Raw genomic sequence first — 135,577 nt, forward strand, 5'->3', positions numbered from 1 at the left:
TTGCAAAATGTTTTAAAATTATCTTTAAGGGGCCCCTGGGTGGCTCAGTCGGTTAAGCGTCCGACTTCGGCTCAGGTCACGATCTCGCCGTCCGTGAGTTCGAGCCCCGCGTCAGGCTCTGTGCTGACTGCTCAGAGCCTGGAGCCTGTTCCAGATTCTGTCTCCCTCTCTCTCTGACCCTCCCCGTTCATGCTCTGTCTCTCTCTGTCTCAAAAATAAATGAACATTAAAAAAAATTTTTTTTAATTATCTTTAAAGGGTAGGGCATAAATCGTGCTCAGAACCCAGAAGTGTAGTGATCAGCACATGTGAAGTAGTCAAAGGAATATAAAACAAAGATATGTTTCATCAAGAATTTGGTCCTTTCCAGGTCATGCTAAAGAGATGAGGTAGGGTAGGGGCGCCTGATTGGCTCAGTCAGTTAAGCGTCTGACTTCAGCTCAGGTCATGATCTCCCGGTTCATGAGTTTGAACTCCGCACCTAGCTCTGTGCTGGGAGTGCAGAGCCTGCTTGGGATTCTCTCTCCCTTTCCCTCTGCTCCTCCTCTGCCCATGCTCGCGCACTCTCTCTCTCTCAAAATAAATACATAAGCATTAAAAAAATTTTTTTTTAAAGAAACAAAGTAGGGTAAAAACACACTTGGAATCAGACAGACATGAGTTTTAATCTTGGTCTGACCACTTACCAGTTCTGTGAGGTAAAAAAATTTAGCTTAAATACTGAGCCTATTTCTTCATCTGTTCAACAGCAATATTGCAATAGTTCCTAGCTTACAGCTTTGTGGTGGGGTTTCAAAATCCTATATTTCAAATGCCCAACACAAAGCGTGGACAGCTCCCAGCTGACACCGCGGAGCCTGCTTAGGATTCTATCTCCCTCTCTCTCTGCCCTCCCCTGCTTTCTCTCTAGCTTCCTCTCAAAATAAATAAAAATAAACTTTAAAAAAAAGTTACAAAAAAACCACTGATCCTCAGGAAATGTTTCAATGATTTAAGTTAATCGCAGGAAACTAAAGTTATACACTACCCTGGAAACCTGTTATAATTGAATTGATTCACTGGCTGTCTAGTAAAAAGAAGCAAAGGGTAGAGAATCAGAACATTTGTAAGCACCAGAAATGATATTTACCTAAGAACAGCAAGACCAGGATGTAGTGTATTTATTTTCGAACTAAAGGTCCAAGTACATTCTATCTTGACATTTCTGAGGCAGAAACTCCAAAGGCTGTCCAGTTCTATCCAGAGAAGAAATCCTCATGAGGATTTAGAAAAGAGAAGTTGAGTCATATGTTGGAACAAGTGATGATTTTTTAGCCTCCCGCAATACCAAATCATGGAAAGATTTCAGAGGTTGTATAAATAAAATATGAATATCAAAGTTCATGGTTCCCTTTCTGCAAGTAATGTTTATCTTTGTTTATGCAAAGAATTGAAAATCAAAATGTGAGTGGAGATTAGCTATTTCTTCCATAACATGTCTGATTTTCTCTGTCTATGAAGGGGAAAAAAGCAGTTTAAAATGTGTTCATTGTTTCATGAAAATCAATTCCCCAGCCCCCTCCCTTTCTGATTTTTGTTACCTACAACAATTTAGCTCTGTTGTTCATAATCCAGATCTGGTTAATACTCAGCCCTCACAGCCTCCAGATTCTTACCTGATCTAACAGTTACTTTCAAACTAAATCAAAGCTTTAACACAGAGTTTTCATTTATGCTGAATTTATATGAGGCAGCAATGTGACATAAAACCTCCAAAAAATGTCTGTCCATCTTAAAGTGTATTAAGAGAAGTATGGGAACCAAAATGAGAGAGCGGCTGGTCCCTCTTGACTTTTGGAAAGAAACAAAAACAAAAACAGAAACACCTCATGTATTAAAGTATTATACCTCTTGAAAATTTTAGGGATCCAACATATAGTACCCATTTCTTCCATTCCTGAGTTCAGAACCAGTTGAAAAGTAAGACACAGGAAACCAACAGACAGGTTAAACAGCTTTGTTATTGATAAACTAATTGGAAAAAGTGACATTAGATCTGTGGTACAAAGAGCCTATTAATTTTCTATGCCCACAAGCCCTTCCTGTCCCTGCGCACACACCCAAAGCCTACCACAGTACCTAAGGGAGAGTCTGGAACTGCCTCTGTCCAGGTCAGAGAAGAAAGGGAAAGAGGAAGCTTACAGTCCTTTGATAGATTTGTTCACCCGATTAGGTCAGCTTACCTGCCATCACTCAACAATTAAGTGATTGACTTCACTGTAGGAAGAGTGGGTGAGACATGGGAACAGAGGCCAGTTTTATCCCAGTGGAGGTCCTTCAACAGAGAAACACTGACCAAGAGGAATTTCCCTCCCAACAGCATTCGATTCTAAACCCTTCATTTGATAAATCAGAGCATGCCGAGGGCATGGCCAGGAAAGTGGAGACCTTTGAAACCCTGTTTCATAACAAATAGATTCAAGGGCAAGACTACATGGAGTGAACACCTTCCTTCCAATAGCTGAATGCGTAGCTGACTTGGTCTGGTGGCAGAGACAGATATTCTATTTGTTCCTCCATATTTCCTTCATCCTGCTCAGTTAGGCAAACTCATATGACTAGCCCAGGCCAACAGATTGTGAGAAGAGCTGACATGTGTCTTCCCCAGGCTAAGTCAATAAAAGGTCCATTCTTGATTCTTCAGTCTCTCTTTCCATCTGCTTCAGTGACTTGGGGAGGTCCCACATACCAGGTGGTGCACCTCCGTTAACCTAGGTCTTAAATGAAAGACAGAGAAGGAGTTCAAGAGTGCCACATCACGGTCTTGCAGAATAAAAGAAGAAAAGCACCTTCCAGAGTCCAGAATCAATTCTGAAACCAGGACCATTCTCCAGCCCCAGAAGAGCAGGCCTAGAATATCCACTTGGCAAGATTTCAGAATTGCTGTAGACCAGTGGATACTATGCACCTCTCATTCCTCACCATTTCAAGTTGGAGGGTTTATGACATTATCTTGACCCTATTCTGTTGTATGTTGGGAGTGAAGGATGCAATAACCTGTCTTTTTTGTTTGTAGATTTGTGGAGCAAGAGGGGCCACATGCTGATCTGATATAGAGGTTATTGTGGGATCACTCAGAAATCCCAAACTTGAAGCTCAAAGCCTTGATTTAAGTTGCCTCACTTGTTACGGGGTTAAGTGACTTCTATATTTGGAAGAAAGGAGAGCAAACCTATGTTGGCAACCAGAAGGCAGAACTACACTAGTGACAGTGTTGCTCACTAAAGATTGTCATCCAACGGGGCTGTGTGACTAGCTCTGGGCAATAAACCATGGGTGGAAGTGACTTCAGGTATCTCTTACATGTGTCTGAGTCAAAACTACGCTTTTATCATGCTTAAGCCATTATATATTTGGGGGTCTAGTATTACAACAGTTAACACTACTTTAACAAACACCCATACCTGGATGTTGATCAACCATACGACCACCACCACCACATACACACACACACACACACACCCATACACTCAGTCACTGCATTGCTCACACCTGCTTATATTTTGGACCCGGGCTTACATACATCAAGAGGTTATTTCTGAGTCCCCTCAGCTGGTCTCATTTAAGTTTCTCTATCATGTTCTCTTCCTGCACATCCTGTTCTTCCTGCCATTTTTACTTATCACAATGGATAATTACATACTCATTTCTGTATACATATATTTAAAGCCTATGTCCAAAACTGATCCATAAGATCCATGGATTCAAAACCTTTTGTCCACCCCAATAATATACACGGAGTTTGCACTGTGCTTGGCAAACAGCCATCACAGCCAAATTTTATTTTTTTTTAATTTTTTTTTTTCAACGTTTATTTATTTTGGGGACAGAGAGAGACAGAGCATGAACGGGGGAGGGGCAGAGAGAGAGGGAGACACAGAATCGGAAACAGGCTCCAGGCTCTGAGCCATCAGCCCAGAGCCCGACGCGGGGCTCGAACTCACGAACCGCGAGATCGTGACCTGGCTGAAGTCGGACGCTTAACCGACTGCGCCACCCAGGCGCCCCAATCACAGCCAAATTTTAAAACGGCGAGGATTAACAAGTGAGAGCCCATTATCAAGGAAATACACTTTTTAATGACAAGACTACCGCTCTAGACCAAAAATCACAGAGAATTAAAATAAAGACCATGGGGATATTTTTCTTTACCTTTATTCATTCAGAATACAATTCTAGACCAATCTACAACCAAGAGAAAACCCTAAGCTTTTAAGTAGTGTTAGCAGGCTGAATAATATAACAGTATCGCCCCCGTATGTGCAAGCAGGAAGTCAATTCTCATCATAAAATCCCTTTCTAAACATTTATTTTTCCTTCCCGTCCAAAAAATGCATTAACAAGATCATGCTTATATAGCTAGTCAGCACAAGACAAATGACAATTTATACTGAACTATGTAAGTCTTGCGGTATAATGCTCACAACACCAAAATGTAGCTGTTGACCTTTTCAGTGGCATTCACTATGTGGCACTGTTACCATTACACTAAAAGGACTTCATTAGTTTTTAAAAGCCAGAAATACTCAAAAACTTCTGGATCGTAAATAACACGTGGAATATTTCCTTCAAGTCTAAAATGGCAGATCACTCAAACCTTTCCTATAGTTCTCCATGTAATATATGTAGGAAAATCAATGTTACATGAGAAGAAACAGACCAAGTTCTTATACTTTTACCTAAAAGTCTAATTGTTTATTTTAAGTGATATCTATTAATATTTAAATGATTAAAAATAAATCAATGTTAAATATTGCACAAGATCTAAAAGAAAATGGCCACATTACATCATACTACACTGTATAGATAGATTGATTAAAAGCAGCTAATTAGAAGCTTTTTTAAAAATTTAAAGTTTCTGACATCATTTTCCACCATTCCATCAATTCTTCCTTTTCCACTTCTTTCCTTTCAGAAAATGACTCCAGTTCAAAATCAACCTAAAGGAGAAAAACAAGAATATTTTGTTACCAACTGCATGTGTACTTTTAAAAGCTGAAATTAAGTAAAAAAAAAAATACTGCAGTTTTAGATCTTATAGGGTAAGCTCAGTATAGCCACCTGAGCTATAGTATATCCTAAAAATCTCTTGTGATAAAAGATACTTTCAGAGGAAAAAAAAATCAAAAGCCATTATGTTTAAAATGTGCTTTGATCTAATAGCTTTGCAGGATTATTTAAAAGCAGATTTTTTTAAGTCAATTTTCCCTCCAATAAGAAGATGTAATTTAGGATGAATTTTCTAACTTTGACTCTTCACTGAGCTTCTCCTATAAACCTTGAGTTTTCTCCTAATAGCTGGGAAAATATGAAGAATGTAGTTCAGTGTCCTGGTGTCCCAAACCATAAGTTCTGCTTTCTAGAATCTTGAATCTGTTAAAGAAACTGATGGAGGCACATACATCTCCAAACAACCACAGAGGCAAGGGGCCCAGGAACTCAACTCTCAGTGTGAACTGGGAGTTTTCATCAGGTCTGTGGACAATCCCTACATCTACACAAAAGGCTATTCAAAATCTGTACTCCCCAACCCCAACCCTTCTCAGGGCCTCTAGATACTTCTGTCCTCATTGCAAATAGAACTGAGTTCTTTGGGGCACCTGGGTGACTCATTTGGTTAAGCTTCTGACTTCAGATTTCAGCTCTGATCGGGATCTCATGGTCATGAGATCAAGCCCTGCCTGTGGAGCTCCTTGCTGGGTGTGGAGCCCGCTTAAGATTCTCTCTCCCTCTCCCTCTGCACCTCCCCTGCTCACATGCACGAGCATGCTTCCTCTCTCTGTCACTCTATCTCTGTCTCAAAAAACTAAGCAAATAAATAAACAGAAAAATGAATCAGAAATAAAAATAATATTTAAAAAAAAAAAGGAACCAAGAGTTCCTTCATCTGGCCACTTAAGCCCCTAGATATTTAGGAATATGACTATACTCACTACTTCCTTGAAGTAACGCAGGCCAGAAAGGCTAAGATCCAAATAATTAAATGTTTTACAACCTATTTCTGGGGCTACTTTTTTCCAGGTTTCATTTGCCCAAATTTATCTTTATACATATACATATACAGCCTAATGTACACATATATACATATACAGCCTAATGTACACATACACACAATGAAAACCAAAGCATCAGTTAAAAAACTCAAGGTATTCTGTTTGCAAAACCAAGCCCTTATACTCCAACTCAGGGGCATGAACAAAAATGCAATAAATTCTTTACAAGTAAGTCTTTCGACTGGAAAGTCTGCAGGCCATTTCCTGGTTCCAAAAATGTAATGCAAAGATAGCAGTAGAATCCTCACCTTCCTAGCAAAATAGGTGGCACCTCCTTAAATGAGATGCACTTTTTGATACCGCTTAGCAGAGGGTCTTTCTCATAATATGTGCTTAATAAAAGTTTGGTTAATGCCTAAAATCACCTTGCAGGCATGATCAATTTTTCCAACTACTCATTCAGTAAAGTATTATATTGGATGCTGGAAATAAAAAGATAAATGGAACAGAAATCTCATTTAAACTGAAATCACTGTGGCAAATAAAAGTTTAATTTTTTTAAGTTGTCTCTGATGTTCTTGGGTAGGTCTTCAAAAAACTGAGAAGCAATAAGGGAGCTTCACATTGAATGGTATAAAATCGACCAAGGAGCCCTTGGTCAAGTCACTTAACTTTGCCAGCTTCAGTTTTCTCATCTGTTAAATGGGGGTATTAGTGGTACCTACCTCATAGGGTTATTACGAAGACTAAATATAAATCACTTAAATATGCCTGACACATATTAATTGCTTAATAAATCTTAGCAATTATGATTTCTTACCCCAACAGCAGGGCTATAAGGGACTGCTACTTTCTTTGTTATTGCCAGATACCCTGGAGCTGAAGCTGTGAGTTTATAGTTTCCAGGTACAAGCAATCTCCAGTAATCGCCATCCTTTGCTGTAAGGAAACAAAATATCAAATCACCTAATTATGCCATTTTAGGAATACCCAGTATACCTCCGTTTAATTTCTTCGATTCCCTATTTTGAAAGTAAATGTTTATGGAATTTGATAACATTCCATTGAAATCAGTGTTACATTCTCTTAGAGGAAGTAATTTCTAATAGCAATTTTACAAATACTAATGTCAAATTGTCAATAAATCTTATAAGATAATGGATCTTCATAATCATGTCAGGTGTGGCACAGGTAAAAAGATATAGAAAGCCCCCAAACATGGAGTCAGGGCATCTGATGCTGTGTTTTGATTCTGGCCAAGTATCTTGACATGAAGACCCAATGGTGTAAGTCTAGATCAGTGCTTCACAAAGTGTGGTCCAAGAAAGCCTCATCAGAAACCTGAGGTACTTGTTCTTGTTTTTTGTTTTGTTTTTTAGATTTTATTTATTTATTTTATAATTTTCAAATTTTATTTAAATCCAAGTTAGTTAATATATAGTATAATAATGATTTCAGGAGTAGAATTTAGTGATTCATCACCCAGCGCTCAGCCCAACATTGCCCTCCTTAATACCCATCATCCATTTAGCCCATCCCCTACCAACACCCCTCCAACAGCCCTCAGTTTGTTCTCTGTATTTGAGTTTCTTATGGTTTGTCTCCCTCTCTCTTTTTATCTTATTTTCCTTCCTTTCCCCATCTGTTTTGTTTCTTAAATTCCACATATGAGTGAAATCATATGATATTGATCTTTCTTTGACTTATTTCACTTAGCATAATACCCTCTAGTTCTATCCACGTTGTTGCAAATGGCAAGATTTCATTCTTTTTGATCACCGAGTAACATTCCATTGTATGTACATACCACATCTTCTTTATCCATCAGGGATAAAGAACCCTTAGAAACTTGTGAGAAATCTCTATTTCTGAAGATTCAGAATACGTTGTTCTGGAGTGCTGGTCTTGGAGGGACTGCATTTTCAGTAAGTTCTCCAGAGAATTCTTAAGCAGAAGTAAGGTTCACACTCTTTCTCACCCCACATGTCCACAGCTCCCTCCTAACCTAGGTTAGGTTCCCTGGCCACCCTATAATCACTGAAAGCACATGCCTTCAACTCATTTGCTTTTCCCTCTTGGTTATACATGCCTGGCAAGCCACCAATCCTGGATAATTTTCGGCCTTCCACCTGTCACCAGCTTCATGGAGCCAGAGGAAACACACCATCACGCTCATCAGTCTCCGACACATACACACCAACCTAACCGAGGGCAGGGAACTGCCCTGCTTTCCTTCTGGTCCCTTCCTCCCTGATCCTTTCACACTCCCATCTTCCTAGACCAGTGCATATCAATCACCTGGGAAACTAGGTACTGTGCGAATTCTAATTCACTAGCCCTGGGGTGAGGCCTGAAATTCTGCATTCCTAACCAGCTCCAGGGCAGTGCTGAATTCACCTGCTGGTGGGGGCTGAGCTTTGAGTAGCAAGGTCCTAGTGGACATTTCACACTTTTTCCTTTTTCCTAACACTGCCGACACATCCTCTTCATCCTCACTCCCAGTAGATGCTTTACATCTTATTTCACTATGAAAATGAAATCAGAATAAAGAAAACCCTCCTGGCCACCTCTTTCGGTCTTCCTCTGACCCCCACATCTCCTTTCAACAGGCGCCATCATTATCTCTTTCGCTTTACAGCAAAATGTCTGAAGAGATTTGTCAATACTCTCTTTTTCTAATGTCTCTCCTAGTCTCTCTTAGACCCTCCGATCAGGCTCCCACTGGTCCGTGGAAACAGATTCTGTCGGGATTCTCCACACTGGTTCTTCTGAAAGGTTTAGCTTACCTGGCACTCCGGATCAGTCCCTCCATCTTGAAATACTTCCGGGCTCCCAGGAAAATGCACTTGGTTCTCTCTCTACCTCAGACTCCATTCCTCCTTACTACTTTGCCCTCAAAGGGGTGGAGTGTTCCACAGTTTTACTCTTACCTATGTTTCACTCTTACTCCTCAGATTTCACTCTTACCTATGTTTTTTTTCCCCCTGTTACATTCTCCTAAAATTCTGATACCATTGAATGCAGAGGCAATCATATCTCTATGGCACCAGGGTTCACAGACAGAAGAGACTTCATGTGGCAGAGGGGATCAAGGTCTGGGCTCCCCGAGGGCTAAGGGAGCAATGTCTTGGCATAGATTCTGGTATATTGGTTGGCAAGATGTGCTGGCCACATCTTCTGGGGTTTTAATAAATATTTGTTAAATAGATAAATAAATGGAGCTTTAAAGGGGAAACGTTAAGGATTTTTAAAATATACAAGTTATAAATGAGGAGGTTAAGAAAGAAGTAATGGTATAGAGTGGTTTGGAAAATAAGGTAAAGGTTCATTAATTACAAGGTCTAGAAATAAATGAGTAGATTATACATAAAAACATATTGTTGCTGGATAAATGGAATGGGACTATGTAGGTTTTCCAGGAAAATACATCCTTGTCTCCAAATAGGGAAAATGGAAAAGGCATTTGGAACTCAGAAATAGCTAACATCCACCTCAATTCTGTTAACATCCTGTTTAACCCTGAATGAGTCTGGATTTTTCATACAGATGAAATAAAGAAATGTGTGAGGAATCCTAGACACTGGCATTTTTCTTTCCCCCTCTTTTCACTCCCTCCTGAGGTCGTCCCATTAACAGCTTATTAGCACTTAAGACAGAAGGGAAAGACACTGATAATTCAACTCCAGCTAGTTCATCTGCCTTTGCCTCAGGAACTCCACAGAATCTCCAGTGGGTGGCACCACCCGGCAGCTCCCGGCTGAGACAGCTGAGGAAAGGGCGCCACCTGCTGCACCCCAATTTCTAAGCCAGCAGCCATCCAGAGTAACTGCCTGACTCGCTCCCACAAAGGAAATGTAACTAGGTCAAAGCTGGGAGAGAGGGAGGTAAAGAGACAGGAGGCAGTCAATTGTTTTGCTTAGAATAGCATAAAAATTGTTAACTATAATAACAAGTAATCGTGCTCTGTGTATAGCACTAGAGCCTCCAGATCACGGCAGAGAACACCCACCAGATGTAACGTCATGGTCTATTCCTTCCACGGAGATGGTTGCATTGGCAATCGGGTTACCTTGAAGGTCCCGGACGAAGCCTTTAACTCCTCGGTGTATCTGTAAAGGTCAAGAACAACCACAAAAATCATACTAGAAATGATCTGACGACACATCTCTGTCAAGAATCTCCTTATTTGCTAGCAAAATACTGTAGATCCTCATTGTTTAAGGATCAAAATATGCTCATGAGGCTGCTGAATTTTGTTGAACACTCTTTACACTGCTTTTCCTCAAGTGGACAAATGAGAAAAACAACAACAAAAAAAAAAAAAAACAAAAAAACCCTGAAAACTGAAATCTCGTTCTGAGTGAAAGAAAGGCATTAAAGTACCTTCCGAACCACCAGAATGAAAAACAAAAACAAAAACAAAATTGTCTATCACATCTGTAAAGTAGTTCTGGTCTTAGCATATTTCATGACTTTGTCCCTCTTATATTGGGTCACCTATATATAGGTTGTATGGCCACTGCCAGTTAAGAATAATATTACATTATAGCCCTTTAATATTTGTTCATTTTGAATGAAAACACATACTGTGATTGCTCTTGCAATCGAACAATATTATTTGCTTGAAAATAAGTGACATGAAAGATCTGTGAACTTCAAAACTGAAGATTCGATTCAGAAAGAAAATGAAGAAGATGCTGTCGAGAATAATGCCCCCCAGATTAAGTTGCAGTCAACAACTAAAGCAATACAAACTATAAAAGCAGATTTCTTTTCCCTCATTTTGAAACAATGGTTCAGCTAAATCAGTGTGTGTTTGAAGTGACAGAGAGTCACTTCAGGTCTCTTGGAAAGTGCTTCTGGAAAACCAAATGGTAATTCATTAAGCTTAATTACTTAACAGAAGATTCCTGAACTCTCAAAGGCTCAGGTTGGCTCAGGTTCCTCCTCACTCAATTTAACCCTAGAAAGTGAATATTCTTTTGCTACCGATGATACTGGAATCTTTCCTGCAGAAGGCACAATAAGTGTCAAGTATGCTTTTGTCATCAGAGAATAAATCTGACAGTGGTACAATGTTTAAGCAAGGGGATGCCCCTGATTATCAGCAAATCCTTTTGCATTTGCTAGTTTTTTTTAAAGCAAAACCTCTGAAACTCTACAAAAATCACACGTACTTCTTTCCTGTAAAGGCAATTTGGGGATCTGAAAATTTTTACAGAAAAGGAAGAAAGATATACATAGAGAAGAAAATCAGGGAAGAAAATACAATCTTTAAATTTCTTAAGATGAGGGCTCATCAAAGAAATTTAGAAAGCTTGCAAACAAGCAATTATTTACCTACATGTACTTTATTCATCTTGAGGCACCAAAATCCCGGTATTATCAATATTATAAACCTTAGAGAAATAAATTTTTAAATTCCCTTATCATTGGAAAATAAGTCAAACAATCACTCCAAAAACATATAGTTCACCTGCATTAGGCACAAATACACCAAGTTAATATTCATTACTTTTTTCAGCCTCTGCAAACCAAGACTTATGGTCTGTAGCTTAACAAATAGTGAAATAAGTATCTGTCTCTGATAAGCCAGTTTTTGGAGCAAACTTCTCTGTTGGAAAACTTCCACTGTAGTAATAAATCTCAATGGAAATGTTATGGGCTCTCACAAGTCTACATGAATGCAGCTGTCACTTTATGGCTTTTGCAAAGGAAATCACAGAGAAATTCAAATTTCACTCATGCCTGAAGAAACTATTTGCTACACTTGTCCCTCCTGTAATGTTCTCTCCTCAGATTCCAGGACATCAATCAACCAAAGCTGGAAAAACAAAGAACATCCAGAAGATTCTCCATTGTTACTAAAACTGTGCATAGCAGTAACCCTTAAGCCCTCCTATACTTAAGTGTTACCCAGAGAGCTTGCTGAAATGGAGACTTGGGGGTCCTACCATGCAGGGAGTGGGATTCAGTGATGGAACAGGAAACTCATTTTTAACAAGAATCTAGGTGATTCTGGTGCAGGCACCCACGAACCATTCTTTGTGAATTTTGTGAGGAATTTTGAGAATTAGACTGTTCCAAAGCTATTGAGAGAGAGGCATTCCACCACAGCAAACTGTACTAATTAACTTTACAATTCCAATTCCTACAAACATCCCTTTAAAACTCTGCAAGAGATTTCCTCTCAACCAATTATAGAATTAGACCTCCTAATCACCTATTTTCCATGAGTCGTAAACTAATCCATGGTTAGACTTTAGGTCCAGGTGTTCAATTACTGATTCCCACCATACTGTGTCTCATTGTCAATGAAATGATTTCAACACAGAACTTCTGGCAGTCTTCACTCATATGTCATCAGCCTTTGAGTCCCTAAATTAGAGTGTTCTATGAAGCAAGTTGGATGAGCTCATTGTAAATATCACTCTTCTTGCTTCTACACAACTTGCACCGTAATACTTATGTCCTATAGTGTGGACAGATCACATTCTTATTCCAAGGGGCATAAAACAGGTATGTACAACCCTCTTCTTTTCAGTTTATTTCTATATAAATTGATATAGCTCTTAGATGAATTAATACATGCCTACCTGCCACCATAAATATAACGAATATTCTCCTCTTTCCTGATGGTATACCTTTGTGGGTTTTCTTTTATATTGAGTTTTTTCTTAAGAACCAAGACTTAAGCAGCAGCTGAATCTGTTTTTTTAATTGATGATCAGAGTAATCATCTTATTGGTGTTTCAACTATAGTAAATCTTACAGTAGTCCCAAGAAGCCTTTGCTGAACCGCCAGGACTGGATTAGGGACCCAGTGTACCACCACCGATTTTGTAATGGACTTTTATTTTAGCATTTATCATCCTCTCTTGTGATTAGGTATTGATGTTTCTGAACTCCACGAATACGAAGTCAGTCACTATCCCCAGTGCCTCACAGTGTGCCTAGGACACTAGAGTAGCTGAATAAATTTTTGTTGAAAAAATACGTAAATAAAATGAAAAGCACTGTATTAAAGAGACATTATTTGATATCTAAATGGAGAACACATACCAAATAGCCCAGTCTTACTTCCTCTACCCAGAAAATACATTTACAGCTCTCCTTGAAGGAGACACTATTAGAGGGGTTCCTATCAAGGTCGTTCTAGGGTCGACATGGCTAATTATCCTTAGCCTTTGTTGCGGAAAATGCCTTTCTATATTAACATGAAGTGGGATTCCACTGATTGAAAAAATCCTGTGTAATAAGTAATTTTTAATCATTGTGAGTAACAGTGGATCTATTCCACGAGAATCTCTTTTGGTAAGGTACTATATGGATATCTGACACATGTAAAAGAATGCTTGAGCTGATTTTACAGCTTTTTAAATGCATCAGTCTCATATGCATGTTTGTATGTCAACATATATGCAAATAGATTCACGTTTATTTCATAGCATTTGTTTGTATCAAATTAGTGTTTAAATTAATCTGGACTATCTGCTGGCATGTGAAACTGATATCACCCTCTCTGGCTTTGGGTGTAAACAGCCATATACAGAATGCAATTTGGAGACTGTCACGGCACTGCAGGCAAGGAACAGAGTCTTTAGGTCTGTTTCGCCCCCATGGCCGTTGGTGCCAATGTCTACATAGTATAGATATGTGGGGTTGGCAGCGAGTGGCCTGTATTGAGTCTCAGTAGGTAAGGTATCTAACTCTGGTAGATGATGAGATTCCCCCCCCCCCCCCCGCCCCGCCAAATTCTGTACAGACTCCACAGGAATGGTTATATAAGTGCCTGTCTAGTGAAGATCTAAGTTTCTGTCATCAGAGGCAATATGGCATGGTGATTCTGGAACTAGACAGCCTGGTTTAAAATTTTGCCTGATTGGGGCCCCTGGGTGGTTCAGTCAGTTAAGCGTCCGACTTCAGCTCAGGTCATCATCTTGCGGTTTGTGAGTTCGAGGCCCGCGTCGGGTTCTGTGCTGACAGCTCAGAGCTTGGAGCCTGCTTCGGATTCTGTGTCTCCCTCTCTCTCTGCCCCTCCCCTGCTCATGCTCTGTCTCTCTCTGTCTCAAAAATAAATAAAACATGAATAAAATAAAAAATAAAATTAAATAAAATTCTGCCTGATTGACTTCAAGCAGGCTGTTTAACTTGTCTGGTCTCTGATTCCTCACTTTTAATTCAGGGATGATGATGATGATGAAGATGATGAAGATGATGAAGATGACGATGATGATGATGATACCACTTCCCTCACAGGTTTGTTGTGAAAATTAAATGCATGAACGATTACATGTAAGGCATTCAGAACAATGCATGGGAAACAGTAAACACCCCGTAAAGGTAATTATTATGATTACCTGAGATCTCACTAAGTCGAGGCTGAGACAAGTGGAGCATGTGAGGCACAGAATTTAAGGAAGCACTCACACTCAGGTGCTAATCCTATACCCGCATGCCTCCAAGAAAAAGTGCCTCCTTAAATTTTGGGCTCTCAGTGTCTCACTTACCTCACTCTTGTCCTAGTCCTGCCAGGGATGCCTGACTGGCCCAAGATGACCAGGATGGAGGAGGGTGCTAGGACTGCCTGGCTTAGAGCAATATGAATGAAAACAGGGTATCACCTCACTTCCCACAAATCTCAGTTTAATCAGTTCTCAGGGAATATTCATGAACCACAAAATCTCTGACAAATGAAAGCCTGTTTGGACCACTACTGACATGTTTTCCAAATGTAGAGTCCTCATTATGAGTTAGATGGACTCTTCTGGACCGGACTCCTCTGAGGAAATCATTGTATGCCAGATTTAAATGCTCTTAGATCTCCCATTTTATGCTGGAGATGGTGTTTACCTGCTCAAGGTAGCTAATAAGGGAGTTTTTGTTATCTTCCCAGTAGCTCTTCAGAGTCTCTTCAGGTGGAAACTTTTCACAGCTAAGCTCCACGGTGATCTCGAAACAGTTGCTGCTGAGGTAATTGAAGTCTTGCATTCCTGCCAAAGCACCAAATGGAAAGTCAAAATACACATGTGGAGACTAAAACTCTACACAAGCCGTTCTGCTGAATGGAGAGCCAAGTAAAAGATACACCAACCAGTACATTTTGAGTAGCCTGTGGGAAACCACAAGGAAAATCACCTCCTGTAAGGGACAGAACAACATAATTGGGAGACTGTTACTGCCTTAGAGCACAAAATCTCTCAGGTTCTTAAGCATTTACTTAGTGCATTGCTGTTGTAGGGTGCCAAAGCAGGCATCAACCATGTTCTGCATTGTTGGCATTGACTTCAAAGATGAAAACTGGGAACAATGACATCCAAATGACAAAATAGGGGTTTTCTTACCATCTTCCTCGAAAAAGAACACCAATTTGGGCAATCACCCATGGAACAGAGTGCCTTTGTGGAAGGCTGAGAGTCCAGTGTAGAAGTTCCAGTACACCATTGGTGGAAAAAGTCCAAAATTGGATGCATTGAAGAAAGTGACAGTAATGGTTTTGCTTTACTTGCATCACCCCTTCCCCACGGTGGCATAGCTCAGTGCCAAGAGAGAACTTTTTGGTCCACGATTCCTCCCACAAGGAAAAGTGGGATCCTGTGAATGAGCTGTGCTGGTCACAGCTTCTTTCTCATCCCATCCAGAAAACTAAAGTATGCTACATGGCTTGGCTGAGCAAACAGTAGCCAAGACTTTCAGAGTGCATCAAAGGGATGTGGATCTTACTAACCATGTCACAGATCCCATCAGGAAGCCTGCCCATTAGCTGCTGGGGTCACCTTTCCTGAATATCGCCCCCCCCAATGGCCCACAGGCACTCCTAACATTCTGCATACACCATCCACACACCTCTCACCCTGCAGCCAGCTCTCTGTGTATGCCACTGACAATAGCAACAGCAAGCATTTGAAGATGCCTCATGAGTCATACAGCATGCATGAAGCTGGCCCAGATCTGCAGGCCTGAGAGAAAGGACACAAATTTGAGCGTTTAGCACTGCCCTGGGGAAAACAAACAAGAGTCTATCAGCAATTGATCTGGACCTTGTAGGATCAAAAGAGGGCATGCAATTTTAAGTATTCTCCCCCTAAGAAGTTTGGAGCAGGTATGTCACAGAAAAGGTCTGGGAAAGCCTCAGAATCTCTAGCAGGGCTAACAAGTTATTACTCTACCAAAGTCAGTCAGTAAAGACAAAAGGAGGTAACTACTTCAAATGTGAAGGCAGCAACACAAGACTTCAAGGAACATGAAAAAAATCAATGAAACATGATACTATCAAAGGAACACAATAATTTTCTGGTAGCCAACTGCAAAGAAATGGAGATTTGTGATTTTCCCAATAAAAAATTCAAAATAGTTGTTTTAAGGAAGCTCAGTGAGCTATAAGAAAACACAATTCAATAATAGAAACACAATTCAATGAAATCAGGAAAATAATATGTGGACAAAATGAGAATTTTAACAGAAGACAGAAATCATAAGAACCAAACAGAAGTCTGAGAGCTAAAAAGTATAAAGAATTAAATGGTAGGGGAAGAGTGGGTATAAAGCAATAGAGAGCATTAACAAAAGACTGGATCAAACTGAAGAATCAGTGGGCAGAAACAGGTCATTTGAAATTATCCAGTCATAGGAAAACAAAGAAAAAAGCATGAAAAAGAGTGAAGAAAGCCTACAAGATTACAGAATACCATGAATCTACACATCACTAGAGTCCCAGAAGGAGAAGAGAGACAGAAAAGGCAGAAAAGTAATATCAAGAAATAATGGTTTAGAACTTCCCAAATCCAGGGAGAAATTTGGACATCCAAGTTCAGGAAGCTTATAGGTCCCCCCAAAATTTCAGTTCAAAAAGATCTTCTCCAAGACATATTATAATAAAACAGCCAAAAAATCAAAGACAAAGAGATAATCTTAAAAGCAGCTGGGGCGGGGGGGACAGTCTGTAACTTACAAAAGAATCCCTCCCCACCCCCAAGTAAGGCTATCAACAGATTTCTCAGCAAAAACCTTATAGGCCAGGAGAGAGTGGAATGATATGTTCAAAGTGCTAAAAGAAAAAACTACCAACCAAGAATACTTTACTCAGCAAAGCTATCCTTCAGAAATGAAGAAGAGATAAAGACCTTCCCAAACAAAAGCTGAGGGAGTTCATCACCATTAGAAATGTCTTACAAGAAATACTGAAAGGAGTTCTTCAAGCTGAAATGAAGGAGTACTAATTTGTAACATGGAAACATAAAAATATGCAACATACTGGTAAAGATAAATATATAGTCAAATTCAAAATACTCTAACACTATAATATAGTAGTGTGTTAATCACTTAACTCTAGTATGAAGATTAAAGGACAAAAGTATTAAAAACCACTATAGCAACAGTAATTTGTTAATGGATACACAACAGGAAAAAATGTGAACTGTGACATCAAAAACATAAAATGTTTGGTGAGAAAAGGAATACAAAGAGTTTTTCTAAGTGATCAAAATTAAGTTGTTATTACCTTAAAATGGACTATTATGTCTATAAGATGTAAGCCTCATGCTAACCACAAAGCAAAAACCTGGTAAATTCACAAAAGATAAAGGTAGAAGAATCAAAGTATATCACTAAGGAAAACCATCAATTCACAAAGAAGGGCAGAAAGAGGAGAAGAAAAGAACTAGGGAACTACAAAACAGCCAGGAACCAATAAGATGGTATTATGTTCTTATCTATCAATAATTACTTTAAATGTTAATAGTTTGAATTCTCCATAAAGACACAGAGCATCAGAGTGGATTAAAAAGGAAAACAAAACAAAATAAAACAAGACTCAACTATATGGTGCCTACCAGAGCCCCACATCATCTGTAAGGACAATGAAAGCTCAGAATGAAGGAATGGAAAAAGATATTCCATGCAAGTGGAAACCTAAAAAAATCAGGGGTAGCTATACTTTTATCAGACAAAATACACTTTGAGCCAAAAAACTATAACAAGACAAAGAAGGTCATTAAAAAATGATGAAAGGGTAAATTCATCAAAGGACATAACTCTTGAAAATTATATATACACTCAATACTAAAGCATCTAAATATATTAAGCAAGGGGCACCTGGGTGGCTCAGTCAGTTAAGCATCCGACTTCAGCTCAGGTCATGATCTCACGGTTTGTGGGTTCAAGCCCCGCATCGGGCTCTGTGCTGACAGCTAGAGCCTGGAACCTACTTCGGATTCTGTCTCTCTCTCTGTCTCTCTCTCTCTCTGATCCTCTCTTGTTCACGCTCTCTCTCTCTCTCTCTCTCTCCCAAAAATAAACACTAAAAAATTTTTTTTAATAAATAAATAAATATATTAAGCAAATACTTAAGACCTGAAGGGAAAAACAGACAACAATAAATAATAGTGGGAGATTTCAACATCCCACTTTTAATAATGGATAGATCATCTAGTCAGAAATCAATAAGGAAACAGCTGCCCTTGAACCATATGTTAGACCAAATGTACCTAACACACATATATGGAACATTCCATCCAACAGCAGAATTACACATTCTTCTCAAGCCCACATGGAATATTGTCCAGTATAGAGTCACAATTATGTAGAAAATTAAAACTACACATTTCTGAAAAACTAATGGGTCAAAAAAGCAATAAAAAGGGAAACCAAAATATCATAAAACAAAAATAGAAACACAGCATACCAAAATTTATGGGATGCAGCAAAAGCAGTTCTAAGGGGAAAGTTTATCGCAATAAATGCCTGCATTAAGAAAAAAGAAAGATCTCAAATAACAGTCTAACTTGATACATCAAGAAACTAGAAAAAGAAGAACAAACTAAGCCCAAAGTTAGCAGAAGGAAGGAAATAACAAAGATCAGAGCAGAAACAAATGAAATAGAGACAAGTAAAACAAAAGGAAAGATCAACAAGCCTAACAGCTGGGTTTTCTTTAAAGATAAACAAAACTGACAAACATTTAACTAGACTTAAGAATAAAGAGAGCGATGACTCAAAAAAAAATCAGAAATTGAAGAGAAGACATTACAACTGAAATGACAGAAATACATGCTTCTTTTTTCTTTTGTGCTAAGAATATTTAACATAAGATCTACCCTCTTAACAAGTTGTCATGTGCCTAATACTGTATCATTCTCTATAGGCAGTTTGTCATACAGCAGACCTCTAGAACTTACTTATCTGGCATAGCTGAAACTTGATACCCATTGAACTCCCCATTCCCCTCTACTCTCAGCCTACTATATTCTGGGTTTCTATGAGCTTGACTATTTTAGACACCTCATATAAGTTGATCATGCAGTATTTGTTTTTGTGAGATTGACTTATTTCCTTTGGCATAATGTCCTTCAGGTTCAACCATGTTGTAATGCCAGGATCTTCTTCCTTTTGAAGACTGAATGATATTCTATTGTATGTATATACCATATTTAGCCAGTAAAATCTATTGGGACTTCTAATCAAGAAAGTAGCCAATACTGTCTTCTGCACAATGACTGTTTCAGTGCAACATGATGTTTCACGTTTCCATGTTTTTTCTCCATCTTTGTTTTTTCTTGTCTATTCTATTGCACTGGCTAAAAATTTTCAGGGCAGTGTTGTTTATATAGATGCTAAAAGTCATCCTTATATCGTATGTTTCACGTGTCACAGTTGGGGTGAATACAACTAGAAAGTGGTGTAACTGGGCATCAGTCCCCATGATGAATCTAAAACCTACAGTCTCTTTTTTGCTATAATAACTTGCTGTTACAGAACAGAGATAGTGGAACTATTTTATTTATTTACTTCTTTATTAAAATGATCCTAACCCTTTTAGAGACAGGCACCAACAAAACTTTACCTTTCAAGAGACAGAGAGAGAGAGAGACACTACTGTGAATGAAGCCAACAATTGGATAACCTGAAAAAACAGATAAATTCCTAGAGGAATATAGCCTACCAAGACCGAATTATGAAGAAACAGAAAATCCGAAATAGACCTATTACTAGTAAGGAGATTGAACCAGTAATCAAAAATTTCCCAACAAAGAAAAGCCCAGGACAAGATGGTTTACTGGTGAATTCTACCAAACATTTAAAGAAGAATTAACACCAATCCTTCTAAAATTCTTCCCAAAAAAACTGAAGAGGAAGAAACACTCCCAAGCTCATTTTACAGGTCAGCATTACCCTGATACCAAAGCCAGATAAGGACATTACAAGAAAAGAAAACTATAGGTCAATATCCCTGATGAATAGAGTTGCAAAAATTCTCAATAAAATACTAGCAAACTGATTTCCACAGTTCATTAAAAGGATCATAAAGAATGATCACATAGAATTCATACTTGGGATGCAAAGTTGGTTCAACATAGGCAAATCAACAAATGTGGCACCACACTGATAGAAAAGATAAAAATCATAATCATCTCAAAAACTGCATAAAAAGATTTTGACAAAATTCAACATCTTTTCATGATAAAAACTCTCAGCAAATTTGATATAAAAGGAATGTACCTCAATATAATAATGGGCAATCTGACAAGCCCACAGCTAACATCATACTCAGTGGTGAAAGGCTGAAAGCTTCCTCTAAGATCAGGAACAAGAAAAAGGTGCCCACTCTCAACACTCCTTGCAACATAGTATTAGAAATCCTAGCCAAAGTAATCAGGCAAGAAAAAGAAAAAAGACATCCAAATTGGAAAAAAAAAAAAAAATGAAGTAGAACTGTTATTGTTTGCATATGATATGGTCTTATGCATAGAAAGTCCTAAAAATCCCACCAAAAAACTGTTGGAACTAATAACCAATTTCATTAAAGTTGCAAGCTACAAAATAAACCTATAAAAATTAATTACACTTCTATACACCAACAATGAGCTATATAAAAAACAAAGAAAGTAAACAATCTCAGTTACAATAGTATCAAAAACAATAAAATACTCAGGAATACATTTAACCAAGGAGGTGAAAGATCTATAAACTAAACACTGTAAGACATTGATGAAAGAAACTGAAGACACAAATAAATGGAAAGATATCTTGTGTTCATAGATCAGAATTAATATGATTAAAACATCCATAGTACTCAAAAACATCTACAGATTCAATGCAATCCCTATCAAAATTCCAATGGCATTTTTTTACAGACAGAAAAAAAATCCTAAAATTTATGGAACCATAAAAGACACCAAATAACAGAAGCAATTTTGAGAAATAAGAATAAACCTGGAGACATTATATTTTCCTATTTCGATCTATACTACACAGCTATAGTAATCAAAATGGTGTGATACTGGCATAAAAACAGACACACAAATCAAAGGTACAGAATCAAGAGCCCAGAAATAAATCCTGCACATACAATCAACTAATTTTTGACAAGGAAACCAAGAATACTCAATGGGGAAAAGATAGTGTCTTTAATCAAAGGTGTTGGGAAAACTGGCTATCCACATGCAAATGAAAGACATTGGAATTTTATCTTACACCATACACAAAAACTAACTCAAAATGGATTGAAAAAGTAAATGTAAGAACTGAAATCATAAAGCTCCTGGAAGAAAGCATAGGGAAAAAGCTCTTTGAAATTGGTCTTGGCAATAGTTTTTTTGGCTATAACAGCAAAACACAAGCAAAAAAGGCAAAAATAAACAAGCAGGACTACATCAAACTGAAAACTTCTGCACAGAAAAGGAAACAGCCAAAAAATGAAAAGGCAATCAATACACAGAACGGGAAAAAATATTTGCAAACTATCTGATAAGGGGTTAATATAAAAAGTATATAAGGAACTCATACAACTCAAAAAACAAAAAACAAATAATCCAATTAAAAATGGACAGACAACCTGACTAAACATTTTTTCCAAAGAAGACCTAGAGATGGCCAACAGACATGAAAAGATTCTCAACATCACTCATCATCAGGGAAATGCAAATCAAAACCACAATGAGATGTCACTCATTGTTAGAATGGTGATTATCAAAAAGATAAGAGATAATTGCTGGCAAAAATGCAAAGAAAAGAGAACCCTTGTGCACTGTTGGCAAGAATGTAAATTGCTCCATTCACTATGGAAAATGGTAGGTTCAGAGGCTTCCCCAAAAAATTAAAAATAGAACTACCGTATGATCTAGCAATCTCAATTCTGAATATACATCCAAAGAAAAAGAAATCATTATCCAGGGAAAATATCTGCACTCCCACATTCACTGAGGCATTATTCACAGTAGCCAAGACATGGAAACAACTTAGGTGTCCATGAACAGATGAATGGATAAAGAAAATGTGGGATATATAAACAACGGAATATTATTTGGCCATAAAAATAAGAAAATCCTCCCATTTGTGACAACATGGATGGACCCTGAAGGCATTATGCTAAGTGAAAGAAGTCAGACAGAGAAAGACAAATACTAAATGATCTCACTTATAAGTGAAATTTTAAAAAGCCAAACTGATAGAAACAGAGTAGAGCAGTGGTTGCCTAGAGGGGGACAGGGAAATAAGGAGATGTTGGTCAAAGGGTGCTCACTGTCAATTATGAGTAAGTCCTGGGCATGTAATATACAGCAAGGTGACTACAGTTAATGATACTATGTTATATACTTGAAAGCTGTTGAGAGAGTAGATATTAAATGTTCTGATCACAAAAAAAAAAGAAAAAAAAAGAAAAATGGTAATTATGTCAAGTGATGGATGTGTTAACTAACCTTATTAGGTAATCATTTATACAATGCATACATGAAATAAATCACATCATACACCTTAAACTTACATGATGTTATATACAATTATATGTTAATGAAGCTGGGGAAAAAATTAATTTCTTAAATAATAATAATTTTTTTTTAAAAAAAGACAAATACTCAACCCTTACTGGCCTGCAGAAGAAACATGAGTCCCTCTAAACCTACTTTTCTATCAGGGAAGAGCTTGAACAGTCATGTAAGATGATCTAACATACTATTTTATTCTTTAAGTCTAACCAATATCCCAGTATCATCCTGAGGGATTGAGAGTCTTAATAATATATTACATATTGGGGCACCTGGGTGGCTCAGTAGTTAAGTGTCCAACTTTGACTCAGGTCATGATCTCACAGTTTGTGGGTTCGAGCCCTGCATCACATCAGGCTCTGTGCAGACAGCTCAGAGCCTGAAGCCTACTTCAGATTCTGTGTCTCCCTCTCTCTCTACCGTACCCCACTCACACTCTGTCTCTCTCTCAAGGAAAAGTAAACATCAAAAATTAAAAAAAATATATAGTACATATTAATTTAACAATCACTGAATATCTCCTACATTTGAGGCACAATAATAACAATTCAAACTGCACCAAGAGAGAAGATTCTGTAACCAGAACAATTTTACTCTGAACCTGATTCAAGTTAATAGTGAATGCTGTTGGTGCCACCAGATTGCTTTTTGTTTATTTATTTTGCTGTTTTTTATTTACTTTTGAGAGAGAGAGCATGAGCAGGGGAGGCACAGATAGGGGGACAGAGAATCAAAGCAGGCTCTGTGCTGACAGCAGTGAGCCCCACGTGGGGTTCAAACTTAAAAACCGCAAGATCATGACCTGAGCCGAAGCTGGATGCTTAACCGACTGAGCCACCAAAGTGACCCTGCTTTTCCTGAGCCAGAGTGTCCATCCCCAAACTGCTGTTTAAGTGTTGGCTATTAAGAGCTCAGAGCTGCCCCTGTTTTCCAGGAGAATGGGAAACCCCACTTGCCTTCGGGGTTCTATCTCCTATATCCCATTCCAAAACCCTCCACAGCAATTGTCAAGGCAGGACAACCTTGCCTGTGATTTATACTTTCTCCCAAAAGCCCAAGCCAAGGCTACGCTGTCCCTGGGATCACTTCCTTGTTCAGCTCTATCCCCTTCCTTACTCTGCTTCCCTCACTTCTATACAGGGTTTTTCCTAAAAAGCACTTCCTCAATAAATTACAAGCATCCAAATCCCTGTCTCAGGCTCTGCTTCTAGAAAACATGGACATAAGGGGCACTGATTTCATTCACTAGAGAGCTAAAGAAAGTCAAGGCTTTCTTTGACTGACTACTGTGGTTTATAATCTCTAAGATTAATACTATTATTATTAATATCATAGTCATTATTTTACAGATAGGGATTTCTTGGTATTCTGTAGACAATACACTGTTTGTCCATAAAGGGAAGACCAAAAGTATCATTAAAGATTTTATAAAAACTGAATCATAAAATTTCTTCCCATAGGATGTATTCAACATAGTCTAAATCCTAAATCTGACTTTATTCCTCAAGGTATAGAGGAGAAAAGTGCTAAATCTGATCTGGCATGATGCAAAATATAAGTTGAAACAGAATAGACATATATCAGAAACAAAATCAGGAATAATATTTTCCTCAGGGCATAATTCAATAAAAGAAATCAACAAACAAAACCCTATAATTAGCTAATGCTGCTACTGCCCTAATTCTCCTGCATTTTCAGGTGGGTCATAGACAATCCTTCTTGGGCAAAGAGGGGGAAAAGACCACATCAGTAGCTTTACATTTCATTCTTCATCTTCAGTAGAGTGACTCTTACACAACTGTGGTGGTCTGGGTAGCCATGAAAATAAGAGCTCTGTAGGGGCTTGGTTAAGTGACAGACTCTTGGTTTTGGATTAGGTCATGATCTCATGAGTTCAAAACCTGCATTGGACTCTGTGCTGATAGCACAGAGCCTGCTTGGGATCCCTCTCTCTCTGCCCCTCCCCTCCTTGTTCTCTCTCTCTCTCTCTCTCTCTCTCTCTATGAAAATAAATAAACTTTAAAAAGGAAGGAAGGAAGGAAGGAAGGAAGGAAGGAAGGAAGGAAGGAAGGAAAACCACAGCTCTAAAGTCCATGTGGGGCAAAGGGACTCAGGAGTGCTCCCCTGGTTGCCTAGAAGATGCTTTGTCCAGCATCCGAGCTGCATGTGGGCTTTTCCCTTTTCAGACCCCATAAAAGGTGAAGAGTTTCATGACATAATAGTGCTTATATAGCAGTGAAGATAAAACTAATATTACACATCAAACAGTCCCCATTATCCCATCATCTAAAAGAAAAAAAAAAAAGGTATCTAGACCAAGATATGCTAAAAGCCAAAGCCTGCCCTCCAAAAAATACATTTGCCTACAGTAAAAGCTTAACTAACATGTAATAAGGAAGCTAACTTATTCCCTAGGGCCAGAATTTCAAAAGTAGGATAGTTAATAATATTCAGTTTATATTTTCCCAGCATGTGTCTTTAGTTCATTTCTTCTATGTCTTCAATTAGCATCTTGATCTTTAAAAATCAACAAAAACAAACCTGTACACAACAACCATTCATGCAGAAAGCTAATTTTAATGAACTATAGGGTTAGCCTATTTCTTCATGTTTGAGGAGGACTGAAAAATCTCTAAAGTGAAATGGTAATTATAAAGAATTCACTATCACATGATCAAAAAGCGAAACGGAAACTCACCACCAGGTACACTATACCAAGCAGCACCATTGGTTGTTCCATCTATGAAGCTGCTGTCATCGTCATTCTTGCGACACGGTGGCCGATTGGGGTCAGACATGGGTGGGTTAAAAGCAGAATACGCTCGAGCCAAGCTTTGGAAAATGGCATCATCTGGGCAGGAGCTATATTCATGAGCACTACCTAGTAAATAAACCCACAGATTAAAGAAATTAACACAGACCAAGGAGCACTCCTTGTTTTCTGAAGAGTGATTCAATGTTGTTTCTTGCTGATGTATTTCTTTAGCTACATTACTATGGGAAAGGAGTCAAGGTTTAAGTGCTCAAAAGCTACACTGAGCTTTTAAGTTCTGTAACATTCCGTTCCATGCAACAATGTAGAAATTGGGTAGAATGCACATTCTATTTATGAATTGAAAGCTTCAGGAGAAAAGGTGATAAACTTGTGGTGAACTAGACCTGAGAAAACAGTAAGATTTCCATTGCTAAAATTTTTAATTTAAAAAATGTACCTGTACCAACCTCACAGCCACCGTGAGCCACTCTCACACATATTTTTAGTATTTGAGTTTAAATGTTTTAAAAAATCTCCTGTGTGTAATATGTAAATAAATAATATATATTTTGATACACTATATTCTTCTTCATATGTTATACAATATGCTAGGCTTTTAAATTTCCCAGCTATTGACAAACTAAGAAATCTCTAAATTTTAATGATGTTTCAGCAGAGACTTTTCCTCAAAGCTCAGAGTTTCCAATATCTAAAATTATTATCAGTGGGGCGCCTGGGTGGCTCAGTGGGTTAAGCGCCTGACTTTGGCTCAGGTCATGATCTCGCGGTCTGTGAGTTCGAGCCCCACGTCGGGCTCTGTGCTGACTGCTCAGAGCCTGGAGCCTGTTTCAGATTCTGTGTCTCCCTCTCTCTCTAACCCTCTCCCATTCATGATCTGTCTCTCTCTGTCTCAAAAATAAATAAACGTTAAAATTTTTTTTAAAAAAAATAAAAAATAAAAAAATAAAATTATTATCCTGTGCTTACAAAAAGCAATTCTCCAAAGGCCCTCAGAATCCATCCAAAGCAGGAAATTTCTTGGAGCAAAAAAAAAAATAATAATAATAAGTTGAAAATAACTCTCTGGCTAAAGCTTGCTGTGCCTGAAATTTAACTAAAACTAGTTAGAGAAAGTCAAAGTACCACTCCCCACGCCCGCGCCCGACACCATCATTCCAAATGTGAAAGTGTGAGTGTATGTTAAAACACGTAGAGATCCACATGGGCCCTCATCAACTTCCGAAAAGACTGCTTCCACTTTTAAGCCATCTTGTCCACACACCTATATACCTCCCATTATCTCTCCATTCTTCCAGGGTTCAAGAATGACCCAAGTTCATAATGTCTGTTTTCTCTCTTTCTCCTGCATTCTGTCAAGATCACATTCCTCTTCAACTAAGCTTATGAAAAACTTACAGTCCTTTGCTGCCAAATATACATACCCGTGCCACATGAAATAAGGGATGTTCCTATTAAACGTATGTGTTTCTATAGGCAAAATCACTTAAGGACCAGTTCCTTAAAAGGATATTATAGAAATCATTCTATAAATCCTCATAAGGTAAGTGTAAACCTTGAACCATTAAAGAAACAAGAAAAACACTTACCACTCCGCGTCTCATCATATGGGTAATTGGCCACGAGGTCTCCTCCGTGGAGATTGGCAGAGAGCACGAAAGGAATATCCATAATCCAATGAATGACTGCCTTGGTCTCAGGAGCAAGCTGTATTCAAGATTAGAGATTAAAAGGATTATAAATTTGATTATCATTGGGGGGATCGCTTGACAGGAAAGGCACAGAAAAGAAAAACAACAAGAACAACAATCATTGAAAGCTGGGCATAGGCCATATTTCAAGCACTTTGTGGCTGTTTTCATAAAAATAAAAAAGATTCCAGTAAGAACAGTCTTTCCATCTCTATATTCCCACTTATAATAAAAAAATATATTGCAATAGTGTTTAAGTTTCCTTAGAAGTTTTACTTTTGTGAGCTGCCAGCTTCTTTCTCTTTGAAACTTGAAAACCATCGTGCAAATCACTTTCAAATTCTGGGGCGTCTCCATCTGATCTTTGTTAATAATAGCTAAGAGTAAGAAAATGAAAAAAGAAAATAGTTGGACTGAAGAACTAGGTTCTTTCCCTATGGTGATTAAACTCTAGAAATATATGGGAGATTTTATTTCTTTTATTATTAATAATTATTATTTATTATTTTCTTTTATTACTTACTATTTTTCCAATTCCCTCTACTTCTAACACTGTCCGTGTAAAAAATATTAAACTGGGTCTCTTTCAAAACTCACTGTAAAACACCACTTTACTTTAAGAAAACCATCTTAAACAAAGGCAAAAGTTTCAGAAATTCATGTTGTCTTTTAACGACTCACAGCCCTTCATATCTTGGTAATAAAAGAGCGAAGAAATTTATAGCAAAGAATTAATCTGGAGCCAGAAGCTTGATCTTTCATGTGATGAGTTTTTAATACTAACTAGGAAGACTCTCAAACTCCCAAGTACCTCATTGATTTAAAAAAAGAGAAATATTTTCCTGGAGATGTGATCTGTACTGTTCCTTAGGACAGAAAATCTAACAGCATCAGTAGGGTTTGATGGTTACAGTAAGATCTTGTATTTCTATAGCTCTGTTCAGTGAGTTCTGTTCAATGAGCAATGTGTGAATGAGCATCACACATCCCCATTGGATACACAGACATTCATCCCCCTTTCACAGGGAAGAATCTAGGGGTTGAGTATGTCAATAATACATCCAAGTTCACACAAATGAGGATTCAGTCTATGAAACTATAAAGCCCATGTTACTGTCAGTATGTCAACTTTTTTAATGTATCAAAAGTATCTTATTTTCCACGTAGGCAACTTACAATTTGTGAAAAAGTGTGATTTAGAATAGGGTGATGTTTTTATTATTTGTTTAATGGCTTATCTCATTCTCCCTATAAAAATTGTTTATTGTAGTGGTGCCTGGGTGGCTTAGTAGATTAAGCGTCTGACTCCGCCTTTCGGCTCAGGTCATGACCTCACAGTTCTTGACATGGAGCCCCATGTCAGGCTTTGCACTCAGTGCGGAGCCTGCGTGGGATCCTTTCTCTCCCTTTCTCTCTCTCTCTCTCTCTCTCAAAATAAAATAACCTTTAAAAAATGTTTATTATAGGGGCGCCTGGGTGGCGCAGTCGGTTAAGCGTCCGACTTCAGCCAGGTCACGATCTCGTGGTCCGTGAGTTCGAGCCCCGCGTCGGGCTCTGGGCTGATGGCTCAGAGCCTGGAGCCTGTTTCCGATTCTGTGTCTCCCTCTCTCTCTGCCCCTCCCCGTTCATGCTCTGTCTCTCTCTGTCCCAAAAATAAGTAAACGTTGAAAAAAAAAATGTTTATTATAGAAAATGTAAAGGAGACAAACACAAAGAAAGAAGATTATTTTACTCATAATTTTACCTTCTAAGGATACCCATTGCTAACATTTACATATATCTTTCTCAGTCTTTTTCCAAACACTTATATATTTTCTAAACGTGATAATTGATGTATCATTTCACATGTGACCTTTTTTATTTGACAACAGGTAACAAATACTTTTTCATGTCATTGAATAGCCTTCTAAATTATTGTGGTAATGTCTGAGTAGTATATAATGTATAGATGTATCATTCTTTTTTTTTTAATTTTTTTTTAATGTTTATTTATTTTTGAGACAGAGAGAGACAGAGCATGAACGGGGGAAGGTCAGAGAGAGAGGGAGACACAGAATCGGAAGCAGGCTCCAGGCTCTGAGCTGTCAGCACAGAGCCCGACGCGGGGCTTGAACTCACGGACCGTGAGATCATGACCTGAGCTGAAGTCGGATGCTCAACCGACTGAGCCACCCAGGCGCCCCTAGATGTATCATTCTTAAACATGAATAAAATAATGGCTAATACTTACTAAATACTTTCTGTGTGACACATTGAAGTCTCGCATCCGTCCTATGAAATAGGGACTATATGTACTCCCATTTTACAGATGAGCATATTGAGACACAGAGAAGTTAGGCAATAGCATGAGCCAGTCAGTTGTAAGTGGCAGGGCCTGGACTCAAGCCCAGTCAGTCTGGCTCCAGACCAATGCACCAGCACTGACAATCTCCAATTGGTGGGAGGTTTTGGGGAGAAAGGGAGCATTTTGGTCTGAGGGTACAAACTTTCAGTTATAAGATAAACAAGTTCTGGGGATCTAATGCATAGCATGGTGACTTAATAATACTATATCGTATACTTGAAAATTGCTGTAAGAGTAGATTATAAGCTGTTCTCACCACAAAAGAAAACTAAGGCATCTATGTGAGGGGATGGTTATGTTAATTACCTTGATTGTGATAATCATTTCACAATGTATACATATATCGAATCATCACGTTGTACACCTTGCATCTATACAATTTTTGTCAATTACATTTCAACAAAGCTAGGGGATAGGATCTATAATAATTGGGTACTGAGTTGTTCACTATAAAAGAAAATTCTATGAACATGCTTGTAGTTACTCCTTGTGCAGATCTATACTTTGCTTAAGGAAATTTCCCTAAAAATTGAATGATCAAACCGAAAGCTAAGCACATTTTTTAAATTTTAAACACGCATTCTAAATTGCTTGTCTGTAAAATACAGCAATAGTATATTAAACCTGCTATTTCTCATCACTCTTACCAACATAGGATATGTGTGTGTGTTTTAATCTGTCACTTTGATACATGACAAATTAGAATTTTTTTTAAATATGCCTCTTTAATTAACAACACTAGAACCATTTTTATATGTTTAGTCACCATTCATGTTTATTCTTTGGTGACACTTTTATACATGGCTTAACTGATTTTTCTATTGAAATGCTGATCTTTTTTTATTAATTTTCAATAGTTTTTTACTCAGTAAAAACATGACCATCTATATTATAGACATTTTCTAAGTTTGTCATTTGTCTTTCAAGTTTATTTCTTTCAAATTTAATAATGATAATAATTAAAATACAAAATATTAAGGTATTTATGTTGTCAAATCTACTGATCTTTTCTTTATGGTCTCTTCCTTTGTTTTTTTATTTTATTCATTCACTCAAAAGCTATTAAGTGGTCACTATGTGCCAGTTTTTCTATATAAGGCATTTAGAAGCTCTATCCCCCTCTAAAAATCATATATTTACCAAAGTTTTCCTTTATGAGGTTCATGTTTAGATAGATAGATAGATGATAGATAGATAGATAGATAGATAGATAGATAGATAGATACATTTTATGTTGATTTATGCTGATATTTGTGAGATGGATTTGTCTCAATTTCATATATGGAATTTATCCTTTCTTTCCACAATGATCTGAAACATTCCCTTACCATATACTAAATTCTTACACATACTTAAATTTGTTTCTGGAATTCAAATTAATTTGTTAAATCCAGTTTAAATTTTGATTTAAATCAACCTTAAAAGAACATATATGGATCACTTAAAAAAATCTTTAACCCAAAAAATGCATATGCTTTTCGTTGTGATGAATTTATGGTTTATTAGGCTCGACTGTTCAAAAAATGGCAATAGTGTCATATGATATGAGTGTAACACATTCTTTTAGGATGTTCTGCTTAAAGTTTTCATTATACTATTGAATTTCTTGTCAATCCCCTTCCGTGTTCAACCTTTTCATTCCTCCTATTCACTCAAACCCAGTAACTGGTACTGACAATTGTTTCAATGAGTTGAGAAGAGACAGAAATCTCTGAAGACTTTAGGAAGGAGGTGTAACTCCACTATGCCTCGGGGGAAAATAAGGCAGGATTTGGACAGGGGGAAAAGGGAGTGGTAAAAATAAGAAAGGAGGAGAGCACACTTGGAGGAAGTAGGCAAGCACCCCCTGGTGCAAAGGACTGGTTTGAGTGGGAGGTCAGGAGGCAAAGCCATACAGTGACAGACTCTACTGTTGTGTTTATTATTCGCCTGAGAGGGTTCAAGACAGCGTGCATGTATGCTTCCATACATTCACAGATTGATACATGCATACAAAATAATTCTGGGGCGCTTGGGTGGCTCAGTCGGTTAAGCGTCGGACTTCGGCTCAGACAGGTCACGAGATCTCGTGGTTCGGGAGTTCCAGCCCTGCGTTGGGCTCTGTGCTGACAGCTCAGAGCCTGGAGCCTGCCTTGGATTCTGTGCCTCCCTCTCTCTCTGCCCTTACCCCCCTTGTGTTTGTTCTCTCTCTCTCTCTCTCTCTCTCTCTCTCTCAAAAATAAACATTAAAAAAATTAAAAGATAATAATAATCCTGAAGGATACATGCCAAAATGTGAATGGCGGTCATGTAAGACTATAGGGTAAAGGGTTATTTTTCTTCTCGTTTATATTTACTTTATCTTTTTGTTCATAATAACATATTAATTTTGTAATAAAAAACATTTTTAAGAACCGCTTTTGAAATAAATTTTAGAGTCCTGAATACACAAAGTCATATTCGGCCATTAGGTTTGACCTACTGCTAATTCTTATATATACACTGTTGCTAATAGACGTGTTACCAGTAACACGTGAGTAAATTAAGTGAGTAAATTGAGTAAATTCCACAATTTGACAAATTAAACTCAGTTTGTCTTTGGCTATTAATAGAATGCTTTAGGCTGTCTAAATGATGAGATCCTCTTTGTACTGTAATTATGTCTTTAAGTAATCCATAGAGAAACTTCTGGAACACCTTCAAGATTAAGCCCCAACAGAAGCTAGAATCAATTATGACCCATCTTTAAAATTTCCATTTAAGAACTGTAAATAGAACTCAAATGTTATGTTCTATAATTAGATGGCTTTGGCTTTTAAAATATATTAAAGCTGTATTTATTTCCTTTTCTTCACAACTCTAGCCACTAAAGACAAGTATAAATTTAATAAAATTGTTTGATTTAATCCACTCTGCTTTCAAACAATCCAGGCCAAGGCTCATGTACTAAACCCAGATAACAGTGGTGGTGACCAGGCCAAAGAGCTCAAGAACAGATGAGAAAAGACAGGAGCAAGAGAGAACTTTTTTCAGAGGCTCAGAAGAACAAGGAAACAGCTGGAGCACTTGGTAAAAATGTAGATTCCTCTTCATCACCCATTTCCCCAGGACACACACGCCAGACTTCCTGAATCAGCATTCATAAAAATCTGCATGTTGGGGGGAGGGGGGGGGCACCTGGGTGGCTCAATAGGCTAAGCATCGACTTTTGATTTCAGCTCTCTGGTCAAGATCTCACGGTTCGTGGTTTCCAGCGGTGTTGGGCTCCACACTGAGAGCCTGCTTGGAATTCTCTCTCTCTCTCTCTCTCTCTCTCTCTGCCCTTCCCCTGCTCTCTGTCTCTTTTTCTCTCAAAATAAACAAATAAAAACTTTTTTTTAATCTGCATTTTTAACCCCTAATTCCTACAAATCTGGACATTTAAAAACCATTATAAGGACAGATGGGCAGTTGCCAGAGGCAGTGTTGGGGGATGGGGAGGGAAATGGGTGAAGGTGGTCAAAAGGTATAAACTTCCAGTTATAAAATAAGTCATGGAGATATAATGTACAACAGGGTGACAATATTAATAAGACTGTACTCTATATTTGAGGTTTCTAAGAGAATAGATCTTAAATGTTCTAGCACAAGAAAAAACTGTATGTATGGTGACTAATGGTTAACTGATTTATTGTGGTTATTTCACAATATATGCAAACACCAAATCATTATGCTGCACATTTGAAACTAATGTTCTGTTATATGTCAACTGTATCTCCATAAAAATAAATAAATAAACATAGAAACTACTATAAGGGATATAGAAGCTGAGAAGGAGAAGTCAGAAAAGGGGAAATGTGTAACAATATTAAGTAAATGCCTACTATATGTCTCCTACCAGGCACAGTCTAAACACTGTCTCAGTCTTAATGACAGAGATGGAACAAGACAAGATGAGCCAGACATGAGCAATATCATCCCAGGATTATTAGGCAGGTTTACTGAAGATTTAGTCTAATGTAAACACACCTTGCTTCTGTTCCAGAAAAGACACCAAATTTTTAATTTTTATGTATTTCTCTTTAATTTACCTTTTTTTTAATCTTTTTTTTTCTTTCAACTTTTTTTTTGGGGGGGGGGACAGAGAGAGACAGAGCATGAACGGGGGAGGGGCAGAGAGAGAGGGAGACACAGAATCGGAAACAGGCTCCAGGCTCTGAGCCATCAGCCCAGAGCCCGACGCGGGGCTCGAACTCACGAACCGCGAGATCGTGACCTGGCTGAAGTCGGACGCTTAACTGACTGCGCCACCCAGGCGCCCCTTTAATTTACCTTTACCCAGAAAAAGTATTGGCATTGAGATTGTTTCAATGAAAGCTCTAATTTTTTTTTAAAGTATCATGAAGATACACCTTTTAAGTAAGTATTGCTTAAGCTAGAAATAAGAAAATATCCAATACAGAGATTATGCAAATATTACACAAGCTCTATTGGGGAAGAAGAAGGTAGTGCTGACAGAAAATAATGGCATTGCACAAAGGCTGCCAATCAAATGTCCTGTCAACATGAACTTATTTCATAGATTCTTCTTTGCGAGGTGACAGGAATTGCTTTTCTCATTTCTCAGATTTGGTGAAGACAGCACAGGCAGGTTAATGCAAGCAATGGGTAAAGTCTGTAGGCTAATATCAGCATTGGGCTCCCACAACAGTTTTTCATTTCTTACTCCCTCACAGCATATCACACAGGACTGCCCTCTTTTCACCTCTGCTGACCCCACCCACTCCCCTGCCTTTCCAGCTCTCCCTTCATCCAGGAAAGATGCATGGGGACTGAGAAAATGCAACTGTATCTGTGAATCAGAAGCAGGAATGTTTAAGTCACCCACTCACCAGGTTCTACTAGAATCCTCAGCCCCTGCCAGCCCTTTTCTGAGACCAGTTTCCACTTGTAGGCATAGCCCAAGTTTCTGGAATGAATCCTAAATATAGGCAGGAGAGTTTTAAGAACTTTACACCAAGAATCCAGGACCCTCCTTATCTCCTGGATCCTCTCTCTGGTGCCCCAACCACATGATGAATGCTTGCCTGAAACCCCAGCTGTGGATTTTCAGATATTGTGATTTGCTTGCCAAGCTCGATTGCATTCATTCATAACAGATTTCCAGCCTGCTATGTCAGACTCAAATATAAACTATAATTCTTGCAACCAAAAGGCTGAAATCTAGAATTAAAAGGCAAAATAGTTATAGAAGTAATTATAACAAACACAAAGCTCTATATAATTGTAAGCACCACACTGAAGTATTTGTAAAGAACATCAAGGAAGCTTAACAGGATCTGTCTGGAAGAGCTGAAGAAGGCTTCACAGAGGAGATGACATGGAAAAGAAAGGAGAGAGCATGCCAGACAGTTGGAACAACACATAAATAGGCATAAAATAATCAGAAAAGGGGGATGCCTAGGTGGCTCAGTCAGTTGAGTGTCTGACTTCGGCTCAGGTCATGATCTCACAGTTTGTGTGTTTGAGCCCTGCGTTGGGCTGGCTACTGTCAGTGCAGAGCCCGCTTCAGATCCTCTGTCCCCGCCCCCCCCCCCGCCCCTCCTCCACTCACTCGGTCTCTCACACATATATAAATGTTAAAAAAATCATTAGAAAATGGTGTGCTTAGGGAGCAAAAAAGGAGTCGGTGGACTAGGTATATGGACTATGAGAGCCCAATTAAGGAACGGGTCGGCCAGCAGCTGCCGGACCCCAAGGGACACTTGAGCAGCCTTGGCATTATAATAAAATGGAGAAATCATACTTTCCACATTCTCACTGAGGAAAGGTACAAGAAGTAGTTGGTGAGCCAAAGCAGAATGGCCTAGAAAAATCGAAGAGGAACTGAAAGCTGCCAACAGTGGTTCTCCACCTTTTCTCCACTATGGGCTCTATCTCTCTCCAGGTAACTGAAAACAACGTTCAAACAATATTGGTTTGAAGGAGCATCGAAGCTTAGTGGAGATGTCAATGCATCCATCTCACTCTGACGTACATGACACAGAGCACTGAGAAAGTATGCTGAAATAATAATAGCAGTTCTGGGTCCTGACTTCAAGTACTTTATATCTATTAACTCGTTCAATCCTTATAACCATCCTATGGGGTAGACATTATCATCTCCATATCAGATGAAGAAGCAGAAGCATATAGTGGTTAAATAACTTTCCAAAACTCATGCAGCAGATATGGAGCCAGGGCGGCCAAGGTGGCTGCTTCCACAGTCTCCATGCCAAGCCATCACACAATTCTGACATACTGAGTTTTTACTTTATCCTCTGGACAGTGGACAGCTGGCAAGGCTTTATAAGCAATGGGGCAGTAATCTGTGTATGAAGATCACTCTGGAGGAATCTGAGAAGATTGAACAGAATTGGGAGAGGCTGAAACCCAACGCAAGAATAGGGGACTACTGTATTCATCAGAGCAGGAGACAGTGGGGGCCTGAACCAAAAAGTGGAATGAATTTGCAGAGTAGAGGAAACTGAAGAAGTGTTATGGCCCTCAAATCACTGGGATCCAACTGATTGCTGGTGGGTGGTAACAGTGATGAGAAAATCAAGGCTTTGATGATAGGGTAAATGAGAAAACACTGTTTTCTTATGGAAAATGTTTCTTTTTGAGGCCCTGGGCGTCGCCAGATAAAGGGACTCAGTGAGTAAGTAAAATAGAGAAAGAGAACTCCACAGGAGATCGGGAGTTGCAGAGATGGGTCTGCAGGGAAAGAGATAAGGGTAGCAGATTGCACCCTGAAGGCCAGCACTTAGCCAAGGTAGAGGAAGCAGGGAAAGAAGCTGAGCAGTAATTGGAAAGGCAGTAGAAGGGGCATGAGAGTGGAGTTGTGCAAAGCAAAGAAGGAGAAAGTTCTGGAAAAAGAGAAAAAGATCAACAATGTGAAATGCTCTGATGTGCTGATAAAGCACCTCTGAAAGGCCGTGAAGACTTTTTAAGACACCCCCAACTGGGTTTTTCCTTCATGTCCCCACCCCACTTCTTATTCCCCTGACCCCCTGCCCAATTCCATGGTCTCCAGCCTTGACTTTCCAGGCACTGGCTAATTACCCCATACAAGCTTTAGTATTACTCTTAAGTCCTCCATTATGTTGAAGATATTAGAACACATTTCCTTAGGCTAGAGGACAGAACCCAGGGAAACCACACATATTCTCTACCTTCGTGTTTTGATCCACAATCTTCTTCAGATTTTTCAACAGATGATTATTTGGACCACCTTCTTTCTCATTCACATAAACTATCCTATCCAGGTCTGGAAAGTTCCGGTTCAGATCTATTCCCTGGGCATTGCTTCGACCCACAAACCAGTCCTTGAGCTCACCAGGCTGAAAAAGATCAAGGGGAGAAATAATAAGTTATTTAGTACCATTGTTACTATCTAATTAAGGTTTTCATTAATGATTTTTAAAATAATTTATTAAGATTAATTATTTCAGCAATGTCCTCTCAAAGCTGCATTTTCACTCTCTTACTGACAAACATATGAAGGTATCAGGTTTAAAGTACTTGTTATGCTCATTTCAAAAATATTTTCAATGAATAATATTTTAAATAATAATATTTTAAATGTAATAATAATTACATTTAAAAGATATGTATCATCAAACTGCAAAAAATATCTGTATGTATTAGTAATAGATGATACCTTTCACAGCATGCCAATCTAGGGGCACCTGGGTGGCTCAGTCGGTTAAGCATCTGACTTCAGCTCAGGTCATGATCTCAAGATTCCAGGGTTCAAGCCCCACATCGGGCTGACAACTCAGGGCCTGGAGCCTTTGGATTCTGTGTCTCCCTCTCTCTTTGCTCCTCCCCCACTCATGCTCTGTCTCTCTCTCTCTGTCTCTGTCTCTCTCTCAAAAAAACACTTAAAAAAATTTTATTAAACGAATCATGCCAGTCTAGATTTGGGTTTAAGTAAAATATTCATTGGCTTTGTAAATCACAGCAATCAATCTTTTAAGTATTCAAAAGAAATTACTAAAGATCGGAGGTTTTAAATGAGTTTAACATAAATTATTTACATATTTGTAATATACCTCCCTCTTACAGTCTTCATGAACAACTTCATAGAGCTCTGTAAGTTGAAAAATTTCTGTTCAATTTTAAGCCCTTTATTCCAGTAATGGCATAATCTGGAAATTTAATGAATTTCCAAGACATTTAGCTATATTCCATAATGCGTATTTCTTGTTTTACTATTAAATTATACATAATCTATGATATAGAGCTAATTCCCATATTCTTGAGATTATATAAGCCCAGATAACTTAGACTCTAAGGAATAAAAATCTAAAATGGAAAATAAAAATGATAATCTTTTTGTCCTTCTGTCTTACAATTCTTAATATAAATAATTATATTTATAATTATTAATTATAATAAATAATATTACAGTTCTTAAGATAGTAAATAATTTAATTCTCTATGTTATTAGAATTTTCCTTTTATCACTTTAGAAATTGTATCGATGTCATTTACAGAAATTCACTGTCTGGGTTTCTTACAATGTCAAACCGACAGATCACTGGACCTTTCATTTTTAGGGTACAAATCAACTTTCTACCTGGAGATAAGCATCCTATTATATACTTTAGTACCTTCCTATAAAATAAGAAAACTGCAGCTAAGGTTCTCCATACCTGTGCAAACAAAAAGGGAACGCATACCATATATTTTCTCTTACAATTTTGTCATTACTTCCCAGGTTCTCTAACAGTTACAATGTATTAAATTAATTTCATGTTTGATGTAGGAAGAGTTCTTGTTGTTTTTTACTTTACTCATCATACATAGACAAGAATTAAACATTCATCTGGCCAAAATATTTCTTCCTCGTTGTCAGTAGAGGGCGCTAGGACATCACCTCATTCAGAGACAGCCATGGCATTACTCTTCAACACTTGGCAATAGTCCTATTTTTAGATTTTTAGAAGAAAGGAAATTTATCTAGTCACAAACGTGGGTGAATAAATATGATTTATTTAACAACAAAACAATTGAATATTGACTTATTAACAAAATTTCTCATTGGCAATCTCTGCTGAAGAAATTCACCCACCATCTCTTACCTTCTAAATTTTTTTCTTGCCAGCAAGTTGAATGGCATGTCCCTTATATCCTCCTCTGCCCTCTATGTAAACTTCATATGAGTATATTACTTACACATAAGCACATAGGTACAAACATATGAAATGAAGAAAGCGTGCCCTGCTCTGAGCTGGCCAGAACTCACCTGAGATGCAGCCTTCTCAAAGCCATCGGGGTTGAGGGAAGGCATGATGTGGATTCGAGTGTTGTGGATCAGCTTGACGATGGTATCGTTCCCCTTTTGGTATTCGTTGCACAGGTATTGGGCCAGGAAAATGAGCAGTTCCCGTCCAACGGCCTCATTACCATGCATATTCCCAATGTATTTAAATTCAGGCTCACCTAAAAGAGCAAAAATCGATAGTATGGAGACACTTTCTATAGCTCCAAATGGAATACAAATGGCATACAGTTATGAGTATATTGTATACCTCCTAATTTACTACACATAGCTGACAGTTTCTTCTGCCTCCAGAATTGATACCTAAGAAATCTACTTTAAATATCAAAAATACTCCAAATGCTTCTTTCTTTCCAATTCTCTCTCCCCAGCTTACCAGCTTGATAAGGACTGAACTGTGTCTCCTCCAAATTCATTTGTGAAGCCCTAATCTCCAATGTGACTATATTTGGAGACAGGACCTTTAAGGAAATAATTAAGGTTAAATGAGATCATAAGGGTCGGACCCTAATCCTTTCAACAAGAAGAGACACCAGCAATCCCTCTTCTCTCTCCCCAGGTGCATGGAGAAAGGCCATTTGAGGACACAGCGAGAAGACTACCTGAAAACCAGGGAGAGGTCTCAGAAATCAACCCTGCTTGTCCCTTAACCTTGAACTTCCAGCTTTCAGGACTGTAAGAAAATAGATTTCTGTTGTTCTGACTGTTCACCCAGTCAGCGGTATTTTATTAGGGCAACCCGAGCAGACAAATATACCATCCCACCCTCAATAAATAATAATATACTGCATGCCTCCTATTGGTTGAAAACCGAACTTTGCATTTTTTTCTTACTTAGTCCTCACCAAACATCTAAAAGCAGGTGTTATTTTATGATGAGCAAACTGAAGTTCAGAGTGCTTAAGAGGCCTGACCACAGTAACACAGCCCATGAAGCCAGGATTCAAAAACTGGTCTTCTCATTTAGTTAAGAGTCGTTGTTGTTGTTGTTGTTGTTTTTCCTCTTTTTAATCCGAGTGATTAAAAGCATGAACTTCTGGAACCCGAGTGCATGGGTTCAAATCCTAGCACCAAGACTTACTGGCCAGCCTTGAGCAAGTTACTTTGGCTCTCCATGGCTCTGTTTTCCTTATAAAAGGAGAGAACAGAGTCTACCTATAAGATTATTTTAAGAACCAAGTGAAAGAATGAGTATAAATGCTTAGAACGGTGCCTGGCAAATAACAAGTGTGGTGTTTTCCTTACATAATCTAATTTGTTGTTTACAAAAGCCCACTAACATGGGAAAGACAGATATTTTTATTGCCATTCTTCTTGCACAAATGCAGCCCATAGAGGATACGTTTTGCTGAAGGGCTCAGAATTCAAACACAAATCACTGTGGCCCGTTTCTGCTGCTCTCCATTGCATTTTAGGAGGAGTAATAAAATTGTGGAGCAGAGCAGCAAATGATCTTAATTAATCCTGTTGTTCTGTTCCCTTCTGCTTTATCCTTCCCCCAGGCCCAATTTCTGCAGTGGAAAGAATTTTCCCACTTACAAAATCAACTAGAACTTCTCACCCCTGGTGAAAGAAAAGCTGGGAATATTTTTCTTCTGGAAATATGTTATCTGAACATCCTTTGCATGAGATTCCTGAGTGGGTGATTTAAATGATTACCTATTACAGAGAACCATGCCCTTGTGTGACCTTTCAGCCCGCACTTAAGCTAATCTTAATCTAGGCAGGAGCAGGATCAGTGCTATTTATATGCCCCTCATTTTTTTTACTTTCAGTGAAAGTCGCTAATAAAACTACCCCCAGGGACTTGCCCACAAGGTATATGAGAAGAGATCTTTTCTTTGCTTCTGATTTCAAATGTCATAATAACCTTCTTCCTTTCTGTCAAACTCATGTGCTTTATACCTTCCCCTACTGGATATTAATCTGATTGAGGCACAAAAGAAACTGTAGCAGTCCACTACAAAAGAAAATAGAGATCAAACAGCCAGGGGAAGATTACAAGCCTCTTTGACAAAGTTATTGAGAAGACTGCACTGTGGGAGGCAGTCTCGTCCTGCCCCTCACCTAAGCACAGCTTTGCTGGAGGCTTCAGTCAGTCAGAAGAGCTTGGCCCACAACCCAAAATAGTAGATTAACTCACTGAAATTTTGTATTACCTCTCTGGTTAAAAAAAAAAAATGTGTGTGTGTGTGTATATATATATATATATACATATGATATATAAGATATAGGTAAGATATAGATAAGATAGATTAATTCACTGAAATTTTGTATTACTTCTTTGGTTAAAAAAATGTGTATATATATATATATGTACATACACACACACATACACATATATGTATACACATTTACTCATTTATTTTTTATTTTTTTATTTTTTTTAATTTTTTTTTTCAACGTTTATTTTATTTTTGGGACAGAGAGACAGAGCATGAACGGGGGAGGGGCAGAGAGAGAGGGAGACACAGAATCGGAAACAGGCTCCAGGCTCTGAGCCATCAGCCCAGAGCCTGACGCGGGGCTCGAACTCACAGATCGCGAGATCGTGACCTGGCTGAAGTCGGACGCTTAACCGACTACCCACCCAGGCGCCCCCACATTTACTCATTTAAAGGAGAAATAGCAAACTCATACTCGCTTAGCCCCCCAGTGTGTGTTTGGTCATCACAGTATATTTTATATTTGAATCTGAATGCTTCTGCAAAGAACTTGCTCTCTAGGCTCTGACACAAGCATTATTACCACACTTATGGCCTCAAAAACGCCTGGTTTTCAAAGTCAGAAAATTTCCGATGTGATTTTGTTTCTTCAACTCTGTAGGAAATTTCTCTGAGAAGCAAATCTCCCCTAAAATGTCTCTTATATTTATGAGGAGATAGTAATAATAATGACAATAGCAATGCTTTAGTTTGACGTGAAGAGAGAACTGTAAAGGTCATTTTCTAGAAGACATTAATGTATGGAAATGGAATTCAAGGCACATGTGACTTAGCAAAAGAAAAGGCAAGTGTATTTTTATCTTCCACTGTCTTCTGGAACAAATTAGATTGCTAGATAATGCCATCCCCAGAATACAGAAGAGCTGTGTTAAGCCTACTGACGTGTCTTGTGAGATGAAGAAGAGCCACACTTTTTAAATATAGCATCTGTTGGGGGCGCCTGGGTGGCTCAGTTGGTTAAGTGCTGACTTCGGCTCAGGTCATGATCTCACAGTTTGCAGGCTCGAGCCCCGTGTCGGGCTCTGTGCTGACAGCTCAGAGCCTGGAGCCTGCTTCAGATTCTGTGTCTCCCTCTCTCTCTGCCCCTCCCCCACTCACACTGTCTCTCTCTTTCAAAAATAAATAAATATTTAAAAATATTTAAATAAAGCATCTGTTGGATGCATATGCAAAACTGGTGTCTGACACTACAGGAGACCCGAAAGCCAATAGAAGAGCGTCCCAAACTTCAAAGAATGTAGGGTCTGGAGGAGGACACAGACGTGCACACAAACAGTATTCGGCAGTGAGGCAACGATGAAGAAATGTTGGATACATAACCAACCAGCTTCAAGGTTCTAAAGTGGAAGGAATATCCCTGCCACCTATATGGCCCTTCTCCCTGCCACTGCCAAAATTATCTTTTCGTGACACAACCCCCATTGGGTTTCCTCCATCTAAAACCCGTCAGCAAACTAGCTTCCCATTTGCTTTCACCATAAAGACCAAAATTCTCTACAAGGGCTTTAATTTCCCTGTGGTTCTGCCTGCTGCACCTCCCTAGTCTCCATAGGCACTTCCTTCACTGGGGCTCTGGCCTCTTTACTTCTCTCGCACCCATTCTGCCTTCACATTCTTCCAGTCATGGAAAACTATGGTCTCCTCAGAGTATCTCTAGTCTAACTCCAGTTCTTCCGTTATGTTTAATACCTCAGTGTGAAAATATACATTAATCAGTGTGATTGTTTGATCTTGCACCCCCAGACCACACGGTCTCTCAGTCTTGGGATGGCGTCTCTTTTAGCTCACTAGTGCACTACTCCTACCCAACGTAGAGCCTGAAACACAACAAGAGCACAATAAATACTGATTAAATAAATCCATGAGTAAATGAATAAATGAATGGTCTTGCTTTTCACTCCCAACCTCCCAGCAGTATCACCGACAGCAGAAAGTGCCCTTGAGATGCAGCTGGGCTGTGGCCACCTGAAAACTTTCTGGCACAGTGAGGAGGAAAATGAATAACTGAAGGGGACTTGAGACAGGGTCAGGGAGTTCGTGACCTGGGGGCAATATTTAGAGACCTCAATGCTTGTTGCTGTATCGGACATTCCCAGGCGGGAATGGAAATTCTCTGGGAATGAAAGCAGCAGTGTTGTGAACAGCTGATTTCCCAGGAAGAAGATTAATCTCCATGGTCACAAGAGAACCACAAAACCTCTAGGCAAGAACTCCCTAAGACTATTTTTGTTGTAAAGTCTAAACAAAGAGTCCTGGAGAGCCTTTGCCTTCAGAATCCTTCATTTGGAAATAGAGATAAAATTGAAGACTCTGAACTTACAATAAGCCCCTCTAAGTCCGTTTACCTTACATTTGTTTACGGGAGGACTGACGGCTTTTCATCAACACTTCATTTTCTTTTCTGTGGCTCTAAAGCCGGAGTTAACAATGGGCTGTGAAATGGAGGACGTGTGCATGCCTGTTTACGGCGTCCATACAGAACGAATCCCGGGTTTAGCAGGTGTATCATCTCCTGTGGACACAGTTGGTAACGCACACACACTCAGGTGTTAGCTCATCCCTCTCCTGGCAACGGGAAGCCAAGGCGGCAGAACTACTCTTAGTGCACTTGGAGATGGTTGATTTTACATTCATCTTACCTTCTGCACTCGCTAGCGAATTCATTTTCCTTTTTACACAGTGATTACCCTGAGTTCCTGATCCTGCGGCTGAGGAATCATATTTGCGCAATTTGCCAAATTGCCAATTGCATTGACTCAGGAAGCACAGTTCCCCCTGTTGCATCAATCTTTCCACAATTTCACGTAACCATCACTTTTCCAGTGACTTCACATGGCATACAGTCATCGATCAAGCCACGATTAAAAGATAATCACCTGACAAACCAAGCCCCAGCCTGGCTGGGTTTCCGTCTTTTCCATCTGCGTCACAGAACAACCAATGTACCTGCCTGGATTTGTATCCTCATCACAACAAGAGAAGAATAACTGATAAGCATTTTAAAATAAGAGCCAAAGATTTACTGAAGTCAGAAATAAATAAATTTCAAACTGGAGCAGGCAAACGATTTTTACGTTCTGTACTTTTAACTCTTCATTTGTTCCAATTGTTTATTAATGTGATTTGAAATAACTAAATCACTAAAAAAAAAAAAGAAAAGAAAAAAACTTGAAGAAATATCAATTGCTGCAGAAATAAAACACAAGTATTTTACAATCCCAGAAAGTCACACGCCTTAGGCTTGGCCCATGGGTAAAGGTTGAAGCTGACAGACTGACAAAGGCCCCGGATGGTAGGAACTGATGGCCTTAAAGTGACCAGAGAGCCTCTAAAGCAGAAGTTCACAGGCTCAGTAGGCTGAGTCAAAATAATTAATCATCGTCATCATCAAATAAAGGGGTAAAAGTAAAGAAATCATACTGTCTGCCTTTCTCACAAAAAAAGAAATTCTATTTTCACTACCTTATTTGACCCAATGGTCACCCTGTCTGTCTCTAATATTTTCTCCTCTTGGAAACAGCTGACAGGCTGACCACTTGGGTAGAGGACTTGATCAGATGACTTGTAAGGCCCTTTCAAATCTTAGAGTCAATAATTCAATGACTTCTACGTGGGAAGAAAAGAGCAGAGGACAGATATCTAATGGAAAAATGAGATAAATGTGAAAATAGGTGGTAAACCGTGAAACTCTATGTAAGAAGTGTAGCATCATTATTTAGAAAAAAATAAGTAGGTTAAGGGTATTTTAAGAAAGAACTTGATTCTAGTAACAGAACTCTACCATCTTTCATTCTGTAAATAGAAATGAAACTCATCCTGAGCCGAATCTATTCCTCCAACATCAAATTATTGCCAAAATGTTAAGTCCACTAACTCATCTGAAAGGTATACTTAACTCACTGATTTCACAATTCTTAGAGCTGGCAACAATTTCAAAATACATGTTCCTGGTGCGTGTAATATACTAAACACATTGCTGAATAACTATAGTATCCAAAAATAAAGTCTTATATCTCAAAAACATGGTAAAATGTGCACAAAACCAACGATTTTGAGAAATAGATATATAAATAGCTATACAGGCAGTATAATCTCTGAACTGATTTGCTTTACAAATGGCTATGCAAGCAAGTTGGAACCATCTCTGGAACAGATGGGCCTTTTCATCAATGATCTCCCTCTCTCAGTGGTAAACCTGGGGTTAAGACATTAGTGCTACTAATTGTTTCCACTTGCTTGACATTCTAACATATTATAGCTTGCAAATCATTCTCACAGAATGAACCCTGCAAGTTTCCTAAAACTTGTCAATAAATATGTCATTAATTGGCTCACGTTTTAGCACATTTTAGCAGCCAAAAATGCTGAGCATATTCCTAAAAAAATCTCCAAGGGTCAAATAAGTAACGGAAGAGGGTGGGTATAGACATGAAAATAGATTCTTCTTCCACGGAAAAGATGAAGAGAGAATAAAGAAGGAAGGCAAGAAAATAAACCAAAGAAGGGCAAAAGAAGAACGAATCAGTTGCAGAAGACAACACAGAGTATGGAAGATTATATTACCTCCCCTTGCTTCCTCCTTCATAGTCCTATTTTAAAATAACTAAATTTACATGACATCTTGAAAGTAAAATCTTACTTCATCTGATTTTTAATGGGCAGCCAAAAGAGAATGCATTACAGAATTTTTCTGCAGAGATGCATTCCAGAATTATTTTTGAAAATATTAGTTATGCATTAGCCATAACATGTAATTTTAAAGTTCTCTTACAAATGACATCTAGCGTGTGTCTAGTAAAATCCTGAGGAAAGACGGACAAACAAAAGAGCAGAAGATACTCCTAGCCTTACAAGTCTATAAAAACAATGTCAGAGTTCCCAATATTAACATATACCTTTAATTTTTTAAATTAAAACATTTGTTTTTATACAAGTATCCTAGAAACTTTTTACAAATACCCATATTCATTGATGAGCAAATAAATGTTTAACAACCAGCTCTGAGCTCTTTGCCAATTTCCATGGTATAAATACACCCATCATGGCCAATCTGAAGCTATCAATGTGAGGTCAGTCAGCTCACAAATTTCCTGAAAATTAAAAATAGGTCTCATAAACCAGTTGAAGCCTACACACACCACTGCATATGGAGAGCAATCATTTGGAATATATGGTTTACAGTTTCTTCACCAGTTCTCCAGGAGCAGAATCTGAGGTCTAAGAAATCTGAAGGATTTTCAAACACATTATAAGAAATAAAACCATGGGGCACCTGATTGGCTCAGTCGGTTAAACTTCCGACTCTTGATTTTTGCGGGATTGTGATCCTGGGGTTATGAGATGGAGCCCCGAGTTGGAAGAGGAACCTGCCTAAGATTGTCTCCCTCCCCAGCTCGCATGCAGGCACGTGCACCTGCTCTCTCTCTCTCTCTCTCTCAAAAAAATGAAAACAAAAACAAACACACACATAGATTTGTTTAAATATGTGTGTTTTTGCTTATTTATATTTATATATTTTTTTAGGCTAGCATCTACCATACTTTCATTATGCTTCATTTTATGCAGTAAGAATTAAAAGAGGTTTGAGGTTTTTTTTTCTATTGAGATAGAGCTTTTTACTAAAGCACTGCACCATTATCCATTCATTCTAGGGAGAAGGAAAGGAAGAGAGGAGTAGAGAAATTTTTTTGGGGGGGGGGGGGCTGAGTGAATTATTCTAGCAGTTACTGATTGACTGGATTATATCACTCTTTGGTGTAATGCTAATTATAATAAATCAATGAAAAAAATTTACTTTAACCTATGAAGTAGTTTTTCTAAAAATTTATCATTCCAGGTATTCAAAATTTCTTCTGTTCTTCCTATTGTCTTGACCTTCAAGTCTATCTTCACAATGAAAAAGGCAGTATAATTCCCGTGCCCACTCACAGAAATCCAGTTTAAAAATCACAGAAATTGATTATTTAAAATCAGTAATATGAAACTTTTTATAGTTACTATCTAAAGAAAGGCTGCCTACAAAAGTCTTAGATTCAAAAAAATCTTTGATTTAAGAGCATCGTGACATGAACATAGAACAAATTTTAATATAAAAATCAGATAAGGCAGAGATTATTTTAATGATGCAGTATCATGAAATATTTCTGCAGATATTAATCACCAGGAAAGACATAATTATTTTTAAAGTACTATAATAGTTATATCTATAACATCAAATGTTTATCAGAATGCCTTTGTGCAAGTATTTACAGAAAATGGATTCTGGACCTTAAAGCATCTTTTAGTAATTTTATTTTGGGGCACCTGGGTGGCTCAGTCAGTTAAGCATCCGACTTTGGCTCAGGTCATGATCTCATGGTTCGTGGGTTCAAGCCCCACATCGGGTTCTGTGCTGACAGCTCAGAGCCTGGAGCCTGTTTTGGATTCTGTGTCTTCCTCTCTCTCTCTCTCTCTCTCTCTCTCTCTCTCTCCTCTCTCTCTCTCTCAAAAATAAGTAGACATTAAAAAATTTTTTAATCAAAAAAATAAAAATAAAAGTAACTGTATTTTACATAACTCTTAAAGGCTCTCTTGTCTTTCACCAGTATTTTTATTATATAAAATAAAATGTGAAGATTAACATATTTAAGGGGCCAAGAACAGAAGAGTTCAATGAACTGGCACCAGAAGACAGGGAAAGAAAACATAAATGGACCTGGTTTCTAGCAAATGATGACAATTCAGTCTTTGCTGGCTCTCTCACTAACATACGTGGTTGTGATTAATGTGTCCGTTTTAGAAAATAATGTCCATGAGGAGTCATGTTGTAGCTTGGGAAGAGAAGTTTAGGTGCAGCATCGGGTTCCCAAAGGCTGTTGTGAGGGGAAAGGTTTGGACAATTCTGCAAAGCTCCAGAAGACAAAACTGGAATCGTGACTAGAAAGTCTAAAGAGAGAGTATTTAGCACAGCTAAAGAACAGACTTTCTTTCAGCTCAAGCTGTTGAAAGCCAGAACGGCTGTTGTGAAGTCATCAACTCCCCTAGAAGGCACAGAGCCATCTCGAAGCCATGCTGCAGAAGCTGGACTGGATGACCTCAGATCCTAGGATTCCACAGAAACAGAGCCTAATAGCTTTTCTTTGACAAACTATTGGTGTTTGCGCTTCTAAACTTGCCCTACACAAACTGTAGTTCTCAATAAATGTTACCTGACAGCTTGTACAGTTCTCTGGAACAAAGAGAAAATGGTGGATCATCATCGTGAACTAAAACAAGATTACAAAAAAGTAATGGAAAAACACAAGTCTGTATCCACCAATCACCACTCTGCATGCGCGTGAAAAAGCAGCCCATCTTACTCCAAAGGTGATAGTGAAAGTGATGTCATCAGAACCTATGTGGGTGGAAAATGTCAAGCATTTCTAGCAGACACGGATGAATGGAGAAAAACTTCAGTTTGCTAATAAGCAGGTGAACAATCTCCTCCCAGAAACTCCTTGGAACTTTCTTTTCCTTCTTCTCAGGAAGAAGATAACTCAAAGGTCAAACGGACTTATCAAAACATCTTCAGGTTGTTATTTTCTCAATCATAACTAAAGGCTGGCAACGCTAAACACACACTAGTATCAGAAGCAATGGGGAATAAAAGAGAGTATACTTTAGAGAGTAAGGAGCAAAACAGAGCCCTCCAGATCTCTCTGCATGCCTCAGCACCTTAGAAAGCCTGTACTAGGTGGTGATGATTCCCTTGTGGGAGGGCTGGGTCTCCTCTAGGTCTCCCGCCGGGAGGTTATTCCATACCAGGGCATGCGTGAAGTATCCCCTTTTATTCAAAGTTGTTAAAGAAAACACTGCTGACCAACTGCTCTCTAGGTAAGAATCAGTTGTGGGCTTCTTACAAATACGGATTTCTGAGTGCCAGTCCCAAAGATCATACTTCAAGAGGTCTGAGAAGAGGTCTGAGCAACTGTATTTTTTTTAAAGATCTTGAGATGATCCTGATGCCCCTCTGGGATTAAGAAAGAATGATTTGGGAGTGGGTGCAGGGAAAGTCTAGTAATGGAGAGGAGTTCAATGATGCCAGCCGAAAATTGGGAATTCCAATGGTGAGGGTCAGTGGGATACAGACTGAGTAGGATGATAGCTCTTAATTTATGAGTCATTGGAGCTTTTGTTAAAATTTGATTTAAACAAAAGTATGAGTTCTCTTCCCTCACATTTGCAAAAAAAAGTTCGCAAAACTACACAAAGATCTTACAGACTTAAGGAATTTGTACCAGACATTTACAAGTCAGAACCTGGAAAGAGAGAAATCGCAGCCCAGATAAATATCAACATACATTTCTTACATAAGCTTGTCTCCTGATCCAGATAAATAGACTATTAAATGCCCTTCCTTACTGCAAATGGAACACAGCAATATGGCAGCAACAAAGCACTGTTTAAAAGAAAGTTAGGGGATTGGGGAGCATGGACTTAAAGAAGACAGACTTGAGTTTGAATTTCAGCTCTAACATGGTATATCTAAGCTTTTGCAAATAACCTCTTCCCCAAGCCTCAGGATTCTTTTCTGTAAATTGGCTTACTAAAACTTATTTTGCTGAGTTGTTGAGAAGATTAAGTGAGAAAATATACAGCTTGAGACATTTTGTGCCATGCCCACAACCAATAGGTAACCAATAAATGGTTGCTCATGACTGACGCTATTAACATAATATAAACAATCTTCCATACTGGAAACATATAGAAGCTAGAAGCTTCCAACAGTAATACGAGGTGGTCCTGGGATCTTTCAAAGAGCTGTGGAGCCTAAGTGAGTTTGGAAAATTAACCAATCCTTCTAGGAGTATAGATAAAAATATCAGCCTAGTGTTGACCTATTCCATAGGGCAGGCTCCTCAAACTTGGCTGTCAATCACCTGAAGATCCTGTTAACATGCAGATTCCAATTCAGCAGATCTGGAGGAGGGCCCGCCTGAAACTCTAATGAGCCCCCTTGTGTGTGTGTGCTGGGGTTGGCGGGGGGGGGGCACTTGCTGCTGGTCTGTGGAGTACTCTGAGTATAGGAGGGCCTTTCGGAACCTCCAGAATCAAGAGTGGGGGATAGAGAGAAAAAGAAAAAGCAAGTGACTGACTTCCTTTAAATTTTTTTTAATGTTTATTTATTTTCTGAGAGAGAGAGAGAGACAGAGAGACAGAGTGTGAGTCGAAGAGGGGCAGAGAGAGGGAGGCACAGAAGCCAAAGCAGGCTCCAGGCTCTGAGCTGTCAGCACAGAGCCCGATGCGGGGCTTGAACTCACAAGCTGTGAGATCACGACCTGAGCCGAAGTCAGCTGCTTAACTGACTGAGCCACCCAGATGCCCCAAGAGACTGACTTTCAAATAACAAAAAGACTCTTTGGAAACTTGAGTGTTTTTTCTTAGTGTTGGCTTGCTGCAACCAACTTGTGTGCCCGCCCACCCAAAGGCACACAGTATAATTGTGGAGGCCGCTACATGGCCTCAGGCCTAAGATTCACTGTAAATGCTAAACTGCATGAACAAAAAAATATCTGCTGATGTATCCTGAACCCAATGTTAGATACAAGAGGATGGTAGAGTATTACAGGACTTCTTGAAACATCCCTATACTGCTCTAGAACTAGTCAGATTATAGGAAAGTATATGGCTTTTCTCAATTTTATATCCAATATTTAAATTTTAAAAATACAGTAAATAATTATGCATGGCTCTACATTTTTAATGTAGTTATGAATACATTATGAATAGTCATGGATTCTTATAGGCTATGCAGTATCATATTTTGTGTATAATTCTCCCAGTAAAGTACTTTCAAGATTTTTACATATTGCACCTATCCTAATTTTATCTCCCACTCCATCTCACCCATCTTCTGCTACTCTTTTATTTATTTCTTTGGGGACTAAGATAAGCACTTGAGATTATAGTTTTCTTTCTTTTCTTTTCTTTTCTTTTTTTTTTTTGCAATGAAAAGGAGAGGGTAGTACAATGAGGGGAACAAAATCTCATCCAAGGACAAGTTGGCAACTAAACAGATACACGCACTCCCCAACAAAGACTAGAGATTTCTGATCTTATAATGCATTGTATTTTTTTTTCAACATTTATTTATTTTTGGGACAGAGAGAGACAGAGCATGAATGGGGGAGGGGCAGAGAGAGAGGGAGACACAGAATCGGAAACAGGCTCCAGGCTCGGAGCCATCAGCCCAGAGCCTGACGCGGGGCTCGAACTCACGGATCGTGAGATCGTGACCTGGTTGAAGTCGGACGCTTAACCGACTGCGCCACCCAGGTGCCCTGCATTGTATTTTTTTTATATAAAAAAATAATATGGAAATACTCTGCTAAATAAAATTAAAAAAAATAATAATAAGGACAGTTACTAAGTATTAATTAATCGTCTTTAATTTCATGTGTCCCCAAGTAAACAATCCCTACAATCCCAAAACATCAATATAATATTTTATATTGAAACCTTGTCATTTTTCTTGTTCAGGATTCTTTTAAAGTTATTTAAGATTCTGTATTTGGATGGTGTGAGATATGATGTCCAAAATATTCTTATTGAAACATTTCTTTGTAAACAAAATAAATGGCTATTGGTTTTCAAGTGTAATGGTGAAAATAATCATCTATATCACAAGTTGCCATTTAAACATAATTTCTAAGTGCTTAACCGCTCAAAAAAAAAAAAAAAAAAAAGGATAAATAACTGCATCCCAAGCCCAGCAAGAAAAGAATTTCTTTTCTGGTAAGATAATTAAATAACAAAAAACAACCCAAAAAATCCTTCATGAAATGGCACGACACCAAAGCAAACGCACAAAAACTTTTACAGCTTTATCTACATAGTTTCATCGCATATCTCAACTTTAAGGTAGGAAGTACAGTTATTTCCTTCATATATCTGGTACTCTCCTTTCGTTATTTACCAACGACTCTCCTGTCTTCATACTCACTTCTCCGATCTATATATGTCTTATCCCCACAGCGTGTAAATATGAAAAGACATACCTAACAGAGCAACAAGGGCAGTCATGAAAATTAACAAACAGAAGTCACAAAACGAATTAGATCCCTCCTTAGATAAACTGGTATTCTTGAAAGCAAAATTGGCAGCTCAACATTTCTGGTGTCACACGTGAACCCATTAACACACACGGCGATGTTCAAATGTTTATTAACCTCCATCTCATCTTATCCTTCTTCAACTCATGGTATACATGTAGGCATTATCATTACGACATCGGTAAACACAGACTAATCATGTCACAACTATACCATGTATGAGACCTAGGTTTGGTGATATTAACAACGGCCTGCACGTGCTAAGGTCTTACCCTGTGGCAGGGGTTGTTCCAAGGACTTTCTATTTATTAATTAATCACACATGCACACACATCCTATGAGGTAGGCACTACTTTCATCTGCATTTCATAGATGAAGAAACCAAGGGTTTGGGAATCTAAATAGTGTCCTCAATATCACACACCTTACTAAGAGCAGTGCTGGGATTCGACACCCATGACTGAGCACCATAGCAAATTATTTAACTACCTTGCTATCTGCCTCACTTAATCAAATTTTAATATTCCATACTGCTTTGTCCTGAATATCCAAATTCTAGGGTACTGACATCCAATAATCCATTGGACACTGGATGAAAGATCAAAAGTGTCTTAGCGTGGCAGCTCACTGCTACAGGCTGCTACAGGTGTGGTAGAATGAAGGGGTCAGGTAGGAAGGATAAGAGTACACCCAGTAATAAATGAGGTCGCCTTTTGCTTCAGTCTTTATTAGTTCCCAGCAGGGTCAGAGCCAGCAGTGTCTCCTTCTTATGGTTCCCTTCCCCAGACAGAAGTAAGGCATTTCCTGTCCCAGTTAGGTGCCACACATCACAAGATGCAGCTATGGTATGGACTGTAAGAAAGAGATACCGCAATCCCACATTCACTGTGGCGCTCTTCACAATAGCCAAGATGTGGAAGCAACCGAAGTGAACGTTGACAGATGAATGGATAAAGAAAGTGGGTAAATACAGTGGCACATTATTCAGCCTTAAAAAGGAAGGAAATCTGGGGCACCTGACAGGCTCAGTTGGTTAAGCGTCTGACTTCAGCACAGGTCACGATCTCACAGTTCATGGGTTCAAGCCCCACATCGGACTCTGTGCTGACAGCTCAGAGCCTGAAGCCTGCTTCGGATTCTGTTCTCCCTCTCTCTCTGCCCTCCCTTGCTTGTGCTCTGTCTCTCTCTTTCTCTCTCAAAATTAAATAAACATTAAATTTTTTTTTAAAAAAAGGAAGGAAATCCTGCAATATGTGACAGCATGGATAAATCTTGAGGACATTATGCTAAGTGGAATAAGCCAGTCTCAGAAAGACAAATATTGTATGATTCTAATTATATGAAGTATCCAAAATAGTCTAACTCAATAGAAGCAAAGAAGAGAATGATGGTTGCCAGGGCTGGGGTAGGGGAAATCCATGTCAACGTGTATAAAACTTCAGTTATGCAAAGTGAGTAAGTTCTAGAGATCTACTGTACCTGGAGTTAACAATTCTGTACTCTTTTTTAAAAACTGTTTATTTATTTATTTTGAGAGAGAGTGTGTGTGTGTGTGCACAAGTGGGGGAGAAGGGCAGAGAGAGAGAGAGAGAGAGAGAGAGAGAAAGAATCCTAAGCAGGTTTTCACACCCAGCTTGGAGCCCAATGCAAGCCTCTATCCCAAGCCCCTGGGATCATGACCTGAGCCAAAATCAAGAGCCAGTCTCTCAACCCACTGAGCCACCCAAGCACCCCAACAATACTGTACTTCTAAAAATCTGTTAAAAGGATAGATCTCACGTTGTGTTCTTACCATAATAATAGAAGAAAAAAAGCAAAGCAACTGGAGAATGTCATCCAGTTTTCAATAACGAGCATCTTGTTCTTCAGTTGCTACAGCCATCCTGTTCACGGGGCTAGTGCAACTGAGAATTGCTACCAAATAAAACTGGGGGGAATACAGTGAGGCTAGGAAGAGAGGATATGGCTGGGGTAGCAGGAAGTCTGCGGGAACTAGAATTGGCAAGCATAACAAAGAATAGCAGAAGCCAGTAACAACAATGGCTGTGCCCTGTCTCCCCCACTTGGCTGTCATTACCCTCCATACCCCACCTCAATCAGCAGTTATTTCTTTTTCTAATTAGTTTCAAACCCAAATGGGCTGCCAACTTAAGAAGATGCAGTACCGCTCCCTAGTGGTTAAACGTGGAAGTCCTGGAATTAGGCTACATGTCTGTCTGTGTTCCAACATTTACCAGCTGTGAGACTTTGGGCAAGTTATTTATTCTCTGTACCTCGGTTTCCTCAACTCAGATGTAGCAATGACAAGAATACCTACATACAGGATTATTGAGAGGATTCAATGTTTAAAATCTATTAAAAACAGATTAGTGGCTTACATGTAATAAATGTCCAAAAAGTTTAGCTACTTGATAATGATGGCAGTGAAGGTGAGGGAAGATGAAAGAAAAGGAAGAGAAGGAAAAGGAAGAACCACTAAGAAAATGCTCTTTGCTCTATTCTTTGTTGACTTCTATATAGACTTTTCCAATGACTCTTACTTACTCTTCCTCCTAATTCCTTGAGAACCTTCAAAATGATCCAAACCCCAACGAGTGCCCACATTTTTGTAGTCGCCCCTTTAAGTGAACTTGGCTGAGCTCCTTCATTTATTCAATCACAGAAGTATTTATTGAATGTCTACTATATGCCAGACTCTGGGGTTACAATGGAAAACAAAACAGACTTAGACCTGAACCTGAAAGTATCCTAGGTCTTGGATTCTGAGTTCTGGGACAGCTGTGCCACTGTTAGGTTTCACTCCTCTTCCATGAATTTTCCATCCAGAGACATCCTGCAGTTCCTTTAACATAACAGTATTTTATATCCTTCTTTTATTGTTGAGATTAAATTGTCAGGACTGAATTTTTAAGATTTATGTCATAAATTTTTTGCTGCCATTTGCTGATACTGTCCATGAGATAAGGAGCACCAGAGCCTCTCTGGGAACTGAGAAGTCCCAATCTCAGAGGGAATTTTCAAGCACTAATAACCACTAATAACCACCAGGACTCAAATGACCCTGAGCAAAATCCCTCAAGGCAAATACTTCCCAATTTGAGAAATAGGGGCAGAGGTGGTAGTTTCTCGCGCACTCCCCGGAATTCTCCCAGCACTGATCTCATGTTTACTAAGGGCTGCAGGTTGTCATGACACCATATGGGAATGCAATTGGGAGGGTATGAGGAAGATATCTTTATAAAGTGCATAGGGCTTTAAGTGCATACATTATTATGGAAATCTACTCTTGTTTATTCCATCACGTTCCTATGAACCGTGATACCAGTGACATTTCCCCAAGCCCTGGCAATCATACCACTGCTCCAGAAACCATATTGGGAGCGGTATGGCAGGTAGCTGGGGGAATTCTGAAACTAACGTTTGGTTCATTTCTGCTACGAATGATTATCTTGGTAACACTTCCAATGGCCAACATCTGGATCATAAGAGGGACATGGCTCAAACTGATCTGACTTCTGGATACGTGAAGAGACAAGGTTATGTTCTATAATGACAAAGATTAACTTTAAAACCACCTTTCTTCCTCCCTCCCGATGATTCAGCACTGACAAAAACACAGCCTTTCTGGTTAAAGACGTCACGGCATGAGATGCATGTTGAAAATTTGGAGAGGATACACGGAGAGTGAAAAGAGAAAAACACACACAGCACAGTGTTTTTAGCAGGAAAAACTAAATAAAGCAAGAAAGGCTGATGTGGAAGTGTTACATGAAGCTATATAACAGCATAATTGTATTATGCAAATGATAAGCTTTGAGCTAAGGTATTAAAATCTAAAAAATTCTAGAAAGCAGAGAAGCTAACTCGACAAACAAACAAATTACATTTTGTTCATTCATCAGTCTAGAGCTGATCTGGGGAATGGTTTAGCTGTCATTATTCCTCCAGCTCCCCATCACCTCAACGTTCTTTTATCTAGAACACTGATGCGTACAACTTAAGGAAGCTGCTCCCCTTTTCTAATCAGATGGCTGCCCCAATCTCACGGTATATAGAAAGTTCTAACACCCACGATAAACATATATTCTCACTAGTAATGGTATCCTTTGTTGGTAGTCTCTCTGAATTTTTTATAACAATGAGAAGTATAGCATGAACTTCCTGCCACATTGAGATATAAGATAAAAGTTTGAAACTGAAGTATATCTTCAAAGTGTTATGAGTCACATAAAAAATTGTTTCAGCAGACTTCTGCTACAACATATTGTTCCTTCTATGTGAATAAATCGGCAATAGAGAACACAGATGGCTCCTCCATGAATAATTTATTTCTAACAATTTAACTAGGAAATGAATTCCTCTTGACTTATAAATCAGAATGATGAACAACAAAGACATGGTCTACTATCCTTTCCCAGTTAAGTCTTTGGTCTTTATCTCCTCTTCTTTTACCTTACCCATTTCCCTTTTCACATATTCTGTTGCCTTACCCATTTAAAGTTGCTTCAACCCAAGGCTACCTTCTGGCAATTACGAGACAAATCACATTTACGTTGTTATTTGGGGTTTGGGCTTTTGGGTTTTTTTTTTTATTATAGTTGTTCATATTGGGGTGGTTGGTTGATTGGTTGGTTTTTTCAAACATAAAGGTAGGCTTTTTATCCAAAAACACCTTTCATGAACCAAATGAAGTTTTCCTCATTATTCCCTTTTTTCTAAGTCAGAATTATAAGACCCAGATTCTCTGAAAGCTTATGCCCTCTTCCTGACTACTAGTCAGACATCTTGGAAAATTACACACGCTCTTTTAAAATACCAGGACACATCTCAGTCAGGAGTGCCTTGCACCAAGTCTGCCCTAGGTTAAAGGGACAAGTCTTTGCACTACAGGTCAGTCTAAGGATCTCCACCCCTGCTTTTGGCTGTTGGTGCTCATCCGTTGAGCAAACACTCCTTGAAACTCTATTAGGAACTCTGCCATCCATGAGTTACAAGAAATCCAAAATCAGTTCCATATATTGCCCCAGTAGCAGCCACTGGCATGAATCTTTCCAGTTCTTAATTAGCCTTAAAGCCATCCAGTTCTTAATACACATTAGCCTTAAAGCCAGAATGGGCCCTTTCACTGCATTAAAACTGTCTTATCTTTTTAAAACCATATTTTTTGCGTGGATTTGTAACACTAATGTTTGAAATTTCCTGTTCAAATTATCCATTTGTCTTCTCCACTAGACTGTAGGGTACATGGGAGCAGGGACTGTGACTGTTTTGTCCATTATGAGGACCCTAGCACAGCGACCATCATAAAAGAAGATGCTCAATAGATACATGTTGATGGAATGATCAATAGAGGAGGAAACGTGGTGCAGCATATCTGTGCCTCAAATAAAGAAGAAGAGATGCCCAATTATTTCCCCTACTCTTTCCTCAGTGGCTTTTTTGTATTTCTAAATACACCTGTTGCTTTGGCTAAACCAAAATGGCCTCCCTAACCTGAGCACTGGCACCTAGAAGGATCTGTACCGCAAAACAAACCCCCTACATTGATCCAATTACCACAATTTGCCAATATTTCTTATATCCATTCCTTTCTGAATATTCTTCCTTTCACTCTCCTCATCATCTCTCACTAAGTCTATTAAAATAGTCTCCTAAGGTGACTTCCTACCAGAACTGACCCTCCCCTCATTCATCCTCCCCACGATGGCCAGAGTGATGCTTCTGAAATGCACATCAGACTACCTTTCCCCTAACTAAGCTCCTTTGAGATCTCCTTAGCCCTCACAGGATAAAGTTCAAATTATTTTGTATTTGAACTTAATCTAAACTCTAGGTAGCTTATGTTGATGTCCAATATCTGGCCCTCATCCACCCCTTCTAGCCTCTCTCTGACTCATACTTCATCCTCAACAACATTAAATCATTTGTAGCTCACCATTTACACTTCGTTCTATCACATCTCCATATGTGTGCACATTATGTTCTGTCCGCCCAGATTCTTCATTCCCCACTTTTTCATCCAAAAGGACTTACTCAGACTTCAAGATTCAGCTCAGATGTTAGCTCCTCCAGAAAACCTTGCCTGAATTCTTTCCATACCCCACTCGCTGCCCCCAGACGGGCTGTATACCTTTCCTCCCATGATACCCAGCACACGATGACATCATAGTAAATCTTCCATTGTCTTAAATTCATATGTTTATATGGCTCCTATTAGACATAATGACTTCAAGAGCCACAACGGTGCCTTCTCTATTTATATATCCAAGATCTAGCAGACTGCCTGAATTTATTATTTAACAAGTATTCAGTTTAATCCTCCCCCCCCCCCTTCCAGTCCTTGAGAAAACAATAAACTCAGGTGCAGGGAGGTTGACAGAATAGAGCTGGTTCATTCAGGATCCATACCCACAATAAAGATCCCTAACTTAAACGAGATCTAAAGTGGACATCTGATGCTTTTGCTGGTCCAGAATTCATATTCCCTTTGTTGAGTAATAATAGCACCATGATTTCCTCCACTCTCAATTCATATGAACCACACCCAATCAGCATACTCCATCTCTCTGACTACAACAACTGTTTCAGATATGAACATGTGATACAAGTCAGACCAAGAAGACTCAATGAAAGACTTCTGTGGGAACTTATCCTTCCCAAGAGAAGTGCCCATCTGAAATAGCAGACAACAAGGAGAAGAGCATTCTCCCTGACCAAGTCCTTGAGATCTCACTTTCACTCTGATCCAACCATGCCTGAAGCTGGCAAGATCTATCCTAGGATCTGCCATTTCTGCAAACCAATATATCCTCTTTTTCCCTGGAGTTAGGCTGTCTGTCACTCACCGTGAAAATTTCTATACAGTGTTCAACTTAAATAACCACTTGAGATATCAAAGCTCCCAAACCAGACCAATTTTGAATACATAAAGTAATAAAGAATAGTAACTAGTGAAGGTTAAAATTCTTCTGTATGTCATAATTGAGGGGTTTTTTTTTACTCCCCGAATTCCTCTATAATACACTTGAGTTGAGGTGCAAAAAAATAAAATAAAAATTAAAACACTTTAAATAAATTATTAAAATCTGTTTTACATTGGACTGTCTCTAAAATAGACCAAATAAGAAATTGGCTGGGCTTTGGAAAACTCTGGCCCAATAATAACGTAATGTTATTCTTTAAATGTGTTTTGATAGGAAACAGACTAAATGTCTAGGGGCATTTTAAGTAGAGTAAAAGCATCATACACTAACTTGAAGAAAAACTGTTTGATGGAAGAGCTTTAAAGGTGAAGTTACATAATGATACAAAACTCCCAAACACAAGGAAGTCTTTCATGATGCCAAGAATTAGAGCCACCTTTGGTCACAGGGTCTGTAGAGGCCACTGGTTTAAGGTCCTTCATCTCTGACCTCCATCCACAGATGGGCAGGGGTCTGGGCCGGAAGTAGAGGGGGCTTCTCACCTTCAGCTTAGGAAAATGAACTACCCTACGGTTCTCATCCGCAGCCAGGGCAGCCATCCCTGATTAGAGAACGGACATGAAGGGGAGCAAGTCTGGTATTGAGGCAGCAGGCATGAGAGAGGTCCCCAGTGGAAGGCGAGCCCTTAGGACATGTGAAAGTTCAGACACAGAAAGAGCTTTATATGGTGACCATGCCATCCAGCTCAGGGCTGAACACAGACAACGGCATAGGGCACACCCCTCCCAAACGTGGTTCACATTGAACAAAACAGTTGAATTGGTTTTACTCACAATGCAAGTTGGCAGTTGTTAGAATACTGGTAAACTGTAGAAAGAGATAGCAAATATTGTACACCAAGCCTACACAGATAAAAGGAAGTGAGCAGGAAAAAAAACTTATTATATTCACATAGTGTTCTTCAATTTATGGGGTATTTTTTATACATTATTGTTATATTTGATCATCACTTTACCTTACCACAAGCCTCTGAGATGATGCAGACCTGATATTAATAATCTCACTTGATAGGTGAGAAAACAGAAACAAAGTAAAGTGACTTGTTCAAGGTCACTTTGCCAGCAAGTTGCAATACCAGAATCCAGATTTGGACTCTCCTATCCCAAAAGTAGATACCCTCACCATACCAGGCTGTTGCTCTGAAAAATATCGACTATCCACACAGCTAAAAAGCATTTATTCTGACTCTATACAAAAGCATCCCTTTCACCCGTGATATGCAGTTATTATTACCATTTCGATTGTTACATAACCAAGATTACAAAATTAAAGAACACTGCAAGAACCTAAAATTGGAAAAAGTCACAAAGCATAGTTTAGTTTGGAAAAAAAGAATGCTATAATAAAAGAACACAGTTGTTTTCCTCCAGGAGGAAAGCCAGGAGTCTGACTTAATAATACTCATTGCAATGTGAGGAAACATTAAACAAAAGTTAATAACTGGGTCTTTCCTAGGTCCATCAAAAGCGGGTAAAAAGAAATGGGTCTCTGGTGTATCTTCAGGCTATGTGTTAGAAATGTAGATGATCGTAGGGCTGGTAAAATTAGGGTAGATATTCTGAAAGGAATTATGAAAGCTATTTCCTCGGTTCGAAGATTTATTCGAAAACATATTTTCTATGTCTAAAGTGATTCAATAATGATTCTGCCAAAAAGTCTTTGGAATAGTCTAGATCAGGGCTTAGCAATCTATAGTCCATGATCTGGCCACCTGTTTTTGGTAAATAAAGTTTTATTAGGACAAAGCCACACCTATTCACTTATGTATTGTCTATGGCTGTTTTTGCACGACCACAAAGTCAAAAATAATTATTATCTGGTCCTTCAGAAGAAAAGGCAAATGAGACCATTAGAGGAATGAAAGTGACCCAAACCAAAGATTGGCTACCTCTCTTTAGGACTGACTGGTCAGTCTGCTCCTCAGAGATTCTGTTTAAGACAAATGGAGTTCAAACTACCTATAAGAAATTAAAGTTAAGATATATTATGCTGGAGTTCAGAGAGAAGTCTGAACTTCTCTGGGGTTACACATGCAGTCTTCACTCTGCTTCAATCCAATATGCATGAATATTGGCTACCATGGTTTAGCTAAAAAACACCAGTCCCCAACAACATGGCTTAAATTTCATGGTGTATTAGGTGTGAGTGTTTGCATAAAGTCCAAATGTCACTGCTAACCCTTCTGTCCACAAATAACTCCTTAAAATAACGGCTGTGAATCATGATGAGTGACCAATCATGTCCCTTCTTTTAAAGTTTCTTGGTGACTGGCTACAGGACATCTGTCATTCTGTTTACGCCCAGACAGCAAAGCACGTAGTTGCGTTGCTTTCTTACCTCACAGTAATAGACACGAATGACTTTTCACAAATGGGATCATTAAGAGAGAGAAATGGTCAAGAAAGATGAGATTGCACCAAAGCAATGGAAGGTAATACTGCGGGAAGTAAAATTCAAACTGAACTCCAGTGGAGTCCTGGAAGAGACAGCTAACTGTGGGAATATTAGCTACAAGGACACAGCTTCCATGTGAGAGACTCTAGCTCTGAAGCCACAGGAACTTAGTGAAGGGTAACGTATCTACATAAATGAGGAAAGCGGTGGTGAGGAAAAAGATAAAGGGGTCCTAGAGGAAGCAATGCTGGCAAAACATTTAGCTTTAAAGGAACTTTTGGAGATGTTTTACAACACTGAAAGTGCAAAGAATAAAATGTTGGTAGCTGATCCAAATTCAGAAAGCAGCACTACAACTTACCAAGGCATTTAGTTCATTCTACAAGGTAAGTTATACAAGAAGCAAGCAAGAACTGTTCAAACTACTCTTGATTCATTCTTTACAAAGCAACAAAACACTGATTCTCAGTATTTCTATAATTTTCAGTTACAGTGCACTAAATAATATGAGGCTTACTATTTTCCATTTCCCTCTATATTTATGACCAGAACCTAAAAGAGTTTTTAACATTTTAACAAAAAGTTTCAAAGACTGTGACTTGTTCCCTTGACTATGAAGATTGTTTTGCATGCTTCCAGTTTGTACAGTCATTTCTATGATCCTACACTCCCATGCAAAGTGAAAACTGCTTATATACTTTGACATCATCTGCATAAAAGTGGCATCTAAAGCCATGAGACTATACGAGACCTACTTAGAAAAATGTTTTTTCAACTGTAAGTTGTGACTCATTGAGTGGGTAGTGAAATCAAGCGTGTGGGTGTGAAGAGGCTTTTTTAATGAAATAGAAAAGAGTAAAGAATATATCAAAATGCATTGTTTTGTGAGGACTTTGATTCATTGTGTGTGTGTGTGTGTGTGTGTGTGTACTCAGCAATGTTGGAAAATGTGTTTTTTACTGCATAGGGATCAAAACAAGTTTGAAAGTCACTGACCTGGGAAATGTGTGCAGGGAAAGAAGAGATCGAGGACAAAGTCCGAGAGTATTCTAAATATTTAAGTTTGGGAAGTGGAGAGCAAACTGTGAAAGGGATAGAGGAGAATCACCCAATAGGGGAAGAGGAGCATTAAGAAACCACCAAGTCCTGGAAATCAAGCATGAAAGTATTTGCTTTTTAAGAAAGAAGGCATGGCTAGGGCGCCTGGGTGGCGCAGTCGGTTAAGCGACCGACTTCAGCCAGGTCACGATCTCGCAGCCCGTGAGTTCGAGCCCCGCGTCAGGCTCTGGGCTGATGGCTCAGAGCCTGGAGCCTGTTTCCGATTCTGTGTCTCCCTCTCTCTCTGCCCCTCCCCCGTTCATGCCCTGTCTCTCTCTGTCCCAAAAATAAATAAATGTTGAAAAAAAAAAATTAAAAAAAAAAAAAAAAGAAAGAAGGCATGGTCAACAAAGTCAACTGCCAAACAATTACTATCGTACTTAGCAGTGTGGGTACTGATGATCCTGACATTGATAGAGATGGTAACCTTCAATGGAGCTGTAGGCTCAAAAGCTTAATTGAAATTGATTCAAAACAACAAGGAGAGTGAAGGCTGACAGAAAAAAGTTTTGCAGTAAAATGGCACAGATTGCTACTTAAAATTTTTAAGGAACATGATATCAAACTGAACAAATGTCAGCACACATAATACCACATATGGTATATCAAATATGTTCAAACTTATTATTTTTTTGCTTCCCTCTACACCTTTCATGAATCATAAAGCTAAAAGGGCACGTGAGTGGTTAGAGTCTTCGTACTCCCAGAACTTTGAGGGGTTGTTAATATTTTACATCATGTTTATAATTCCTTCCTATTATTAACCAGCCCATAACATGTTCCACTAATTAATTCACTATATATCTGTCCTTTGTAAGCACACACTCAAGCTTTCATCCTTTCTTCTTTTGCTTCTCTGAATTATTTTCCAGGGATCTTTTCTACTGCAGCCTGAAACACACTGGGATCTCAATTCTCTCAGAAAGTCATATAGGCAAAATGATGGTTCCTTTTCATTTAACTGAGTCCATGTAAATTATGTGAGACTATGATTTTTTCATATTTTTTCCGATAGTTTTGACCAACTAGCTCTGAAGATCGTTCGTTATCATGAACTCAATTACCAGTTGTTGCTACCCGTCTTCTTGTTTATACCCTATTGGCAGCTTCCCTTGTTCATCCTTCCAGGACCTCACATCCACCAAGAGCTTATGAAATACTAATTTCAATGCAACATAAGCCAGGTGGGCACTGTGACCCACAGTTGATGTTCATTAGTTCCACCGAGTTCTTCGGATGCTGGAAGTAAATAGCTAGAAGAAAGAGGGCACACAAAATATTTAATATTAGGTTGAGGCACATGAAATTGCCCTCTCTGTAGGCCAAGAATAGCCAAATATAGGCAGTTTCATACGGTTCAGCCTAAAAGTTTTTCTTGCAAAACCTGTGTGTCTTTCATGGTCACTAATCAAACACTACCACATCTCCATTTCACTTTGATTCTCCAGCTGGCAAGTTTCTCTAATACCAATTTTCACATTATAGATACAAATTATAGATGGAAATGTATTCATTTGGGGCACCTGGGTGGCTCAGACAGTTAAACATCTGACTCTTGATTTCGGCTCAGGTCATGATCTCACGGTTGTTGGGATTGAGACCCAAGTAGGGTTCTGCACTGACAGCATGGAGCCTGCTTGGGATTCTCTCCTTCTTTCTCTTCCCCCTGCCCAGCTTCCACTCTCACACACTCTCTCGAAATAAACAAAAAGAAAAAGAAATGTATTCACTTAGCAAATATTTGCTAACTGACTACTACACAAAGCACAGGATTTGATGATGAGAACTGATAGTCAAAACACCAGACATGTTCCCTGACCCTCAGATTTCATAGTCTAACAAGGAACTAAATGTTAGACAATCACACAAGTACTTACTTAATTAAAAGTGAGATAGAAGTTATGAAATAAGTATGGATATAACAGAAAAAATCTAAGTCTGGAAGGATAGGGAAGGTTTCCCTGAAACCATTTAAGCTGAGAACAGAAGGCTGAGTGGGAGTCAGGAAAGTGAAGTTTTCCAGGGAGAGGAAAACAGCTTGTGTAAAGGCCCCAAGTCAGGAAGGAATTTGAAGCTTTCATGGATCTGAATGAAATAGGGCCACTAAGACTGGCTCAAAATGATCAAGAAGGAAGGGGCTCAAGATACGCAGAATAAAGAAACCACGCTTTGCCTATTTATTGCAGAGCAGTGAAGCAATTAAATAGCTTCCCGAAAGGGTCAGAAGCGGTTAGATTTGCATTTCAGAAGGATTACTAGCCATGCTGTAGAGCAAGGAGCCTCAGTAAGCGGTGGCCAGAGCACCAGCCCTGCTGCTATCTGTTTGGCAGATGGGTTGGTTTGTATACAGTCTCTGGCCTCTTCCCCTTCAGTGGCAGACTGAGTAGTTGAGACAGAAACTGTATGGCCAACAAACCTAGAAGTATTTATGATCTGGCCCTTTACAGAAAGAGTTTGCCGACCTCTGGTGTGGATAATGAATTGCAAAGGCCAAGAAGGTAATAAGGAAAGAAGTCAGGAGACACTGTGATGGTCCAAGCAGGAGACGCTATTGGATTAGGATAGTGGTGGGGGTCTTGGAGAGCATGGACAGATTTGAGAAAGATTAAAAACTAGAACCGGCAGATTTTGGTGATGGCTGAGGTGAGGCAAAGGAGGGATCCAGCGTGATTCCCAGGTTTCTGGTAGGAGCAGCAAGCGGTAAGGAGGTACCACTTATGCAATTAGGAAACAAAGAATAAACTGAGTTTAAGGGGGCAGATCAAAATGGTCTTGAACTATAGCTACAGATAAGAATAATCCATCTTTGGCGAATCTATTATCTGTGCCCAGCACAATGACTAGAATATGGAATGATGGAAGACAGGCACAAATGAATCTACGTACACCAATGAGCTTCTCATTTTTTAAGGAGCTGAAATGTTTTAGAAGTGTTTATGTCTTCCTAGACCATTTTCTCTGGCATCATCCTGATAGTCTTACATTGTTAGTCTTACACTGTCTGTCTTACATTGACTGTTTCTTTTTTCTTCAGTGGGGTGGTGTGTAAACAGGAAAGGGGATGCTTTTTGTTTTGTTTGTCTATTATATTTATCTCTCGTACCTTTGTTACCTAGGTTTTCTATTAGCCACTGCACTGGATAGGAATGACTACTTTATTCCATAAAGACTTCAATGTACTTCCCTTCCTTCAGATCTCTTCTCATATATTTAAAATATTCTTATTATTCTCTGGGACCTTTATCACCCATTAGCATATTTTAATGTCTTTGTGTTCAAACAGAAATCTAATCAGCTTTCACATATATCTGCTCCAAACAACAAATTCTTAGCTGCATCATTTCAGTTACTGCCATATATGTTGTACGGAAAGAGCAGAATCTTTCTATTTCAGATGTTTCAAACTTGTGAGAAACCAGCATCTTGTGGTGAAAAAAAAGCTGGGTCTTTGTCAGAAAAACTCCCCCCATTATCAACCGTGTGTTCTTACTTGATGAGGATATTAACACCTCTTCACAGAAAGCTATGCGAATTAAATATAGAGATTATATATGGAAAGCACCTGGCCGAATGCCCTCAACATATTTTCGTCTCTCTCTCCCTTTCTCTTTCCCTCTCTAATACAGAAAGATAGCTTTGCTAGTCCTTTCCCCTTTCTCGAAAGGGTGATTTTGTAGCACTGACATGCCTGAACCATAGCTAACCCAGGTGGCATAATGTAAGACAGTGGAAAACAGAGGTACCACCGTAGGACAGGGAAGCCCTACCAGAGTAGAAAATGAGAGATATGGAGAAAACTCAACACTATAACTCCTGAAGCTTAGTAGAAATATGACTCATAGCTCAACATAAGGACATCTAAGGTAAGAAAGCCAGGAGGCTGGGAAAAGGCAGGGCACACATTGGAAACACCAGAAATGGGGCTCAGGCTCCATTCCAGACTGAGCACTCTCAGCAGGGAGCTGGTGCCAGGTGCTGAAGAGCTGTCTTTGGAATGATCACAAAGTCTCCACTCAGGTAAGACAAGTTTATTGGAAAAAGTGAAAAGATAGAGCCAGTCATGAGCAACCGTGAAAGCCAGAATTTCTTCCAGTCAGGCAGGGGGGCTGCATTCGTAATAACAAGATGGTGGCTCAGGCCTTACCCATAGTTCCATTCAGTCCCTGGTTTCCTCAGGACCGTGCCAGCATTCTTCAACCTTGGTGTCCAAATATTTAACTCAACTCATTTTCTGATTGTTCTTTTTTGCTTTTAAGTTACAACTTCTTCACTCTAAATTTCATTCTCAGGGCGCCTGGGTGGCTCAGTCGGTTAAGCATCCGACTTCAGCTCGGGTCATGAACTCAGTTTGTGAATTTGAGCCCCACGTGGGGCTCTGTGCTGACGGCTTTGAGCTCAGAGCCTGGAGTCTGCTTCAGATTCTGTGTCTCCCTCTCTCCCGGCCCCTCCCTCCCCGATCTCTCTCTCAAAAATAAATAAGCATTAAAAATTTTTTTTAATTTCATTGTCTCTTAGTAGGCCTGGAAAGTATATATCCTAAAATAGCTTCCTTTGGTTTTTTTTTTTTTTAAGTAACTTGCTTTTTATATTTCTTCTGTGAACCATATATTAGATACAAATAAAAATCACTTTCATGTAGATCTATATTTTTTTGCAAACTTCAACATGGAGTGACAATTATATATTTCACTACCACCCAATTTCAACTATCAATCATAGTGTACAGAAAGTCCTTATCTTCCTTTGGAGATTTGTGCTAGAAATGATGAAGCTTAAATATTAATTGACAACACTCTTAGTCTGTTACCTTCAAAATGTCACTGAAATGGGATCGTGCGGAATATATCTATAAACATCATTCTGAAATCCCACACAAGCACTTAAGTTTGGAATCAGGCCCAAAACAATATTTTTTATGTTATTTTTGTCACATGTTGTTTTCCACTGCTTTCAAAAAATTTTATGCAAACTTCCCAAAGTGACATTTTCCTCAGAGAACAAGAAAGTCTTGTAGTAAGTGTGGCTAAGAGTACCTCTTCCAAAAATTGACTTAACACATGCAATCAATTTGGCCACATATGGTTACTTGCAAGCAGTAATTTTTTTTTTTTAATGAAAACTACCTCTAGGCTATGTAATTTCTGTAGCTAGTAAAAACTGGTAGAAAAATAAAGACTAGATTCAATCCATTTTAAAAAGAAGAGTAGCAATAATGGTAACATTATTCTATTTTTCTTTGATATTTCCACTCAGCTTTCAAACAATCAGATTCTCCAGGTGCACAACAATTACCTGTGGAATGATTCCCACACAGTCATGGCAGGCCTCTTGCCAGCTGAGGTTACGATTTTCCTAGGGATTAGATGTCAGGCATAAAATTTTTGCTTACCTATGAGTCATATATACAGCATAAAAAAACAACCCAAAAGCACAAGCACAGTATAAACAAGGACTTATAGGGGTGCCTGGGTGGCTCAGTCGGTTAAACATCTGACTTCAGCTCAGGTCACGATCTCGCGGTCCGTGAGTTCCAGCCCCGCGTCGGGCTCTGGGCTGACGGCTCAGAGTTTGGTGCCTGCTTCTGATTCTGTGTCTCCCTCTCTCTCTGCCCCTCCCCCGTTCATGCTCTGTCTCTCTCTGTCTCAAAAATAAATAAAACGTTAAAAAAAATTAAAAATAAATTAATAAACAAGGACTTACAATAATTCCTTATTTTGTCTTGGTTGTTTATCATCGCCTTTTTATTTTATTTTTTATGTGTGCATTTAATTTTTCTTATAAATTTGAAGTGCTGTTAACCTGACAGGAGCTTAATCATCTTTAAAGTGTGTGTAAAAGGACTCTTAACTATAGAGAACAAACTGATGGTTCAGGGGTGGGGGTGCTGGGAGGATGGGCGAAACAGGTGATGGGGACTTAGAGGGGCACTTGTTGTGCTGAGCACTGGGTGTTTGTACAGAAGCGTTGAATCACCATATTGTACACCTGAAACTAGTATTACATGTGTTAACCAACTGGAATTTAAATAAGAACTTTAAAAAAATAAAAATAAAGTGTGTGTAGGGGCGCCTGGGTGGCTCAGTCGGTTGAGCATCCGACTTCGGCTCGGGTCATGATCTTACGGTCTGTGAGTTCGAGCCCCCCGTCAGGCTCTGTGCCGACAGCTTGGAGCCTGGAGCCTGTTTCGGATTCTGTGTCTCCCTCTCTCTCTGACCCTCCCCCGTTCATGCTCTGTCTCTGTCTCAAAAAAATAAATAAACATTAAAAAAAAATAATAAAGTGTGTGTAAAAGAACAAAGAATCTTGCCAATACATTTAGTCTGGAAATGTTATTGTACAAACTTCAATTTTTAAAAGCATTGAAAACAGGAGACGAAGGGAATTAGAAATTGTTAAATTAATGGTCCTCAGAGTCACAGCTCCCTGAGCCCACATCCATGTATAGTGCCCCCTAGCCTGCTGGTTATCCACAGCTGGTTATCCAGCATAGACAGGAATAATTAAAACCATTGAACCAGCCAGTTTCTAAATTTGTTTAACGTTTTATTTATTTTTGAGACAGGGAGAGACAGAGCATGAACGGGAGAGGGTCAGAGAGAGGGAGACACAGAGTCTGAAACAGGCTCCAGGCTCTGAACTGTCAGCACAGAGCCCGATGCGGGGCTCGAACTCACAGACCGCGAGATCATGACCTGAGCCGAAGTCAGCCGCTTAACCGACTGAGCCACCCAGGCGCCCCTGAACCAGCCAGTTTCTAAGTGAACTACAGCAAGCTAGCAGAAGAATTGCCCGGCTGAGCATAGCCCAAATTGCTGACCCACAGATTTACGAAAAAAGCAAATGACTGTTTTTAAGCCACTGAGTTTTGGGGGTGGTGTGTTATGTAACAATAGATAACTAATATAGGAGAGAAGAGTGACAAGATTGGTTAAGAAAAAGAGTAAAGATTGGTGCTGTTAAAAGATAAACTCAGGCACAGTAAAAATTAGGAGTTCATTTGAGCACGAATTAATTCGAATCAGGCTGCATCCAATCTAGTGGATAGAAAGGAGCTCCAAGGAGCTGTACGAAATGACTTGTAAAGGCAGAAGGGAGCAGGAACAAAGAAGTTATACTAGGCAAAAAAGAAAAAAAAAAGCAGACCGGTTACTGCAAGGTGACTTCCTTTAGGTGACGGCAGGGGTCTATCAAGAAGATTACCTAACTAGTGCTGATCTGATGATTCCTGACTAACTGGCTTAAAATTCCATTTCTGGAAGAGATGAAACTAATTAAATCTCAGTTTAGTGATATGGGGCTAAGCATAAGCAACTCCATTTTGGACCTGTTTTGTTTTTAACAGGGTAGTAGGCTGAAAAATGGCCCTTTAACAGATATCCATGCCCTAATCTTAGAGCCTGTGAATATTGTCTTATGTGGCAAAAATGAAAGAGTCTTTGCACATGTGATTATGTTGAGAATCTCGAGATGGAGCGATTATGCTGGATTATCTGGGTGGGTCCTAAACACAACCACACATGTCCTTATAATGGAGGTTTTCCATACAGAAGAGGAGAAGACAAGGAATGGGAAGCTGGAGGAGGAAAGGAAGGTATTCTCCCCTAGAGCCTCTCGAGGGAGCAGTGGCCCTGCCAACACCTTGATTTCACCCCAGCAAATACTAACTTTGAAATCCCAGCCTCCAAAATCTTAAAGCATAAACGTCTGTTCTAAACCACCAGGCTTGTGGTAATTTGTTACAGAACCCACAGGAAACTAATATATTGGGTAATGCATGTATATGGGAGACCAGGAGGTCTTTATGTTATGATGTCAAGGGAAAAATTATCTTCCATTTTGATAGGGAAAAGATAGGATAAAATAGGCAGAGAGGGAAAGATTAGGACCTGAGGTCCTGGATGGGGAAAAACACATATTTTGGAACAATTCTGGGAGTGTCTGACCACAGCAAACACCCTCAGGCATAAAGTTCCTCTTAAGAATGTAACAGACAGGGGCACCTGGGTAGCTCAATCAGTTGAGCGTCCAACTTCGGCTCAGGTCATGATCTCACGGTTTGTGGGTTCAAACCCTGCGTCGGGCTCTGTGCTGACAGCTCAGAGCCTGGAACCTGCTTCGAATTCTGTGTCTCCCTCTCTCTTTGCCCCTCCCCTGCTCATGCTCTGTCTCTGTCTCTCAACAATAAATAAATGTTTTAAAAAAAAAAGAAAGAAAGTAACAGACACCACTTACTCCACCTCTGGTTCCCCTCAGGAATTTGACAAAACATAAGTGGTAGACCATAAAACACATGACCCACAAGTAAAGGTACGGCCATAGACTACCCCTCACACAATGGAAACGAGCCAATCAGGAATGGACAACCCAGCACCTAGAGCTATCAAGCCAATAAAGATAGAACCTGGGAAAAAAGAAGGGGGAAGGGAAGGGGGAGCTGACCAGAACCTTATAAAACAAGGTTTCATAGTCGCGGGCATTCACTTTCAGATGTCCCCTCTCTGTAAAGAGAACTTTCATACTAGTCTTCCTTTCTGACCTTATAATCTAATAAACTTTTGCTTGCAGCTCATTTTGGGTCCACCTCTTCATTTTTCAAAGTGGCGAGACAACAAATCCTGGATATTGAGGTAAAAAAAAATCCTGCAACACCATTATAGACAAGTCTTTTTTTGTTGAGCACCAGGTCATGTTTGGGTATTTTCACATCGGAATATTTAAATCTTGCCCAGGAGTTTAAGAAAATACAACATAGGGGCGCCTGGGTGGCGCAGTCGGTTAAGCGTCCGACTTCAGCCAGCTCACGATCTCGCGGTCCGGGAGTTCGAGCCCCGCGTCAGGCTCTGGGCTGATGGCTCAGAGCCTGGAGCCTGTTTCCGATTCTGTGTCTCCCTCTCTCTCTGCCCCTCCCCCGTTCATGCTCTGTCTCTCTCTGTCCCAAAAATAAATAAAAAAAACGTTGAAAAAAAAGAAATAACCCTCCACAAAATAAGTAACTAAATTATGCCATATCCATTAAACAAGATTTAACACAACAATTAATATGTCCTCCAAATAACTGTAGAAAACGGTTCAGAAAGTGTTTATGACACAATATTTTTAAAAGGCAGAACAAAATTATAACATGTACATATATACACATAAAAAGAGGACAAAAAGGGAACAATGCCGAAGGATTACTACAGCTAAACTATTTCTACTTTTTTGAATTTTCCCAAACACGCGCGTGTGTGTATGTTTCTTTTATAAAACAGAAATGGTCCCCCTCAGATAGAAATGAAAAGTTTTACTTTTTCCTACTTCTAAATGAATTTGCAGCATTTTACATGATTTAATATCACATACACTAGACCACTGAAATGGAAAATAAAACCGAAGCCAACAAAAGAGCTGTATCTCAAACTTTCCTGTTCATATACATCACCTGGGGATTATTTACATGGAGACTCTGATTCGAGGCGTCAGGTCTGGGACTCAAGAGCCTGCATTTTGAGCAAGATCTACATGTTGGTGATGCCACCGATAGAAGGGACAGGGGTGGGCACCACACTAAGCAACAAGGAAAGACACAGGGAGCAGATGGCGTGGGGCACCTGAGATGACTTAATCACTATAACTGGACTGGTTTATCATCTTCCACAGCTGTTTAAACAGAATAAATCACCACACATAATAACAAAGGCTAACTTTAAACTATAATTCAGTGAAAAGGATTGCTCCAATAACCTGGCCTTCGATTTCACGTTTTTAAAAATACAGAACAGAAGCTTGTTTCACATCCCTCTTGAAGGAACAGCATTCACAGATTTACATAAAGTTTTGGTTGAGCCACTAAAGATAGAGCTGACAGAGACTTAAAATTCTAATGTTGAAAGACATTCCCCAGGAGAATTTTTTTGAGTGTGGAAAATTATCAGCTATTTTGATTTGCCTGAAGACCCTACAGTGTTGCTGGTGAGAGCCCTGAAATCCAAAATACAGAGAATGATACAGAAAAGCTTATTACTCAAGTCTTCAAGTAATTCTTTCAGGTATCTAGATGTGTGCTTCTGTCTTAGAAAAGACATTCTGTCTCGCAATGCACATCTACATTATAAAAATCTATTTTTACTGTTGTACATACTCATTTAGTCTAAGGAGTCACCTAAGCCAAAGCAGGTGTAACTGGCACTACTGACCTTTGGGACCAGATCACCCGTTGTTGTGAGAGGTGGTTCCATGCATTACAGGATATTTAACAGCATCTATAGCCTCTACCCAACAGATGCCAGTAACACCTCTCCATGAGTTGTGACAACCAAAAATGTCTCCAGACATTGCCACATGTTCCCTGAGGAGCAAAATCTCCCCCGGTTGAGAACCACTAATCTAAAATGTCTACTTGGGGGGCGCCTGTGTGGCTCAGTCAGTTAAGCGGCCATCTTCAGCTCAGATCATGATCTCGCGGTCTGTGAGTTCGAGCCCCGCGTTGGGCTCTGTGCTGACAGCTCAGAGCCTGGAGCCTGTTTCAGATTCTGTGTCTCCCTCTCTCTGACCCTCCCCCATTCATGCTCTGTCTCTCTCTGTCTCTAAAATAAATAAACGTTAAATTTTTTTTTAAATAAAAAATAAAAAAATAAAATGTCCATTTGGACTTTATTGCTATTAAGTGACTTTTAGAAGAAATATTTGGTTTTCAAATGGATCTGACCTTAAACAATATTTGCAGGGTCTCACTGTATTATCAACATCTTAGTAACTCTGGCAGATTATTTTTTACTTCTTGCTCATCTTTATCCAACTAAGAAATAGGCAGGTGGAATTTTCTATTTTCCTAAATAAAAAGCAGGCAAACCTTTCACTCTCTCTTCTATCTGTAGGTACATAAAGGGAATACTTACCCAAAATATTGCTTGAGCAGAGTTCTGTAAATTCCTCAGGCTCAAGAAATTAATTTAAGAACTAGAAGAAGTAGTAAAAAAGGCCCTATAGTGTTTTCTTTCACAAGATAAAAAGACTTAAAAATCAGAGTAAAAACTCCTGAGTTAAATACAAAGCACCAACAAAAGCCGAAAGATAATATAGATTTATAATTCCCTTATTACTATGAAAATACAGATCTGGGGCGCCTGGGTGGCGCAGTCGGTTGAGCGTCCGACTTCAGCCAGGTCACGATCTCGCGGTCCGTGAGTTCGAGCCCCGCGCCAGGCTCTGGGCTGATGGCTCGGAGCCTGGAGCCTGTTTCCGATTCTGTGTCTCCCTCTCTCTCTGCCCCTCCCCGGTTCATGCTCTGTCTCTCTCTGTCCCAAAAATAAATAAATGTTGAAAAAAAAAAAAAAAGAAAATACAGATCTATATTTATGGTAAGAAACAATGTAATTTAAAAGAGGTTTCTGAGGCACCTGGGTGGCTCAGTCAGTTGAGCCTCATACTTCAGCTCAGGTTGTGATTTCACTGTTCATGAGTTCAAGCCCCATTTCAGGCTCTCTGCTATCAGTGAGGATCCCACTTCACATCCTCTGTCCCCCTCTCTCTGCACATCCCGGCTCATGCACTCCCTCAAAAATAAATAAACATTAAAAAAAAAAAGAGGTTTATGGGCACCTGAGTGGCTCAGCCTGTTAACCGTATGACTTCAGATCAGGTCATGATCTCACGGTTCGTGGGTTCGAGCCCTGCATCGGGCTCTGTGCTGACAGCTCGGGGCCAGGAGCCTGCTTCAGATTCTGTGTCTCCCTCTCTCTCTGCCCCTCTCCTGCTTGCTCTCTCTCTCCCTCCCTCAAAAATAAATAAGCATTAAAAAAAAATTTTTTTTAAAGAGATTTTGACTTTTTAAATCATTACAGAAACTAAAAGTAAAGAAGATGTCATTCATTGGACAATGCAGAATAGAAAGCAAATAGTAATAAAAAATAAAAGCATAAAAATAATGATAGGATCAATAATAATAATTACATCAATCAGGGGCGCCTGGGTGGCTCAGTCGGTTAAGCATTCAGCTTCAGCTCAGGTCATGATCTTGCAGTTCATGGGTTCGAGCCCCATGTCAGGCTCCGTGCTGACAGCTCAAAGCCTGGAGCCTGCTTCAGATTCTGTGTCTCCCTCTCTCTCTGCCCTCCTCCACCCCTGCCCTGCTTGTGCTCTGTCTCTGTCTCTATCTCTCTCTCTCTCAAAAATAAATAAACATTAAATATAAAAGAGGAAAAGAAGTTTATAACATCCTAAGAAAATAACGGATTCTACAACTTCTGATAAATATACCTTAAAAAAGTTATATGGAGAGACTAAAAAAACAAAAACAGAAAACCAGAATTTTCACATCATATTAAGCAAACCCAAAACTAAAAAACAAGTAAAGTAGTTATGCCAAGTTGACTTTAACTTTTTTAAAAAAGAAGTAAGCAGTATTTTGAAGTCACAGTATCTACTGAGTATGTAACTCTGGATAATGCATTAAGAAAAGCATATGCAACAAACACCCTTGGAAATCCAAGCAGAAAACAGTCAAAGCTCAGTTACATAAGAGACCAACACGCCTTCACCAGTTTACAATCAGTCAAGTAGACAAAAAGAAGGGATAGTGGAGGTTTTTAAAAGAAAGATAAAATTAACCAAAACATATCCAACTGGATAATCTAGAAATGGGGAATTCACTTTCTTTTTAAAAAAAAATTTTTTTTAATGTTCATTTTTTTATTTGTGAGAGAGAGACAAAACATGAGCAGGAGAGGGGCAGAGAGAAAGGGAGACACGGAATCAGAGGCAGGCACCAGTTCTGAGCTGTCACAGCACAGAGCCCGATGCAGGGCTTGAGCTCACGAACTGGGAGATCATGACCTGAGCTAAAGTCAGACGCTTAACTGACTGAGCCACCCAGGTGCCCTGGGAATTCACTTTCTAACGTACATATGAAACATGATGGCTAATTACATAACTGGTCATGGAGAAACATTTAGTATATTTTAAAAAGCAAAATTTTACAATAAGACTAGATCATATTCTCCAATAATCATACAATGAAACTAGAAATGAATAAAAGTTTGAAAAGAAGCATAGAATTGGAAATTTTTCTTAGAGAGCAAAGGAAAAATTAAATATAAAAAAGTATTTATAAAAGAACAATAATGAGGTTGCTAAATATTAAAACCTTTAGGATTGGTTCTCAGAGACATTGTCATAGCTTTAATTTTTTTTCAAGTTTACATATGAAAATAAATGAGCAAGACTAGTTTTAAATTGTAAAAAAAAGGAAAAACTTCTTTAAGAAGTAAAAAAAAAAAAAAAAAATTAGGGGTGCCTGGGTGGCTCAGCTGGTTGAGCATAGGACTCTTGATTTCAGCTCAAGTCATGATCTCGGGATCCTGGGATTGAGACCTTGTTCTGTGCTGAGCATGCAGCCTGCTTAGGATTCTCTCCCTCCCTCTTTCTCTGCCCCCTTTCACATGGGAGCTATCTCTCCCTCTCTTAAAAAAAAAAAAAAGTAAAAAATAATTAAAATATAAGCACAAAATAATAAGAAAGAAAAACAATGAATTGAATAAACAAATTCCAAAGTTCCTCATTTGAAGTGATAATAATGATGGAATGGGCTAGCACTTCTCAAACTGGTGTTAAGAAAAAAAAAAACCAATAACCATGCCAAGAAAAAGTCTCCCTCTACACAAATAAGTTCTTTATTTTTAAGTTCTTTAAAACATTAAATAGACTTCACAAGTTTTCTTTTTTACTTTAAAACTTCTCTGATCTTTTCTTATGTTAATATGTACTTTGAATCCTCAAGAGGGGTATTTAGTAGAATTTCCCAAGTTCACTTGCCATTTTTTAGTATTCAGAGGAGAAGAGCTTTGCAAAATACTGAAACAGAAAAACCCTTAGCAAAACCATCAAGGAAAAAAAGTAGAAATAGTTAGATTAGAAACAATGAAATGGAAGTATGTGTTAAAAGGAAGACTGTGCACAATTACACGTTAATTTAAATGGGAGAACATGATTTAAGAAAGTGCTCGTTGTCAAGATATGCCTTCCAGGTTATATAAAACTTGGGATTTAAATTAGGCTGTGATTTTAACTCAAATTATGAAATGGATGAAAACGTGAGCAGAAAATATTAGCTTCTATCAAACTTTAAGTTAGCATTTTATAACTACAACGCACACTGTCCTCTCCTGGGTGGAAAGCTATATTATGTGAGGAGAGACAAACGTCCAGGGTCCCTATTGTAAAAGCAAGAAAGAAACGTGGTTTTCTAGGCAAATGTGAGTTCTTTGAGCAAACCTAAAGAAGAACAAGAAATCCACCAATCTGGGAATGTACCCTATCTCTGACAGGAGGACACAGAGGACCCAAGCTATCAACTGCCAAGTCCAGGAGGTGGAATGGGGGCAGAGGTCATTTGCTGACCAACCATACAAGGTACATCAAAATTAAGATTCAGTACCTTCCCTGCCCTAAAAGTACACCTTTCAATAGATTTGTTGTTTTCTGCCCTAAAGAAACCATTAGCCTACAGAGCACAGTAATGAAAAGTCTCCAAATCCTAGGTGGACTGTAAAATATTTTCTACTTTATTACTGCACTCCCAGTAAGTTTCTGCCTTAAGAGAATGCTTAATTTGACCAGTCTGAGGCAGTCAAAGGGAAATAACTAGTCATCTGGCAGAGTGCTAAGAACTATAATTTTCCTGTATGATGCAGACCTAAATAGAGCCATTTCTTATTACATTAATAAATAGGCAGACCTCAATGAAATAATTTTCTCAAAATAAGTTACAACTCCAAATCTGAGAACGTTTACATAAAGTACAGGCCAATCTCCTTCATGAATGTAGATATTAATATCTAAATAAAATATCAGAGAGTAGAAATACATTAAAAGAATAATCTGCCCCAGTTTATTCCTAGTATCCCTTAAATAAAAATTCATTTCAAATCAAAATGACATTTGCTAAAACTAATTAAGTATTGCAAAGGTGTAACGTATCTCATCTGCAACTACAGGAGTACAGTCATTGACGTGCTCAGGTTCGCACACTGGCGCTCATACACGGTGAGCAGAAGGGCCATCCATTCCCAAGAATGCAGAAGGGAAAGATGCTTATTGATGTTGCCATGTAACAACGTACTAGAAATTCTGCACCTTTAATACATGTGTGCGAGTAAACTGGGATAGATAAACTTTGACAAATCATGCAAACATTGTATACAGATTACACAGTATACTCAGAAGAACTGAAAGGAATCAACCGGACAACTATGAGAACTGAAAGCCGAGGGGCGCCTGGGTGGCTCAGTCGGTTAAGCGTCCGACTTCAGCTCAGGTCACAATCTCGCGGTCCGTGGGTTCGAGCCCCACCTTGGGTTCTGGGCTGATGACTCAGAGCCTGGAGCCTGCTTCTGTTTCCGTGTCTCCCATATATATATATGACAAGTTAGTAGTTCTTTTACTGCAGAAATAACGAGTTACAAATGCGATGAAAGAGAATTCATCCACAGTAGCAAGAAAAATACTGTTCATATGGCCATGACTTCAATGAGAAGTAGATTACCAATATTAACAAAACTGCTAAAATTTTCTGGAAAAAAGGCGTAAAATATTTCCATTTTTCCCAGATTCGTACTTTGATGTATCTTAGGTCAAAATAAAAGAAGATATTTTTGTTACACGACAAAATGATTCTGAAGACCTCTTAGAAAATAAAAATGGTGGGAATAACAAAACAAAGAAAATCAGTAAAGAGATGAGACCTGAGAATTAGGATGAGGATAGCACTAATTGTTTGAGATATTAAGAGATACCTACACATATAAAGCCATAGAAGTGAAAAATCTACATATGAGAACAAGAAGAGAAAAATAATTAGGTCTAAATATGTGTTTATAGCTCCCAGAAATAACCTATTATATTTCCTAATCACTGATTTAAAAAAAAAAAGCATTCTAAATCTGAGGTTAAAAAATACAAGATCAATTGGCTAGCAACTTGCAGAAAATAATGTTTAGCACTTCACCTACCACCATACAATTGAGTGGGTGGGTGGATGAGTAGGACAGTTTGGTGGTTGGTTAACTGGGTGGTTGGCTGGCTAGTTAGTTGGTTGGTTGGTTGGTTGGTTGGCTGGCTGGTTTTTGAAACTTTGCATTCAGCAGTTGCCAACTAAAGGCTGGAATCAGAACATCCTCTGAAATTTTTTCACTCTTCATCTGCCAAGGTACCACCCTTGGATAAGTGTAAAAGACAAGTAGTCCAATGGACAATGGAATTAAGTACTGTAATGTGCAGCTCCCCTTCCCCTATTAAGAAGCACTGACATAATGGCAAGAGCTGGAGGACGTATAGAACTGAGTTCAAATCCTGACTCTGTTACTTACTAGGTATGTGACTCGAGGGTGCTGACTTGGTTTAGATGATCCTCTGCTTCCCCTATTATAAAATGAGGATGATAATACCTACTTCAAAATGTCATTTTGAAGATTAAATAAAATAGTTTATGTAAAGTGTCCAGATCTCATGATTCTGGCTCATTTAAAAGTATACTGATATATAAGCTTGTTTCTCTGAAAACTGTGTTTTTTTGTAAGTAAAACAAATTTTCTTAGTATATCTAATTCTTTGCCTTTGGTTCTCAAGGAAAGGGGCTGAAATATCATCACATAATCCACTTCCCAGTCTTTTACTTGACTCATTCCAACTTAAAATACAATACTTACTCTTAAGTAGTTAAAAAACCAAGAGCAAAACAATGAAAATAGATAAGAATAAAACATATTACATTATTAACTGCTTCTTCTAAAGAAGGAAGTGAAGCACCTAACATCTCCACTGTGTGAAATCAGAGACATATTCCAGCACATAGCAGAAATGCTTCAGTGGTCCAGAATAGGGTTGTAAAAACCCAACGCTTTATCTGACTTCATAAGTTAGACACTGCTGTAAGAAAATGAAATAGGTAGTTCTCAATCAAAATTTAAACTTAATTCCGTTAGGTAAAAACTATTCCCAATTCTAAATGTTCAACTGTGTCTATCCTGAAACACTGACAATAATTTTTTTTTTCAAATTCTCCCAATACTACTTTAAACCATCGATTTTCTCTGCTACAATCTCAACTTTCAAATTAATATTCTTTACTTCAAACCTCAACACTGTTATTTCTCATTTTCTATATCCCATCCCAAAGACCTTTCTAGGGAAGGAGAGAGCGAGAGACAGAGAGAGAGACCGAGAAAGAGTGTTTTGTGCACTCTTTAGTTAGAAAATTATGATTGCTACCTTAGCAACCTATTAATATTCTCAGGATAATTCTTTCTTACATCAAAAATGTGAAAGAAACAGATTCAATACTAATCCAACTCTTTTTAGGCAAAACAAAATACTTTTGATAATTTTGGTCACAATCTCTAGATAAACAAAACTTCTGTTCTAATAGAATAATGCATCTCACATTTCTATTATCCTGACTAAATGCATACTTACTTAATATTCTGTTTCTGTACCAATCATCCTTTCCTGTAATACTAGCAAAGAGTTTTCATTTTTCCCCAAAACTGCAAACTACAGATGGATAATTTTACAGTCTTTGTGATTTTTAGCACAATCACCGCTCACTGAATACTTCCTGTCACCATCTGCCTCTTTTAAGGCCAAATAGGACATTTCTTGGCTTGTTTATTTTTCTCCACAGTCTGTTGTCTGGCATTTTTCTCACCACCTTCTGGCCTTCTGTGTTTTTGGATAGCTGCTCCAATCTGACTCTGGGCTCTTTCCACTCTTGTGTTTCCTGATTTTTCCAATGGGTCTTGAATGTCAACCAGTGGGCTAAGTTCTCATTCACACAGAATCTGTTTGCCTCACTGCTAGCTGATGACATTTGTGTTTTAAATCAACACATTTATTAAGTTCTTAAATCTGTTATTCTTCACGACTTCCTACATTGATGTCATCTGTCTTAAGGTAAATGCTTAGAAGATGAGAAATTCTCATTTCCCCTCAGAATTCAATTCAAACGTGTGTGTAACAGCGGCACATGAATTTGATCCTTAAAGTGTTTCATAATGTACATTTGACAAAATACTCCTTACACAGAACTAAACCAAAACCCAGATACCAAACCAAAATATGTCAGATTTTGTTAATACTGAACAGAAAATGATTTACAGTTCTGACTTCTCTCATCCACTATCCATCATTTGCTAAGTTCCCACCAACGTCCAGGCACAGCTTCACAGTTATACTGATGTGTGATGTACTATAATTTCATGCTCTTGTTTATATAGCTTTCTCTGGATTAAAATCATGGTTATCAGGGTGCCTGCGTGGCTCAGTAGGTTAAGTGTCCAACTTCAGCTCAGGTCATGATCTCACGGTCCGTGAATTCAAGCCCTGTGTCGGGCTCTGTGCTGGCAGTTCAGAGCCTGGAGCCTGCTTCGGATTCTGTGTCTCCCATTCTCTCTGCCCCTTCCCCACTCACGCTCTGTCTCTGTCTCTCTCTCTCTCAAAAATAAATAAACATTACAATTTTTTAAATTAAATCATGGTTCTAAGTGAAATGCCATCAAAAAAGACAAAACCAGTGATGAAAAACACTTACTGCCAATAAATATTTGTTTATGAGTGAATGAATAAATGAAAGCTGCAGCTTTACTGTTTGTTTTACAACTCTAAAGTTAATGAATCTCCTTGAGCTTGTTTCCATATCTGTAAAATGAAAGTACAATTCCCACTTCATCAGATTTTTGTATTAAAGGAAATGGTCCATATGAAGTCCCGTCCCATAGATATTCAATAGATGTTCAATAATGATCTGTCTCTACATCAGATATCATCCAATAATATCAAAGGAATCATATTTAACTTAGTCCAAATATTTTTATAAGGCTACATCTGACTGTTAGGAAGTTCATTCATAAAAAAAAAAAAGTAGTCCCAACTAAGGAACTGGACAGTTTCCCAATTTCCATAACCATCAACACCACATCTGGCACTGATCCCTCACCCCCGACTCCATTCCATATTATTTTCTAGTTTGAGAAAATGGTCCTGTTATGCTAAGTGAGATAAGTCAGAGAAAGACAAATACTGTATAATCTCACTCATACATAGACTCCAAAAGAAACAGACAAATCAAACTCATAGATACAGAGAACAGATTGGTGGTTGCCAGAGGCAGGGTGGGGAGTGGGCAAAATAGGTGAAGGGGGTCAAAGGTACAAACTTGCAGTTATAAAATAAATAAATCACAGGATGTGCCATACAGCATGGTGACTACAGTTAATAATACTGCATTGTATGTTTGAAAAGGGCTGAGAGTAGATCTTAAAAGTTCTCATCAGAAGAAAAGAAAATTTGTAACTATGTGTGATGATGGATGTTAACTAGACTTATCATAGTGATCATTCTGCCATAAACTCAGATATCAAATCATTATATTGTATATCTGAAACTAATATAAAGTTAGATGGCAATTGCATCTCAATTAAAAAAAAAAGATAACAAAAATGGGCTTTTCTCTCTGCCTCTTAAATTCATTGGTTGATGTGCACTTTTTGTAAGGAAACCCACCAATTCTCTAAATAAAATCCAACCCCGATCCTGCAAGGTTACAGTAAAAGAAGCATCCCATTTAGTGAAGGGAAGCTAGATGGACTCTTTTTCTCTGGAATCCTGGACATTCACTCGCTGACTCATTCAAAAATATCTGTTGAGTGCCACATTGTGCCAAGCACCGTGCTGAGGATACAGCAGGGAAAAAGCTAAGTTCCCACCTCACTGAGTTGTGGCCCTAATAAGATACCCAAGTGCAAAATAGGATATCTGGGGCAATGAGGAGGCATGTGTAGGGTTACTAGAGCATATGGAACAAACAAACCCAAGCCAGGCCTGGAGAATCAGGGGGACATCACAGCAACACTGAAATCTAGTGAATGGGATAGATAGCCAGACATTGATGGAGAAGAACAGTGTCAGCAGAGGAAAGGCAAGTGCAAAGCCTAGCGTGGAAAAGGCTTTGGGACTCTGGAGATCAAACAAGTTACATGGAGGGATCTAAATTGTCCACTGCGTTTTCTCCCCTTGCTGGTTCCTTCTGTTAACTCAAAGCCTCCAGCTCCCTTTTGTTTAAGTATCTCACCCTACCAGGAGCTATGCTACTGGAAATTTGAAACAGTATTTTATGTGTCCCTACTTGGGACAGAGCTAAGGAGAGCAGCACCACAGAGCTGGCCCCACAGTGGCAGCGTAGCTGAGGAGACACTCAGAGAGGCAGGTGAATGGACGTGGGCAGATTCAGGGTCAGAGGCTCGGCTAAACCCTCCTTGTGCACTTTCTCCTCCAGCACTGGATGTGGAAGATGTGGCTTAGCCTTCTTGAGGAGGCCAGAGAGTTTCCTTACACCTTCCTCACCTGACGGCACTGATTTGGCCTCATCAAAAGTTATGAGTGAGCTGGTACAGGAGTGTAGACGGTGGCTGAACTGCCAAGAGAGGACAGATGAGAACATCCCTGACCTCGTCCGGCACCTACATTTCCAAAAAAACATTAATGCCATGCCTAGAACTGGAAAACTAAAGCCAAGGTTGAATTCTTCTTTGCATTTAGTGTTTACCTCTGGTGGGTCTCCATCCTAAAAAACACTAAACAAACAAAAATATCTGTCTCCTTTGAAGAGTGTATATAATGGCATAATGATGCTTAGTTCATTCTCCTGTTCTTACTCTCTCCAGTTCTTACTTACAAAGTAGATGAAGGCCTATATGTGGCAAAGATAACATGTAATATGTCACTAACTAAATGTATTTGTCCTAATTTTTATCTACACATTGTACTCAATTGAAATTACACACTTTCGGCACGCCCAGGTGGCTCAGTCAGTTAAGTGTCCGACTCTTGACTTTGGCCCAGGTCATCATCTCATGTTTCATGAGTTGAAGCTTCGCATCAGGCTCTGCAGTGTTAGGGCTTGGGATTCTCTGTCTCCCTCTCTGCCACTCCCCTGCTCTCTCTCTAAAAATATAAATAAAATGAACATTGAAATTACACACTTTCAAGTTATAAAATAATTAGGTGATGATTGGAAGAGAGACAAGAGAGAGACATGGAATACAAATGTTCACCAATGAGCTTGTACTCATGGTGAAAACTTAAGTATTAGTTTATTGCTAATTATCCCAAAACATACTTTCAGGGAAAATAATGCTGAGAAAATAGTAAGGATTGTTGTGACCCTTACCCTGAATAGTGCTGCTTTCACTTTGCTGCATTTAATCCACACGATAAAAGAATTTATTAACATTACCCTCCAGGTAGCAGTAGCTTTGAAAGATAATTCAAGTCAGTTCTTACACAATAGCTCCCCAGAGAACAGCAACGAATCCTACAAAGTAACATAGGAAGAAACACACTTGTCTGCTGCCCCCATGTTGGGAGAAGTAGATTAGCTCCCTGCCGTGGAAACCTGTAAAAACCTTTCTCTGAAGGCTCTTCCTCAAATCAGAAGGTCAATGACCCACACACAGTTTCAGGTTTGGCACTACGGACATCTTCACCATTGTACTTGCTTATGATTTGGGAGCCTCAAGGCTAAGGGTGAAATACAGACTCCAGACCAATGTCTCATTCAACATATTCATTTGGAATGCACTTATAATTAGGTAGTTATAGGAAAACTCATTCTTCTACTGTAAATTATACTTTGCTTAAAAAAAAATGGCTTCCTGCTCTCCCAACGTGGCACTTTGCAGTCACTACAGGTCACTTCTAAATGCAAATATTATCCTAAGCAAATAACCAGCTATCCCTTCCTCATGCGAGGTGGTACTTTTCAAGCTCCATTTTATTTCTGGATGCCTTCTTCTGGATTACTTTACTTTGCGTGCGTGCGTGTGTGTGTGTGTGTGTGTGTGTGTTATTTCTGTTCAACATTTCTTTGGACAAACTGTGTAAACCTGTTGATTTTCACCAAATATTGTACTGATGGAGCCAGGTAGTCTACGAGGGAACACAATTCAAGCTATTAACACACACAACACAATTTACATAAGAAAATGTTCTTAGCTTCCTGATTGCATCGCTGTTTTCATTTTTCTTACATAAAACTATTCTTAGAAGCATAACAAATTTTGCTTTTCAAGTAAGAACATCTGGCTTTAAGTTCTATACAAATACACTAAGATTATTTAAACTCACCCTTCTTTAAAGCAGATCATCCTATTCATCATAAGATTCTTAAAATTATATAGCTTTGCTTTTGTTTGTCATAAAAAAAGCTTTCTTTGGAATAAAACCAATTTTATCCAAACATGTCGAATTATTTTCAAGATACATTCATCTGGTCAATTTGATAGATTAAGACTCTCTTCAAATAGTAATCCTTTAAGTTATTTTAGGAAAACTAATAAAACAATAAAAGCTTAAAATGTGAATTACATAAGCTTTATGTAATTTAAATCCTTCGTGGATTTTATTTTGCTATTTTATTGCAGGAAAAACATATAACTATCTTGAGAAAATAACAAAGCTAAGACAATTTTTCTCAGTATGCCATAAGAAAGTTCAGGAAATGTTTCAAACTGAACATTCTTCTTGTCCGTATTAAAAATAGAATATTTCTCCAAATGTTATTAATAATTTAACTTAGAGTAGAATCATAAATATGCATGAATGGAAGATCACTTGCTCAGAAAGACTTTGGACTACCCTTTTCCATAAAGATGAGCAGCTTGCTAATTTTCAGGTATCTCGAGGTACCTCTATGCCAGAAGCTCCGAGGAAGACGAAGGAAAGGCTTCAATGGTATCTTCCCTGATCTCTTGGGCTGTGCTGGCTGCCCCTCAGTCTATGTTCCCACAGCACTCTGCCCATGCCCAACACACAGCATGTGCCGTAATCACCTATGCACAAGTCAGTTTCCCACACATACATTTCCAAGCCATTTGAGTGATCCTTGTTTTGTTTTTTTTTTTTATTTGGGAAAACAGCATAGAAAGGTTAAATAACTGGTTTAAAGTCTGGAAAGTAGTAAGTGAAAAAGCTAGAATTCAATTTAGAGCTATCTGATGCCAAAGTCCCTCACTCCCCATTATACTTCACTTCTGCTCAATACCTAGCATCGTACCTGCCAATGTTGGTGTTCAAAAGATGTCCGTGTATTGAGTAAACGTATGATTACATCGCATTCTGTGTTAGAACAAGAGTGAATAAGATCGCCATCCCCTGTTCCCCCAGCCTCCACTTCAGCTCCATCGTCATGGGGTTTCCAGGCCAGGGTAGGAAGTAATGAACATACAACACGTTATGGAGAAGTGGTATCTAGGTGAAGATTGAAAAAGAAATAGGATTTAACAACTTTAAAAAGAAAGGCAGAATAAGAGGAAGGAAGGGAAGATAAGATGCTTGAGGCAGAGGAAACGGCATATGTAACATGGAAGAGGCAAGAAATGGAACGTCTTGTTAAAATAAGCAAAGTTGAGGGGCGCCTCGGTGTCTCTGCCCGTTAAGCGTGGACTTCTGCTCAGGTCATGATCTCGCGATTTGTGAGTTCGAGCCCCATGTGGGGCTTCATGCCTCTGGTGCGGAGCCTGCTGGGGATTCTCTCTCCCTCCCTCGCTTTCTTCCCCTCCTCCACTCTCTCTCGTTCTCAAAATAAATAAACTTTTAAAAAAGTTTAAAATAAACAAAACTGAGTAGGGCCAGAGCTGGAGGGGGAAGAGGGAAGTAGCAAGTGATGAGGCAGCAGAGCGGGGGCAAGAGTCCATCAAGAAGTCTCCACGGCACTGCACCAGAAACTTCAAGGCTGCTGAGAAACTAGATCCTAATTGTTCTCACCACAAAAAAAGGAAACGACAATTACCAGATGTGATAGCTCATGATGCTGCGGCGGCTCTGCTGCAATAGATAAATGTATCAAATCAACATATCGTATTCCCTGAACTTATTCAGTGTGATATGTCAACTCTATCTCAATTTTTTAAATGAGAGAGACCAAGAAAGCATGCTGAGAAGTTTGGGCACGGTCCTAAGAGTACAAGCAAAGGGTTTTAAGCAGAGGAGCAACAAAGATTTTGTGTTTGAGAAAAGCCACTCTGCCACAATTGGAAGAAAGGGCAATGGAGGGATGTGACTGCTGAGAGGCTGGGAAGCCAAGAAGACAGGCATTAGTCAAGGCAAGAGACGAGGAAGACTGTATAACTTCTTCCTGGCATATAATTTTAAATAGGTCACTTTTAAATTTTTTTCGTAGTTGCACATTTTTTAAGTGTGAATAAAACACTGCCTCCTTCACAGGGTTGTTTTTAAGATTCAATGCGTGGGGACAGAGCTGATTGCATGAGATGGGACAGCGTGCTGGTGAAGGGCACAGACTCTGGAGTGAGACAGTCTGGGTGTTATCCTGGCTCCTCTACTTCCTCTCTGTGACTCAGTTTCTTCCTCTGAAACCTCTCTGTGACTCAGTTTCTTAACACATAAAATAGACGAAATAGAGATAATAATAGAAGGTGACTCATCATGTTTCTTGAGAGGACTTAATGGAACAATGCCTGTTTTATTTATGGCCTTCTCCAGCATCTAAAACTCTGCCTGGTAAGTAGAAAATGCTTACTGATACTAGTAATTATTTGAAAACTATAAAGGACTACATCATTGTAAGGTGTCACTGTAACTGTAAAATATACTTGCCCAAAATTTTCCTGCCACCAAACTATATTTTTAAAAATCCACAGCCTCGGGGCACCTGAGTGGCTCAGTCAGTGAAGCATCCGACTTCAGCTCAGGTCATGAGCTCACAGTTCGTGAGTTCAAGCGCCATGTTGGGCTCTGTGCTCACAGCTCAGAGCCTAGAACCTGCTTCAGATTCTGTGTCTCCCTCTCTCTCTGCCCCTCCCCTGCTCGCACTCTGTCTCTTTCTCTCTCTCAAAAATAAATAAACGTTAAAAAAAAATCCACAGCCTCTACATAAACCACACAATTACGTTCTTTTAAACATAAAAGTTCATTTACATTCTTCTCTTTTGCTTCTTTCTTATGTTTTTCAGAATGTGCTTTACTCCTTCAAACAAAACTTCTTCTGTTGAATGAGTTGGTACACCTTAACTTCAGGCTGGCTAGCACCCAACTGCCCTCTAAAATCATCTAAACCCGCTCTGCATGTGCAGAGGTGCTGTTCCACTGGAAGACCTTGGATGTAGCTTCAACAACTTTAAAAGCCATATTAGCTCAGCCAATGAGCCCTGCTAAAAGTTACAAGTAATTACAAAAAAAGACGGTTCAGAAAATGTTTTTATATTGAAAGAGATGGTTTCATCCTCATGGACCTAAGGGACACTCGGGTCCCACTCTCTTCCCCACACTGCTCTTCTCCCCATTTCTGGTAAAGGAAGGTCTGCTTCTCAAATTGTCAGCAACAGGTGTAGAGTTTCAACTAGCAGGACTAGAATCCACTGAACAATTTACCACATACTATGAGAGCACACTCTTCATTTTGAATAAAACTATTTCATTAATCATTTGATCAGATAAACAGAATGTGTTTGCCATGTAGCCTACACCCTTACAGGAATCTAGATACCCATGAGAAAACCGCTCTAAGCACATCACAAGGTTTCCATTGTGTATTATAAAGAGTTAGAATTCAAGTGGCCATACCCCACCCCCAAAGAGGAGAAAACTGGTTTCTATCTTCATTCAACAGAGAATGAGGAGGGGAAGTGCATTCATTGATCAAGGCTGTTCTTGGCCAATGATTTAGCCATGTATATAGCACTGATTTATCAGCTGTGTAGAACGTCAAGTGTAGTCTACCTGATGGACTGTGAGTTCCACAGAATGAGATAAACCAAGTAAAACAAGGAATCAAGAGAAGTTGGAATGCAAGGAGTAAAAAGAGGAGGAGAGAAAGGGGAAGGAAGGGAGAGAGGGGGAAAAGGAACAAAGGAAGGGAAGAGGAAAGGATGAAAGAAAAAAACTTGACCAAAAAATCCACTTTTAAGTAAACAAGAACTGATAGCACTTCTCTTATGCTACTAAAAAACAAACAAAAACTTCCTTTCCAATAATGTCTTTTATTTTAATAATTTCTCTCCTCAGAGGAAATAAAAGGGGGGGAATATTCCCTCTAGAGAAGAGAAAGAGACCACCTCTTAGATACAATGAGCTAGATTTTGATCTTAAGTAATACTGGGATCAAGATCCCATGAGATAATATTTATATAGTCATTTCCTTATTTCTTTGAACATTGGAAAGACTGTAGAATGTCCTACATTCACCATTCTCTCTGGTCCTGGATTCATCTACCAGTGCCACCAGGAAATTACCTTTGACATCCCCTGAAACCAGGCTTTCTACAGAATTGTTGTCCTTTAAGCCTCAGATCCTATGGCATCCTCAAAAACTCCAACACATACACCTGCATGGGCATGCACACACTCACACACACACAAGAGATGACAGCACCATAAATGAAAAGAAAATTAATTTTGAACAAGATTTCCCCACTCTCTAAACTAATCCCAGGTTTTCTGTGAGGCCTTTAAAATATCTTCTAATAAATTACTCCACCTTCCATTATGGGAAAGGAACAAATACAAAGACAAATATGGTCCCCTCCCTCTTTTTTTTTTTTTTTTTTTTTGGTTTGTTTTTTTTAGTAACTGCACGTATAAAACCTCTGCCTCCTAAATCAAGTAGTACTGAGATTCTATTTCGGCACCCTCTGGGATGACAAGTTTCCAAATGTGTAATAAAAATAAATCTCCATTAATAGCTGGACCTTTAGCAGCTGAGAGAGTCACTGGTCCCTTTCGTTTACTCACTCAGCTCAGTGTGATTTCTACTTTAGGCACAGCTGTGAATAGGGCCTTTAATAATGAGGCTGCATTAAAAAGGGATCAGTTCATAGCTCTGGGTTTCAATGATTATTTTTTTTTGACCCTTTATAAATTGAAGTTGTTCTTCTGAGTGAATTGTTCATACGTTTCAAAACTGACCCATTAAGATCTCTAATTTTTTTAAATTAATTCATTTAAAAGCTTTGTATAGTTGACGGACAAAACTACTTCAGGAAGAGGGACAACAGGTTCACAGTCCTGAGATTATGGATAGCCCATTAATACTGAGTCTGTATTTACAGAACTCAGCAATATGAAGGGTACCAGGTGAGCATACACCCTAAATAAACTATGGCATAAAACAATTCAATAAAGACCAGCCTACCATAGTAGACCAGACCACCACAGTATTTCGCAGCTTCTTCGAAAAGCATTGCGACACTGCTATTTTTGATGTTTTCTTTATCAAGATTTCATTTGTACACTGAAAGACTCAGAAGCAAAAAGAATCATCAAATTAAGCTTATTTTTAGTCTTTCATACAGATGGCATCAAGTCACTGAACCTGACCATGGATATAAGAGTGCCTAATAGATTCCAACCAGCCTCACTCACCTTACTTTCTAGTATTCAGTCTCATAATCTGGCTGCTTTCCGTACTTCCCCAGAACCACCACGCCCTCCATGATGAGCTTGCTCATACAGTCATGCACTTAGCTGCTCTAGACATATTTGTGACAAAAAGAGTATCAGAAAGGTCAGTTGCTGCTCTGTGATTCCACCAGTTGGAGGTAAATTCTTATGATACATAAATGAATCCATTCCCACAATGTCTCCTGCAGAAACTTGTCCTAATCCTATAATCAGAGTTAATGTGTTTTTTTTCCTCTATGTACTCCTAGCACTTTGTAACTATTATTGACTTTATATTATTTTCTCTTGAGTCTCCTTCCACTCCAACTAATAGCTCCTTGAGTATCAGAAACCATATACATATATCTAGGGGAATCATCAGAGTATATTACAGTGATTCTCAAAACGTGGTCCCTGGACCACCAGCATCAGCATCCCTGGAAACTTGTTAGAAATGCAAATTTTCAGACCCCACATCAGATCTATTGAGTCAGAAACTCTAGGGATGGGTCCCAGTAACCTACGTTTTAACAAGTCTTTGATGTGATTCTGATGCAGGCTCAAATTTGAGAACCTCTGCTATATTTAAACAACTATGGGTTTGGGAAGCAGATAATCTAAGGTTTTGTTTGTTTGTTTGTTTGTTTTAATTCCTACTGTACCATGATGATACTAAGTAAGTGATTTGACATCTCTGAGCTGCCCCTCCTCATCTATGAAATGGAAAGAACATTAAACAATGCATGACAAATAATGTCTGTCTTTATTTTTATACTGCTGTCTTTGTATTTTGTATCATCAACCCCAGGTATCTAGTCAACACTGAAAATACTTTGTTCTTAAATTTATTTACTTAACTGAACCAAATGAACTGAATGAAATGAAAAGAATAGGCACGACCATTGGGAACCAAATCATGTGTCTGCAAGCAACACCACTGATAGACACAGGTAATGGGTGAAGAGGAAAGTCACGTAAAATGCCAATGGGGAAATATTCTAGGTCAATAATCCTTACTGCTTTATCTCATAGTGACTCTCCTGTTATCTCAAACTCCTGACATATCTTTGCCACAATAAGAATTCCATTCTTTGTTAGACATAAAGGACTAAAGTTTAGACATCAATATCCCCAATCCCTAAATAGTCACTGCAAATATTTACAGTATCCACATAAACTTTATACTATAGAAGTTATTTGTTAAATAACTCCTTTCAGTCAGAAATAGATAACTATCCACCCATATTGTATTCTGGGATTTAGAGAAGGTCTTAGGAAGTTATCTCAATCCTTTATATCTGGGGAAACCAATAAAGCTTATTCATGACGGGTGAAAATATTGTGAGGGAGAGTTACTTTTTAAAGGAATAGTCTTTTCAGGGGCACCTGGATGGCTCAGGCAGTTAAGCATCTGATTTGGGCTCAGGTTATGAACTTGTGGTTCATGAGTTCAAGCCCCACATCAGGTTGGAGCCTGCTTCGGATTCTGTGTCCCCCCCCCTCTCTCTGGTCCTCCCCCACTTGAACTCTGTCTCTCTCTCTCTCTCTCTCTCTCTCTCTCTCTCTCAAAAATAAAGAATAAAAAATAAAAAAAAAAAAGAAAAGGAATATTCTTTTCAATAAATGGTGCTGGGACATTGGATATCCAGATGCAAAAGTAGGAAGTTGGACCCCTACCTCACACCATATACAAAAATTACCTCAAAATGGATCAAAGAGCTAAGTATAAGCATTAAAACTGTAAAACTCTTAGATGAAAACATATATGTAAATCTTTGTGACCTTGAATTAGGCAATGGCTTCTTAGATATAACACCAAGAACACAAGAAACAAAAGAAAAAATAGATAAGTTGAATTACATCAAAATTAAAGGCATTTGTGCTTCAGAGAATGCCACGAGGAAAGTGCAAAGACAATCCACAGAATAGGAGAAAACTTTTCAAATCATATGTCTGATAAGAGACTTGATTCCAGAAAATATAAAGAACTCTTACAATTCAACAATAAAGACAACAGCCCAACCAAAAATGGGCAAAAGATTTTAAAGGATATTTCTCCAAAGAAGATATACATGTAGCCAATAAGCACATAAAAAGATACTCAATTTCATTAGCCATTAGAGACATATATATCAAAACAACAATTAAATACTACTTTACACTCAGTTGGATGGTGGCCATAATTAAAATGACAGAAAATAACAAGTTCAAGAGGATGTGGGAAAATTAGAACCTTGGTACACTGGTGGTAGAAATATAAAATGGTGCAGCCACTTTGGAAAACAGTCTGGCAGTTCCTTAAAATGTTTAAGAGTTACAATATGACCCAAAAATTTCACTGCAAGGTATATGCCCAAATGAAAACATATGTCCATATAAAAACTTGTACCCAAATGTTCATAGCAGCCTTACTCATAATAGTCAAGAAATGGAAACAACCCAAATGTCTATCAACTGGTAAATGGATAAGTAAACAGTGGAAAAATCCATATAATGGAATATTACTCGGTAATAAAAATTAAGTACTAATACATGCTATAATATGGATGAATCCTGAAAACATTATGCTAAATGAAAGAAGCCAGTCACAAAGGAACACATATAATAAGGTGCCATTTATAGGAAGTATCCAGAATAGACAAATCTACAAAGACAAAAAAGAAGTAGATTGCCTAGGGTTGGTGGGGGAATGTGGAGAGGAAATGGGGAAATGGAGAGTGACTGCTGATCAGCATAGGGTTTCTTTTCAGGGGGATGAAAATTTTCTAAAATTGGCTATGATGGAGGCTGCACAGGTCCGTGAATATACTAAAAACCACCGAATTTTATCCCTTCACTATGTGACTTGTTTGGTGTGTAAAGTCTATCTCAATCAATCTGTAATAAAAATGATAACAGCAAGGATTTTTAGCCATTAAAATAAAAGAGGCAAGTTTTAGGATAAAGATTGAGAACAGTATAACTCTGAAATCTCAAGAAAAAAACTATGAAGTCAGTTCAATTATATACTCCTTGTTATAATGTATCAAAAGAAATACAAAGAAGAAAATGAGACCAAAAAAATGAATTATAAAGTGTTTCTGACTTCCTCTTTTTATGTTATTAGCAAGCCAGAAAACAAATATCAGTAGCATATGTCATAACTTAAATTCTGTTTAACAATGAAATCAACTGTCACATTTAATGGTAGTGGCAGGATTTGAGAGCAGGCGCTCCAGTGAGGGTCTATTCCCAACCCCCTAATTTTACAAAAATAGACTTTTTTAACATTTTTCATTTCATTTCACACTGCTTCCCCATCAGTATGCAAACATTAGTTTTTATTTAATGAAATTCTAATAACCTGTCTTCTGGAACATATGTTTCATGGCCTGAAGAATGCAGATTTTTTTTTTATGTTAAATTTCTTACACTGTCTTCTTTTCACACTTAATTGACTTGAACCTTTGCTGTGATGGTTTCCTTTGTAATGTAAACAAATCATAAATCATCCACCATTCAAACTTTTCCTTTTAATAATTTGTCTAGATACTTATACAGAGCTATGAAAGAATCAAGTAGCCATCTAAATACATTTTTAAATTCTTTTTAATGTTAATTTATTTTTGAGAGAGAGAGACAGAGTGCGAGCAGGAAGGGACAGAGACAGGGAGACACAGAACTGGAAGCCAGATCCAGGCTCTGTGCTGTCAGCACAGAGCCCAACGCAGGGCTCAAACTCAGGAACTATGAGATCACAACCTGAGCCAAAGTCAGATGTTTAACCAATGGAGCCACCCAGGAACCCCTAAATAATCTTCATGATCACCATTATTGTTAGGTGTTTCCCAGAGCTGACTTTTTAAATCTGAGCTCAAATTTGGTCTGTCTGCTCTTCACTTCAGGACCAAATATTTCCTAATGTTTGGTTATTTCAAAACCTGAAAAGGGGAGGAAAAATCTTGCATTCTACATTACAGATTTCAAAACAGTAATTATTAGAAAGAAAGAAAGAAAGAAAGAAAGAAAGAAAGAAAGAAAGAGGAAGAGAGAGAGAGAGAGGAAGGAAGGAAGGAAGGAAGGAAGGAAGGAAGGAAGGGAGGGAAGGAGGGAGGGAAGAAGGAAATTTACAAATATTTTTAAAGACATGGGTAGTTTTCTCCTTTCCATTTTTCAATTTGCCAAATTTCTGAGCTTTTAATATTGACTCTTTCCTGTTCAGTGGAGAGTATATCTTCTTGTGATATACTTGAAAGTTTGCATTTTAATTCACATGGTGCCAGGCAATAGGCCAGAATCATTTGAAGTACAAACCTCCTCCAAGAGTGAATTACATATCACAAACAGACTGTAACTATGACAACAGTAAATGTACCACAAATTGGACCAGTCTTTTACAAAACTCATTCAAAGATTGAACCTGAAGAGGTAAGTTAACATCTAAGTTAAATAGTGAGTAAATCAGGCTGAAAATGTTTGCCATCATTATCACTGGCACATTCTCGTTTTCTACCACTAATAGATTGGAACAAAACGTAATGACATCCTGGTCTATAAAAAATTACTAAATCTTTATTAAATATATCTTGCAGATGGAAATAAAGTTGTAGTCTGCTGAAGAAGAACTAATATGAAAAAAATAATCTGTAGATTTATCGCCTTTCTTTACCTATCTTTTCCTCCTCAAATTATCTGACTCTTACTTCAACAGTTGCCTGGCCAGCCTCCCCTACCCCACCCCTACTTTTAATACATCTAGCTTAACATTAAAATAACAAATTTTACAAACATACCACTTTTCATAGATTTACCCTTATGCTTAAAAGCTCACAAGAGCCCTTGTTACCCACCATCATATCTAAACTCCTCTGTCCAGCTTTCAGCATCCCACACCAATCTTCAAAAATATTTCATGTTCCCCCAAACATGGGCCCTCCTCCACTCAAGTAGGCATTCCATATCTCATCAAGACAGGAAATATGGGAGGAGAACAAGGTTTGGGGAATAAAAACAATCCCTATTATTCATTAAATGTATATTGTGTGCCATGAACTATGTAAAGCACTTCACATGCACTATCTCATTTTATCCCCACATAAACCTTATGTGATAGGTTTTCTTTTTATTCTATTTTATTTGTTTTTAATTTACATCCAAGTTAGTTAGCATACAGTGCAACAGTGATTTACCATTTAGCCCATCCCCCCTCCCACAACCCCCCCAGTCACCCTCTGTTCTCCATATTTAAGAGTCTCTTATGTTTTGTCCCCTTCTCTGTTTTTATATTATTTTTGTTTCCCTTCCCTTGTGTTCATCTGTTCTGTGTCTTAAAGTCCTCATAATACCCTCTAGTTCCGTGCACAGAGTTGCGAATGGCAGGATTTCATTCTTTTTGATGGCTAAGTAATACTCCATTGTGTGTATATATATATATATGTGTGTATATATATATGTGTGTATATATATATATACACATATATATATATATATACACACACCACATCTTCTTTCTCCATTCATATGTGATAGGTTTTCTAATCTTACAGAATGAAAATTGAGCCATAGATTCAATATCTTCTTCAAGGTCTCTAAACTACTAAATGGCAGAGCTGGCAACCTATGTGTGTCTTATTCCAATGCTCAAATTCTTGCCTGTATGTTGAGTTTCCCTTATAGTAAAGGTGTCGACGAAGTAGATGAATATGCAAACCTGAAGTTAAAGGGGAGAAACTAGAGCTATGTGTTGCAGGCATTGGCTTGTACTTAACTGTACCTATCTCTATGAAGGAGCTTGTCCAAAGAGAAGCTGTGTAACGAGAAGAGAAGAAACCAAGAACAGAACTCTGGGCAATGCCACTACTGAAAGAGTAGACAGAGGAGGATACCTCAAAAAGACTGAGAAGAAGGGCACCTGGGTGGCTCAGTCAGTTAAGTGTCTGACTCTTTATCTCGGCTCAGGTCACGATCTCACGGTTCATGGGATCGAGCCGTGCATTAGGCTCTGCACTGACAGTGCGGAACCTGCTTGGGATTCTGTCTCTCCCTCTCTCTGCCTCTCTCTCTCTCTCTCTCTCTCTCTCTCTCTCTTTCTCTCAAAATAAATAAATAAACTTCAAAAAATAAAATAAATAAAAGATTGAGAAGATAAAAGGAGAACCAGGGGACTTACCCAGCACAACTCAAAGAAGAGGAGCTACAAGTCACAATAAAGAAATGTGATCAACTGTATAAAGCAAAAATAAATAAATAAGGTTAAGTATAACAAAGACTGAAAACTGTTCAGTGGAAGTTGTAGTTGAGAGCCAAGGTGACTCAGAACTTATCACCCAAACCAGGAAGTTTTGAGAGCAAAGCGAGGCTCTGTTAACAAATACTCAAGGACCACAGATCGAGGACCACAGATTATGGCTCCAGTGAAAGCCAGGACCCAAGGTCACCCTAGGAAGAGATCATGAGTGCCCTTCATGAGAACAGTTTCAATAGCGTGATGCCATGGAAACCACACTGCTGTGAGTTTGGAATGAGTGTAATGAAGAGGCAGAGAGAGATTAATCTTTCAAGAAGCTTGGTTTGATGGATGAATAAAAAAAGGTTCGTGTTTGAGGGGAAACGACCCTCCACTCACTCCTTATTCCTTGGTCTGGCTCTTTCCTCTCGGTTCTACTGAACCTGCTCCCCGACATGTCACAGTGACTTCCAGCTGGTCCAGGAAGCCAGTGACCTTCACTGAGACCTCTGTTTCATCAACTTCCACAACAGCACCTGGCATTGCCCTAGCCCCCCCGGCCCTCGAAACTTTCTCTTCCCATGATTTCTATGGCACTGAATTTTATCAATTGTCTCCACTTCTCTGACTACTTCTCTGCTCCATCTACCACCTCTAATCTTTAAAATGTCAATATAATCCTAAGGCTCTCCCCTGAGACACCTCCTTTCCTTGGTCTATTCTCTCTCCCTCAGCGGTCTCATCCACAAGCACCACTTTCACCTGCACCAGCCATGCCAATGATTCCCCAAACTCTTCCTCTGTCCTCAAACTCTCTCCTCGGAGTTTTCATTTCAAACTAATGACCATACATCTCTCTCCTGGTGGTTGGTCCACGACACCTCACTAAACCTGTAAAAAGCACACATTCCCTTTTTCTTAAACTAGCAGCCCATATGTTTTCTACTTAAGGACATCATAATATGACTAAAGCCTGTCTGTTAAGATTTTGCTGCCTTTCCATGTGTGGTAAGCGCTGCACACAAAGTATGCTGTTGTTATTCTCCAAACATGAATTACCTTGGAACCCATTCTTAGAGAGCTTGGGGTTACAATTCGGGGGAAAAGGTTATAATTTACATGAGTGTTATTGCTTCTTCTAGAATCCTCTCTTCATCTAAGCTTGCTAAGATCCAGGCCAATCAGGCACCACTTCTTCCTCAGAGACTTCTTGGAATCCTTATTGAATATATATCTTCCTCCATTCTTTAATCTCAAACTTCACTTTGCATTTCTATTAAAGTACTTGCCATATTCTGTTTTGATTATCATATATATGCACCTTATCCCCTCCTACCATATTGGAAGCTTCTTAAAAATTGGGTATATCTCTTTATACACAACAGACACTTATTATTTAGAATGGATACTTATTTAGATAATACATGCATTTCACATCTTTTCACTTCTTACTTGAAAATCCATTCTTTTTATCACCCTCAAACACAAAAGAAAAACTGACAACTATTCCTGTTCCAATATGTTGAACATCTTCAATAATCATTATTTTTACAATATATCTCTAACCATATGGTTTGTGGAGATACAATGGGAGAGAACAGTTTATCAAGTGGATTCATTTTTGGACACATCAAGATTAATATGATCATGTAAAGGTGTATATTTAGGCAAATAAATTTGTATAACATAAGCAAGCTCAAAAATAAAGCTTTTAATTCCTAGTGTCAAAGCCTAGATGAATTAATAAAATTGGCTATAATATGCAGTAATTTGAGGTATAATTTCTTAGTCACGGATTAGTTAAAACAACTAATTCCTGCAAAACCTATTTTTAACACCTCAGCGTACGTCACCCAATATTCTTTGTCTAACAGAACTGTACCTTTAAATACGGCTTAATGCCAGATGGTCTCCTCAATAAAAAAACAGCAGGAGGCAACATATTAATGTGACTCAACAAGCCAGTCTTCAGACACTCAACCAATGAAATTAGTCTTCAGTGGCTAAGCCATTCTGTCACCATGGCAACACCTACTTCAGAAAAAATATTGGATCTTCCAGTGAAAATGAGCACCCATCTTAAAACTCCAGTATGTTCCAAGCTATGATGATCAGGTTACTTTAGCTAAAGTAATTGACTAGATCTTTTCACTCATCTCACATCAGTTCCACCTATGAAGAGTCATTTGCCCTTCCATTTTGAAATGTTTATCTATACTGTTTCTAACTCTCTTGATTTCCTAGATAAACATGCTCCATTTAAAGGTGTGTGTATGTGTGTGCATACACTGGTAGGCTAAGTTCTAAATATAATGACAAAAGTCTTAGAAAATTTTCACTGGTACATATTCTTATGAGTCTGTTGCTAATATTGTATCTGATTAAAGAGATTAATCAAGGAAATAAATAATGTACAAACGACCAGAATGGTATTATTACCAGCCTCTAAGCTATCTAATATGAATAAAATTGCATAACTTACATCACATAAGTTAAATCTTATTTTTAATTCAACTCCATTTTTAAGTTGAAATGATAATTTGCCCAAAGGCAGATAACCTCGTTTTACCTGATGAAAATGCAGAGAACCTAGTGTTTGGAAATACACTGTAAACTCAAGATATGGCGGTGGGGTAGCAAGGAGACTTTGGAAGCAAGGAGAGAGGATGTCTAGGAACATAGCAGCAACCCCTGCTCAAATCACACATAAGAAGGAGAATTTTTCCAAAGAGAAAAGAGAGAGAGAGGCAAGAAGAGAGGAACTGGTCTGAGCAGAAAAGAACGGGATGGATGAAGCAAACAGGTGTCTTAATGTACTGATTTTGTGTATTGATTTAATAACGTAGCTATATACCCATGTATATTCTAATCTGGATTTTGCCACTTACAAGCCTGTGATGTTAAATGTCGCCTCTCTGTGCGTCTGTTTTCAAATTTGTAGAATGGGGATAATAACAGTACCAATCCCACAGGGGTTCAGGATTAGAGGAGTTAAGCCTCTGAACAGTGCTTGGCACATACTATGCATTATATAAGTATGAGCAAAGACACAAAATCAACTCCTATTCCTTTTACAACGTTTCGATAATTTTGCTTCTGTTTGCTTTTTCACTCTCCCTTATTTATACCATTTTGAGCTACCTCAAAGACAGGCTGTAGAAGCTATAGCAGAAAGACCCCAGGCCGTAAACCGAGATGAGTCTGACACAAGCACACAACCTAATAGATTCCTCAGCCCAGTTAAAGATAACTCAGGAAACGAATTCAGAAATGGGATGTAAAACATCTCCCAAGAACAAAAAACCTCATTGCACAAAGAACACATTTGATTAACTAAAACTTATTTTTTTCATGAAAACGCAACTAAACTTTAAAATTTCAACATATGTGAACACACACAATACAAACACACTTTCTTTTTCCTTTTAAGGGAGGAAAAAAGAAAGGGTGAATGCAACATTTGAGTGGTAACTCCTTTTTATGAGGAAAAAAAGAAGTCCTTTTTTGAGGAGAAAAAAGTTGCAGTGGTCTTAGAATAACTGACTGGATAAAAAGTCTACTAGTTTTTATTTACTTATGACAAGGGATGGCTCTTCTTCACACTAGAATTAGCCCACTCTTTGGCCCATACACGCAAGACTGGGTTGTCACAAACACTATAAATATTTTTGGTCATTCTACTTCTGAAGTCCTTCAGTCATCGACAGGCCTTGTATGTGCCCAGCTAGCATTCTCTGAAAAAAATTTCCAGGGGCGACTGGGTGGCTCAGCCTATTAAGTGTCTGACTCTTGATTTCGGCTCAGGTCATGATCTCCTAGGTCCTGAGATCAAGCCCCATGACGGACTCTGTGCTGATGGGTCCTCTCTCTGTCCCCACCCCACTCACGTGCACTCTCTCACAAGCCTCTCTCTCTCTCAAAATAAATAAGTAAACTTAAAACAAAAAGAAATTTCACAAGAGTCCTGTAAAATTTTCTATGTGAAATATCACATAAAACCTTTGAACTACATAAAAATGCAGCATCTGTGATTTCAGGTTTAATCCTGCGTTGTCTATTCAGCTTCTAAGCAGAGTATATCCTTAACGGAAAGTAAGAAACAAGCTGAAATGTAATCCACACTCTTTTTCATTCTAATCCATTGCTATAAGAGAACTTGGCAAACGACCCTAAAAAGTCACTTTTTTATTAAGTTGGCAAAGAAGTACTGCTGACGAAACTGCCCAAGCAAATCATAACCAGTATTATTCCCTGACCCTTAACACACAGAAGACTGTCTCCCCACCCCTTCTTCCTGACCTCGCGCCAATTGGCCTCTCGACTCCCACCCTCATGGATGCCCAAATGACCACGCACAGAGCAAATGGAGAATTAGAGCCACTGTCTGAATAATTCAGACACAATGCTTTCACCTGAAACAATATGATAACCAGAAGGCAAGTTATTTTATCCTGAATTAACTTAAACTTATCTCAACTCTTTTCATTGTAGTATGAACCCATTTCCTGCTCATGAGAACACACCCTCCCTCTCACTCAAACATCAGCCTGAAGATTCTAGCATTTTTACTGCTTGCCCAATGCTGCCTGTAAATTACCAACAGAATCTATCATCGAATCATCTTGATAGGGTCTCGCAAATGGCAAAACACAAAACAAAAATGATTCACCCATATATATTTCATACACATTCTTAATGTCTTCCAATAATGCATACCACTATTCTCTGTACAATAATTTAAGGGGCATTTTTCCGAGGTATAGTACCTACAAAACTGTATCCTTTAGATACAGCCTATTTATTAGATATGCAGTATAATATTAATAATTCTTCTACCATTATGTTTTATAAAACATACACAAATATAGAAATAAAGTTCTTTTTTTTTTAATGCTTATTTATCTTTGAGAGAGAGAGAGACAGAGTGCAAGCAGGGGAGGAGCAGAGAGAGAAGGAGACACAGAATCTGAAGCAGGCTCCAGGCTCTGAGCTGTCAGCACAGAACCCGATGCGGGGCTCAAACTCACGGACTGTGAGATCATGACCTGAGCTGAAGTTGGATGCTTAACCAATTGAGCCACCCAGGTGTCCTTAGAAATAAAGTTCTTTAAGAAACCGTGTCCTGATTGTTGGTTTGAAAAAAATTCTCAGTAAATATGTACTCTTCTTTAGCACAAGTAACTTTATTTACATTAAAATTTAATGTGGACATAGGAACAGGGCAACACAAGTACTATTTTTGAAAAAGAAACCTCACCCAATATTAGTTATTTCTATTCTGTACCCCTGACTTCCAACAACACAATGTATGATTCATTCTGCATGGGGCACACAAACCTTGAGCTGGCCTTACAAACCACAACACCCTCACAAAGGTCTTCTCCCACTGTTTACATTCTCCTGGGACTAGGATTCCAATTTGGAATACATAATTTAGGAATCTAAGACGTCACTATAAAGGGTCAGTGAGATGGGAGATGTCTGGATTACATTCCCCCCAAATTGCCTGTATGTTTTCTAGGAAGTGCTGTGATATAGTGCATATCTGACCTTTGTTAATAAATTCTCATAAATGTAGCGTATGTGTAAGTGTCCTTTGGACAACCTCTGGTTTTGTCAGTGTTTATCTTGAAGCAAGATAAAGTACCTCAGCTTGTCTCCCAAAGTAATGCACTCCACAAAGCATCACAGAGGATAGTAGATTCTGCTGACTTCTGCATTCGGCATTTCTGTCCTCCCCAAAGTTTTGTAAGCCATCGTAAGTCTTTCTCTCCCTCTCTGACCGTCCACACCGTCTCTGAACATGTTCCTCTCCTTATTATTCAAGTTAGTGGATTCTTCAGGGTTGAATGTCCAGCCCTCAAAAGAGTTCATCAGAGCAATCTTCCAACAAAAGCTTATTTCTTCCTAGAGAGTAGCTACTACAGCCAAAAGAAATAAATAAATAACATTTTCTATATACACGTAGAGTATGCTGAAGTGATTCATTTCAATCTTTTCCTGATCCGGCCACTTAACACACTCTCTGGCCTCCCCGGGCCTGGCCTTGTCCATCCACCTCCAGCACACCCATACCCATTTACAGCATAAGAGGTGGGAAATTCTAATCCAAGGAATTGAAAACACGGACAAGTCACATTCCTGTAAACTCCCTCACAGACTTCAGTCCATGCAAATAGCTTATGACCCTCAACGGCCACATAAGAAACAGTCATGTTTATTCCCCTCTCTGTATCCACATCGTATGGGAAATGCTCTAAAAAGAATGCCCAACTGTCTATCAGGAAACGGGTTCTAGGCCTCCTAGGCTACATAAGCTTTGGCAGGTTGTTTAATCTGTCTCTGGAGTTCAATTTATTCATCTATAAAATGAGAGTGTTCCTTCCAGATAGGAAAAAAAAAAATTCTATGATTCCATTTCACAATTCTATGTAGCACTAATAAAGACTGGGCTTAACATTAGGAACAATTTAAAATAATTTTACCCTAATCAAAAAGCTATAATTTGAAAAATTAGTTAAATACTAAATATTTCTGCATAGTGAATTTCTCTCCCAAAATCGTCTGACAAACTACATGATCATTATTCAAATGTTACACAAATGCATCTGGATGAACATTCTGGAATGGCTGCCAACACATGGAGAAGAGCTATGGGCTGAATTCTCCTTCAATAACTCAAACTACATCATTTTTTGGTGTTGCTCTTATTTTGTTGTTAAGGACAGTTTTTGAAATGTACAGTCAAGTATAATTGAGCTATATTTAACTGCAGGAACTTGGTCCAACAAAATCAAAATTACTTGACATCTTTTTACTCCAAGACTTTTAGCGAATTTCCAGTAATAGCTACGTAGAGGTGGAAAAATATTGGTAATTAATTGTTACTTATTACAATATAATATATATTATGTGCTTAATATAATTATGATATCTGATATGACCATATCATTTATATGCTTAATTTATAAAATGTTATATATAATGTACACAATATGTTACATATATATATATATAACATTATAATATATAATGTTAGCATAATCTCCATCCCAAATAGTTTTACCCTCCTGAGGAGGGAAATTTATCCCAAGGGACAACATTCTAAACACTGTATTCTCTTTAACGAGGTAAAAATTTCACATGTTAGTGAAAAGTAATTATCTATCACAACATTTATTGAACTTACATATCACCACTAACAGGGACAGTGAAGAAAAAGATACAACAATAATCTCATACTGGCATAGAATGAATCCCTCTCCTCCACTTTCCAGATTTGATTCACTTTAAGACCTGTTCAAGTCCCCCTTCCTTCTGAAAGCCCTCCCTTCATGATTCCTCTATCAACCCCTTACAGAATCTGAGTCAATACTTTCATAATAAGTACTTGGTAAACTGTTGTTTGTTGCTCCCTTTTGTAAGTATCTCTTCAATTTGCAGAATGTCAGTCATAAGTACCTTGTTATTATTGTTAAATAGGTTCATTAGAGATACAAATATAATAATATACAGTAATAAAAGATGCACATCATTTACTGACTTCTACTACCCAGAGTTGGATTTCCAAATGTGAACTGGGTTAAAAGCACTTCTCTCCGGCATTTCTAAATGCCTAGTGAATGAATGTTTTTAGTTATGCATTTAGGGTGATTTATACCTGCAAGTCGTAAGTAGGGCCTTTTTTGATAATACAGTGTTCTTATTACCTTGGTCTGGGAACTAAGAACATCATGGAAAATGTGGTGTGGTCTACAAATGAGAGCCTTCTTGTCCTCTTGGAAATGTTGGCAGAGGTATAAATGCTTTGCTTATACTACTGTCTTTACAGACTCCATAAATACATTAACTTTATTCTATGAATTTTGGGGGAAATACCAGCCCATCTCACCCTTCTGTACATTCATTTAAGAAACACATTCTCATTCATTCCCTCTCCCTGTACACAGAGTTCACTGAATTATAGCGATCAATGGTTCACCTTCGATATTAAAATAACAATGGCAGCAATGATAAAACTATTCAGGAAGAAATACTTAATGTTCCTGAAAGTTACATGTAATTTTTTAAGATACTGTCTTGCAAACTAAAATACAGTCAAAAGAGGAGAAATGTTTATTAGAACAGTAACGGGGCGCCTGGGTGGCGCAGTCGGTTAAGCGTCCGACTTCAGCCAGGTCACGATCTCGCGTTCCGTGAGTTCGAGCCCCGCATCAGGCTCTGGGGTGATGGCTCAGAGCCTGGAGCCTGTTTCCGATTCTGTGTCTCCCTCTCTCTCTGCCCCTCCCCCGTTCATGCTCTGTCTCTCTCTGTCCCAAAAATAAATAAACGTTGAAAAAAAAATAAAAATAAATTAAAAAAAAGAACAGTATCAAGTACCCCAACTCCCATCTACCCAGCAATCTGAATCAACTGTAAAAAGCATACCCAGAAGTCTAAAAATAATGGAACAAAGGTTTCAGAAATACTAAAAACAACTGATACATAGTTCATGGTTTTCACTGCAAGTGCAAGGCTTAGAGTCATTCCCAACATACACCACCAATTTAGACATGTGAGTAAAATTATTGCACTTTTTTAATGAGGGTTCTCCAGTTCAGTCCACAGTGACCAGAGGAGAGAAAAATCAGTTGCTGAAATGGATTTGAGCAGTACAGTAAAATTGTGCATCACTCACTTGTATAAAAACATGAAACTCTTAATCCCAGACACTACAGTGGACAGTGAAACACTGGAATCAACCAAACACCAGGTAAGTATATTGGGGAGACTTCTAAGCAACACACAGGCCCAGATGTTGTTCTAACCTGGAGAAAGGTGATGTAAGGGAAGCTTATAGGATCCTTCCCATGCATTAGCAGACAGAAGGAAGCATCTTATCAGATATTTTGCAAATGTACAACGCTTCCAAAATCTCCTATAGCTCCTGAATTGGGAAGCAAAAATTCTTTCAGAGGGGGATGTCTCCCTACTTTAATCTCCCTACTGAGCTCTGAGCCACTGCATACAGAAAGTAATGCTAAATGCAAGCTTTTTGACACCCGAAAGAGTGATTTATGCAAACAGAAACAATTTAGAAATTAATTTGGTTTTTAAAATTCAAGATTGAACTCATTAGAGTTACAAATTATAAACTCAAAATCCTAGTTATTCCTTAAGCATTTAAGTTCAGTTGATAAATCATACCGATGTATTTACAAATCTAGCAAATTCTATAATCTTACCTTCAAGGGAAATTTGCTCACTGAATTAAATTATCTTAAATATTTCAAACTGTAAAACTAAATTTAATACGTTCAATTTCCTTTTTAAGTACTTTGTTTGATTGACAAACATTCCTTCTTAAATAATATGGTAAATTTAATATTAAATGTACATGATCATTCTTTCTTTTAATTTTATTTAAACAAAACAAAACAAAACAAAAACAGCTCACCCATTTCTCCCACACCCTGCTCCATACATGGTGATTCTTAAGTTCTCTTAATGTTCTAATACGGTTTACAAACTTGTTAAAGTTTCATCTTAAAAATCATAATTAACACACTTTCTTATTGGAATTACAAGATTAATCTTTCGACAATGGAATCTACCAAATTGTATTAAACATTTTAAGTTTTAAAAGTCCTTGAAATCCCAATAATATGTAAATTATTTCTAAATCTCTTTAGGGTTTAAGAGTCTTACTCAAAAGCAAACAGCTACATCGAGCCACACAGTTTTGGGGTTACCTTCCCAAAGGAATGTGGGCAGTGTCGGGGGTTACCACCTCAGCTGGCTGAAGTTCTGGTCAAATGAAGCTGACAGCTATTGGGGGCAATTTTTGTCACCACCTTGACTGCCATGTTGAGCTCAATTTCTACTTCATGAACTGCAAAACTTAAGACAGCAATGGTGACCTACCCACCTCCCTAGGTTTATGCCCTCTCTTCATCTGATTTTCAAGACAAATTGGAGTTGGCAATTCCCTCCCAGGGGATTATACCACTAATTTGACTTCATACTTCCTTGGCTCTTAAAATAATTTAGTAATTTCCATCTTGCTTCTTTATTTTCAATGTTTTTTTTAAATTTTTTTAAATGTTTATTTATTTTTGAGAGAGAGAGAGAGAGAGCACGAGCAGGGGAGGGGCAGAGAGAGGGACACACAGAATCCGAAGCAGGCTCCAGGCTCCGAGCTGTCAGCACAGAGCCGGACGAGGGGCTCAAACCCACCAACAGTGAGATGATGACCTGAGCTGGAGTCGGACACTTAACTGACTGAGCCACCCAGATGCCCCAAGAAATTTCCATCTTGTTTCAAAGCTATTTCCTTTCTTTCCATTATCACTCTGTTTGACAAAGTCACACTACTCTTACAAATATTGAAAGAGTATTCAATTGCATACTAAATATAGTATATAGTATATTTGTCAAATCAATTAAGAAATTAGCAAGAAGGCCTAGTCCTCTGGAGAAAAGGAAAACTCCAGCACAAGCAATGATTTACATTATTAACTTGTCCCTGAATATACAACCAGATTTTTGAAACTTCATTTTGCAACTCTGATTTTTGCGATAAATGAAATGACGATGCTCAGGACATGGAAGCCAAGAAATTCGGCTTTTTTGTGTAGCTGATAATAGGCTGTCCCTGTTTGATAAACAAAGGCAGTATAGACTTAACCCAAATGTGCCTGAGGACTCAGACTGTTCTTTCTACAGCCCTATAACACTTCTTTTTTTTTTTTTTTTTTTAATGTTTATTTTTGAAAGAGAGAGAGAGACAGAGTGCGAGCAGGGGAGGGGCAGAGAGAGAGGAAGACAGAATCCGAAGCAGGGTCCTGGTTCCGAGCTGTCAGTACAAAGCCCGATGGGGGGCTCGAACCCACAAACTGTGAGATCATGACTTGAGGTGAGGTCAGACGTTTAACCGACTGAGCCACTCATGGCGCCCAGCCCTATGCCACATCTTAGAAATAACCCCCTTGAAGGGTGCCTGGCAGGCTCCATCGGTGGAGCATCTGACTCTTGATTTCAGGGTCTTAAAAAATAACCTACTCAAGTTACCTGTCTTTTTTATAGTGTAACTATTCTTAATATGGTTATGAAGTCTTTTCTAATGCATAAAGAACAGCAAGTTTTGTGCATTTTTAAAAGGGATTAATTAAGATTACTTGTGACAAGATCCTAAAAAAAAACACACAAGGAAATCTTTCAAATGTTTTGGTTTTTTGTTTTTTTTTTCAACAATAGGCAGACTCTTTCTGCATCTTTAAGTTCCATAAAGATAAATACTCTCCAATTCCTCACCTGTGACGGGTATGGAAAATCAGTTCATGGAGGACCAAACTGGAGGCTGTTTACAAAGAGAGAGAGAGCTGCTGAATAAAGGCTGGGCAGTAAAAGAGCTGGTACACATCCCTGAGTGTTTATAACCCCAAGGAAACAGACAAAAGCCTCCCAATCGTTATTCCAATGACGACTCCATTTTAATAGCCACAGAAGAAAGGAATAGCCAAAGGTGGCATGGGAACACAATGTGGGCCCACATTAACCCACTAGGTTCTCCAAACGTACCTCAGAGGGTATCTAGCTGGAATCCTCATGAAAATAAAGGCAACTCTGACCAAATATCTAAAACCCTGGTGGAATATCTGACCAGATTTAGAGAAAGCAACAATAACTCAAAAAACCTTCCTGAAAGAACAAAGCTTCTGAGAAGACTTTAATTTTTTTTTTCCAGTTTATTTATTTATTTTGAGAGAGAGCGCACAATTGGGAAGAGGCAGAGGGAGAGTGGGAGAGGCAGAGATTCCCAAGCAGGCTCCGCACTGTTAGCACAGAACCTGACGTGGGACTCAATCTCAGGAACTGTGAGATCATGACCTGAGCCGAAGTTGGACACTCAACCAACTGAGCCACCCAGGCACCCCTATGATTTCAATTTTAAGTAATCTCTACACCCAACGTGGGGCTCAAACCCACAACCCCAAGAGTTGCAAGCTCTACCGACTGAGCCAGCCAGGTGCCCCAAGACTTTCTTCTTAATAAGCCACTTAGATAAAAGATAAACGTCTTTCATTCCTGATGGTAGCTATGAGTAGGAGTGAAAACAAGGAAAATGAAGGCTGTTTTAGAGATGCAAGTGGAATCTATGAATATAAATACTTAAACCAATTTGAAATTTCAAATAATTTAAAATGATTTCTCCATTCATGATTATCTTGCCATCATCTAGACAAAGCCTGTATGTCTATATAGTATTTTAGTCTATTTGTCTATGTAGTATCATTCACATCCATAAAATATTCACATGAGAATTATCTATCTATATTTTGTATTGCTTTAGCATCTTCCAAAGATTGAATCTGACTCTTGAGAAAATACATTTAACAATTGGGTTTCTCTTTGTGCGAGCACTCTAGAGGTCCTGTTGACTGTGTAGAGTTAATACAGGTTCCCAAAAGTCCCTTAACTTAATTCCCATAAAGCTGATTATGGGAAGAATCTGGCTTGAGATTGACTGAGTTTCCACAATGAATGAGACTGGTTTGCTCTAGTAAACTTCAAAAAAATAAATAAATAAAGATCTGTGCTGAACAATGTCACAATTTGAGGCAAATTAAACTATTTCAATAAGACTGTTTGTACTTTAAAACAGATGTCCAACACTGCACCTTCAAAACACAAAAAGGACAGAAGACATTTTGTTTTGCAAATGTCTAACATTTCCAGTAGTTTCCCCTCCAGATACTGTTTTTACAAGTGATCCAGCAAGAACAGAATAGGGAAACCTTTGACCCTTATATTTATATGCAGCACACATTTTACAGAATAAAGTAATGTGACCACTAGTGACACAGCATGTAAATTAAGCTCAATGTGTGTTAAAGAGTAAATGCAAGTCAAGAAACTAAATAACTCATTTCATGATATGCAAAGGCATTGCCTGAAGGGGTGACTAGCAGAGAAAATAAAATAGCATTTTATTGTGGGGATTCAATGGGGATTCAGTAAAAGTTCTCTAAATTAAATGACTGGTATTAGCTACACTGACAAAAGCCTACATTTTCTTTTCATCTTGGAAAGATGCCTTTACCTTGAGATGTTACATAGCAATTTTTTATAATGGTTATGAGAAAAGGCCATTTTTAAAACTATCCCTTGACTAGAAAAAGAAAAAAAAGGGGGGGGGGGAGTTTCAGAATATTGGTCAGGGAGGTGACAGCCCAATATTTATATCGAGGTTTTCCTACTCTGAACTCATGGTGAAGCTCATGATTTGTGCAAGTTGTTGAAATGAGCCCTAGAGACAAAATATTCCTTGGGAGAAAATTAATTGCACAATGGCGGTGAATAGCAGCTATGTGGTAAAGAGAAAATTTTCTGGTGTTGAATAATTTAAGCCATGTAATAAGAGAAATGGGGTAGGTCCAATCAGACAGCATCGCTCTGGGATGTGAACATGTGAGTCGTTGCCTGCAAATGCAAATATGTGAGATCATTGTTGTTTTTCCCAATTACCCAACACACAAAACCACAACAAGGGATTTTTTTAGGAACCAGGATTTAAGTTAAAGATATTTAGTCTCATTTTTGAAATGAGTGATCTGTATCCATTTTTTAAATAATCTGTCTTTGAAACCAAATGTCTTAAAAATGAGATGTATTATTATTGTTTTATTATTATTATTATTATTATTATAGAACTATGATGCTCAGCAGTGACTTTAGAGTAAACAGATTTCTATACAAAAAGAACACAAGGTATTTATTGGCAGTAGAAAATTATTTGAGTTTTATTATAATTCATTCATTTCTTCTTTAAGAATCAACTCTGTAATTCTCTACATGAGCCACCTTATCCATTAAGGATCACTATTTGAGGACAGTTAAAGATGTAGGCGATCATTTGAAAATAATAAAAGGCTCTGGTAATACAGACAGGATCTCTTCTGAAGCCACATTTTATTAGAAAGAGCTGGCTGCTGGATTGCCTACAAAACACCATAGCCTGAACTTTGAAAGAAAGAGAAACATTCGCAGAGGAATGGGCTGGCAGCAATTACAGTAATTAACAAGGGAAGGAAAGAGCAAATTTAAACGTATTTCAAATTTGAGCTCATTCGACCCATCAGCTGGCTTTCAGATAAACCTCCTTTTCTGTGGCATTTTCAAAGGCATGATTTGAGTGCCATCTCATGAAGGAAGAGATGATTAAAACCTGGGTAGTGTGCTTTCTATGTTCAAAAGAGCAGACAGTTTTAGGGAAGCCTGAGTGCCTCAGTCAGTTAAACATCCAACTCTTGGTTTCAGCTCAGGTCATGATTTCACAGTTCTGAGTTCAAGCCCCACTGACAGTGCAGAGCCTGCTTGGGATTCTCTCTCTCTCCTCTCTCTCTCTGTCCCTACCCCGCCTGTGCTCTCTCTCTCTCTCTCTCTCTCTCTCTCAAAATAAATAAACTTAAATTTTTTTTTAAGAGTACACAACACCAAAGGCTCATGCAGATTTTTTTTTTCAACGTTTTTATTTATTTTTGGGACAGAGAGAGACAGAGCATGAACGGGGGAGGGGCAGAGAGAGAGGGAGACACAGAATCGGAAACAGGCTCCAGGCTCCGAGCCATCAGCCCAGAGCCTGACGAGGGGCTCGAACTCACGGACCGCGAGATCATGACCTGGCTGAAGTCGGACACTTAACCGACTGCGCCACCCAGGCGCCCCCATGCAGATTTTTTAAAGGTCAAAAATTTTACTAAGTAAATTTTTACTGATTATCTCTAGAACTTTTATTTAATGCTTAAGAAGCCACCTAATTTTTCTACAATGTCTCAAGGGGAGGAGTCTAGTTATAGCAGACAACAAACACAGCAAGCCATTACTGAAACGTACAGGTGGTGGATTCTCCATTAAGCAAAACTGGATGCATCACAACAAAGCATCAGTGTGTATATAAGAAAAATCCCAGTTCTACCCCTTCTTGTTGTCACACTTCTGGTATGCTAGCATGCATGAAATCAACACTGACCTTCAATACAGCTTCGTTTTGTGATGCACCATTTTTTGTCTGTTTGAGAAATTTCATTTATTCCACAACCATTCTCTGAGTGGCCACTATGTCCTACACACAGTAGTAAACATTTAGGATAAATACAATCCCTGCCCACAAAAAGCTCACAGTCCACTAGGGGAACACAGACCAACATTGGAAAATACCATAATAGAGGTAATAATAGACTGAGGAATTTATATTTACTATTTCATTTAAACATCAGATTATTGTCATCTCATAGGTGATGAATTTCAGACTTGAAGAGAAGTAATTCACCCAAGAGCAACTAATTAAAACTAAGAAGAGATGGAAAAAAAAAAAATAGGAAGAGACAAAATTTGAACAAAACCCTCCTGACATCAATGTGTGTACTATAAACCTTTATGGTACAGCTATTCAAAGAACTATGGAAAACAAAGAATGGACCCCACTGAGAGTAACAAAATGAGGGAGGGGTGAGAAAGGAAGTTTCAAAGAGCTTTCACTCACACTGAGTCTGTAAAAGAATAAAGTATTCAGGACCTGAACAGTTTCATTATAAACTTTTTGGAAAAACAAGTTAGTTTGCCAAAGTAAATCCTGGGATTGCCCTGGATTTATTTAGCTACCTGAAGGAACAAGCATAAAGACATTCGCAAATAACGATGAACACTTTCACTGTTCTTACTGAATGAAGCAAAAGGAGATGTTAAACTGAAGAAAAGCAGAAAAGCCTCATATTTGAAAAATCGATAAAAGGCAAATGTTTGTGAACAAGAAACAGTGACAAGCAGGGAAAAGTCCCCCTGGGCTGTCAGCTGGCCTTGTGCGGTACCATCAGAACAGGTAAGCATCCGTCAGGTGTCATGTGAAAACGCAGCCAAGAAGGCCTTCTCCAAATGAGCAGAGCCAATGGAGCACATTTTCCAGACTGACTGAAAGTGAAGATTTTTAACAACTTAGCCCGTCTTCTCAATAACTAGAGGCAAGCGACCTCACTAAATTATTTGCTATGTATTCTACTGCTTCGGCCTCACAGCAACCCTACGAGGTCTGAGTTTTTAAGTATTCCTGTTTTAGAGATAAGAAAAACAGGTAAACAGAAATTGAAAGCACAAAGCTACTGAGGCGCCCGGGGGGCTCAGTCCGTTGGGCGTCCGACTTCAGCTCAGATCTCACAGCTCATGAGTTCGAGCCTCGCATCAGGCTCTGTGCTGACAGCTCCGAGCCTGGAACCTGCTTCAGATTCTGCGTTTCCCTCTCGCTCTACACCTCGCCCACTCACACTCTGTCTCTCTCTCTCTCAAAAATAAATAAACATTAAAAATTTTTTTTTTAAAAAAGGCATAATGCTACTTCCCAGTAAAGGAATTGGAACGCATTTGTTATTAGTTTAACCTTTCCTATCAAAATTATCTGTCCTATGATTGCCTCAGAACCGTATTTCTCAATTCAATAAGCATATCTAAAGACTTTACACAAATCACTATGCTAGATGTTTATGGGCAAAAAGAAAAAAGAAAAACATATGCTCTCCATCCCTGAGGAACTCCTTGTATGAGTCTCCCGGCTACAGAATTGCCAAACTAATCCTGCATAATATGTTAATGAATGATAATGTACTAATGCTTGTGCAATACTAGTTCCAAGATGAGTTCCTTGGAAAAAAAAAAAGGGAGGGTTGGGGGAGGAGAGCCCTTGGGGAAAAAATATTGGAAAATACTGGATAGTATACATCTAGCTTGGAGATTTGAAATATAGGCTAGCTTATTTAAGGGCTCTGATAAGGCTTGCAATATACAAGCCTATTTATTTTTGTTTACCTAATATTTCTCAAGCCAAGCTGAACAAATGTTCCATTGAATATACTTGGGGGAAAGCTAGGTTATGTGTAACCCTTTATGGGGGCTATTTTTGTATTTGTCACAAATATCATTCCCAAAGGAAGTAACTGCAAATGTGGGGATTTCACCCCTAGGGTATGCCAATAAGGGATGCTGGGAGGTGGTTCCTTTGCCATCTCTCAAATCAGTTTCCATAAAAAACTGGTACTGAGCACAGGATATAATGTTAGGGGCCAGTCCCATTTCCTCGCTTCCATAAGCCAATCACACATCAATCAAATACACAATTTCTGGCAAGAGCTGCAATGACTCAGGTCTAAAAATAACTCTTGACCATATGTGGTGCACATCTAGATCCTTCTCCAGAATCTAACCTCTATGTTCACTAACTATAAGGTGTTATTCAGTTGTAATCACTTCCCATGAATACATAACATACTAACTTGGTATGAAAAAGGCCATACAGAAATAATCAAAATCCCCACTTTGTTTTTAATTTGGACAGAAATTTTGCCAACATTAAATGTTCCATCACAATATTTGGCAAATGAATACTGGCATTCGTACACTTTCAATTTTAACAGATTTTGGAAGGAATAGGTCCAAAATAATCATTCCAGCCTTTGAGAGAGAAAAATCTATGCTCCAAAGAATGTTTCTAAGATAGCATTTTAGCTATAAATCAGATTTACTTCCCAAGAGCCATCTTAAACTACATGTAAAAGAATTCATGTCTTCTTCTTCAAATTAGTTTATTTCTTCAAATACACTAATCTAAACTCCAGTTCAACTCTGGGAAGAGTGGTCTGGGAATAAAGATTCATTGCATAGACATAAATTAATACTATAGGTTTCTTTTATGAGCATTGTGATGATGGATATGCATGCTTAGGAGAGAATATGTTTGGGTTTGAGCACATGAGTCCCTAGGTGTAGAAATATTTTAAAAGTATAAGATATAAGCAAACAGGAAGAAAAATAAGGAACATGACAGTCCTGGAAGGTATCGTATGGAAGGGAACACATCTAAGAATCTAGGATCAGCCAAGAGCCCAGTTGGAAGACGGACTCACTCTTAACCCAGCCCTCATTCTAGTCCTGCTTCTGGGGTCCAGACTCACAAAGTGTGAGGAGATGAATCTGGTTCCAGGACTACTTGTGGTTCTTCTAACTGAGGATGGCTGATACCCACAACCCTCCTCCAATACAGTTTTGTGGGTCTCCAAGTGATACAAAATAATAACTAAGACCCAACATTCAACCAGTCAAGAATCAAGTTGATTCCTCTGGTGCCGCGACAGAATAAATATGGATATTCCTTGCTGATCAATTCAAAATGGAACTTTCTTTCCCTTTTGATGAATTCAAATGCAGAATATCTGAGAGAATGAATCATTTTCAGTAGAGAAGTTAGAGCTCAGCCCACAGCCTAGTACCAAGCAAGTATGATGGTCACTTCTTTCTGCTCAGAAAGACAGTTGATGATGTCAACCAACACCTTCCATCCATAACCTGCTAATCTAACCAAGTAAACCTCTTACTTGCCAGTTCTATCACAGGGAAAGCTTTATGTGTACTGTAGATGTTGTTTTGTTTTGGGAGAGCTCTTCTATTATAATAACTAAATCCTTAGTCATTTGCTACATTTTTCTAAAGTTCATTTTTTTTAAGTTTAAAGTTCATTTGCTACAATTTTGATTAGGAAACTAACAAACGTGACGCTTCTCTCTTACTGGAAGGTAAAATCAATATTGGCCAGTTGATCAAAGTCCTAATCAAGTAAATGAATTTGTTAACCCCAATATTATCTCCTGCTAGCTTAATCAGAAATATTATTTCAGGGGTGCCTGGGCGGCTCAGTCAGTTAAGCATCCGACTCAGCTCAGGTCATGATCTTGCAGTTTGTGAGTTCGAGCCTGCAGCAGGCTCCGTGCTGACAGCTCAGAGCCTGGAGCTTTCTTTGGATTCTGTGTCTCCCTCTCACTCTGCCCCTCCCCCACTCATGCTCTGTCTCTCTCCCTCTCTCTCTCTCAAAAATAAATAAACATTAAAAAGTTAAAAAAAGGGGCGCCTGGGTGGCTCAGTCGGTTAAGCGTCCGACTTCAGCTCAGGTCACGATCTTGCCATCCGTGAGTTCTAGCCCCGCATCGGGCTCTGGGCTGATGGCTCAGCGCCTGGAGCCTGCTTCCGATACTGTGTCTCCCTCTCTTTCTGCCCCGTTCATGCTCTGTCTCTCTCTGTCTCAAAAATAAACATTAAAAAAAAATTTTTTTTTAAAGTTAAAAAAAAAAGGAAAGAAATATTATTTCAAACAAACAAAAAAGATACTTACAAGGTGAAAATAGTTAAGACATTGACCTTAGATGCACAGGACTCTGTTAAAACATACATCAACTGCACATTTCTTGCCCTCCAGTCTTCAGTAACTTAATGTTCCCAATCTTCCTTTACCCAGTCCTCCCACACTGTTCTTCCAGTTCCTAATTCTCAACTCCCCAGAGCACAGGGAGTAGCTTGGGTATCACTGCGGAGCCCATAGAACTTGGCCCACTTAGCAATCAAAAAGAATGAAATCTTGCCATTTGCAACTACATGGATGGAACTAAAAGATATTAGGCTAAGCAAAATTAGTCAGTCAGAGAAAGACAAATATCATATGACTTCACTCATACGAGGACTTTAAGATACAAAACAGATGAACATAAGGGAAGGGAAGCAAAAACAATTTAAAAACAGGGAGGCGGACAAAACATAAGAGACTCTTAAATATGGAGAACAAACAGGGCTACCGGAGAGGTTGCGGGAGGGGGGATGGGCTAAATCGGTAAGGGGCATTAAGGAATCTACTCCCAAAATCACTGTTGCACTATACGCTAACTAACTTGGATGAAAATGTAAAAAAAAAATTAATTAAATTAAAAAAAAAAAGAACTTGGCCCACTTAGAGTGTGGGGTGCTCAAAAAAACAAAAACAAAAACCAACAACAAAAAAGCATTGAATGCATCCATTTCTACCTCAGAATAAGTGTGCATATTTCTTTTTCATTTCTTAAAATATTTTACTCTAAAAAGAATTTGAAAACCATTTGAGAAAGGTGGATATTCTCCAACTCCCTAAGAAGTTATTCATACAAGTACTGTCGAACTTCAGTTTATTTATTTATTTTGAGAGAGAGAGAGAGAGACTGCAAGCACGAGAGCAGGAGCAGGGGAGGGGCAGAGAGAGGGAGAGAGAGAACCCCAAGAAGGCCCCAAGCCTGACAGCACAGAGCCTGACGTGGGTCTCGATATCACGAACCGTGAGATCATGACCTGAGCTGAAACCAAGAGTCGGACGCTTAACCAACTGAGCTACCCAGGTGCCCCATATCAAACTTATGTATTAATCAGACCTCTCTGTTTACTAGTTTTAGAAATAAGACAACAGGCCCAAAGAGGAGTCATTTATGCTAAGCCCCACATCACCAAACCAAGACTTAACTTAATTACAGTTTTATGTGTTCCAGAAATAAACTCTTAAACCAGCCAATCAGGAATCACTAGTCAATCAAAACTAGTGATCAGCACTAGTTAGGGATTCTGCCTGATAGATCCCTACCAGCCCCTAAAGGAAAGTAACCTTACAATAATCAATCTGCTTTTTTGCCTAACTTCTTTCTTCCCCCTCCCTACTGCTTATTTTGCACAAAATGTGCTCATTTTGCACAACTCCTTGGAGCTCCTTTCTATCTGCTAGATTGGATGCTACCCCATTCATGAATCGGTGAATAAAGCCGATAAGATCTTTAAAATTTACTGTTAAATTTTGTTTTTTAACACTAGTTCACTGAAAATCTCTAACCTACTTATTTCCTCTTATAAGTGGTAGAGGGAGAAATTACCCCTGTGGTTTTTTTAGTGTTGGGTCATAATAGGTCATTTCTACCTTTAAAAATACAATGGATGGGGCACCTGGCTGGCTCAATCGGTGGGGCATTAGACTCTTGATCTTGGGATGGTGAGTTCGAGCCCCACATCAGGTGTGGAGCCTAATTAAAAATCATAATAAAATAAAAACAAATAAAAATACGATGGATAGACATTTGTATTTTGTTATTAAGTAATACCATGAACTTAAAGTTCCCTTCATTTAACAAGGAACTATAAAGCACATAATGTAAAACATTTGAGTTCACTTTTGTAAAATGGGTTTGCTTGTTTTGTTGTTGTTGTCTTTATGAGGAATAAAACATTTTATTTTAAATTTTTTTTTCAACATTTATTTATTTCTGGGACAGAGAGAGACAGAACATGAACGGGGGAGGGGCAGAGAGAGAGGGAGACACAGAATCGGAAACAGGCTCCAGGCTCCGAGCCATCCGCCCAGAGCCTGACGCGGGGCTCGAACTCACTCACGGGCCGCGAGATCGTGACCTGGCTGAAGTCGGACGCTTAACCGACTGCGCCACCCAGGCGCCCCTAAAACATTTTATTTTAAAACACTGTGTTATTCAACTAATGACTGATTTCATTTTTTCCATAATACATATTGAGTGCCTGTTGTGTGCCAGATTCAGGCTAGGTGTTGGAGGCATAGTCCCCCTCATCCACCAACCCCCTCCCTTCCGCTTATAGAGTTTGCAATCTAAAAGAAAAACTTGCAAATCTTGAAAGTCTATACGTTCCAGGTATTAAAGTAAAAAAACTACTGTTTTCATCTTCAAAAGCACATTGCATTCTAAGAGTAATATCACTTTAGAATATTATTTCTAGGGGCGCCTGTGTGGCTCAGTCGGTTAAGCATCTGACTTCGGCTCAAGTCATGATCTCACGGTCCGTGGGCTCCAGCCCCGCATCAGGTTCTGTGCTGACAGCTCAGAGCCTGGAGCCTGCTTCAGATTCTGTGTCTCCCTCTCTCTGCCCCTCCCCAACTTGTGCTCTCTCTCTTATTCTCAAAAATAAATAAACATGAAAAAAAATTTTTTTAAGAATTTTATTTCTAAACTTGAAACAAGACAACAAAAACGTTAACATTAGCTTTCATATAATCTTGAAGAAACAGTCTCTAAAAGCAGAATAACAAAAGGCTCTTATTAAGCTGGCAACAGGAGACACAAATATTCAGATTAGCTTTATCTGTGCCTGGGATATCATGGCTTTGGTTATTGGAGATTTTGGATATTTGAGGTACCTGGACTTTGGTTATTGGAAATAACCGAAAAGGAGTCATCACATTTCAAATGTTCCTTTATTTTCAGATAATAGTAAGTAAGAAACTAATCTTCAAACTTTCTAAGTCTACACGCTGAGTCCTATTAGACCTTACTACATAAAATGTTTTCTAGGATTTCATTTTAGGGTTTTGACAGCAAATTTATACAAACCTTTCCTCTTATATTAGCTGAAGGTAAGAAATGTTTCCTGTTTGAAGATTCACTATGGATCAACCCATACACTCTGCATTTGAAGATCCAAGTGTCCCTATTAGTCACTTAACTTTCATCTTGTTTGAATTTGATTCTTAAATATCATTATAAAACTATCTTGGCCCTACACTGAGAATTTTTAGCCTATCTTCTAGGTTTCTTTGTCATAAAACAAACAAACAAACAAGCAAGCATCCCATGATGATATTAGTAGGCCAGATTATTTTAACAGTATCTTTACTATCAGAAGACAAGGCCTTATATCACTCTAAGAGTTACATCATTTCCAAAGAGCAGAAGCATATTGAAAAGGGCCCCAAGAACATTTTTTAAATCCCTTTATTGATACTAAATGAATCCTATTTAATGTAAATAAAACGTGCTTAACATATTTAGATAGAAGGTGCTTAAGAACGCCTTATGGGAATGTTCCTTATGGGAACATCAGCTGAAATAAAAACCTGGTCACAAACTATTCGTGTCAACTGGCTAAAGCAGGGGAAATGGGGTGTTCCTTTTTCCTTAGGCCTTCTGCGGTTTCAAAATGGAAACGTCTGTCAGAGGCCACTTTCGCACCCTGAGAGGAAGACCTGCGTGTCTGCACACCCCCCGCCACCCCACCCCCCCCCCCCCGCCGTGTTGCCGCTATCTTTAACACCCCGAGAGCACCCCAGCGGCACGCATACCTAACACACACACACACACACACACACACACACACACACACACACACACACACACACAGGTAGGGATGGGTATGCAGAGCCCGCAGGACCCAGTAAGCTGGTCCTCTGCAAATGAGGAAACGAATGATAAACGGCTCTTCCTCGTTTCCTCTAAGTCCCTGACTTTTGCACCTCGTCTCTCTACTCTTGTCTGCAAGGAGGACTGATGTCCTCGCTGGGGACTCTCAGTTATTCTCCCGGGTCGTTGATTCGGCCAAGTGAACACCGCGTTTTGCTCGCGCGCATATTCGCCTGCTCCGCGCTCCCACCTCCACCCCGCCAGCCTCTCTGGCCCATGTTCACCAAAGGGCGAGCTAAGGGCTGGGGTGGGCTCGAGGCTGGGGACGGGCGGGGGGGGGGGGGGGGGCAGGAAGTACCGCAGGGACGGGGGACCCGGCGACCCGCAACGCTCTAGGTCAGGTTCATCTCCATCGCCATCCTTCCCTGCACTCCTCACCTTCCACCCCAGCCGCCCTTTCCCAAAGGGCACCCGGGCCCCACCTTCCCCCACCGCCACCAGTCCACCCCTCTGCGGCCCTCCGAGACGCCCCCCAGAGACGGCAGGGTGCAGCGCCCTTACCAGGCTCATGGACACCGGGGTTGTCGGACAGCTCGATGACCAGGAGCTCCCGGCCCTCGAAGCTGCGCCCCACCGTGTAGATCCTGCTGATGGCGGTGCACTGCAGCCACACCGACACCAGCGCCTCGCGCAGCTCGGGGTAACGGTGGTACTCGAAGGAGATGCCGTCCTCCTGCTGCAGCCGCCGGCGCCGCCTCATGCCCGCCGCGGGCGCCCCGGGCTCCTGGGCTTGGGCGCCCAGCAGCCACCCGCAGGCGGCCAGTGCCCCGCACAGCGCCAGCAGCGCCCGGCCTCCTCTCGCGGCCATCGCCCCGCGCCGCCGCCGCCGCCGCCCGTGCCTCGCTGCGCCCGCGGCCTCTTTTGTCTGCGCTCGGCGACTCTGCCGGCCGGCGCTGCTGGGGGCGCCAAGTTCCGCAGCAGCCTCCGTCCGCCTCACCTTCCCGGGGCCACCGAGTGCGCGCTGCGCGCTGGGGCCACCCACAGGGGAAGGGCGAAGCGGCGGCTCCGGGCCGCACTACCGGCCGCCGAGCCCAGGGGAGCAGCAGGAGAAACCACTGCGAGGAGGGGGCCGGCGCCCGCGAGCGGGATTCGGTAGTGGTCGGGGAGGGCTGCTGGCGTGCTTGGCTCGGAACCACGTCAAACGCGGAATGGCGCAGGGGACGACGCAGGTGAAGTGACAGCTCAGAGCTGGGTTTGGGAACGTTGATGTCATTGAGAGACCCACGGCACCGGAAAAGTACCCTTGGGTTGCTGGTGGAGGCTTTTAAAGTAACATCTGTTCTAAGACCAGGGTTTCCATCTTGATGCACCGATAATTAGAGAATATTCCAGAAAAAGAAAGAAAGAAGGAAAGAAAGAAAGAAAGAAAGAAAGAAAGAAAGAAAGAAAGAAAGAGGAAGTATTGGCAGCCAGTTACCTTGTTCCTCTGATGGATCTCTAATGACTGTATTGATAGTCCAAACACAAACCCAAGAGTTGGATTTTCATTTATTGCAAGGTCTTGCTGGAGAACAGAACATTGTGCACTTTGATTTAGAGGCTTAAGAGAATAAAAATGCATTCTGTCATCTTGCAAATACTGTCTTCACTTGCGTTAAACGCACATTTCTGGATTCTTTCAGGAAAAAACAAACAGAGGCTGTCATTTGGCAGTTCCTGTGCCAACATCCATCTGTAACGCCCCTCTGGAAAACAAAGTGTAACGCTGGGGACAATGGATGTAGTTTGGCATTAAGATTAAATCTTTCAGGAGCAGTTTATTTGGGTAGTTCTGGCTCAGAGTTTCTTACTAGATTGTAACCAGGATGTTGGGTGGGTCTGCTGTCATCTGAATGCTTGACTGGGGCTGGAGAATCTTTTCCAAGAAAACATTTAAAAATGAAAAGATGAAATTCTGTTATAAGAAAGAAAACTCTGATCCTGAGAAATAATGTCTCCGGAACCCTCCTAAAGTTATTGTAAAAATCTGTAATCATTTAGAGCTTTAAATGCCCACCCTTTGGACAAGATTTATATTCCTGGAGCAACTCTGACATAGATATGATTCTGAAGAGGTTGCCATTTGGATGTAAGAACTGTATACATCTAATTAAATAATCCATCGAGTACTCTAAGCAAGCAGAAAAACTGGACACCGTGTGGGTCATTTTTCATGTTAGACCCTTTTTTTTCCCCTTAGCTTACTCTTTTTCTACCTGCCCAACAATGTATCACACTGAATAAAAACTTTCTCCTGGAAAAGGACCCAGACATTTAAATGATTTTTTGGATAAAAAAAATTGTTTTGGGGTGCTTGGATGGCTCAGTCAGTTAAGCATTGGACCTTTCATTTCAGCTCAACTCAGGACCTCACAGTTCGTGGGATAGAGCCCCACCTCAGGTTCCACGCTAACAGGGCAGACACTGCTTAGGATTCTCTTTCTGCCCCTGCCCCCCCCCCAAAAAAAATAAATAAATATACTTAAAAAAAGAAAAACAGAAAAATGTTTCTGGAGAAACTGGTTCCACACCCCTCTGTCTACATTTCCTACAGCAGCATGGGTCTTCTTTTTTGGATTTCTTTTTTTTGGGGGGGGGGGGGGAAGCTGCCACTGTGAAGACATATGCCACTCATTAGATTTGAATCTAGTCATGTTCCCTGTCAATGTACACAGAGCTAAGAACTGTATATTTCCCCCCAGGACCAGTCTGTGCTTGATTACATAGTCCAGAAGTTTAAAACCAGAGTTATAATTACATTTCTAAAATCATGCCCAAAAGAGCAACCTTGGAAACCTAGAAAAAGAAAACGGAGAGGCTAAAACCAATACCTTCAGAAGTGGGAAGTTAAGATTTTCATGTTAGCAATTTAAGGTAACCACACTAATTTGTGGCTAGGTGGGGCATATCAACTAGTAACTATACACATGCACAACATAATATTCATTGAAGTCCTGTGTTGCCCTTTAGCTGTCTCCGTAAACAAAGGGCGTGTTTTCTATTTTTTCCCAAATCTCTTTTTTTTTTCCAAATCTCATTTTTATGGGTTGCTTTTACTTGTTTTTAAGTGGGTGGAATGTTAATGGTTATGTGGTCTCACTTAAGGAGGAAATTTTGCACCTTAGAAGTTCGTTTCCCTTGTATAGAAAACAAAAGGCTCTGATTGGATAATTCATTTGAGGGCAAGCGAATCATCTAGAGAGTCTGTAAAATGTGCAGCTTCACGAACCCCATCAGTGCAGGTCTGACATGTGTTCCAAGTATTCACAAGAACACCAAGTATTTTCGATTTTGATATTTGATTGACCATCTCACTTGAGAAATACTGTCCTAAATGTCTTTTCTTTCTTTCTTTCTTTTCTTTTCTTTTTTAGTGTTTATTTATTTTGAGAGAGAGAGCATGAGTGGGAGCGGGGCAGGGAGAGAGAGGGAGAGCAAGAATCTCAAGCAGGCTCCACACTCTCAGCACAGAGCCCAATGCAGGACTTGAACTCACCAACAGTGAGATCACGACCTGAGCTGGAATCAAGAGCCAGACACTTAACCAACTGAGCCATCCAGGTGCCCCTGTCCTACATGTTTCCTAAGGTCTTTTTCAGATCTAAAATGTTATGATTCTGGAAGAGTTTTTTTTAGAAAAAAAAATAGATGATAGATGATAGAACTCCTTCCTTATTTGGAGGCATACTACATACACCAAGGAACAAGTCTAAAGGAATTAAAACTTGGTCCTTGAATTTCTGGACTATTTTAGGTATAGGTCATCTTCATTGGAGCACATACTACATGTTTGTGGTTTCATAGCCAATTATATAAAAGCCACATATATATATGTGTATACACATATATATACACACACACATATATATACACATATATCCTTATTGTCAGATAGAAAATCCTGCATGCTAAGTCTCTAATGTGTTTGACTTTGTATACCTACAGTTAAATCTAGTATGCAACCTACATTTCAAATTGGGCATTTGTGGGGTACCTGGCTGGCTCAGTAGGTTAAGCTTCCAACTCTTGATTTCAGGTCAGGTCATGATCTCACAGTTTGTGATTTCAAGCCCCCCATTGGGCTCTGCACTGACAGTGTGGAGCCTGCTTGAGATTCTTTCTCTCCCTTTCTGCCTCTCTCCCACTCATGCTCTCTCTGCTCTCTCTCTCTCTCTCTCTCTCTCTCTCTTTCTCTCTCGCTCTCACTCTCTGTCTCAAAATAAATAAATAAACTTTAAAATTGTGCATGTGTAAAAAAGAGAGATCTTTTTTCACATCACTTTTGGACATCGGTATGGGCATATTTAAGCTCCCCAAGCCTCCAGTTCCTGCATCATTTCTACTCCTTTCAAATCCGGAAACTATCTCTTCCTCTATTCCAAGCCTTTTATTCTCTCTTCCAAAGCCCTGTCTAAAATTCATCTACCCCACATAAGTTCCATGAGCACGTATCTCTATATCCATCCAGTGGTGTGCTAGTAAACGTTTTCCACTCAGCTCTCCAGGGGTGGGGTGAGGAGACCTGATTTAGAATGTTTGCTGACTTCCGTGGTGTAAATATTCCCACCGTGGCTGATGTCAAATTAAGGATGTGGCCTTACCGAGCACAGGTGTTGAGCAGAGATAGGCATTAGCACACCTTTAGATGGCGTGGTGTGCATACACATTCCTTATACTCTTCCTTTTCAAGAGGTGGAGCTTAATTCCCTTACACGTGAGTGTAGGCAGGACTTAGCGACTCACCCCTAGTGAACGTAATACAGCAGAAGTGATGGGACGTATCTACCAAAATCAGGTTATAAAAAGACCGCAGTTTCAATCTTTCTCTCTCTCCCTCCACTCTTCCTCTTACAATTTGCCCTGGACCACCTTGTGGAGAAGCTCACATAGCAAGGACCTGAACGGAGGCCTCTGTCAAACAGCTGAGAGGGACTGACATCCTTAAGTGCATCAGCCTGTGAATTACTGAGGCCTGTCAACAACCATGTGAACAGGCTTGGAAGTACATCCTTCAGTCTCAGCCAAACCTTGAGATGGTGGCATCTCTGACAGCTGACTACAAGCTCAGAAGACACCCTGAACCAAAACGACCCAGCTCAGCAGCAACCAAATTGCTAGCCTACAGAAACCGTTAGAGAATAGATGTTGTTTTAAGCTGCTGGTGGAGTAATTTGTTACACAGCACCCAATAACAAATACACATAGTTATTTCCTCGATACAGATGCAATAGACACAAATAACCTCAAGAACAGAAGAGGGTAACAATGCGGCAACATAATTAAGAAGTGATAGGGACACCTGCGTAACTCAGTTGGTTAAGCATCTGACCTCGATTTCAGCTCTGGTCATGATCTCAGGGTTTGTGAGTTCGAGTCCTGAGTCGGGCTCTGCGCTGACAACGTGGAGCCTGCTTGGGATTCTGTCTCCCTCTCCCTCTCTACTTTTCTGTCTCTCTCTTTCTCAAAAATAAATAAATAAACATTTTTAAATTAAGAAGTGATGAATTTTGAGTATTTATTGCCTTTGTTCTACATATAATTTATTTAATGGCAAGTTTATATAATTTATTTTTTGTGAAGACTGGTTGTGTTTAATAAGTGCCTCATAAGATGTCTTAAGTTTTAACAATTGGCTCTTGCAAGTGGGTCAAGCTGCCTCCAACAAACTACTATACTTATTTCTAGTCTCCATTCTTCACTGAGCAGTATGCCCCCCATTTATGGCTGGCCCTCCTCCGCAGTTCCCCACAGAGGCGATATTGTATCAACTTCTGTATCAGAATCACCTAGTAAGCATGGCCCTGTTCCAAACCAATTGAATCTAATTTTCTGGGGACGGAGCTTGGAAATCTACATTTGAATAAGCTCTCCCCACCCCACCACCCCACCCTCTCACAGTGATTCTGATGCAGTACAAACTGGAGGAACACTCAGTCAAGAGACTGGCTTTGACATCTGACAGGACAGCGTTCTAGTCCCAGGCCTTCTTGTTTTGGAAACTGCTCAATGCCTTCATCTGAAAACGAGGGATACTATGAGCATTCCATGAAATAAAGCCAGCAAGGGGCTGGGCACAGGAGAAGCGCTCTATAAACGGAAGCCCTCCGTGCCCCTTCACTCCTTGCTGGGACGAACCGCCATCATGGCACCCTCTCACTGGCCACTGCAGCACCCCATCCAGGTATTCTTGCTCCCGCATCCTTCCTCCTCCCTTCTGAACCCCAAACACCGATGTCTGACATTCCTTGCTAGCACTGACGACATTCTCTCAGCCAGCCTCCCCTCAACCATTCCTCTGCTCACACTCGGGCGGACCCCCGTGTGCCTGGCCAGGGCTGTAGAGGCTCTCCTGTTGCCCTCACTTCTCACTCCTCACATTTCTCGCAGTTGTCTCACCTCTGGGTTGTGTGCGTATCAAGGTCAGTCAGGTGTGCCACCACAGTGTTCCTGCCACGTCCACTTGTGCTTGTGTAATTAATCAAAGAGGTGAAGTGATAAATCCAAGAACAGAAAAAAGAATGCTTTGGATGCACTCAAATTTTCAAAGTGGAATTAAGTGTGGAGAAAACAGTCAAGGACTGAGGAAGACATAAAAATCTCTAAAAATTCTGCTCTTAGATTTGTTCCAAAAGCTGCCACTTTACTATAAAGGAACTGAAACTGTTACCCTAAGGAACAGAACATACATTATCGTGAAAAGGCCTTGTTCCTGAAACTAGCAACCAAGAACCAACCAATGGATGAGCATGTGCTTCTATTTTAAATTTAAATAGATTATTTAAACCACGCTTGTATGCTTCATTTTTTAATTTTTTAAAGTTTATTTATTTATTTTGAGGCAGAGAAAGGTGCGAGTAGGGGAGAGGCAGAGAGAGGGAGAGGGAGAGAATCCCGATCCCGACACAGGGCTCAAACCCATGAACCTGTGAGATCATGACGTGAGCTGAAATCGAGTCAGACCTTAACCTCCCGAGCCACGCAGGAGACTCTGTATGTTTCATTTTTCATGATTCTCTTCTTCGACCGATTTTTCCTTTAGCCATATTCCAGTTATATGAGGTAAGAAGGTAGATATGTACCAGAGCAGACGGGTAACAAGCAAATGCCTTCTGAATGTGCCACTTGAATGAGTACTGCCAATAATTCATCACCAAGTATCACCACTAAGCATCTAATTACCACCTCAAATTAAATGTGGTCCAAAAGGTTTATCAATGGTTTTCTACAACCTTATCCTGTACCAATTTCTCTGTAACCTAGTGGCCACCTCAGTATTACCAACCTCCCAGCAGCCTCATCCAAAAACATATAATATGAACCATGTGTGTACCTTTAAATATTTTGGTAGCCATGTTTTTAGAAAGTAAAAAACAGGTGAAATTAATTTTAATACACTTTGTTTAACCCACTGCCCCCAAATATTATCATCTCAACCAGCAACCAATTTAGAATGTATCAATGAGGGGCACCTGTTAAGAGCCTGACTTCGACTCAGGTCACGATCTCACCGGTCGTGGGTTCAAGCCCCGCCTTGGGCTCTGTTGCTGACAACTCAGCGCCCGGAGCCTGCTTTGGATTCTGTGTCTGCCTCTCTCTCTGCCCCTCCCCCACTCATGCTCTCTCTCTCTCTCTCTCTCCCTCAAAAATAAATGATCATTAAAAAAATTTTCTTAAAGAATGTATTAACGAACTATTTTTCCATACTAAGTCTTCAAAATCAGTTTTGTAACTTACATCACCGCACATCAGTGCAATTCAGCCTAGCCATGTTGAAAGTGCTCAATAGGCACCTGTGGCTAGACAGCTGTATTGGACAGCTGACAAATCTTGCCGTTCTTATATTCCTATCTTCTAAAATTATTCTTTGTGATTTATCTTCACAGTTAATGCCATGGTCCAAGCACTGGTTATTTCTTTGCCTGGACTATGGCAACATCCTCTCCTGGAGGTGACTCTTCTCCATCACTGGTTAATCAGAGTTTTCAATCTTACTTCTTAAACCTCCTTCATCATTCACCCTGATTCATCATTCACACTATCCACCATCCTGTCACATCCATCACTCTGCGGATCAAAACCAAAGCTGCCAAGCCCTTAGTGAAAATAAAAGGAAACCTTGTTTAGAGTGGAGTCAAGAGGCCAGCAGAGGGAGCTCTCAGCCCTACCACTCCTGGTGAGTTTCAGGCCCAACAGGAAGAGACACTAAATACTACTTCATTATCCCAGCCAAAGAAAGGAAGGTTTCCTCCTTCCATGGCAACAGCCCAGCCAATAAGAGACAGTAAGACAATAAGAGCCCAGGAGACAGTAAGAGACAGCCCAGCCAATAAGAGCCCAGTAAGACAATAAGAGCCCAGACAGACAATAAGAGACAGCCCAGACAATAAGAGACAACTCAGGCAATGGAAAGCCACTATACTTCGAGCTCCCAGTCTACTCCAATGAACTTTCAGTTTCTAACGGTCTCTCCCAACCCCTCCCCTTTTTGCTCTATGAAAGAGTGTTCCCCTCCTTACTTCTCCAGTCTCACCTATGGCTTTGCCCCATCTTGGTTGTCCTGGGCTAAAATTCTTAGCTGTTCCTGAATGAACCCATCTTTTGCTGGTGAAATGACTGGCAGTTTTATTTTTAAGTTTTATGTAACATCTTCAGAGAATTTTATTGGGGAGCCCTAGGAAATCTTACTTCTTGTGTCTCTTGCTGCTTCTTTCACTATTTCATTTACTCTCCCAACCTCATTTTGAGTTCCTGCACCAGCGTCCCCCAAACTACAACCATAGTGATATCTACACCAGCCTTACCTCCCACGCTGTCGTCCCTCCTCCCGAGGCCAGCCCCATCCCTTAGCTCCTATTCCCATCCTCCTCTTCTCCACCAGGCGATCCTCCTCGCCTATACTTTCAGGTCCTCTTTCTCCCCTTGCAATTCCTCTTTGCACCATTCTCTCCTATGCTCTTAAAAAACAACAAAAATACCCTACATTCTGACTTGAGTTCACTTTCCCTAGCTAGCACCCAAATACCTCAACTTTGTCACATCTCATTCACTCTTCCATTCAACATCTACTCTGTAGATTTTATGCATCTAATCAGACTCAATACCGGGGGGCCTGGGTGACTCCGTTGGTTAGGCCTACAACTTCAGCTCAGGTCACAATCTCACAGTCTGTGAGTTCAAGCCCCACATCAGGCTCTGCACTGTTCGTGCAGAGCCTACTTGGGATTTTCTCTCTCCCCCTCTCTCTCTGCCCCTGTCCTGCTTGGTCTCTCATTCTCTCTCAAAATAAATAAGTAAACTTAAAAAACAAAAAAGAATCAACATTCATTGACCTTTCCTGGGCTTCCTCGGGGTCCCACAGTCAGCTTAGTGTTCTTCCCCCCCTTGACATGCTCTGGGTGGCCTCTTCCATGCCCGTGGTTTTGGTTATCACCTCCCTGCTCCCAAGATCTAAAGCCTCATCTCCATTCCGTCCCATTTTAGAGATAGAGATGGCCTTTTGTGTGTTTGCCTCCACGGCCTAACACAGCAGGATCCACAGTTATAGAGGCTCAATATGTTTGCATGTGAATGAATGAATTAGTGAATCTGCTACCAACTCCTGCTAACCATGGTACTCAGACTTCTCCCCAGGTTTGTAATGTTCTGCTTACTCAGGAAGCTCCTGGATTCCCACATTCTCCTCCAGGAACCCTTCCTCAGCATGACACAACTACCACAGCCTTCTCTTCACTCAGCAACCACATCTTCCAAGTTGCTTGCGTGTAACGTAAGTCATTTGCCAATTTTCTCATTTTATCTGTGTACTTGTTCAGTGTAGTTTCTATTTCTGTTTACATTATTATTGTCTGCGTTATACTTGTAAGTCTACCACACCATAAGTTCAATCTTCAGAAGAGAAAAGTGGGTTTTTTATTATGTTTTTACCTTTGGAAACCAAACTGCTGAAATGAAAATCAGATTGCCGATTTTCATTGCCAAAGAATGATTGGCTTTCCCTTCGGCTGCTGGAGGCTGACCAATGCAAAGAATGCATAACAACTTTATGATGTAGGATGCTAACAACTTAATGGGGCTCAGGAATGTTAAGGATTACACAGTATACGGACAAGTACCGGAATCTTTTTGTTATCAATAACAACCATGACTTATCTATTGCCTTATTTTTCAATCCATAATATTTCTTGTACCTTTTAAATTTGACTGTCCAAAAATGAAAGCTATTCACCTCTGTTTCGTGCAACTTACAAGACATCGGGGTGATGTCACTTATTTAGTGAAAGCTGCTCACTTCTTTACAAGACTACAAAATTAGCAATGCATGTAAACACATTTTGTGCCCACACATGTGTTAAAGTATCTCCTGCCTTTGCCAACACTTTGGAAGCCTCCCTGCTACTAGATGGACTGACCAAAATGCTAATTAGGTCAAAATTAATGAGGTTAGTCATATACACAGAGAACAAAACAAACAAACCTCTTACTCATTGTCAGGACTATACCCTTAATTTCAAAAAAGCTTTGTGCATGACAGCAAACCCAACTCCACTGAAAGTTTAAGTCAGATGGCTGTAGGTGGGTGAGTGGTCAGTCACATTGTTACTGGCAAAAAAGAAAAAAAAAAAACATACACAGCACATTCATCAAGTGGATACTCAAACAATGTTCACCAATAGCTATGACTTTAATATAGTGCCAAACATAATTTTTGCTGTTAGAAACCTCAGTGTTGTCTGTTAGTCCTTGAAGTTAAATCAGGATTCTCCTGCAATCCAAACACAAAAGAACCTTCCACTGGCCCTTTTGTTGAAAAATTAATCTGTATGTGGAGCCTTGGTCCAAGCTTGGTTTGCTCTCTCTCCACTTGGTTGCACGATTTACTCCAGGGGCCTGCATCCTGAGATATGTAATTTGGGGGAGGGCAGATCATTCTACCAGGTAGATGAGAGGCCAGGAGGTATGGAATGGTCACTGCCCAGCAGAGTCCTATGGGGGGCTGAGCCTAGGTCTTGGGGCCAGGTTTGCTTTCTTGTGAGTGAGTTCATGGGTTGTCTTTTTCCGGGGGAATCTGTGGTCAAAAGAATAGAGTTTAGGTGAGAACTTAAGTCACATTTGTGTAAGAGAGGAATGAGGAGTTAGGGGTGGAGAGAGAATAGTGAAATAGCAAAGAAAAAGGAGGAAGAGGAGATGAGGGGGAGGAGGAGAGAAAAAGAAGAAAAGGGAAGAAAAAGCAAAAGTAAGGCAGTTGAAAATCCAGTACTATGTCTATTAAAGGGTCTTAGAAATTTTATAAACTTCATCTTCCTTAGTGTGAAATGTATAGGAAATTTACCTTCCTTATGGATGATTAGTCCTAAATCAAACCGAGGAATCTCTATATCTTATTCAAGATGCACAGCAGCACAACAAAAACAAAAAAAAAGCATGACATTTATAAGGCATTTCAGTGTTCACAAAGTGTTTCTCCTGCATTTTCCAACTTTATTCTCAAACTTTTTTCATTTTATTATCCACTTTTTACAGATAAGCCACCTGAATTCATGGAGGATAAATTCAAAAGCCAAGATACGTGAAATCAAAGAGAAATATTATTAGCTCAAAGATGTATTTTAGAACTACCCCTTCATTTAATTTTTTGGACTTGAGCTCATTCTACTCTAGAAAAATGTACTATAAATCTAAAGTCTTAGCGTGTTACTAGGAGCCAAGAACAAATTGAATTTCTGTGTCTTCCTCCCCTCTGTGAAAAAATTATTATGTCTGTGCTTTTACCAACGATAAAATGTGGTGTTCATCAGACTTCAACTAAAATTATATACTCTGCTATTTAAAAACAAGATACCAAAAATGGAATTAAAAAGATAATACAGTAACTTGCTTATAAAATATTATAACAGACCCTAGTAGCTAAGGGAATGCATTGCTTTATTGCCCTTAAATTTTCCATTAATATAATACATAGAAAAAAGTCAGAAGTGCATCTCTTATATACCCATGTTTGAGAATGAAATTACCAAAATGAAAATCAAATGTCATGCTCTCCTGAGACAAATGTCACAAAGGATGATTGATTTTCTCTTTAGCTATAAGATGTTGGCCATCTTATACATTTTAAACTCTTATAAATTAATAAATCTTGTAAATAAATAGGGTCTTTAATTAGGGAGAATTTAAATTACTTCAGGAATCTATAATGGTAACTCTAAACTAAACATTACACAGGTGCACACAACACTAACCTTTCATCATAATCAATAATCATATCTACTTGGATCTTTAATACTCTCATCAAAGTATTGATCCCCACTTCCCCTCCCTGTCGTAGACTCGTTCTTTCTTGTCCAGCAAGAAAGTGGGATGCAGGATTAAAATGTGAGAAATGGCTAATGTCCAGGAGAAGACAAGAGCCCCGATGAAGGGTTCTTGCTCCATTTTTATTAGGATCAGAGGGCTTACAAAAATGGTGATGGACGTGCACAAAGAGGCAATGAAACTGTGAACATTAACCCATGGGCATGAGGGAAAGGGGGTTTTGAAAATATGCGATGCCAGAGGTTTGGGTTAATATAAAACAAAATCCTGGCTCCGGTTGGAAGGTTGTTTACAGCAGACTGAGGCACTACCTCTGTCTACCTAAACTGGCCTAGGGGACAAAAAAGACAGAGCACGCAACCTCAGGGTCAACAAGGCACCTTTCTTTTGTTAATTAGCTCTGCTCTGGACAACTTCACCCCGCAGATGTCTTACAGCTCTATTTACCTGTCTACCTAATTCGGTCCTTCCTTCCTGTTAAAGCCACTTATTGTACTAAATTGGGGGTTTTCCTGCCCTGAATACCTAATCTTGTTTACCTCATATACCTTTGTCCTATACTGGGGCCTTTGCCCCACCCTCTTTATACCTATTTGCCTAATCTCGTTTACCCAAACTTGGGTGAGAACATACTATGGCTTTCTAATTCTTTATGCCTTGTTAACACATCAGGGAATTCCTAAGCCTATTCCCCACACTTCCCTACACACACATACAACCCCTGTTTCTCCATGGGTATTTCATCTCAGAAAGGCCTCATTTTCTATTTGTTCAATAAAATTCCAATTGACAGCCTTGATCTTTGATCTTCCTTTTTTCCCCATGCCCCACATCAGCACTTTCCATCAATTCTACCATATATATACACAGATATATGTATGTAATATGTATATATACATATATATGTATATATATATATATATATATATATATATATATATATTCCACCCTTTCTTTTTAAAAAAATTTTTTTAATGTTTATTTATTTTTGAGAGAGAGAGAGAGAAACAGAATGCTAGCAGGGGAGGGGCAGAGAGAGAGGGAGACACAGAATCCAAAGCAGGCTCCAGGCTCTGAGCCATCAGCACAGAGCCAGAAGTGGGGCTCGAACCCATGAACCATGAGATCATGATCTGAGCCACAGTTGGGTGCTCAACTGACTGAGCCACCCAGGTGCCCCTATATTCCACCGCTTCTTGCCATAACCACTGCCACTACCCTAATCTCGGCCTCCAACTTTTCTCACATCAACAATTGTGATCGCCTCCTAACTCATCTCCCTGCTTCTACACCTGTCCACCCTGAGTTTATTATTCCCACTGCAGCCCATTTTCAAAATTTAAAGCAGATTATATCACTCCCCTGCTGAAAATTTCCAGGAACTTTCCAATGTACTTGGAACAAATTCCCAACTTCTTGCCTTGCCTGCCTCTCCCATCCCATCAATAACCACTCTCTTGGGATCCCTAAATGCAGTGGGGACTCCCAAGTACTATCTATCATATCTTCCTGTTCATTTCCTTCAACACACTTATCACAAAATGCCGTTTCTTTACTTGTGTTGCTTTTTTTTTTTCCTATAAAAGATGAGCACCTTGAGGGTAGGTTCTTGACACTAGAGTCTAACTTACAAAAGAGATTCCATAAATATTTGTTGGAAACAATGAGACATATGTCCTGACATTTTAACTCAAGTCCACAAGAACTTTATCCCTTTTAAACTTTAAAGACTTTAAGGAAATAACCAATCCACATCTAAAAGAAGAATATTATCCCTAATAGACTTAATATCTACAATCTTTTTTTCTTAAGTTTATTTATTTATTTTGAGAGAGAGAGAGAGAGCATGAGCAGGGGAGGGGTAGAGAGAGAGAGAGAGAGAGAGTCCCAAGATGGTTCCTCACTGACAGTGTGGAACCTGATGTGGGACTCGAACTCACAAACCTCAAGATCACGACCCGGTCTGAAACCAAAAGCCGGAAGCTTAACCGACTGAGCCACCAACGCGCCCCACTATCTACAATCTTTGAACGAGACACTGTCCTAATTATTGGCTTTAACTTTCTACCCCTATACCATATTTTACAAATAAGGAGACTGAAGTTGAGAGATGTTAAATAATTAGTACAAGTTTATATAAACAGGAAGTGATGAAGTCAGGCTGATGGAGAAACTGCATCATTTTCATGGTATGGGCTTTCCATTCATTCATTCAGTCAGTCAGTCATTCAACAAACTTATTTAGAACCCACCATATGCCAGTACTTGGTAGTTACTTGGTGGGATGTGGTCAGTGAGGAATGTAAATGGATTAACATATAGTCCCTGACAGAGAAGAGCTCAGAGCTCACTCTCCAGTGTAGAGACATAAGACTGCCTTGTCCAGTGATAAACATGTTCTCTGGCTAGAACCAATCACCATGCATAGGAGAGTTTATTTCAATTAGGATGTAGCAGAATTGAAATCTTGGAAAAACACATCCTGTTATGATGTGACTTGTTGAATATTTTAAACACTTTGAAAACAATATACAATATAAAGTCCAATAGCTAATTAATTCAGATTCAGAACACACTACACCCCAGCGGCTTGGGAACCGACTTGTGGCAGGGAGTGTTACCAAACACATTGAGTCATTAAGTCTTCTTAGTTGGGTAAAACAATTAGGTTCAGCTGCCACATTGCTCAAAATTGCTTCATGAAGGACTCTTTCAAGATTTAGTGTGTTATTTATTGTCTTGTTCCTTGCCTCAGCGAATTAATATGCTGATTCGTTGATTCTGCTTAAATTTTATTTCATACTTGCAGAATACCCCAACAGCGCAACTAAAGCCCCGTCTTTAATCTAGTTTTATCTCTTCCTAGGAAGTAGTTGCTTATCTCCTTATTGTCTTCAGGCTGCCTCCCAACATCTCTGTCTTTCAGCATCCACTTAATTGACCTGCCCCTGGATGTCTATGACCAACCCACACTTGGCTAGACAGTCAACTGGGGCCGAAATAACAGCACCACATAGAGAAGGGGCTCAAATGGTACCTTGAGCTGATGGGATTATGTAGGAGAGGAAACAGAGGGCACGAGAGAATGAGTCACAGGTACTCCGCTGGAAAATAAACCACAAGGCCCCTTGGCCATTCTTCTACCTTGGCTTGTCTCATGTATATGCCTCAGAGCAGGGCAAGCTCCCTTGTTTGAAATGCTTCTGGAACAAACTCCAAGTCACATCACGAGCTAGTGTTATTCTGCAACTTCTTTTCCCATTGCTCCCATTGCTTCCATCCATCTCTTAGTATGTGGCATATTCCTGGTCTGACCAGGTCTTAATGCATGCTGTTCACTGTACTGTGATTATTCTTCCCCTTCTGTCCCCACTCCATTTCTGGGTAATTTCTGTTGTCATTCAGGTCTCAGAGATCTTATGGGGGAACCTTTCCTAACAGCCTCCATCAGGTGTGAAAGACCCCATGGCTATGTGATCCCAAAGTTCCTTGTGTCTCTCTCCCTTCTCAGAGCTTTTTACTAATTACTCATTTAATTGACCAAAATCTCCTTTATACTATAAATTTTGTGAAGGCAAGAATCATGTCTCTCATGCCTTCTAGTGTCTTCTACTGCCTAGCATAGTTTGATACAAAACTAAAACTAAGCAAATATTTATTGACTGCATGAATATATAAATTCTTACAGAGATCAAGCAATGCTCCTCAGTTGACACTGGATACTCCACCATTCAAAAATAACTTGCTCAAAATCTATATCCATTAAACTGCAACTGCTTCCATAGCTACGGGAAACAGCCCATGGTTATGGATGTATGCAGATCTGAGAGAAGTATTGTCCTGAGCTTGAGGAAGAACCATCACCACTGCCTATTTCTGCCAGTTCACATGGAACCTGGAATATAACTCTACTGACTCTGAAGTCCTGAGCAGC

The 135,577-nt window shown here is 39.3% G+C and overlaps 1 protein-coding gene across 1 annotated transcript; it reads right to left on the bottom strand.

Moving 5' to 3' along the window:
* Positions 1-4,186: 4,186 nt before the first annotated feature.
* CPE (carboxypeptidase E) lies at positions 4,187-120,494 on the bottom strand. The gene is made up of 9 exons (XM_043566027.1): positions 119,857-120,494; positions 38,854-39,050; positions 36,776-36,943; positions 27,158-27,275; positions 25,494-25,676; positions 14,886-15,025; positions 10,042-10,141; positions 6,853-6,971; positions 4,187-4,979 (listed from the first exon to the last, which is right to left on the bottom strand). Exons 1-9 carry the CDS (start codon positions 120,161-120,163, stop codon positions 4,881-4,883), a joined length of 1,431 nt encoding a protein of 476 aa, XP_043421962.1. The 5' UTR covers positions 120,164-120,494; the 3' UTR covers positions 4,187-4,880.
* Positions 120,495-135,577: the final 15,083 nt, after the last annotated feature.

This window comes from Prionailurus bengalensis, chromosome B1, assembly GCF_016509475.1.
Source record: "Prionailurus bengalensis isolate Pbe53 chromosome B1, Fcat_Pben_1.1_paternal_pri, whole genome shotgun sequence".
Taxonomy (NCBI): Eukaryota; Metazoa; Chordata; class Mammalia; order Carnivora; family Felidae; genus Prionailurus; species Prionailurus bengalensis.

What these genes read in the sequence shown, in the direction of transcription:
- CPE (XM_043566027.1), bottom strand. Translation starts at nt 120,163, where the DNA reads ATGGCCGCGAGAGGAGGCCGGGCGCTGCTGGCGCTGTGCGGGGCACTG. An exon ending in CCCCGGTGTCCATGAGCCTG is followed by an intron (nt 39,051 to 119,856) that starts GTAAGGGCGCTG and finishes TTGCTCTTTTAG; the next exon opens with GTGAGCCTGAATTTAAATAC. An exon ending in TTGTGGATCAAAACACGAAG is followed by an intron (nt 27,276 to 36,775) that starts GTAGAGAATATG and finishes TCTTGAATACAG; the next exon opens with CTTGCTCCTGAGACCAAGGC.